The sequence below is a fragment of the Chelon labrosus genome, assembly GCF_963514085.1.
Source record: "Chelon labrosus genome assembly, chromosome: 1".
Lineage (NCBI taxonomy): Eukaryota > Metazoa > Chordata > Actinopteri > Mugiliformes > Mugilidae > Chelon > Chelon labrosus.
The window spans coordinates 5,023,187-5,167,365 of NC_140337.1; the positions used below are offsets into that span (position 1 = coordinate 5,023,187).

A 144,179-nucleotide genomic window follows, 5' to 3' on the forward strand; every position below is an offset into this window, starting at 1 on the left:
TATTCAGTCAAATAAATGTTACACTGTCCAAAGTAAATTGAAGCACATAGTACATGTCAGAGGAAAACACTTTTGCATTTTGTTATAGCTTATATGTTACATTAGCCAATTGATTAGTCCTTCACAATTAGTGGTCTAGTCGTTTGTATGAATATTTCAGTCTCTGTCCCTGGCCACCAGTGTTCACAGATCATGTCATATGCCAGACACTCCAAAAAGCAAAGGCTTTCTAAATAAACATTTTAAAGTACTGCATGACCCAAATATGGCCTTAAACTAGGAGTAAAATTATGTATTGGAAATAAATACAAATAATTATTGCACAAGGACAATGGGTGTGTGGTTTGAAGCTGGGCGCTTGATGTAGACTGATAATATACAACTTATTTGGACAGTACTGAAATGAAAACAACATTCTGAACTACGAATCAGTTTACATGCTGAAGGACTTGTTGCCAGTTGTCATACAAAGCGTTCAAGAAGTTATTTCTCTCACCTTCAGTTTGGTGTCATCCGCATACGAACCAGGCTTTGTGTTTTTTGAGTTTGGGTCCAGTTTGGCACCTAATGAGAGGAGACAAACATCCATAAATGTCATAAAACTGAGTTAACTGTTTCTGCCATGCATATATTTAATGACAATTTAGTTACATTTAATGACATTCAGTTTTGGTCTGGATGCCAAAGGCCACAGGACCTCTGATGGTAAATCCAAGGTAAAAGAACACTTGCCGTGGTTTCCAGAGGCTGTTTTGCAGATTGGCATTCACCTCGATCTCTGTGTCCCCGACAGTTGCATACACTCTGTAGTTTCGTACCACCCCTTGGACTGTGAGAAGACGCTCCTGGACCCTGGGATTTTTGAAAATATTCTCACTCCTCCAGTTATTGCTCCAGTCTGCTTTTTCTTGACTTTGTTGAAAAAACAGTTCCTCAAGGACTTTTCTGTGAACAGTTCTGCTCAGACCTTGACCTTTTCCAATGAAAAACAGAGGGCGAAGATACCTTGAACGAAAGACTGTCTTAAATGTATGTTCATAAGAGCGGTGCATTTGCTGAATCAACTGATTGAGGTCAAAGACACATTTGTCTTCTTTGTCAGGCCAGTACAGGAGGAGGGCTAACATGTGCTCCTCAGGTTGATCCTTTTGACTCAGGGGCATTTTCTCTGTAAATGCTGTTAATAGACTGGGTTCCAGAGGAAAGTTCACTCCTTTATTCATTAACATGATATGAGCAAAGATGTAGTTGACCAATGGTTCTCCTGAATCTTTGATTGAACAGATTTCTCCATACCATGTGGTGATTTCCTTTAGCTTTGGTTCAGTGTATTCTCTGTCAAGACATGACAATACTCCTACAGAAGTGTAAGCCAGGGATTGTTTAAGTTTCTGGATGATTTCAGCACCTTTTTGTTTCATATGCTTTGTTGGTGACTCTCCAACGTACTTCCTGTAGCAGTCAGAGGTGTCTTTAGAAATATATTCAGGATCCTCTTTCTCTATGCTAAGCTTTGAGTAAGACAGATATTTATCAAAAAACTCGCATTTTCTCTCTACCTCATCTCTGAGGCTGTTTATTAGAGTATTAAATCTGTAGAGCTCCTTGTCTCCAAGTGATTCCAATACATTGATCATAGACACATTCTTTGTGAGAATCTCTCTCCATGTTTTGTTTAGATGGACAAGTTTGTCATACAGAATATTGCAAACCTGCAGGTAACCAAACTGTCCTCTGGAGTTATAAAAACTTGAGACTTTAGTTTGGTGATGATCTTTCATTTCTTCTCCAAGTTCATCCTCAGCCAGTTGTTCTTCCTGTTTGAAAGCTTCAGTTGCCTTTTCGGCCAGTTGCAAGATTTTTCTAGGTTCTGTAACCTCTTTGTTCTTCAGGTGGTTTTTATGGACTTGGCCCAGTGTATCAGCAACAAATTAACTTTGGGGATCTCTTTCCTTTGCTCTCTTTGCCCACATTTCTGCCTGATTGTAGTCTTTTAGTTCGATGTAATAAAAACGAGCAAGTGCTTGTGGGAAAAAGGGATTTTGATCGAATTTCTTTGATGCCACCTCTAAAACTGATGCACTCTGGGCTTTTCCCTCCTTCTCTTTAATGTCTAGAATCAGCATAGAAAACCTTTCTTGGTCCTCTTTAATGTCTGTACCACTGACTGGCTTCTCTTCTTTTTTCATTAGTCTTTTGGTCAGCATGTCTTTGGCAAAACCAAGCAAGCATGGAGGAACCTCATCTTTGCAAAAACAGATCAAAAACTGTATTGCTGTGTCACTTCTTGTCACTCCTGCGCCTGCCAACAGTACAATACAATGATGTGCTATCAAAGGGTGAACCATGCGGACCTTTTTTTCAGATCTTACATCTTGCTGGAAGGCTACGATGAGGTGACTAAAAGGCTTCATTAGGTCTTCCAATGAAAGGTCTCCATGGACGTAGTCATCGTGTTTGAGGAAGTCTAGGCACTGAGACTCCAGGAGATATGAACCTGGAACATAGGCGTTCAGCAGGGATAGGAAGGCAGCAAGCTGAGTCTTCAGAGGTTCATTTCTTTTCTTGATTGTTTTAAATATCTTACATGCCTCCTTGATGTAATCATGAGAGAAATTTGTTTGCAATATGTTAAAACCATGAAACTCTTTGCATCTGTCACTGTATCTTCTGCTAAGCTCTTCCCTTTTTTCACTGAACTGTTGCTTCTCTGTGTCTGAGAGTACTTTCTGTAGTACGACATGGTCGCCCTCTAAAACTACATCTTTTCTCACACAGCTGAGTAAAACCACCACAGGCATGTAGGTGACTAACTTCTGTTGAGCAATTATCTTCATAATGCTGTCTTGGAGATTATCCAAGATCTGCTCATCATCCAGTAACAGTAGCACAGTGTTCTGGTGGCCTTGATTGCCTGCTGTAAAAAGGTAGACCACCTCCTTTGCAATGTTCGTAATGTCTGAGGTTGATCCTCTTAAAACAGCACACCTGAAGGTTTTCCGCAAGTCCCACAACACCTGCATGGCTGTTGTAGTCCCTCCACATCCTGGTTGGTGAAACAGTTTAACAGTTGATATTTCAGAGAGTTTTCTTTTTTTCTGAATTTGTTCCTTGAGTATGTGATATCCATCTTGTTTAATAAAAAGAGTTCCAGTGCCATTTGGCGGTGCTTGTTCACTAAAGTGAAAGTTTAACCAGTTGGGGGGAGCTCCTCTGTAAAAATTATGCTCTGTTTCCTCAGCAAGTTCTGAATCAAATGACTGTCCTTCGAACTCGTTTGCATGGAGAACATCCAACAGTGAGAGGGAATCTCTGAAAGTCCTGCCCACATATTTTTCTCCACCTTTAGCAGTGGACAGGGCTGGTCCATTTGCCATCTCAGATTGTTAGTGTCCTTAATAAACATTAAAAAACAGAAAAAGAAAAGTCTGTCATTTTGTATTGTGCTAATATAAAGTATAAGTCCCAGCACTTCCGGTGGACACCACAGAACCTTTGCTGTCTACAATATGGATTCATGAAGACAAAATGTTTGGTGTTCAGGTAGTAACATCAGTTGTGCGACATGAGAACACCGCTGCTCGACAGCTGTTGCCATCTTTACAGATTTATATGAGTTTACATTCACTTTATTAAAGGTGATACTCAAATGAAAATGTCCATTCACATCACTGGATGGTATGAGTTTAACTGCACTGTGTATGGCTTGTATTTATACTGTATGTCATTTACAGACACACAAAGAATTTCCCAACGTTTTTCTATATGATGCAGATGTCTCTGAATAATGTCTTCTGTATCGTTAACTTGTAACTATATGCTTTAGTCTGAAAGGCAGGTGGAATTTATAAAGCCACATGTTATACGCAAGGTAGAAAGGTGTGATTACTTATATGTCAAGCCAAAGCAATATATTTTGATTAAACTGTTTATAGGAGTCACTTAAGGCCATAAATTCCGATCAGATATAAATTGCATAATGAATGCTACATCATCAGAATGAAACTGGTAATGAAAAGATTAAGATTAGGATGATGTGTCGATTTGGTTATGAGAATAAGAAAATAAGACATGTAAGACTTTTCCTTAGCAGTGTTGTTTTTTGTAAATGCTTACAAGGATATCCATTAAATAGTGACATGAGTTTATTTGATCTGTGAAACTTCAGCGATAACAGGGTATTCAAATGTAGCCCGGGAAATGAGTTGTCATTGTCACACAATGACTGGGGGTTTCGCAAGAGACACCAGGATCCTTTTAGTGGCATTGGTAGGTAGTGTTACCTATTTGGCAACTCCCGACATTGTGTGACAGAAAGTGACGCCCCTATAACAACCTATAGCAACCTCTGGCACATTGTGATTATTGGTTTGGACAGTCACTCTCTCTCGGAAGTCTGTCAGCTGCCAAACTGCCTAGTAGGACAGGGACACATTTTCTGGTTTGTTTTCATGTCATATCGTTTGTAGCCATATGTCTGGTATATTTTGCCCACTGACCAACAGTGTTTGACCAACATACTGATGTGTTTGATTACTTCTGCCAAAGGGATTATGATTTAGCCCGTCTTTTCCGCTGTTTAATGTCTTACAACGATCAGCCACATAATCTTTTATCAACATAAACCTATAACTATGTACACATAATCCCAGGTAAAAATTAAGTGTATTTTAATGTTATTGATGGAAAAATATTGTGTTTAGTTACTCGGTAAAAAATGCCTAGGTAAATGCCTTGTTTTGTAGAAAACCTATGAGTTCAAGGAGAGTGCAGGAGGCCTGAGACCTGAGTGCCATCTCAAGGGAGATACTCATTCCTTACGGAAAATAGATAACACGTTTGTTGCTAGGCAGTATGACTTGTACTGAAGATAATCTAGCATTGTGTATAAATACTGTTTCATTTTTCTGTTCTGGGAGCTCCTCTCTTATAACCTTATGTCGTGTGAGATTCAGTGCACTGCTTGAATAAAAAAAACGCTGACTTCGAGATCCTCATTCAAGAGTGGGGATTCCTTTATTCACCTCACAGTTATTAAAATGTACTTCAATGTCAATAAGTACATTTGTAGTACATTGTCATTTTGTGTGCTAAATATAAGTGAAATAAATGTATTACAAACATACTGCATTGCTGACAGCTGATGCAGCTGAAAGAGAAGGTAAAGCAGAAGCAGCTGATCAACACAAACGGTTGAGTTATTTCCTAGTATATACAGTCAATGGTTAAAAAAGCAGAACAGATTCTGGCGGAAAAAATATCGCGAGGTGGGGATGGATGAGCAGGTCAGTCAGAGATTCTATTGAACATGAATAGCTCGAAGCTGCTCATTAAAAACAAACAAAAAAAAAAACAACGGAAAAACTGGACGTGAACTGTTCATTTTAGTCTATGAACTTAATTCAAAATTAAAAAATGTGAATTGTGAACTTGAACTGGTTCACTTTTATCTATGCGAACTGAACTTTGAACTATTTCTTGTTTGGTGTGAACATTTATTTTGTTTGGTGGAAGTTACCATACTATATTTGGTTTAAATTTGGAGATCTTCAAATAGATATCTTGATTTAAAGATGGATACATTTTAAGTTGAATAAAATTCTGTAATGAAGAGAACGTGCTGTTTTATTTATTGTTCAGTCCTTATATACCATGCATGAACTACAAAGCACTTCACTGACTTGACTGTTCCACTTTGTAGAATAGTGTATATTGTAACATTTTATGGTCATTGCCAAAATGCTGTCAGTATGCACTGACTTATATGGTAACACAAGACTTAATAAAAACATATATTGTATGTGAGTATATGTATTTAAATACACTTGAAACTCTTTATGAGTTCACCTAAATTATATTTAGTGTGTTAACTACATATTTCCATTAAATTCCAAGTATGTTTCATTATACTATATAAAAGCTACTAAACCAAAGCACTATATATATATATATATAGAGAGAGAGTATTATAGTTTATAGTTGTATAAAAGTTACTTTCTATTTTTTATATAGTTTTTGTATTGTATGTTCAATGTATGTTACTGCTACTGGATGCTTGAATTTCCCTCGGGATCAATAAAATATCTATCTATCTATCTATCTATCTATCTATCTATCTATAAGCATTATAACTATACTGACATGTATCTAAAAAGTGGAGTAAAATATACTTGAAGTTGAAACCAAGCACACTTATAAAAAGTACACTAGTACATTTATCAGCAGTGGATATATACTAAGTATAGTTAAATTAAGTATATTTCAGCGTATATATTTTTTATCTGACCATAGAAGTATATTAAGTATACTTAGATTAAGTATATTTCAGTGTACTTTTTATTTTTTATTTTTTTTAACCTGGGTGGTTTCCAAGCCCAAAAGCTGTTCAAAAATGGGCAAAATTGATATGTTGTTTAGTACTTGCACCCAGATTGCTTATGTAAGTGCAGCCTATCATAAACACACACACAAATCAACATTGTTTCAAATCGGTATAACAAATTATAACAAACCAGTCAAAATTTGCCAGTAAGGAGTCACAAGGAGTGCCGGAATTTACCACATAGGTGACAATACCTGCCATCGACATAAGGAGAATCATGCCCTTTCTGTTTTTTGCTGCGTTTGTTCAAATCAAAACTTTACACAGAGAGCGTAACATGAAGACAAATAATACAGATCCTATAGCTCTGGCTTTGCTTACTTAACTTTCACAGCGGTTTCTCTAAATCATGGTCTCCAATACGTGCTGCTGTCTCACATCCTTTACTCAGTCCAGAACTAAAGGGAAACGAAACCAAGACGCGCTTTCGTGCTTATATACTACACAACACCTCCACCTTCTGACCACAGTTGGTAACATCAGTTACAACTGTGACTTTCAACTTTCACTGTGCATCACATTAAAACCAATAACCTCCACAAAAAAACATTAATATTTAATCGAAAATAATAATAAATAATGTTCTTTACTACCATTTTAAACCACTTTAACACTCAAGGTGAGAAGTTCTATTGCAAATTAGTTGTCATCATGTAAAGATTTCTGTCATCCTCACGAAAAACGGAACACGGAACAAGGAACAAGGAACATGGAACAGTTCACTCCATTGGATAAGTACACTGACAGGTTTCATCTGAGTTGGATTAAATTGTTTTTGACTATGCAGAATAGTGACACCCTCACAAGTCTTGTTTTGCCCATGTAATTATTATAAAAAAAACATATTAAAAACAAAAAATGAAGAAAAGTCTTTAGAGGATTGTTCGGTAGTACTGACCACACCTTTATCTGCTGGTTTATTGGTCCAGATTTAGGATGACATCTGCTATTGTTAATGTGAATGCATGTGTAAATCTTCCTAGAGCAGGACATCACCATAACCCAGTAGCCACCAAGACATCTGTGACTACTCTGATGGAGTTTAAAGCTTCAGGTGTTGAGATGAAAGAGACTTTTGAACAGGTTCTTCAGCCAAAGCTCATATTAAATTTCGACTAGAGGTCCTCCAAAGGCACGTGGAAGACTCCAAGATTGGTTTGATGAGACCAAAATGGAGCTTTTTGGTCATCAGATATGACAATAACGTGTCACACCATGCCCACCATGAAAAGTTTGGGTTGGAGCATCATGTTGCGGAAATGCTTTTCTGTAGCAGGCCCTGGACAACTAGTACAGGTAGAGGTTAAAATGAATGAAGCAACATATTAGAAAATCCCAGAGGACAATCTAAGTCCATTGGCATCCAGACCAAATTTGAATCTTAAATTCAATCTTTATCGTAATTAAACATATACATGTCAGAAATCAAGATTGAAACTGTCCCAGGTTTAATTCCAATTTGCTTTGTTCATTACAATTGCTCTTTGTACTTGCATGTCAAGATGGACATTGCACAGTAGTGTGTGCATTTTAATTAGCACAAAACATTCATTTTACCGACCATATACTGTACTTTAATGTTGTATAATTGGTCTCTCTCTAGCTACATGTTGTCACCCTGTGGTTTTTTCAGCACCAAGATTCAGCGCAGATTTATTTGCATGACTCTGTGTCTTTAGTAAAACATATTTGTTTCTTCAGCTGCAGAACATCACAATGGCACTCTACACAGTTACAAAGAATTACACAGGATTAAGATGAAAAGGTAGCTGCTGTCAGATTCAAATTCTTATTCAGGCTGATAAATAAAGTAAAAATGAACTCAGTTTTATGACTTGATGATTTATGGCTGTTTGTCTTCTCTCATTAGGTGCCAAACTGGACCCAAACTCAAAAAACACAAAGCCTGGTTGATATATGGATGACACCAAACTGAAGGTCAGAGAAATAACTTCTTGTATGACAGAACTGACAACAAGTCCTTCAGCATATAAACTGATTCATAATTCAGAATGTGGTTTCACTTCAGCACTGTCTAGATAAGTTGTATATTATCAGTCTACACCAAGCTTCCAGCTTGAAACAACAGACCTATTGTACGTCCTTGTGCAATAATTATTTGTATTTATTTCCATTACATCATTTTACTACCAGTTTTAGGCCATGTTGGGGTCATACAGTACTTTAAGATGTTTATTTAGAAAGCCTTTGCTTTGATTTTTGGAGTATCTTAGATATGCCATGATCTGTGAACACTGGTGGCCTCTTAACAGGGACTGAAACAATAATTTGGACTGAAATTCTGACCCCAGGACAGTTAAAACCATGAAAAAGTTTGGATCTATCACAATGTCTTCTGCTAGCTCTTCCCTTTTCTCACTAATTGTTGTTTCTCTGTGTCTGAGAGTACTTTCTATACGACATGGTCACTCTCTTGAACTGCATCCTTTATCACTCAGCTACCACCACATGCATGTGGGTGATGAGCATTTATCATCATAATGCTGTCTTGGAGATTATCCAAGATCTGTTCATCATTCAGTAACAGTAGCACAGTATTCTGGTGGCCTTGATTGCCTGCTGTGAAAAGGTCGATCACCTCCTTCGTAACTTTTGTAATGTCCAAGGTTGATGCTTTTAAAACAGCACACCTGAAGGTTTTCTGCAAGTCCCATAACACCTGCATGGCTGTTGTAGTCTATGTAGTTCCTTCGTGGAAATTTCGCCAAAGACGAGTCATATAAGTGTTTATATCTCCAAACCTCCTTAGTTACCCTTTGCTCTATGTGTTCCATCTTTATTGATCCAAAACTATCAATTCAAAAATTGCAGAAATATTGAGGCCGAAACACACTACTACCAAGGGGACCAATAATAGCTTTTGCGGTCTGCATTGCCGCGGCACATAGTTACATTTCTGGGGAGGTGCACATCAGCTACAGCGCAGGTGCGTGAAGGGTCTGCATATGTTGACTGTCGCCGTAGCCGTACTTGACGCAGAAGCCTAAACTGCCTATAACTCTGCTGTTACGTTAGTTTTACTAAATGTGTTTAGCATTGGGGAAAGACTTTTGCTGGAACCTGATTTGCAACTCAGATGGAATCTGCCGTACACCTTGCTAAACAATGGCAGCAAGTAGCAGTACTCCAGTGCAAGCTATACAGTCACGTCCACACTGTTCTAAAATGAAATATAAACAGAACACTCGATCAAGCAAGCCAGTAAACACTCCCTCCCACACCTGTTACAGGTGTGGCTTATGGAGAATGTGACTGAAAGCCTGTAACTCTGCAGTCAAGTTAGTGTTACTAAATATGTTGAGCTGTGTTTGCAACTACTACACGGTTTTAATTACCAGTTACATTACACAAACAAAATGCTATTTTAATCACTACTGTATTTTCATGGTTGCTGTGCACCACAGATCCTAAATGATTTACATTGCCTATAAAAGTATTGACCCCCTTGGAGGTTTCCCCCTTTGTTTCATTTATATGGATCTTATATGGAATCATGATGGAATCCCGACTTTAAAGTGACTGACCTAATTCCATGGAGCTCCAGTCATTTGGTGGGTGCTAGCAGCCTCACAGTTGGTGAAATGGAGATCACCTGAGTGCAGTGAATGTGTCATGTGGCTGTAATATAAAGTCCAGTCACTGGTTGATCAGTATTCCTACAGTTACACCATGAAGACAAAAGAACAGCCCAAGCAACCTTGAGAAAAGGTTATAGATAAGTATAAATAAAGTATAAAGATTTTGAATTAAGCGACATTACTTTGTATGAGTCTACCTTCACTTTAACATTAGAGTTATTTTTTTGTAAATGCTTTGTCAAAAAAGCTAAACAACTTGGACCACCTTTGAAAGAAAACATCAGGGACCACAGTGTAGGTTAGCAAATATATTTTAATATATAATATTTATATTCATTTTAGCACAATGACAAAATGGCATAATTTCAGTACAGTCCCATTTAAATCATGACAAAAAGCCACATCTTTATATTAGCTTGAATACCTCAGACCATGTTTTGTTGCAGTCACTGCAATATAAATCCTGAAGTACTTCTAGCCCCACCTTAGCAAAGGTTTCTAACAGCACTGAGCCCATGGCATCCAGCCGGGTTATGGTGTGAGCTGAATGTAAAAATAGAATGGATGTAATGACACTCATTGCATTGCTGAGCAACATCACAACCTCAATACCCATTTTGTTTTATTGTCATTGGGACAAAGCTCAATTAGTTTATTATCTCAAACCATTCTGACTGTGTTCGACTGTGTGCACAATATCTAACAGATGTAAATCCACATGACCACATTTAGCCATAAGTAACACGATGGACTTGTTTGACTCTGTGAAACAACCACACCTGTCACTTGCTACACCATTTGAGTACTACAGTATGCACTTTACAAAATAACAGACAAGCAGAAGATGAGAGAAAACATCCCACTGACTGACTCTCAAGGCAGTGACACACAAGGCAGATCTCAAAATTAAACACAGCAAGGTTACATAAATGGAAATGTTTTAATTTATAGCTGTTCTTCCAGCTAAGTCTGAAAGCTTCCCATCTGTACCCAATGAACACAACTGCCAATAATCAAGTTAGCAGCAGAAAATGAAGAATTTCAAATCAAAAATGCATTTTGGCAAAGCCTCTGTCACTACGTTAGTATTTCAAAGTCCATCCACCAACTAATTCATAGAGTAATGAAACATAATTAGACTTTTAAATTGCTGTCTGTCGCCTCTGAAAAAACTACCTCACACCTACACACCCGTTCACGCTAATTCAAATTGTCAGATGCCTATAATATCTAAACCACACCACAAAGGAATGTTTTTAGTTAACCCCTCACCCACTGTGACAGATCACACCACTCTGGTTAAAATGATCACATGTAACACATCACTTCAACACAGCCTCTATAGTCTGCTACCGCAAAACACAAACACCTAAGAAGAAGTTCTGATCTAGCCACAAACACCAATGTGACCGCCTGAAGTAAAGATTGTTCACCATTAACAACTTGAGAAGTTGCTAAATATTGAGCACGTCATGATTTTCAAGCCCACACACCCCAGCAGTTTGCAACTGAATCCGCTTGGCACTTTCATCTATGATGTGAAAGCTTGCTTTTTAACGCAAGAAATGCAAACTTTATTTGTCACTGCTGTGCAGCTCAACAGAAATGTGGCATGTGGTTAAAAAGCTTCCATAATATTGAGGAACGTATAAACAATACATAACAATCTTCCTGTGATAGTTAAAACCAAAAATAACTTATTGCTGCACAACTTCGTCTGAAGTGATTAACATTAACATTAACAACAAGAGACATTCAGCATTCCTACGAGAGATCGAGGTGAATGCCAATCTGCAAAACAGCCTCTGGAAACCATGGCAAGTGTTCTTTTACCTTGGATTTGCCATCACAGGTCCTGTGGCCTTTGACATCCAGACCAAATTTGAATCTTAAATTCAATCTTAATCGCAATTAAACATAATTGAAACTGTCCTAGGTTTAATACTAGTTTGCTTTGTTCATTACAACTGCTCTTTGTGCTTGCATGTCAAGATGGAAAATGCACAGTGGTGTGTGTATTTTAATTAATGAGCACAAAACATTAATTTTACCGACAATATCCTGTATTTTAATGTTGTATAATTGGTCTCTCTGTAGCTACACTGTTAGAAATTGCTGTTAATTTACAGCAGAATTCCAACAGTATTAACGTGTTATTTTTGAATACTATTAATACAAACAAAAAACCGTGAAATTTTGGTGATTTATTGTTCTTTTAACAAAACTATACTGTTTTCCTAAAATACAGCATTTCACCGCTAATAATTCATCCAAACCTTCTAAATCACGGTACATCACTACATCACGGTATCATGATGTAGTTTTTGCATTCTGGGAAATTTAACCCGAACTACACATGGGATCTGTTCGGCACAGTGGCGAGGTGGTTAGCACTGACGCCTCACAGCGAGAAGGTCCTGGGTTCGAATCCATGGTCCGACTGTGTGGAGTTTGCATGTTCTGCCTGTGTCTGCATGACACCACATCTCATGACTCTCCCCAGGTACTCCGGCTTCCACTGTCATTAGGTTCATTGGTGATTCTAAATTGGCCGTAGGGTGTGTGAATGGTTGTCTGTCTCTCTGTGTTAGCCCTGTGATAGACTGGAGACCTGTCCAGGGTGTACCCCGCATCTCACCCAATGACAGCTGGGATAGGCTCCAGCAGACCCCGTGACCTTCACAGGAACAAGCGGTTACAGAAGATGAATGAATGAATTACATGCTGATCTGTTCTTTCACAAAGCACATAGTTTGTAGCTCACCTGATAGTGTATTTTTAAACAAACCAGTTGACTGTAAAGTATTGTTAAAGTAATCTTAACAAACAGTAAACACTGTATTTTTCAATAACAGCACAAAACTGTAATTTTAGTGACTGTAAAAATATGTTAATTTTACAGTAACATAATGGCAACCCTGCTGCCAGTTCTTTACTGTTTTTATACAGGAAAGTAATAAAAAAAATAGTTGCATACTGTATTTTTCAATAACAGCGCAAAACTGTACATTTTAGTGACGGTAAAAAAATGTTTTTACAGTACTGAATTTTACAGTAACATAATGGCAACCCTGCTGCCAGTTCTTTACTGTTATCTTACAGGAAAATTCTTAACAGTGTACATGTTGTCACCCTGCGATTTTTTCAGCACAAAGATTCAGCACAGGTGTATTTGCATGACTCCATGTCTTTAGTAAAACATATTTGTTTCTTCAGCTGCAGAACATCACAATGGCACTCAGCACAGTTACAAAGAATTACACGGGATTAAGATGAAATGGTAGCTGCTGTCAGATTCAAATTCTTATTCAGGTCTGATAAATAAAGTAAAAATGAACTCAGTTTTATGACATTTATGGCTGTTTGTCTTCTCTCATTAGGTGCCAAACTGGACCCAAACTCAAAAAACATAAAGCCTGGTTCATATATGGATGACACCAAACTGAAGGTCAGAGAAATAACTTCTTGTATGACAGAACTGACAACAAGTCCTTCAGCATATAAACTGATTCATAATTCAGAATGTGGTTCCACTTCAGCACTGTCCAGATAAGTTTTATATTATCAGTCTACATCAAGCTTCCAGCTTGAAACCCCAGAGCCATTGTACCTCCCTGTCGCCGTAGCTACAGTCAAGTTGACACAGAAGCCTAAACTGCCTATAACTCTGCTGTTACGTTAGTTTTACTAAATGTGTTTAGCATTGGGGAAAGACTTTTGCTGGAACCTGATTTGCAACTCAGATGGAATCTGCCGTACACCTTGCTAAACAATGGCAGCAAGTAGCAGTACTCCAGTGCAACCTATACAGTCACGTCCACACTGTTCTAAAACCAAATATAAACAGAACACTCGATCAGGCAAGCCAGTAAACACTCCCTCCCATACCTGTTACAGGTGTGGCTAATGGAGAATGTGACTGAAAGCCTGTAACTCTGCTGTCAAGTTAGTGTTACTAAATATGTTGAGCCGTGTTTGCAACTACTACTCGGTTTTAATTACCAGTTACATTACACAAACAAACTGCTATTTTAATCATAATGCATGTAAAGTTTTCATTGTGTGGAAATCTAACAATGCATTCCTTAACAGTTCACTCATACAATAAAAGGCTAACCTGTTTGTCAGGTTCCATCAGACGTGGATTAAACTGCTAGTACCTGTTATAGAAACTGTTATTTAATAAAAAGTGAGAGTTCACTAAAGGTTTTCTGTGTAGTTTTATTCTGCAAGAAGAGAGAAGTTCAACAGATGTGTAACAGTGTACAGTCTGTATAGGTTCTCCACTGAGCACAGAGAAGGAGATAGCTTTAAAGTCTCAATTATACAAGGTCATTGAGTGGATAGGTAGAATTCATCGAATCATGAGACTGGCTGTTAGAACAAAATTAACTGGAGCAAACATTGTACAAAATGTGGATTCAGCAGTTAAAGTATGTCAGAGTTCAGTAAATATAAAATGACCACCTTGATAAATAATAATAATAAATAAACACTGGGATGTGGTTCAAATACTACTGTATTTTCATGGTTGCTGTGCACCACAGGTCCTAAATGATTTACATTGCCTATAAAAGTATTGACCCCTAGAAGGTTTCCCCCTTTGTTTCATTTATATGGATCTTATATGGAATCATGATGGAATCTCGACTTTAAAGTGACTGACCTAATTCCATGGAGCTCCAGTCATTTGGTGGGTGCTAGCAGCCTCACAGTTGGTGAAATGGAGATCACCTGAGTGCAGTGAATGTGTCATGTGGCTGTAATATAAAGTCCAGTCACTGGTTGATCAGTATTCCTACAGTTACACCATGAAGACAAAAGAACAGCCCAAGCAACCTTGAGAAAAGGTTATAGATAAGTATAAATAAAGTATAAAGATTTTGAATTAAGCGATATTACTTTGTATGAGTCTACCTTCACTTTAACATTAGAGTTATTTTTTTGTAAATGCTTTGTCAAAAAAGCTAAACAAGTTGGACCACCTTTGAAAGAAAACATCAGGGACCACAGTGTAGGTTAGCAAATATATTTTAATATATAATATTTATATTCATTTTAGCACAATGACAAAATGGCATAATTTCAGTACAGTCCCATTTAAATCATGACAAAAAGCCACATCTTTATATTAGCTTGAATACCTCAGACCATGTTTTGTTGCAGTCACTGCAATATAAATCCTGAAGTACTTCTAGCCCCACCTTAGCAAAGGTTTCTAACAGCATTGAGCCCATGGCATCCAGCCGGGTTATGGTGTGAGCTGAATGTAAAAATAGAATGGATGTAATGACACTCATTGCATTGCTGAGCAACATCACAACCTCAATACCCATTTTGTTTTATTGTCATTGGGACAAAGCTCAATTAGTTTATTATCTCAAACCATTCTGACTGTGTTCGACTGTGTGCACAATATCTAACAGATGTAAATCCACATGACCACATTTAGCCATAAGTAACACGATGGACTTGTTTGACTCTGTGAAACAACCACACCTGTCACTTGCTACACCATTTGAGTACTACAGTATGCACTTTACAAAATAACAGACAAGCAGAAGATGAGAGAAAACATCCCACTGACTGACTCTCAAGGCAGTGACACACAAGGCAGATCTCAAAATTAAATACAGCAAGGTTACATAAATGGAAATGTTTTAATTTATAGCTGTTCTTCCAGCTAAGTCTGAAAGCTTCCCATCTGTACCCAATGAACACAACTGCCAATAATCAAGTTAGCAGCAGAAAATGAAGAATTTCAAATCAAAAATGCATTTTGGCAAAGCCTCTGTCACTACGTTAGTATTTCAAAGTCCATCCACCAACTAATTCATAGAGTAATGAAACATAATTAGACTTTTCAATTACTGTCTGACGCCTCTGCAAAAACTTCCTCACACCTACACACCCATTCACGCTAACTCAAATTGTCCGATGCCTATAATATCTAAACCACACGACAAAGGAATGTTTTTAGTTAACCCCTCACCCACTGTGACAGATCACACCACTCTGGTTAAAATGATCACATGAAACACATCACTTCAACACAGCTTCTATAGTCTGCTACCGCAAAACACAAACACCTCAGAAGAAGTTCTGATCTAGCCACAAACACCGATGTGACCGCCTGAAGTAAAGATTGTTCACCACAAACATCGTGAGAAGCTGCTAAATGTCGAGCATGTCATGATTTTCAAGCCCACACACCCCAACAGTTTGCAACTGAATCCACTTGGCACTTTTATCTATGATGTGAAAGCTTGCTTTTTAACGCAAGAAATGTAAACTTTATTTGTCACAATGAAAAAAAAAAACACAGTTGTTGTTGTTTGCTGTGCAGCTCAACAGAAATGTGGTTAAGTGCATGTGGTTAAAAAGCTTGCACAATATTGAGGAACGTAACAATCCTCCTGTGATGGTTAAAACCAAAAATAACTTACTGTTGCACAACTGCGTCTGAAGTGATTAACAAGACATTCAGCATTCTTAACGTTAACAGTAACCCTATTATCAACTGCATCTCACCATTGTACAGCATTCCTGTGCCACATTCAAAATAGTGCACTGCAACTAAACTTAGATGTGAACACACTTCCCAGAGTATGAGCCTATATATTTTGGTCTGCTCACACTCTTACATTTCGTCTTTCACAGCTACAAACACCCAAAATTATTCCTCACTACTTTAACGCTACTCTACCCAGCACTCATGACATTGCCGCCTCAATCTATCACTTCATCCTTTATTCTTTAAACGAACAGCAAATAAAAGTATGGAGCCTTTAATATGTGTTTAATATTAACAGTAGATTAAAAAATATATATATACTGTATATATATCACAATTCAACCACATTAAGTTATTTTGTTTAAAAAAATAACTGTATTAGCTAGAACAGTGACAAATGTATTCTAACTGAACTACCTAAGCTCTATATAAACATGCACAGTAACTAACCTTTCAATTAGTGTAACCAGGCTGCATATACTACCTACCTTGCTTGCTAAGAAGCTTGGTTGTCTAGCAGTGTTATTTAGAACCTGGTGGCTAGGCCCACCGCTAGTAATAGCTGTAAATCTGGATAGCTATGTAGCATGTGTAGCTTTATTGAGATAAATTAAAAGTTACCGAGTGTGATTTCTCCATCTGTTCTGAGCATTTACAACCAGATGGCTGAATAAGAATTTTTTTTTTTTGGTCAATTTATTCTTGTTACTATTTATTTTACAATTATGTATTTATTATTAATACTGAACACTTTGGGCTTCCGTAGACCGACTGCTTATTGATCTGATGATGGTTATCAGTTGCCTGTTTTTCCACACTGCGTAATTTTTTCAGTGAGCATAATCAGAAAATACCACTCTGGTAACACAAACTATATATTCCAGTGGCTGGAATAGTGTACAGGAACATCTGTACCCAGTATGGAATAGAAGTACCCAAATCCCAATGGGCCGCACCACAGAACGTGGCTGAGAACAACAGGGCCAAGGTGCTGTGGGACTTCAGCTTCCAGACTGACAAACAGGTCCTGGCTAACCAACCGGACATAGTGGTGGTAGACAAAGAGCAGAAGAAGGCGGTGGTGATAGATGTGGCGATACCAGCAGACGCCAACATCAGAAAGAAAGAACACGAAAAGGTTGAAAAGTACCAAGGGTTGAAAGAACAGCAGAAACTGATGTGGAAGGTCAAGGCGAGCATGGTCCCTGTGGTAGTAGGAGCACTCGGGGCAGTAGCTCCAACAGATAACAGGAACAACATCAGAAGCCTCAGTCCAGAAGAGAGCAGTCCTAGGAACAGCTAAGATACTGCGCAGAACCCTCAAACTCCCAGGCCTGTGGCAGAGGACCCGAGCTTGAGGATGACACAGATATCACCCCAAGAGAGGGACGTTTTATATATATATATATATATATATATATATATATACACACATTTATTAATTTATTTTTTTCCAAATTAGTTTCATAAGACTGCAATCCACAAATTTTTGGGTCAACATGTCATGAATTTGTACATGCACCCATCTAGCCTTCCATTGTAAGGCTCTGTCCTCTTTAAATTTCTTGTTCTTTGTGCAACATGCAAGTGCAACATGTCTCACACAAACAAAATTAAGGTTTTTTTGTGACTGCTTTCCTCTTTTGTCATGATTTGGAAACTCTCTGAATATAATCAATCCTCCCTCCCCCTAATCCTCCTTTGGTGATTTTTTTATTTTTTTTTTTGCAAATTAAACTTTTGGTGTGTAAAGTACCAAAGCTCCTCACAGGAATTGGTAAGTGGCAATCCAACATCTGTGCTAAAGAGAGACAGAACCACAGAGAAACACTCATGACAACTGAGTTTCCAACAAGACGAGTTTGTGGGTACAGATCTTTTCGTCTGGAGTCAAAACCAGTACTTGGTTGTGGTTGATTATGTTTCTAGATACATACAAATAGCCAAACTCACTTCTGTCACACCAACTGCAGTGATAGAACAGTTAAAGTCAATATTCGCCCGCCATGGCATACCAGCATAGGTTCGGTCAGATAATGGACCTCAATTCTCCCCAAACGGAAAGGATCTATATGAGGATATATGCGCATATATGAAACAGTTTATCTGTGCATATATGCTGCATATGTATGTTATATATGCACATATATGATAATATATATGCTGCATATATATAGCATATATGTGTATATATGCCATATATATGCCGCATTTAGGCTGCATATAGGCCAAATACAGGTGCATATATGTGCATATACAGGGCATAGGTCTCCTATATTGCTTCTTTATATCCACATATAAGCCTCATATGTACATACAAGATATGTCTACTATATAGCTCATATACCCAGTGGCAGGTGTCATACCTATTGTTTAGCTCATATCTCACTTTTGCAACTGTTATACATGATGCCTAGCTCATATTTTTTATTCTCAAGGTAAAGGTAAAAAAAAAGTATATATGTAACGTATTGGATTCATAGCTATTGCTTTTTTTTATAGCTTCTTTTTTTGTTATTTATACTGGCAAGCATTTCACTACTCTGCTGCTCCCAAGGAAGTTTCTGAACTGTTCCCCCGGAAGCAGAAGTTACCGCCCCCTCTACAGTAGCGGCTTAGCAGAAGCGGCAAAGATAAACAGCGGCAAGCGGCTGGGAGCAAACATGTCAATATCACCCTCGGACATCCGTTATGTCCTGCTTCAATGGACAGAGGGTGGGGATAGAGGGGCCCATAGTATTTTGGTCTTCGACTGTGTCCGCAGTTTTTCGGTTAAAGATTTTTTGGAAGGAACTGAAAAGGAAGCCAAGGAGCACTTAGTGGAATGGCGGAAAGGCCGCAAACCTTGGCCGGTACCCGAAAGTCATGATCGGAATAAGTGTTTACATGGATGCTGCAGGCCGAGGGCAGATTGGCACGTCCATTAATGCTAAGCTCACCGAGCTTAGAAGAGCAAAGAAAGAATCATTTTTTGTTTTTTCTATACAGTTTTTGATTTTTAATTTATTATTTTTGTTCGTGTTCTTGTTTTATTTGATAATGTGAATAAATTATGTAAAGTTCTACATTTTGGGTTTTTATTTGTTTTTGTAGGCCATGTAGCTATGGATTTTTATAATTTTACGAATAGGTGAATATATATGTAGGTGCATATATAGGTGAACATACAGGTGCATATATAGGTGAATATATAGGTCCATATATATGTGAACATATAGGTGCATATATAGGTGAATATATACGTAGGTGCATATATAGGTGAACATATAGGTGCATGCTCCTCACTAGCGTCATGATGTTGTTCTGAGGCAATGTGTTCCACTCTTCCACAAGTGCTACACGCAGTTCTGCCAGGTCACTGTTGTGTGGTCTGTGCGGGTTCTTATTCTAAATAATGACACCGTATAGTTATTTCCTGTACGTTTACTGCACATACTTAAACGGCATGTTACAGGCGGCAATGTCTCTTTTTCCGTTAACCTCGAACTACCCAGCATTCCCCTGTATATGACGCCATCACATGTAAACAAAATACAATTACACCACAGTCACGTAACTTCCGCTTCCGGGGGAACAGTTCAGAAACTTCCTTGGGAGCAGCAGAGTAGTGAAATGCTTGCCAGTATAAATAACAAAAAAAAGAAGCTATAAAAAAAAGCAATATCTATGAATCCAATACGTTACATATATACTTTTTTTTTCTTCTTGGAAGGGACTTTGGACAAATATGCAGTTATTACCTTCAGAATAAAAAATATGAGCTAGGCATCATGTATAACAGTTGCATAAGTGAAATATGAGCTATACAATAGGTATGACACCTGCCACTGGGTATATGAGCTATATAGGACACATATCTTGTATGTACATATGAGGCAATATAGGAGACCTTTGCCCTGTATATGCACATATATGCACCTGAATTTGGCCTATATGCAGCCTAAATGCGGCATATATACGGCATATATACGCATGCGGCATATATATTATCATATATGTGCATATATATTATATGTATGCAGCAGCATATATGTACAGATAAACTGCATATAGGTTTCATATATGCGCATATATCCTCATACAGGTTCTTTCCGTGTGGGCTGCTCTGTGACATCAGCAGCATTTAGAGTCAGGTCGCCTCTTTAATAAAACGAGAGAAACTGAAACTTAAGTATCGATCTCTTGGTATCGATCAATCTCGATACCAACGTTGGTATCGATATTATCGATATTTGGATCGATCTGCCCACCACTACTGGACATGCTGGATGGTCCCAACAACAGTTCTCCCTGCTAACACTATGTCATGATCTGTTGGGTTCTGCACACTTTTTGGTGCGTTTGGTTACCTCTACAAGCTTGTCACATTTCAAGTCCTTTCGTCCGGCTTGAAGATTTGTAGTGCATCCTCCTGTGGGGAGTCCATGTGGACGTGACACTCATCTTGGACTGATAGGTGTTTGGGTATGTTGATTCTCTCCCTTTTGGTCTTTTTTGCATCACTTGACTGTGCTGAGTGAACAGAAATGGGTTTCTGTTCCCCTGCCATTTTCTTTTTCATCTGTCGCTCTGTCTCATAGGCACATGCTGTGTTCATTCTCTTAAGCAACAGTTCTTCAGAGATGTCAGTTTGCTCCAGATAAGCTGCTCCGCTTAATGTTGCCGTTCTGCAGTCCAGTTAACGCAGTGTGGAGAAACATTCTTTGCACTAGCCGAGAGTGCTGATGAAGAAGTTCTGTGGGGTTTCTTCTCTGCACATCGGAAGCCAACTGTGTATAGAGATCGGTTGCACTTTTCTCCTGATAATGTGAACGGAGGATTCGTCTCAATGTTGGTAAGGTCAAGTTCACTTTACCCTCCAAATAGCTGTGAAGCTGCATATAAGGCGCTGTGGCTCTAATCACTACATCCTCAATCTCCAGTTCTGAAAAGCCCTTGCTTAGACCATTTGCCGTGCTAAGCTTTGTCTTTTTGACCAGGCTCACCAATTTGTCCAGCAATTTTAAAGTCTTTATGCCAGTGATGAGGTGGAGAGTTGTGGGCAATGTTCTGTGTTAACTGTCTGTCGTAACCGTTGCTTGTGGTGTCTCTTTTCTCCTTGTTGTCCCTCTCGTTCTGTGTGCTTGCTAGCCGTAGCTACAATGGTTCGATTTCCTTTAATCGTTTTTCCTCATCTTCATCTTGTTTTATCTACTGTTCCTCTGTTTGTTTTGCTGCACTAGCATTACACACAGCCTGTAGCTCGTAGAGTTTGTCTTGAATTGATGTTTTTATCCCCAGAGAATGAGAGCAGCTTTCTGAAGAAAAGTAAAGATCATCACGTAAAGTAGATGTTGACTTGCACAGCAAGTATCCACATTCCATACAGTGCAGAGAGGAATCTTTTCTTATATATAAAGGGGCCATATGTAGTTAAGTATTTGAATTTAAAAGTTTAAAACGTTAATGAACATAACCACAGCAATATCTAGAGGTGTTAGCACGTTAGCATGCTAACCAGATCATATCATATGGCCACCTAAATTACCAGACTTTTCTTCTGCAGTTCATGTTTCCAGTATCTATGAATATTTAAAATTGCTATGATATTTTACTACCCTTACTTTGCTTCTACACTAGTTTTTCATGTTGTGGCTGACCTTAGGTGCAAGTAGAATTGTGTTTTGCTTTGCATTTACAGACCAACCAGATTGCTATTCAGATTTCTTAAAACCTGGTAGTTCTGCTAGATTGTAATAATGTCATTCTAGGACACAAAATAAATATTTGTTTGGGATAAAAAATACATTCTTACCCTTAGTAGTAGTTCTTCTCTGGATGCTAAAAGCTACAGGTCCTTTGATGGTAAATCCAAGGTAAAAGGACACTGGACCTGATTTCCAGAGTCTGCCTGTTCGGTTGGCCTCGACCTCAATCTCTGTGCCTCTGAACATTGCATACAGACGGTAATTTCGCACTACTCCTTCAACTTTGAGAAGGTTTTCCTGGACTGTGGGATCTTTGAAAACACTCTCATTCCTCCAATTAGTGTTCGAGCCCTGTGGAACGATTTCAAGTTTCCATCTATGAACAAACCTGTTCAGGCCTTTCCCTGTTCCAATAAAAAACAGAGGCCGAACGTACCTTGACTGAAAGAGAGTCTTGTATTCATGTTTGTAGGATTGCTGAACATTTTTAATTAATCCACGGAGGTCAGAGACACATTTGTCTTCATCATCTGGATACTAATACCAAAGCAGGACTAATATGGGAAGCTCAGGTTACGTCTCGGAGGCCAGATGGGATTCCTCTTTAAAAGCACTTTGATCGTTAGAACAGGATGGTTTTTCTTTCACATTTACCAGCATGATCTTAGCAAGGATGTAGTTTGGCCAAATCCTGTTTAGAGGAATCTTTACTTTGACAAATTTCTTTCCACCATGCGGCAATGTTTTTAAAATCTGATTCAGTGCATTTTCTGTTAAGACATGACAGCACTCCAGCTGAGGTGGCAGCCGGTTTTTGTTTAAGTTTGTGGAGGGTTTGTGAGAGTTCGTCTTTTTGTTTGGGTGCTGAGTCTCCAACGTACTTTTTGTAGCATTTTGCTGACAAAATGTAAGATTCATCATCTTTTTTCATGATCAAACTTGATCAGTTTGTTGTTGCCTAGTGATTCCAGGACAGAGCCCATGGCCACATTCTTTGTGAGAATTTGCTTCCAAACTTCGTGTTGACGGACAAGGCGACTGTACAGAAGGTTGCAAACCTGCAAATAACCAAAGTGCCCGCTGATGTTAAAAGCTCGCAATTCTTTTGTCTTTCCATCTTCGTTCATGCCTTTCCCATGCTCTTTTTCAGCAAGTTGTTCCTCATCTTCAAATGCTTCAATAGCCTTTTGGGCCCGCTGCAAAATTTCTCTCGGTTTGGCAGAACGAACTTTGTTCTTCAGATGGTGCTTATGGACTTGGCCCAGCATGTCAGCAATGAATAATTTTTTGGGGTCTCTTTGCTTTGCCGTAACTTTTCAGCCTTGTTGTAGTCTTTTAGCTTTCTATAATAAAAACGAGCGAGTTCCTGAGGAAACACAGAGTCCTCGACAAATCTATTTGAAGCAACTTTGAGGAGGGTTGCTCTGTGTTTTTTGTCAATATCTAAAATCAGTCTGGAAAACATTTCTCTTCTCGGTTTTCCTTGACACTTTACTTCTTTCATTTCTCTTTTGGTTAACATGTCTTTGATGAAGCCAAATATACATGGAGGGACTTCATCATTGCAAAATCAGGTCAAGAACTGTATTGCTGTGTCACTTCTTGTCAGTCCTGCATCTGCCAACAGTTCATTACAATGCTGTGCTATCAAAGGGTGAACCATGCGGACCTTTTTTTCAGATCTTACATCTTGTTGGAAGGTGACGATGAGATGACTGAAGGGCTTCATTAGGTCCTCCAGTGAAAGGTATCCATGGATGTCGTCATCATGTCTGAGGAAGTCTAGGCACTGAGACTCCAGGAAATATGAACGTGGAACATAGGCGTTCAGCAGGGATAGGAAGGAAGCAAGCTGAGACTTCAGAGATTTATTTATTTTCTTGATTGTTTTAAATATCTCACACGCCTCCAGTATGTAATCATGAGAATTACTGTGCAATATGTTGAAACCATGAAACTCTTTGCATCTGTCACCATATCTTCTGCTAAGCTCTTCTTTTTTCTCATTGAACTGTTGCTTCTCTGTGTCCGAGAGGGTTGATTTGAGAATGACACATTTTCTTTCATTCCTCTTGAATTTTTGTTTCATTTCAGAAGATTGGTCTTTTTTGGGCATGCAACATTTAAGTGTTCGCACGCAGCTGAGAAAAACAACCACATGCATGTTAATCTCTATCTCCTGTTTAACAATCTCATCCCTAATGCCATCCTGAAGTCTGTCCACAATTAAATCATCATTCAGTAACAGCAGCACAGTCTTCTGGTGGCCTTGACTGCACTCTGTGAAAAGATGGACCACCTGCTTTGCAACTTTTTGGATATCTAAGGTTGAGCCCGTCAAGACAGCACACCTGAAGGTTTTCCTCAAGTCCCATAACACCTGCATAGCCAGCGTAATGCCCCCACATCCTTGTTGGTGGAGCAATTTCATTGTTGATGTTCCAGGGCCTTCTCTTCGTTTGTGAATTTGTTGTACAAGTGTTTGATATCCAACTCGTTTAATAAAAGGAGTTCTAGTGCCATCTGACTCTGCCTGATTGCTAATGTGGAAGTTCAACCAGTTGGGTGGAGCTCCTCTGTAAAAGATTTCCTCCGTCCGTTCAACAGTTTCTTGACTGATGAATTCTCCTTCGAACTGATATTCATAGACAATGTCAAGAAGAGAAAGGGAATCTTTGATTTGGTCCATGTAATATCTTCGGGCTATTTCAGACTTTTAGTTTTGTGAACTCCTAGATGTAAAAAAAATAAAAATAAAAAGGTTATGTTAGACTGTATAAATGGGTAGTTGACAGTGGGAATACCAATTCACAAACATCACAACAGCTATCATCTTTTCAGTTGTGGAAGCAATCTCAAGTCCCAAATATTGAAGATCTTTTATATTAATCTTATGTCACCGACGGGTGTGCTCATGGTTCGGGAGCTTTAAAATGGATCTGTTAACCCCCACATTACCAGATTTGGGATGAACTTCGGTACAGAGCGAGGTTAAGACGTATATGTATTTCGAGGCAAGTCCTGTAGTCTTGGCCTGGCTTTAGGTGTGTCCTAATACGTCTATCTATGACTTTTTCTCTGGTAGAAAGAAAATGGGGACCGCATCATCTTACTACCTCAATCAAAAATGTTATTCTAAGCTGCATATGGGCTTTATTCCCATGACAAAAATATCATGACATGCATAGCAACAAACACATCTACATTCAATATCCAGCTATTCCACTTTTACAAATGGGCTGTCTTTGTTGTGGTAACTGAGTGAGAAATGTGAGAAGGGGAGCACACAAGCAGAAAACTGAAACTTAAATTAGACCTTTGTTGGTGTTCATTGAAACTCCTTATGTATTGTTCCACTCGCTAATTCTACTTGAGCAATGAAGGCCAATAATGACAGTACAAGTAAGTGGAGAAGAACAGGTTCTTTGATAAAGGATCAAATGTGTGCTTGGCACAAATGCTACCCATGTGTGATAGAAGTCCTGCATATAAAGAAGCTGTGCTTTTTTTCTTCTTGTATTAAGTCAAGAAAAGTACTGATTGACACAAGCTATATGTTGTAAGCTAAAATTGAAATCATAATAATTTGCTGGTAATTACCACTAATGAAAATATAGACACTTAAAATATAAATGTCCAGATAATAGTTCTTTAACAGTAAGAAAACAGAAACAGGCTCAGCAGGGTTGCAAGTCAGGTCGTGATTCCAGGTGATGACTCGTCATGCCTGGCATGAGTTAATACCTGTTTTGTATTTATCACATTTGCAAAACAAATTCCATTTCATTCCTTTTTGTTTTTCATTCAACCTTTATTTAAAGGGTGGCCAATGAGAGCAGTCTGTCTTTTACAAGGACAACCAGGTTAAAGCACTTAAAAGTTAGCACACATAACAAACCATGGGCAGAATTGAGCACTGCGCAAAGACAATAAAAGGATTCTTCATATTGATCTAACATAAGAGGCAACATTAATTCAAAGGCACATAAACTGCTCTGCCCATTTATAGTATTTAAAAAAGACCCTCAGAATTAGCATGTAGACAATGTTTAGTTGATGTCTCATATAGAATATTTAGCAATACATATATAAAGTATAAAAACAAGTGCCAAACAATAAAAATAATAGAGAAAGAAATCAAGATAATAATACACAGCCATAACATTATGACAGGTGAAGTCAGCAAGTGAACATTTTGTCCTCAAAGTTGATGCGTTAGAAGCAAGAAAAAATGCACAAGTGGAAGTGTGTGATTCAAAACAGGATCACGGAGCAATAGGTCAAGTTGGCCGGGTCTGATCAATCATGTTTTCTTTTACATCACATTAACAGCCGCGTGCCATTAACAGGTGTCGCTTAACCGGGGAAACACATGGCACCAGATCTCACAATGGGAAGAAGACAGGCTGGCTGAGGCCGTGGGATGATTTTGGCAATGTTGGGTAATGTTCTTTGAGACAAACACCGTGACCTCACGAAGATCAGTGATCAGAGCCCAACAAGCTCTTGAACCTTTTCTTCGCACTGTGTCAATCATCTCTCTGGTTTCATCTACCCTAGACATGGTCGCAAGAAACTCAATTTCATTATGATTAATCAACCCATGTGACAGAAGCCTAAACCGCCTATAAGGGTTGAATTCCAGGGATATGGGCAGTGCCAGCTTGTGAGTTTGGAGCCAGCTTTGTTTATGCTAAGACACTGGAAGTCTCTGCTGAATCAGCACCTGGAAGACAAAACAAGCAAGCATTTTTTAAATAACCATGTTATTGTTTCAGAAAGAATTTAGCCACTTCCACCTTTTGCATTTCTAATTATAGAGAGACCCCAAAACAGCTGGATCTGAAAACTCCTATTGGTACTATTAAGAAATTATATAGAAACACAGAAGCTTACACAAACAACTGTAATTTGAATATGTCGCATATAAGAACATGTATTGATAGAACTGCACTTCCTGTGGAATTCATAATGTGATTATCAGTCTAATTTGAGAGAAAACTTTAGGAAGACAGACAGACTGAAATCAGTTCAAACTGTGATTTGATTACTTGTATGAGATTTGTGCAGTTTTCATTCCTACGCTTCAGGTGTGAAGCTCGATGGAGACTGAAAGTCAGAAAGAAATAACATTAACTGTTGACAGTATTCAGTGAATAAAATAAATCTCACCTTGTCCAAACTAAATTGAAGCACATTTTTTTTTTTATTCTGCATCTCTCTGTAAGCTGTTGTGAACTGCAATTTCCCCATTGCGGGACTAATAAAGGTTTTTCTTATTCTTCCTATTATTATTGTACATGTCAGAGGAAAAATGCTTTTGCATTTTGTTGTAGCTTATATGTTACATTAGCCAATTGGTTAATCCTTCACAATTAGACATCCCAAAAAGCATAGGCTTTCTAAATAAACATATTGAAGTACTCATACAAAGCTTTCAAGAAGTTATTTCTCTCACCTTCAGTTTGGTGTCATCTGCATACGAACCAGGCTTTGTGGTTTTTGAGTTTTGGTCCAGTTTGGCACCTAATGAGAGGAGACAAACAGCCATAAATGTCATAAAACTGAGTTAAGGTTAACTGCTTACTTTCTTACTTTCTTTATCAGACCTGAGTAAGAAATATTTGTGCTGTAACAAGTAGCTACAGAGCAACCAACTTTTTCAGTATATGGTGGGTAAAAGGAATGTTTTTTGCACATAAAATGCACATAGTAACTACTGTATATTTTCCATTTTGGCATGCAAGTACAAAGAGCAGTTGTAATGAAAAAAGCTCAGTGGAATTAAACCTAGGACAGGTTATTTGAATTTCTGCCATGCATATATTTAATGACTATCAAGATACAGTATCTTACCCTTGTATTCAGTTTTGGTCTGGATGCCAAAGGCCACAGGACCTCTGATGGTAAATCCAAGGTAAAAGAACACTTGACGTGGTTTCCAGAGGCTGTTTTGCAGATTGGCATTCACCTCGATCTCTGTGTCCCCGACAGTTGCATACACTCTGCAGTTTCGTACCACCCCTTGGACTGTGAGAAGACGCTCCTGGACCCTGGGATTTTTGAAAATATTCTCACTCCTCCAGTTATTGCTCCAGTCTGCTTTTTCTTGACTTTGTTCAAAAAACAATTCCTCAAGGACTTTTCTGTGAACAGTTCTGCTCAGACCTTGACCTTTTCCAATGAAAAACAGAGGACGAAGATACCTTGAGCGAAAGTATGCCTTATATGTATGTTCATAAGAGTGGTGCATTTGCTGAATCAACTGATTGAGGTCAAAGACACATTTGTCTTCTTTGTCAGGCCAGTACAGGAGGAGGGCTAACATGTGCTCCTCAGGTTGATCCTTTTTACTCAGGGGCATTTTCTCTCTAAATGCTGTTAATAGACTGGGTTCCAGAAGACAGTTCTCTCCTGTATTCATTAACATGATATGAGCAAAGATGTAGTTGACCAGAGCTGTTCCTGAATCTTTGATTGAACAGATTTCCCCATACCATGTAGTGATTTCCTTTAGCTCTGGTTCAGTGTATTCTCTGTCAAGACATGACAGTACTCCTGCAGAAGTGTAAGCTAGGGATTGTTTAAGCTTCTGGATGATTTCATCACCTTTTTTTTTCACATGCTTTGGTGGTGACTCTCCAATGTACTTCCTGTAGCAGTCAGACATGTCGTCACAAATGTATTCAGGATCCTCTTTGTCTATGCTAAGCTTTGAGTAAGACAGGTATTTATCAAAAAACTCACATTTTCTCTCTACCTCATCTCTGAGGCTGTTTATTAGAGTATTAAATCTGTAGAGTTCCTTGTCTCCAAGTGATTCCAATACACTGATCATAGACACTTTCTTTGTGAGAACCTCTCCCCATGTTATGTTTAGATGGACAAGTTTGTCATACAGAGTTTTGCAAACCTGCAGGTAACCAAACTGTCCTCTGGAGTTATAAAAACGCGAGACTTTAGTTTGGTGATGATCTTTCATTTCTTCTCCAAGTTCATCCTCAGCAAGTTGTTCTTCATGTTTGAATGCTTCAGTTGCCTTTTTGGCCAGTTGCAAGATTTCTCTAGGTTCTGTAACCTCTTTGTTCATCAGGTGGTTCTTATGGACTTGGCCCAGTGTATCAGCAACAAATGAACTTTGGGGATCTCTTTGCTTTGCTCTCTTTGCCCACATTTCTGCCAGATTGTAGTCTGTTAGTTCGATGTAATAAAAACGAGCAAGTGCTTGTGGAAAAAAGGCATTTTCACTGAATTTCTTTGACGCCACCTTTAAAACTGATGCACTCTGGACTTTTCCCTCCTTCGTTTGGGCTTTTCCCTCCTCCTGTTTAATGTCTAGAATCAGCCTAGAAAACCTTTCTTGGTCCTTTTTAATGTCTGTACCACTGTCTGACTTCTCTCCTTTTTTCGTTTCTCTTTTGGTTAGCATGTCTTTGACAAAACCAAGCAAGCATGGAGGAACCTCATCTTTGCAAAAACAGGTCAGGAAGTTTCTTGCTGTGTCACTTCTTGTCACTCCTGCGTCTGCCAACAGTTTAATACAATGCTGTGCTATCAAAGGGTGAACCATGCGGACCTTTTTTTCAGATCTTACATCTTGTTGGAAGGTGACGATGAGATGACTGAAAGGCTTCATTAGATCCTCCAGTGAAAAGTCTCCATGGATGTCGTCATCATGTCTGAGGAAGTCTAGGCACTGAGACTCCAGGAGATATGAACCTGGAACATAGGCATTCAGCAGGGATAGGAAGGCAGCAAGCTGAGTCTTCAGAGGTTTGTTTCTTTTCTTGATTGTTTTAAATATCTCACATGCCTCCTTGATGTAATCGTGAGAGAAATTTGTTTGCAATATGTTAAAACCATGAAACTGTTTGCATCTGTCACCGTATCTTCTGCTAAGCTCTTCCCTTTTCTCATTGAACTGTTGCTTCTCTGTGTCTGAGAGTACTTTCTGTAGTACGACATGGTCACCGTCTAGAACTGCATCTTTTCTCACGCAGCTGAGTAAAACCACCACAGGCATGTAGGTGACTAACTTCTGTTGAGCAATTATCTTCATAATGCTGTCTTGGAGATTATCCAAGATCTGCTCATCATCCAGTAACAGTAGCACAGTGTTCTGGTGGCCTTGATTGCCTGCTGTGAAAAGGCTGATCACCTCCTTTGCAACTTTTGTAATGTCGAAGGTTGATCCTCTTAAAACAGCACACCTGAAGGTTTTGCGCAAGTCCCACAACACCTGCATGGCTGTTGTAGTTCCTCCACATCCTGGTTGGTGAAACAGTTTAACAGTTGATATTCCAGGGAGTTTTCTTTTTTTCTGAATTTGTTCGTTGAGTATTTGATATCCATCTCGTTTAATAAAAAGAGTTCCAGTGCCATTTGACGTTGCTTGTTCACTAAAGTGAAAGTTTAACCAGTTGGGGGGAGCGCCTCTGTAAAAATTATGCTCTGTTTGCTCAGCAAGTTTTGGATCAAATGACTGTCCTTCGAACTCATTTGCATGGAGAACATCCAACAGTGAGAGGGAATCTCTTAAAGTGCTGCCCACATATTTTTCTCCACCTTTAGCAGTGGACAGGGCTGGTCCATTTGCCATCTCAGATTGTTAGTGTCCTTAATAAACATTAAAAAACAGAAAAAGAAAAGTCTGTAATTTTGTACTGTGCTAATACAGAGTATACCACAGAACCTTTGCTGTCTTCAATGTGGACTCATGAACACAAAATGTTTGGTGTTCAGGTAGTAACATCAGTTGTGAAACATTAGAACATCGTTGCTAGGCAACTGTTGCCATGTTTATAGATTATATGAGTTTACATTCACTTTATTAAAGGTGATACTCAAATGAAAATGTCCATTCACATCACTGGATAGTATGAGTTTAACTGCACAGTGTATGGCTTGTATTTATATGTCATTTACAGACACACAAAGAATTTCCCAACATTTTCTATATGATGCAGATGTCTCTTAAGTCTTGTTAAGATTTATTGTCTTCTGTATCGTTAACTTGTAACTAAATGCTTTTAGTCTGAAAGGCAGGTGGAATTTAAAGCCACATGCTATACGCAAGGTAGAAAGTAATCATACCTTTCAAAGCAATATGTTTTGATTAAAGTGTTTATAGGAGTCACTTAAGGCCATATTTGACAGTGGGGTGTGGAGCTGTGGTGGACCTTGCTGGTCCTTGGATGAAATGAAACTCATGGTCTGGAAAAATGTAAGTGCAATTGTTTATAGAGTAAAATGTAAATACCAATTAGATGTAAATTGCATAATAAATGCTACATCATCAGAATGAAACTGTAATGAAAAAATTAAGATTAAGATGATGTGTAGATTTGGTTATGAGAATAAGAAAATAAGGCATGTAAGACTTTTCCTTAGTGGTATTGTTTTATTGTAAATGCTTTAAATAGTGCCGTGAGTTTATTTGATCTGTGAAACTTCGGTGATAAGAGGGCATGCAAATGTAGCCCGGGAAATGAACTGTCACACAGTGACTGGGGGTTTCACAAGAAAGAAGGATCCTTTTACAGTAGTGGCATTGGCAGGTAGTGTTACCTATTTGGCAACTTCTGGCACTGTGTGATAGAAAGTGACGCCCCTATAACAACCTACAGCAGCCTCTGGCACACTGTGAGTACTTGCAACTCCTAACTAGCTCTCGGTGTGGCAGAAGGTGACACCCTATAGCAACCTCTGGCACTCTGTGACTACTGGTGGAGACAGTCACTCTCTCTCGCAAGTCTGTCAGCTGCCAAACTGCCAGTAGGGCAGGGACACATTTTCTGATTTGTTTTCATATCATATCTTTTGTAGCCATATGTCTGGTTTATGTTGGCCAACACTGTAGGTGTTGGTGAAATAAATATATATGACAAACATACTAGTTAAAAGTGCAATGCTGAGCTGGTGCAGCTGAAAGAGAAGCCGCCTCCGGTACCACAGAAGCAGCTGATCAACACAAACAGTAGAGTTATTTCCCAGTATATACAGTCAATGCAGGGATCGTGTTAACCGAATATTTTTTAAAAATGTGATGGAAAAATTTGATGGCCATGTCATTGTGACAGATTGCAGTTCACACCACTGGCCACTTGGTGGCGAGTGACGTTTTTAATTGGCTCTTGTCTCTAATCCCACTTTGCATACCAAACGTCTCCGAACTTTTGTCAGTACATGATTTCCTGGTACACCGATTACACTGATGCACACGTCAGAGCTTGCCTAACAGCTACCAAAATGGAGGAATCGGTTGAAAGCACGTTGCTGGGACTGATGGAAGGCAAATTTTATATGAAAAACTACCTGATGAAAGTAGGGTTTGTGCAAATTGTGCAAAAAAAAAAAAAAAAAAAAAAGAGTTTGCATACCACCGAAGCACTTCAACCCTAGGGTGCCATCTAACTTTATTATTTTTTTATTTTTTTAAAGTCAATGCTGTTCTGAAAAGGTACAGTACTTAAACTGGCACTTTAACTCTAGGTCTGTTCAGTTTTGGCCAGGAATATTTTCTTTCTTTTTCTACTGTTTTGAATTGAAATGCAATAATTAAATGCATTTTTCCAGACATTAAAAGAGCTTGAGTTTACAATATTCATGTCTGAATTCATTTTTTGATTCAGTCGTCCACTAAAATCCATTTAAATTAAAAAATGTTGCTTTTTGGGGCACATATTGTTATGCGATTAAAATGTAATTAATCGAGATTAATTAATTACAGAGCCTCTAATTAATTAGATTTAACAAAAAAAAATAAAAAAATCGAGTCCTACACCTAATTTCTAGTTAAATTGTTTTATTTCATTGTTGATATGCTACTGGGGCCACAGTCAGTTGTTTTTGTCACTGCGGAGAAAATGTTAGCCTGCATATATTCATCTGCTTGATGTTTGTATCCACGCTGTGGATTCTGTGTTCAGCTTGTTTGGACTGAATATTAATTAAAAATTAATGAAAATTATTTCAGCGTATATATATATATATATATATATATATATATTTTTTTTTTTTTACCTGGCCATAGAAGGAAGTTCATGTTGTTCAACTTCAGTGTACTTTTTTTTAATTTCCAAGCCCAAAAGCTGTTCAAAAATGGGCAAAATTGATATGTTGTTCAGTACTTTAACCATCCAGATTGCTTATGTAAGTGCAGCCTATCATAAACACACACACACAAATCAGCATTCTTTCAAATCGGCATAACAAATGATAACAAACCAGTACAAATTTGCGGAGTCACAAGTAGTCAGAGTGCCGGAATTTACCACAGAGGTGACACTACCTGGCATCGACACTAAGAGAATCACGCCCTTTCTGGTTCTTGCTGCATTTGTTATAATCAAAACTTTACACAAGAAGCGTAACATGAAGACAAATAATACAAAACCTATAGCTCTGGCATTGCTTACTTACCTTTCACAGCGTTTTCTCTAAATCATCATGGTCTCCGATGCGTGCTGCAACCACCTTGTTAAAACACTGTCTCACATCCAGCATTCACGTTTTTATTCAGTCCAAAACTAAAGGAAAACGAAACCAAATAATGGTAACGCCCAGTTGCTTCTGGGCGTTTATACTACACAACACCACCGCCTTCTGACCACAGTTGGTAACATAGGTTACAACAGTGGCTCTCAACTTACACTGTGCGTCACATTAAAACCAATAACCTCCACAAAAAGACATTAATATTTAATCGAAAATAATAATAAATAATGTTGTTTATTACCATTTAAAATCACTTAGAGGAATGCTTTAACACTCAAGGTATGAAGTTATATTGCAGATTTCAACATATTATGGTTGTCATTATGCATGTCAAGATGCCTTTCATTATCACGGAAAAACGGAACAAAGAACAAGGAACAGTTCACTCTATTGGATATGTAGACTGACAGGTTTCAACTGAGACGGATTAAATTGTTTTTGACTATGCTGAATAGTGACAACCTCACAAGTCTTGTTTTGCCCATGTAATTATTATAAAATATATATATATATATAATACAAACAAAAAATGAAGAAAAGTCTTTAGAGGACTGTTCAGTTGTACTGACCACACCTCCATCTATTAGTTTAAAATACACTCTAGATTTAGGATGACATCTACTCTTGTTAATGTGAATGCATGTGTGAATCTGCCTAGAGCAGGACATCCTCACAAACCCAGTGACCGTGCAAGAATAAAACTAGTGAGTGAGGCCACCAAGACATCTACGACTACTCTGATGGAGTTTAAAGCTCCAGGTGTTGAGATGAAAGAGACTTCTGAACGTCTTCTTCAGCCAAGGCTAATGTTAAATTTCGACTAGAGATCATCCAAAGGCATGTGGAAGACTCCAAGGTTGATTTGATAAGACCAAAATGGAGCTTTTTGGTCATCAGAAAAGACAATAATGTTTGTGTTTGTGACATCACCACAAACACACCATCCTCACTGTGAAAAGTTTGGGCTGGAGCAACATGTTGTGGAGATGATTTACTGCAGCAGGCCCTGGACAACTTGTAAAAGTAGAGGATAAAATGAATGAAGCAAAATGAGTGAAAGCTACGTAGTAATTGGTCTCTCTGTAGCTACATGTTGTCACCCTGTGTTTTTTTTCAGCACAAAGGTTCAACACAGATTTATTTGCATGACTCTATGTCTTTACTAAAACATATTTGTTTCTTCAGCTGCAGAATGTCACAATGGCACTCAGCACAGTTAAAAAGAATTACACAGGATTAAGATGAAATGGTAGCTGCTGTCAGATTCAATTTCTTTTTCAGGTCTGATAAATAAATTAAAAATGAACTCAGTTTTATGACTGGCTGTTTGTCTTCTCTCATTAGGTGCCAAACTGGACCCAAACTCAAAAAACACAAAGCCTGGTTCATATATGGATGACACCAAACTGAAGGTGAGAGAAATAACTTCTTGTATGACAGAACTGACAACAAGTCCTTCAGCATATAAACTGATTCATAATTCAGAATGTGGTTCCACTTCAGCACTGTCCAGATAAGTTGTATATCAGTCTACATCAAGCTTCCAGATTGAAACAACAGAGCCATTGTACCTCCCTGTGCAATAAATATTTATTTCCAATAGATAATTTCACTACCAGTTTTAGGCCATGTTGGGGTCATACAGTACTTTAAAATGTTTATTTAGAAAGCCTTTGCTTTGATTTTGGAGTATCTGAGATATGCCATGATCTATGAACACTGGTGGCCTCTTAATAGGGACTGAAATAATAATTTGGGCTGAAATTCTGACCCCAAGGCAGTTAAAACCATGAAACAGTTTGGATCTATCACTATATTTTCTGCTAGCTCTTCCCTTTTCTCACTAATTGTTGTTTCTCTGTGTCTGAGAGTACTTTCTGTAGTACGACATGGTCACTCTCTTGAACTGCATCCTTTCTCACGCAGCTACCACCACAAGCATGTGGGTGATGAGCAATTATCATCATAATACAGTAGCACAGTATTCTGGTGGCCTTGATTGCCTGCTGTGAAAAGGTCAATCACCTCCTTTGCAACTTTTGTAATGTCGAAGGTTGATCCTCTTACAACAGCACACCTGAAGGTTTTCCGCAAATCCCACAACACCGGCATGGCTGTTGTAGTCCATGTAGTTCCTTCGCCGAAATTTTGCCTAAGATGAGTCATATAAATGTATCTCCAAACCTCCTTAGTTAACCTTTGCTCAAACTGTTCCATCTTTACTGATCCAAAACTATCAATTCGAAAATTGCAGAGATGGAGACGGAGATGGAAATATTAAAGCGGAAACACACTACTACCAAGCGAACCAATCACAGCTCTTGCAGTCTGTGTCGCCGTGCCATATAGTTACATTTCTGGGGAGGTGCACAGCGGTAAGGTACGCAAAGGGTCTGCATATGTTCTGCGCTGACGCCGTAGTCAAGTTGACACAGGAGCCTAAACCGCCTATAACTCTGCTGTTACGTTAGTTTTACTAAATGTGTTTAGCATCGGGTTAAGACTTTTGCTGGAAACTGATTTGCAACTCAGATGGAATCTGCAGTACACCTTGCTAAACAATGGCAGCAAGTAGCAGTACTCCAGTGCAAGCTACAGTCACGTCCACACTGTTCTAAAACCAAATATAAACAGAACACTCGATCAGGCAAGCCAGTAAACACTCCCTCTCACACCTGTTACAGGTGTGGGTTATGGAGAATGTGACTGAACTGCAACTACTACTTGGTTTTAATTAGCAGTTACATTAACCCTAACCCTTTTCTTTGTGTGGAAATCTAACAATGCATTCCTTAACAGTTCACTCATAGAATAAAAGGCTAACCTGTTTGTCAGGTTCCATCAAACGTGGATTAAACTGCTAGTACCTGTTATGGAAATTGTTATTTAGTAAAAAGTGAGAATTCACTAAAAGTTTTCTGTGTAGTTTTATTCTTGCAAGAAGAGAGAAGTTCAACAGATGTGTAACAGTGTACAGTCTAGAGGTTCTCCACCAAGCACAGAGAAGGAGATAGCTTTAAAGTAAAGTCACAGTTATACAAGGTCACTGAGTGGATAGACAGAATTCACTGAATCATGAGACTTGCTGTTAGCACAAAATTAACTTGAGCAAACATTGTACAAAATGTGGATTCAGCAGTAAAAGTATGTCAGAGTTCAGTAAATATAAAATTACCATTACAGTACCACAGGGTTATTCACGGATACATTAAACTTGATAAAACAAAACACTGGGATGTGGTTCAAACCATACTGTATTTTCATGGTTGCTGTGCACCACAGGTCCTAAATGATTTACATTGTCTATAAAAGTATTGACCCTCTTGGAGGTTTCCCCCTTTATTGCATTTATATGGATCTTATATGGAATCATGATGGAATCCCGACTTTAAAGTGAGTGACCTAATTCTGCAGCTCCAGTCATTTGGTGGGTGCTAGCAGCCTCGCAGTTGGTGAAATGGAGATCACATGAGTGCAGTGAATGCGTCTCATGTGGCTGTAATATAAAGTCCAGTCACTGGTTGATCAGTATTCCTACAATTATACCATGAAGAAGCTCTTTTCAAACACAACCAAGACTTTGGTGTTCAATTATCCCAACTAACCCCTCAGATTTCTTCTCTTCTTACCATGCAGCCCTCTGCTCTCCCCACAGCTGCCACTGCTGCCGCTCCAGTGAGTCCTGAGCCCAAGGACTCCAAGAACCCTGACCCGGAACCATATTCTAGCCAGCCTAATCAGTGAATCAGTATAGAGGTTTCCTCTTCCAGTGCTACACCGTTTTCCAGTTAAGACCAGTGTCTTTTGCCTGTGATGTCTCCAAGGTTAAGTATGTTTGTAGTTTGTTAAGAGGAAAAGCACTAGCCTGGGCTGAGGCCCGTTTCTCCCACCGTTCATTCCGTAACCTGTGTTTTGAGGATTACTTGGACGAATTCAAGGGAGTGTTTGATCACCCAGATTTTCAAAGTGATGCTCGACAGAAGTCTGCTCTTGAAGATGGTATAGGTGTGTCGTCACCTGTCAGGGACATACTAAGTTGCAATTTTTCTATGCAGCCAATATCATCTGTTCTTGAAAAGGAGGCAGATTCCTCTCTTAACATCTGGCGAACTATCTCCTGTTCTGACTCGCTGAGGTGACTCAGATTTACAGGTGGGTCCCAAACATAAGCATTAGTTTGATCTCCTTCAGCGGTAATGTGATTTGTTGTGACTGATGGTGGTGGGTGGGATCTCTCTAGGATAGAGGCGGGGTGGACTGCCTGGATATGCTGGACAGTCCCAACAAAAGCTCTCCCTACTATGTCAAAATCTGTTGGGTTCTGCACACTTATAGGATTTTTTTGGTGCCTTTGGTTACCTCTACAAGCTTGTCACAGTTGAAGTCCCTCCGTCCGGCTTGAAGATTAGTAGTGGGGAGTCCATGTGGACGTGACACTCATCTTGGACTGATCTGTGTTTGGGTCTGTTTACAGCGTGATGGCTTCCCACACTTGAAAAAGGAAGGACTTGACCAGACTCAGGATTTCACTCAATCTTCAGTTTATTTGACCAGTAAACAAGGAAGGTGAAAAACCTTTAAACACAAGAATAAAACAAATATAAATAAAATTCTGCATTTTCCATCAACCAAGGTAAGTATATTTAGATGCATTCTCAGGTAAGTGCATTTAATTAGGTTAAAGATAAGTATATTTTAAACACACATCAACCATTATCTCACTAAATATCAACCTAGGTAAGTACTGTGTAAATTAGGAACTGAATTAACAGAAACCTAACCATTTACTTTTAAATTAACCTAAATTATTTTATACAGATTTCAGACGTGACATGTATTTCTATCACAATTTTAACTAAATACTATTTTTTTAACTTAAATGAAATCAAGCATTTTAAACCGATTTTACAATATTTCAATCTTAAATTAATATAACCCTGATTTTAACAACCCTTTTTGAACAGAAATACTCTTATTTTTCCATACATAAATTAAGTATTTTTTAATTTACTTACTTTTAATGAAGCAAAAGTTGGCTATATTTTAACTAATACTATTCAAACACTTTATCTACTATTTTCTATTCTTAAACACCATTTTAAGCAACCTAATTGGGCCACAATTTGATTTACAATTTAGGTTACCTAAATAAGGTAGGTAACCCAAAGAAACCAAATAACTGTACATCTTAACAGTTTAATATCTAAATAAATCTTAAGCCAATTGCAATGACAACTGCTACCTTTAAACTGAACTTTACCGTATAAACAAACAATGTTAATCTCTTCCATCAGCAGCAAACAGTACAATTCATTTATCCCAATACACAGACCACAACACAGCCAGAGATCACATTTCAGAGTCCAGTGAAGAGACGTGAGCTTACTGGTAGTCCTTTTGATTTGAGTCCTCATCCCATGCGCTGATTAATTTGTGAAGTGCTTCTTTAGCTTTGTTTCTGCTGTCCTCCACCTCCGTACTGGACAGTTCCATCTCGTGTGGGGCCTGCACTGAACCAGTAGCTCTGTGGCTCTGTGACCAGAGAATTACAGTCCTGATGTGCCATCAGCACCCCCTGCTGGTAGTTGTGGTCTGGGTGCATGCTGGGGCTGTAGCATGGACTCCCTGATCTGAGACACTTCAGCTGTCAGATCTTTCAGCAGAGCTATCTGCGACTTAATCTCCTCAAACTGGGAGAGAACGACAAACATTCTTTTCAGCAGGAACATCACTTGACTGTGCTGAGTGAACAGAAATGGGTTTCTGTTGCCCTGCCATTTTCTTTTTCATCTGTCGCTCTGTCTCATAGGCACATGCTGTGTTCATTCTCTTAAGCAACAGTTCGTCAAAGATGTCAGCTTGCTCCAGATAAGCTGCTCCGCTTAATGTTGTCGTTCTGCAGTCCAGTTAACACATGTGGAGACACATTCTTTGCACTGGCCGAGAGTGCTGATGAAGAAGTTCTGGGAGGTTTCTTTAAATCACTGCCCCTCAGAAGCCAACTGTGTATAGAGATCGGTTGCACTTTTCTCCTGATAATGTGAACGGAGGATTCGTCTCAATGTTGGTAAGGTCAAGTTCACTTTACCCTCCAAATAGCTGTGAAGCTGCATATAAGGCGCTGTGGCTCTAATTACTGCATCCTTAATCTCCAGTTCTGAAAAGCCCTTGCTTAGACCATTTGCCGCGCTAAGCTTTGTCTTTTTGACCAGGCTCACCAATTTGTCCAGCAATTTTAAAGTCTTTATGCCAGTGATGAGGTGGAGAGTTGTGGGCAATGTTCTGTGTTAACTGTCTGTCGTAACCGTTGCTTGTGGTGTCTCTTTTCTCCTTGTTGTCCCTCTCGTTCTGTGTGCTTGCTAGCCGTAGCTACAATGGGTCGATTTCCTTTAATCATTTTTCCTCATCTTCATCTTGTTTTATCTACTGTTCCTCTGCTTGTTTTGCTGCACTAGCATTACACACAGCCTGTGGCTCGTACAGTTTGTCTTGAATTGATGTTTTTATCCCCAGAGAATGAGAGCAGCTTTCTGAAGAAGCATAAAGTTCCCCCAAAATGAAGAACACGAAACAGCAGAACTCAGAGCTCTTATAGTTTTTAATATAAAAATATAAAAAATAAAAATAAAGAAATTACAACCTGGCAGTACTAGATGTTACAGATCTTACAGGTTCCCAAGGCCACAGACAAAAAGGAAGTGACAGAATGCCTCAACAAATGAGCTTAAATACCTTTGGACTAAACCATCTTTAAGATGAATAGGTTGAAATAAACACAATCAAACCAAGAAACTACAAATGTAAATAAAGAAGTTTTTAAATGAAACCCTTTTAAATACATGAACTTCACAATATTTCAGTCCTAAATTAATATCACTAGGCTTAACAAAAGAAAATACAAAAGAAAGCAACCCCCCATTCTCTCCCTCTGAATTCTAGATGCTGAGGTCTAGATTGGAGGCACCCAGTGATGTGTGGCATTCAAGTGCATGCTTCTTGAGCACCAGCTCCTGACAGGAAAACCTCCAAAAGAGAGAATGGTTAACTCCAAACCAAACAAACACCAATGAAACCAATATTAGATGGAAAACACAATATATTAACTTAAATAAATGTATTAAACAGGATTCATATTTAGTTAACACAAAGAAATATTCTAAATAAAAGTAAATATCCAAATAAGTAAACAAAGATCTGACCTGACAGGTGAGGGAGTGAGTGCAGCTCCCTCACAGAAAGTAAAAGGGTATAAACAAAATGTAATATAAAATAAAACTATTTTATCTATAACTGTGGTTACTGTTACCATTGTTGTTTCCAAGGGCATGATTGTATGCACTGTACAGATATAATAAAAGGAATCTTCATCTTGATCTAACGAGAAAGAAACAACATCCATTCAAATGCACATAAACTGCTCTGCATCAGTCTAAAAATATTCAAATACAATATCTAAAAAAGCAATGTCAGCATTAACATGTAGACAATGTTTAGTTGATGTCTCATACAGTATATTTAGAAACACATATATAAAATATAAAAGCGACTTACTAAAACCAAGTACCAATCAATAAAAACAATAGAGAAAAAAAATCTAAATGATTATACACAGCCATTACAGTATAATAGGTGAAGTGGATAAGACTGATTATTTTGGCAGCAAGTGAACATTTTGTCCTCAACATTAATGTGTTAAAAGCAGGAAAAATGATAAATTTTAATGACTGGGTCAGAGCATCTCCAAAACTACAGTTGTTGTGGGGTGTCCCTGGTCTGCATTGGTCAGTATCTATCCAAAGTGGTCCAAGAAAAGAAACGTGGTGAACCTGTGATGAGGTAATGGACGGCCAATGGACACTGACGCATGCAGGGAGGGAAAAGTGGCCCTTGTGGGCCGATCCAACAGACCAAAGAGACAACTGTCCCTATCCATTGCTTAAACCTCCTACAACAGACATGTGTGCTTCAATACTGGACCACGGAGGAATAGGTTGAGGTGGCCTGGTCTGATTAATCATGTTTCCTTTACATCACATTAATAGCTACGTGACATTAACAGGCATTGCTTTACTGGGAAACACATAGCACTAGGATTCACAATGGGAAGAAGACAGGCTGACAGAGGCTGTGCGATGATTTTGACAATGTTGGGTAGTGTTCTGTGAAACAAATACCCTGATACTGTTCTGTTTCTTCTTTTTACAGTAACTGCAGCTCTCTCGAAAGACATGGATCCACCTCACGAAGATCAGAGATCAGAGCCAAACAAGTTCTTGAACCTTTTCTTCGCACTGTGTCGATCACTTCTCTGGCTTTATCTGCCCTAGACATGGTTGCAGGAAACTCAATTTCATTATCATTAATCAACCCACGTGACAGGAGTTTATCCCGCAGTTGAGCTAGAACAGATTCAGACACTCTTTCAACAAACGTAGGACGAACAGACTTCAGCTTTGTTTCTACTGAATCAGCACCTGGAAGACAAAAAAAAGAAATTATAATAACCATGTTGTTGCTTAAAAACGAATTTAGCCCCTTCCACCTTATGCACGCCTAATTATATTTTTAATACTTTTTCTTTTTACTCTTTTCTTTCATTAGCCGTTAGAAGCCTTATACATTACTTATGGATGCCATGACAGCTCCGCAAGATTGAAGCCGAAGCATGTTGAGCTCCCCCTGGTTGCAGGCTGCAGTATAGGTCCCACCCTATCCATGATAGTGGATGGGACTTGGGCCAAACAAAAACTCTAAACAATACCTAATACATTTTTTCTGAAGATGGTTTCTGACAAAAGTCAGCAATCATTTGTTAGCATTTACAAAGTCTGAATCCACAAAGGCGCTTCCTTTAAAAAGAAAAGTGCAGTGTATAATCCTACATTTCTTTGTAAGTGGCAGAGGTAGAGCAGAGCTCAGTATTAACCGAATGCAAATGTGAGTAAGTCTGAGAGAAATATGGGCGGGTCATTGATAAGCTCCACTCTCGGACAGTACTGCGCAAACTCTGGCTCCAAACTCAGCAGGCACTGCCCATATTCTTGGAATTCTACGCTTAGTTTGACCAATGGGAGGTAGTCGAGACACATCGTCCATTTTCTTCTACAGTCTATGGCCTGTACCTTAATACTAACCATCAGAACTTACCTTGTGCATCATCGCTGCATGTATTTTGATAGTCTCCTGAAATAAAATACAGGCCACAGGCTTGATTAGTATATAAAGATATGGATGGATGTGGCGTTTTCTGGCAGTGAACACCTAAATTTAAAATAACACCGACCTTTCCGTATGGTACAGGTCCACACAGTGTCCTCAAGACTGTTTCTGTTTTCTTTTTCAAGTTTTAGGATGAAGTCGCTGTCTGCATTCCTGATGAACACCTCAAAGTAGTTTGTGCGTTCATATCTTAGCTTTATTTTCTGTGAAGGAAATATTGTGTTATTAGGCAAGCTTTAGATGTTTCTTTTTCTTCCTGCTAAACAACAACAAAAAATAATACGAAATTTTGTCCCACCACTGAAACACCCCAACCCTAACTCTAACCTTAATTGAAGCTAGAGTTGTGATGTTCGTAAACGAACCAAATCTGTTGAACGGCTCTTTAAAATGAACGATGGGAACCCAGTCGCAGCTGCGAGCAATACTTTCTTTATCATTTTATTGGTATGTTTCAGACAACGCAGCAGCATCTAGATGCACAGGTGTAATATATGCCAGAATACTATAGCGGTATAATGGAGAGCATACCTGCCTCCCAAGCAATTCACCAGGGGCCTCATGTACGAAGGGTGCATGCGCACAAAAACGTTCTGTACATACTTGTTCATGGAAAAGTTCAGATGTATCAAGAGTGAAATGACCGTGAACTTGTCCGTGCCTCACGCCAACCTCATGGCTGGCGTACGCTGACTTCTACAGATGTTGGTCATTTGGCGACACTTAGAGGTGATGCTGGGAAATTGTCAAAAATGTGAAAACCCTGAGCAGAGCCATGCAACAGATGCTCATCCTAGCCGTGTGGGACAGAATTATCCGCATGTCAGCCAGATATATGAACAGGTCAAAATTAAAGTGCAATTCGCCTTTGGCTAAGCCCCGCCCCCCTCAGTTACTGTTGCTACGTCCGACATTCTCTTCTGGGCTTTGGTTTTCTGGTTATCTATAAGGCTCTGGTATCAACATGGCTTATGCTGTGACAGCTCTTCCTGCTGAACTTTTGTCAAACTTTTATAAAGCAGCAAATAAAGTGTCCGATAGAAGTAGGCAAAAGGGGCTGCAATATGCGTTCGAAGGCTATATTCAGGACATACAAGTGAAACGCAACGAACAACAAGGCATCCAAACAGAGGGGAAAGCATACCGGTCACAGTCAAAAAATGAACCACCGCATATCCTATTAATCGAGACGGAGGCTGGGACTGACAATATCAAGGAGCAACACTGTTCATGCAAAGCTGGGTACGTCTCAATTCACTTCTATAATCGTTATTACGAAGCAAACGGACTAACGTTACGCACGTATAACGTTGTATTTCTTCAGCGTGTGCTAGCGTATCAACAACTATGCAACTTAAGCTGTAACGGTGATGTTTTGGTTAGCTCCACAGGGTTTTGCGCGCACATCATTAGGCTTATCCATACCCTGGATATATACCGACTGTATAGCCTGCCGAGACCGAAAATATGAGACGCCTGCGTTAAAGTCAATGGAGCGCTGTGGAAAAAGTGTCGGACCCCTGTGGGAGCTCTCTTGGCTGTGATTGGTCAATCTACATTCTAGGGTGTGGCTTAGCCAAAGGTGAATTTGCAGCAAAAGCCGGTTTTCCGAACAGATCAGATGTACAGATCAGATGTGATGTGCAAATGTAATTAAACAACATTGTGGCGCGTGGAGGACAGCGTGTCAAAGAGGACATTTTTTCCCGTCTTACTCATTCATTTTCATTTTCTGATCAAGAAGAGAGGGGAATCTCAGGTGCAGGGTAAATTTAAATAGAATTTGCATATTTAAAAGTGGGTGTGGATAGGGTTCAACATGTGCGCTTAATTCCACATTGATTGGGATGTACAAAGAAAATGTGCTTCTGAATCTGAGCGTGTGCCACGTTTTAGAAGGAAATACACGCAAGTCTTTGTACATGAGAAAAAGACTTGCGAAATTCCTACATATTTAACATATATTCTTCCGTCTCCATTTCTTGCACATTTGTTTACATGCTAGTCTAGTACTTAAACTATTTGTATTTTATTTTATTTTAACCTTTTAACACAACAAATATAAAAAATGAGCCAGTCTTTTGAACGGCTCTTTAAAAGGAACGGATCCACAAGATCTGGCTAACTCTTAAGAGCTATAAATCCGATCTCTAATTGACTCGTCTGCAGTTCGTTCATGTATGCATTCTCAGTCAGGCCAATTGGTGTGAGTAGTCTGACAGTTAATGAAATAGAGAACATATGAGTGCATCTTAAGAAATTATTTATAATTCACTGAACATGCCCAAGAGTTTAGTTAAACCCATCTTTAAGAAATGCATGGAACATGGCACATGGGTAAATCTGCCTAGAGCAGGACATCCTCACAAACTGAATTAGGGAGGCCACCAAGGCATCAATGATTACTCTGGAGGAAATAAAAGATTCAGCAGCTGAGATGGGAGAGCCTGCTGCATGAATTCTTCACCAGTCAAAGCGGAGAGTGGCCACTGTTGAATAAAACTCTTACTAAATCTTGTGGGATACTTGATGGTGAACAGGAAGAAAGTTCTTTGGTCTGATGAGACCAAATCTGGAGCTTTTTGGTCATCAGATCCACTCTGATGACCAAAAAGCTCCGCTACATTTGGCTGACACTAAACATTAAACATCACCACAACATCCCCTCTGTGAAGCATGGTGGTGACTGCATCATTCTGTTGGGATGCTTCTTAGCAGCAAGCCCTGGGTGTCTTGCAAATGTAGAGGGTAAAATGAATATAATATAATATTGGTAAATCCCTGGAGAACAATATGATTCTGTCTGTAATAGAACTACGACGTGGAAGGTTTATTTTCCAGCAGAGCAGTATAAAGAATAAAGCGAAAGCTATGTGGACTTGGTTGAATAACAACAAGGTGAATGTTTGAACGACTTCAGCTGAAAAGGGCACTAATACTGAGATAGATATTTCAAACTATTAAAATCTTACATCAGGCTGAACAGCAGCATCTGGATCTGTTGTCAGGATGAAATGATTCCACATTTGCAGAGATTTGTCTGGGTTTGGTTTTGGGATTATTATTGATCCATACGATTCCTCCTTTTTCTCCACTCTCTGTGTAATAAAATATACAATTAACAGACAGTACAATCAAACTGGCTTTGGGGTTCCTTAAAAAGAATAAAGATCTTGGTGCATATTTGTGGTGCAGCTTTCAACGATTAATGGGGAAAATAAACCTGTTGTAAATCACGATCAGGTGGAACCAGGTACACACGCAATGTGAGGAACTCCTGTGTTGTCTTGAATATCATCGCATCACAGTAAATCTTTACTGGTAAACCCAGCTTCATCCGGATTATGACCCCTGTTGGAGAGAAAGTTGGATGGCGCAACTTGACGTGGGATGCTGTCACTTCAGACACTTGCTGCACAGAATCTCCACAGGTATCCACATGTAGAACTGCAAACTTGTCTGTACTTGTAGAATCACAATCTGATTTAACAAAAAACAAAACCGACAGTATTTAGTGAGGATATAAGGATTGCATTTATTCATTTAATCATACACACAAACTTTTCATAATACCTACTGTGTGTCTACTCACCTATCCAGTGTGGCAGGTGCACCATCTCCAACTTTCCAGCTTTGACTGAAATGTTCAGTAGGGGTCCAGCTGGCATGTAATCCATGCATGCAGGCCTCTCTCTATGTTCATCCCAAGAGCAGAACTGGTACTTGATGCTGACCCTTTCCTTGCAAACCCAGCGCAGGGAAGACACACTGCATTCATAGCAACCTCCACGAGATGTAAGGCTATGGAAGGAATGGGGCACAGTGGACAGAAACGTTGACTCAATGAGGAACAACTGGGATGCTGAACTCCCTCAGTTTATTTAGATATTTGTTGAAATATATCAGACAGTAACATCTGCTCTTCTTCTGTGATAACATAAGCCATTGTAAAATCCCTCGATGGCCATTGTTCCTCTGTGCTCTGACATATAGTATTAACACGGCAGCTTCACCTGTAGGTTTGGACGTCATCCTTAGTTTCGACCTCTGGATCAATTTTAATCCAGTGACTGGATCCCTGTTTCAAAAATCAATGTTTTTTAAAGTTGTAATTGTTGGTTGTTTTGGAAAGAACTGAAACGAACAATGTAAATACAACCAATTAAACAAGCACTTACCACGACGTTGCCACAAGCTCCCGGCTTTCCTGAAGATGCATTGAAGGACATTAAAACATTTTTAATTTGGGAAAAAGTAGGTTTCTAATAGGTACAGTCAATAGTGAACTGCTCTGACAGGTTCAGTAGCAAAACATGTTTTGGCGACCAAAAAAAAAGTCAAAGAAACTAAACTACCCAAAGGGACAGTTCGTCCAAGTAATAGTGTATTGAAAAAAGGCTGAAAACAAGGGCAGGGAGTCAGGATGAGTTGCAAAACGTCTTACAGAAACTTTACAAGTGACACTTTTCAGTCTTTTTGTGGATATAATGGTTCGAAAAATGGTCACAGGTTGGCATCCCCAACATGTTCATGTCCAGGGATGAAGTGCCTTGAGCAAGTCCCTAACACACAAACTGCTACCCGGGCCCACAGGTGGCAGGACACTGCTCTGAATGTACACACTTCCCAAGAACTTCCCCATTCATTCATTCATTCATTCATCTTCTGTAACCACTTGTTCTTGTGAAAGGTCGCCGGGGGTGAGGCAGGATACACCCTGGACAGGTCTCCAGTCTATCACAGGGCTAACACAGAGAGACAGACAACCATTCACACTCACATGCACACCTATGGACAATTTTGAATCACCAATGAACCTAATGAGCATGTCTTTGGATGGTGGGAGGAAGCCGGAGTACCTGGAGAGAACCCATGCAGACACAGGGAGAACATGCAAACTCCACACAGAAAGGTGTAGTGCTAACCACTATTTATTTTATCTTTCTTTTTATTTGTTCGTTATTTTTAGCAGACACCAAAAACTAAAACCCACCTCCTGTTATAAAAGTAAAAAATAGAATAAAACATAAAACATGGGAGGGTCATACCATTCATTCATTTTGTTCATACAGAGGAAAAGAAAAGGAACAATTTCTTGTAAACTGAGGTAGTCAGGTAGCAACTGGGAACTCTGGTAACTTCATTATAAGAAACTAACTCAACTACCTTGTCGCACACACGTTTTTTTTCCTCACACCAGTGACAGATATATCAGGGTAATGCTGTCTTATGTGCGTTAGCATGTTTGATGTGTTTCCAGCGACGTACCGCACCACCGCGAAACATCACTGGCAAACATTCTTTGTCCGGTCCACCACTAACTGAAGCCGGCAGCTCTTCCAACTCCACACTTCTCTTAGTACATCCATGCTCCACCATCAGTGTTGGGCACGTTAGTAAGTAGTTATATTTATTAGTTACTTCTCCCAAAAAAGTAACGGAGTTAGGAACTGAATTACTATAAAAAGTAACCACTATATAAAAGTAACTAGTTACCAGGGAAAGTAACTATTGCATTACTATTGTATTATTGTGCTATTGCGCCAGTTTCATTGTACTTTCTGTTAAAAAATATGTTTCAATACTTCTAAGAATTCGATTTTTTTTTCTGAGCGTAATGTACACTTCATGTGTACGTTCTTGCCTTTTACCTCAATGAGGTTAAAGTAGTGCCTATACTTCCACCTTGAAAATGGCAACTTTACCTCTGAATGCTCCGAACTCTCCATTGCTGCAGTCTATCTCTGATCGTTGTGTGATACTGCTATGCATGCGTTTGTGTGTAAACAACACCCGCCCAACTGAACACTGCCCTGCCGCGGATTGGCTTACCATGAAATCTTACCCTACCTTAGCCAATCATCAGCACTTATGCAGCTACTGCCCCCCACCACCACCCCACCGCACCCAGTGGGGGAAAAAAAAAAACACCTTTGCAGCAAGTAACGCACCACATTTAACTGTCGGTAACAGTATCGGCGTTGTAACGGAGGAAATAGTAATTAGTTAGATTACTCGTTACTGAAAAAAATAATGTCGTTTATTTTAACACCGTTATTCCCATCACTGTACACCATTGACTGCTCCCATTGACTGTATATACTACTACTACTACTACTGTATATACGTGCTCCACGCGTTACTTTTCTTCTTCGTCCGTTTTTCTTCTTCAGTATTCTATTGACTTTATTGACATTACTGCCACCTGGATTAAAGTGAGGACTCGACTTTTTCTTTTTTTAATAGGCTACTCACTCAGACTATTCGCCTTATGACTGCGTGCACCGAACCGTAACGCCGGTACCGTGTCATCGCTTTACACCCCTAAGATATATACACCCCTATATATATATACACACAATAAATCTTTGTTTGGGATAAAAGAAAAATATATAATAATAAATTACTTTCTTACCCTTAGTAGTAGTTCTTCTCTGGATGCTAAAAGCTACAGGTCCTTTGATGGTAAATCCAAGGTAAAAGGACACTTGACCTGATTTCCAGAGTCTGCCAGTTCGGTTGGCCTCGACCTCAATCTCTGTGCCTCTGAACATTGCATACAGACGGTAATTTCGCACCACTCCTTCAACTTTGAGAAGGCTGTCCTGGACTGTGAGATCTTTGAAAATACTCTCATTCCTCCAGTTAGTGTTCGCATCCTGTAGAACGTCTTTAAGCCACAGGATTTCAAGTACCCGTCTATGGACAAATCTGTTCAGGCCTTTCCCTGTTCCAATAAAAAACAGAGGCCGAAGGTACCTTGACTGAAAGAGAGTCTTGTATTCATGTTCGTAGGATCGCTTAACATTTTTAATCAATCCACAAAGGTCAGAGACACATTTGTCTTCATCATCTGTAGGCCAACACACAAGCAGGGCTAACATGTGAAACTCAGGTTGCGTCTCGGAGGCCAGATGGGATTTCTCTTTAAAAGCACTTTGATAGTCAGAACTGGATGGACTTTCTTTCATATTTATCAGCATGATGTTAGCAAGGATGTAGTTGGCTAAATCCTGTTTAGAGGAATTTTTACTTTGACAGATTTCTTTCCACCATGCGGCAATGTTTTTAACATCTGATACAGTGCACCTTCTGTCAAGACATGATAGCACTCCAGCTGAGGTGGCAGCCAGTTTTTGTTTAAGTTTGTGGAGGGTTTGCGAGAGTTGGTCTTTTTGTTTGGGTGTTGAGTCTCCAACGTACTGTTTGTAGCATTCTGCTGTCTCTCCAGAAATATAAGATTCATCATATTTTTTCATGACAGACTCTGAATAAGTCAAAAACGTATCAAAGAATTCAACTTTTTTCTCAACCTTGTCTCTGAGGTTGTTTATTAGACCATTAAACTTGAACAGTTTGTTGTCACCAAGTGATTCCAGGACAGAGCCCATGACCACATTCTTTGTGAGAATTTGCTTCCAAACTTCATCATGACTGACAAGGCGACTGTACAGAAGGTTGCAAACCTGCAAATAACCAAAGTGCCCCCTGCTGTTAAAAGCTCGCATTTCTTTTGTCTTCCCATCTTCGTTCATGCCTTTCCCATGCTCATTTTCAGCAAGTTGTTCCTCATCTTCAAATGCTTCAAAAGCCTTTTTGGCCAGCTGCAAAATTTCTCTTGGTTTGGCAGAAGCATCTTTGTTCTTCAGATGGTGCTTATGGACTTGGCCCAGCGTGTCAGCAATGAATGATTTTTTGGGATCTCTTTGCTTTGCCGTAATTGCCCACTTTTCAGCCTTGTTGTAGTCTTTTAGCTCTCTATAATAAAAACGAGCAAGTGCCTGAGGAAACACAGAGTTCTGGACAAATTTATTTGAAGCAACTTTTAGGAGGGATGCACTCTGTTTTTTGTCTTCCCTCTCCTCAATATCTAGAATCAATCTGGAAAACCTTTCTTTAGTCTCTTCTGTTCTCGGTCTTCCTAGATGCTTTTCTTTTCCATTTTCCATTTTTTCCACTTCTTTCATTTCTCTTTTGGTTAACATGTCTTTGATGAAGCCAAATATACATGGAGGGACTTCATCTTTGCAAAAACAGGTCAAGAACTGTATTGCTGTGTCACTTCTTGTCACTCCTGCATCTGCCAACAGTTCTATACAATGCTGTGCTATCAAAGGGTGAGCCATGCGGACCTTTTTTTCAGATCTTACATCTTGTTGGAAGGTGACGATGAGATGACTGAAAGGCTTCATTAGGTCCTCCAGTGAAAGGTATCCATGGATGTCGTCATCGTGTTTGAGGAAGTCTAGGCACTCAGACTCCAGGAGATAGGAACCTGGAACATAGGCGTTCAGCAGGGATAGGAAGGCAGCAAGCTGAGACTTCAGAGGGTTATGTCTTCTCTTGATTATTTTAAATATCTCACATGCCTCCAGGATGTAATCACGAGAGAAATTACTGTGCAGTATGTTGAAACCATGAAACTCTTTGCATCTGTCACCGTATCTTCTGCTAAGCTCTTCCCTTTTCTCATTGAAGTGTTGCTTCTCTGTGTCTGAGAGGGTTGTTTTGAGGATGACATATTTTCTTTCATTCCTCTTGAATTTTTTCATTTCAGAAGATTGCTCTTTTTTGAGGATGACATATTCACTTGTTCGCACGCAGCTGAGAAAGACAACCACAGGCATATCAATTTCTATCTCCTGTTCAACAATCTCTTCCATAATGCCATCCTGAAGTCTGTCCACAATTAAATCATCATTCAGTAACAGCAGCACAGTCTTCTGGTGGCCCTGACTGCACTCTGTGAAAAGGTGGACCACCTGCTTTGCAACCTTTTGGATATCTAAGGTTGAGCCCGTCAAGACGGCACACCTGAAGGTTTTCCTCAAGTCCCACAACACCTGCATAGCCAGCGTAGTGCCCCCACATCCTTGTTGGTGGAGCAATTTAATTGTTGATGTTCCAGGGCCTTCTCTCCGTTTGTGAATTTGTTGTACAAGTGTTTTATATCCATCTCGTTTAATAAAAGGAGTTCCAGTGCCATCTGACTCTGCCTGATCGCTAATGTGGAAGTTCAACCAGTTGGGTGGAGCTCCTCTGTAAAAGTTTTCCTCCGTCCGTTCAACATTTTCTTGACTGATGAATTCTCCTTCGAACTGATCTTCATAGACAACATCCAGAAGTGAAAGGGAATGTTTGACTTCATCCATATAATATTTTCCAGCAGTGGCATAACACAGAGTCGGTCTTCTGGCCATTTCAGACTTTTAGAGTTGAGAACTCCTAGATGTAAAAAAATAAAAATAAAAGGTTATGTTAGACTGTATAAATGAGTTGCCAGTAGGAATAACACTTTACAAACATGGCTATAATCTGTTCAGTTCACTCTCTGCATGCAGCGTCTAATTTGGTTCTCAAGGGCAACTCAAAGTAATTTATGCAAATATGTAAAACACAAGCAAATTAACCATTCTAATCTCAAACTTGCACACATGGCAGGATACAATTTAGATTATCTTGCCAGATCAAGAATCATTGAACTCAAATGATTCAGATTCAGATTCAGAAAACTTTATTTGTCCACCGGGGGGCAATTTAAGGCACAAGTGAGCAGCATAACGTGCAAGTACAGGCATTTAAGGAGAAAAAAACAAAAACAAAAATAGAACAAATACAAAGTATATACAAGTTACCATGCCATGAATGTTTTAACTATCCAAAATGTCCATGGAGAATGTAAACAGACTGTATGAGTAAAGTGACTAAAGTGCAAATGTAAACGATGAACAGTAAACAGTAGTTACAGGAATTAAATATTTAGTTATAGCTGAGATAGAATGGGTAATGTAATAAAAAATAAAGAATGGAGGAATGTTCCTGGGCACAAACAAGAGTGTCTGGTATGTCAGTATAGAGGCAAGGGGTGTGTGAATGTGCTATGGTTGTGTGTGTGCTGGAGAAGAGTCAGAGAGAGAGAGAGTAAGTGTGTGTATGTGGAGAGGAGTTGAGGAGAAGTATAGCTTTGGAGAAGGTGGCCTAAAGGTGGCCTTTCTCCTCTGAGTTCTGCAGGCAGGGCAGCGGAGCCGTCGTCCAGAGGGGGGCCACTGAAATGCTGAGTGGAGGACGTATGAGGGGTGTTTGGTGATTTTTTCTGCTAGGATGAGCATCTGTTGGTTGTGAATGTGTGCGAGAGTTCTCACAGGCAGGCCAATGATCTTAGAGCAGACCGAAACTGTGCTCTGCAATCGGTTTCTGTTGTGGAGGCTGATGGAGCGGAGCCAGCAGGTTATTGAGAAGGTGATGATGCTCTCAATAAAACTGTAATAAAAAGTCTGTAGAATGTCTTTGCTGACTCCAAAGGAGCTGAGTTTCCTCAGGAGGTATAGTTGTTGCTGGCAAATTCTGAGTCTCTTCTGTGTTGGAGGAAAATTTCAGCAGATTATCAAAAGTGGTGCCCAGATATCTGAAGTTCTTGACCAGCTCCACTGGCTTCCCATGGATCACGGTAGTGGCTGCTATAGTCAGGTCCCTCTGCTTCTTGGAGAAGGTCACCACAATCTCCTTGGTTGTACTGACGTTCAATTCCAGGTGTGAGCTGTCGCACCACTCTATGAACTCCTGAATACGTGGGGCCTCGTGTATGAAGACTTGCGTGGATTTCCTTCTAAAACGTGGCGCACGCTCAGATTTAGAAGCATTTTTCCTTTGTACATTCCAATCGAGCGTACATGACCCCTCCCTGTCCACGCCCCTTCTGAATATGCAAATTATATTTAAATTGACCCTGCACCTGAGATTCCCCTCTCTGCGTGATCAGGAAATGAAAACATAAGAATGAATAAGACGGGGAAAAAAGAACTTCACACTGGAGTGGAGATGCCCAAAAATGTCATCTTTGGCATGCTGCCACAATGTTGGTTACTTGCATTTGCGCATCACGTATGATCTGTGCATTGATCGAAAGAAAATGTTTCCTGTTGACATTTACAAATTCATGCGATGGCACTTTTATAGCAATATGTGTGCAGTCGATGGTTCCGATTACATTCAGAAAACCGTCTCTCGCTGCAAATTGCGCTTTAATGTTGACCTGTTCAGATGCATTGTATGGGAATCTGATATACCTGGCTGACATGCGGATAATTCTGTCCCACACTGCTCAGGGTCGACCAGCACAGTCCCGATCGGTCGGAGTAATAGTTTTTACATTTATGACGGCATCACCTCTAAGTGTCGCCAAAGGATCGACATTTGTAGAACCCAGCGTACGCCAGCTATGTCGTTGGCGTAGGGACGTACAAAGTTCCCGGACATTTCACTCTTGATACATCTGAACTTTTCCGTGACCGAGTACGTACGTAACGTTTTTGTACGCACACAGCCTTTGTACATGAGGTCCCTGGTCAGATCTCAAGCTGAAAACTATGTGAATGAAACTGAGCTGGTTCGCCCACTCCCAAACAAAAACCAAAAATAGAGGCCGCAGCGGACGAAGAACTCATTTCCCAATTCTCCAAAGTTAGAAAAACAAAACACAGTGTGGATGAGAATTTTAAATCGTAATTTTAACATCTGTCAACAGTAGTATGCCAGGTAACACGCCATAGATGTCAGAGAACATCGTCAGTAGTGATGTAGTCATGGAAATCTTGAGTCCTAAGTATTGAATATCTTTTATGTTAGGTGTGTCCTAATGCATCTATCTCTGACTTTTTCTCTGGTAGAAAGAAACAAGAGAGCGCATCATCTAACTTCATTCAGAAATGTTATTGATAAAGGATCAAACGTGTGCTTGGCACAAACGCTACTCATGTGTGAAATACTAAGTCTTGTATTAAGTCAAGAAAAATACTGAATTTACACAAGCTATATGTTGTAAACTAAAATTTAAATCGTAATAATTTACTGCATTTCGGTAGAATTACTACACATCATGTACTTATCTCAGTGCTGTTCAGAATAAAATTTACCTTTAGCAGTGCGATTTGTTAGAAACTGTATTCCTACCTTTCTGGAGACATCTCCTGAATTATGTGCCTTAAGTTATTGGATGGGTCTCGATTTAGTGAAACACCAAACCTAAGTTAGTTTCGACAGGTACACAGGTATAGGGAGTGTCCAGTGTTGTGCAAATTCACTTTAATCATTAAACTAGTTCAAAGTTCAGTTCGCACAGTGAACACAAAATGAAGAATTTGCGTCTACGCTCACAGTTGGAAAAATAATGCGTCATGTGATCGTCATTGCAATCACAGAGGGAGTGATTTAATGAAGTAAACAGAAACAGGCTCAACAAAGTCATGAGTCAGGTTGCGATATGCCAGGTGATGACACATCATGCCCAGGATGAGTTAATACCTGTTTTGTATTTATCACATTTGCAAAACAAATTCCATTCCATTCCTTTTCGTTTTTTATTCAAAGGGAGGCCAATGAGACCAATCTGTCTTTTATAAGGACAACCAGGCTGAAGCATTTAAATGTTAGCACACATAACAGGGCATGGGCATGATTGTATGCACTACGCAGAGACAATAAAAAGGAATCTTCATCTTAATCTAACATAACAGACATCTATTCAAAGGCACATAAACTGCTCTGCCCAAGTACAGTATTTTAAAAAAGCAATCTCAGCATTAACATGTAGACAATGTTTAGTTGATGTCTCATACAGCATATTTAGCTAAATATATATATAAAACCAAAACCAAAATACACATAAACCATGCACCGAACAATAAGTATAAAAAAAACAAAAAACTTTATTTGTCCCGCAATGGGGAAACTGCAGAAATAAAAATAATAGAGAAAAAAAATCAAGATAATAATACGCAAACATAACATTATGACACGGGAAGTGGATAAGACTGATTATTTTGGCAGCAAATGAACATTTTGTCCTCAAAGTTGATGTGTTAGGAGCAGGAAAAAATGGACAAGTGGAAGAATTTGAGCATCTTTGACAAGGGACAAATTTTGATGACTAGGTCAGAGCATCTCCAAAACTGCAGCTCTTGATAGGTGTCCCTAGTCTGCAGTGGTCAGTATCTATCCAAAGTGGTTCAAGGAAGGAAACGTGGTGAACCTGTGATGAGGTAACGGACGGCCAATGGACACTGATGCATTCAGGGAGGGAAAAGTGGCCCTTGTGGGCCGATCCAACAGACAACACGGACAACTGTCCCTATCCATTGCCTAAACCTCCTACAACAGACATATGTGCTTCAATACTGGTCCATGGAGGAATAGGTTGAGGTGGCCTCGTCTGATTAATCATGTTTTCTTTTATATCACATTACAGTTTTTCTCGATTGCTAAAACACAAAACCTGGTTCCTGAAACACAAAAACCCCAAACCTTTTCGTCATTCCCGGAAGCACACACACATATCCCATAATCAAAAACACAATTCACATGTTTTCACACGTCTCAATATTCAAAACTCTTTCTGCAAAACCTTACACAAAAGTGGCCAACTAAATCATTCATTGCACTATGTGTTCATTCAGCAAACACATGCTCTCAATATAATTAACTCAAGTTATCATAACCATAACCACACAGGTACCTGTATGGACATAGATGGAGCTGCCCAGCCTCATGAATGCATTTACATTGACAAGGCTGGATTCAACCCTAACAAAAACAGACGATGGGAACGTAATATAATTGGCCAAAGGACAATTGTGCACGTCCCGGGACAGCGCGAGGGAAATATCACATTGTGTGCTGCCATAAGTCTTCGAGGGCTACTGCACCATCATGCCAAACAGGGTCCCTATAATGCCCAACACATAATCACATTTCTAAATGCACTTCATGATGCAGTTGTACAGGATAGACCAGAGCAGCCCAGGTTTGTTGTTGTGTGGGATACAGTTTTAGCCCATTGCTTGAACACTATAGACACATGCTTAAACCAAAGTAACATAACTTGAAGTTGTTGTTACTATACCTTACAGTTTTTCTCAGTTGCTAAAACACTAAACCCTATTGTCTGAACCAAATGCTCAGTTGCCTGAACCCACTGATTGAATCAGTCACTCCTTTGGCAAAACCATAAGCACTTTTCACCTGTTTAGACACAACTTGCCAACACATTTTCATTGTGATGCACCTGTATTGCATAATGGTGAGCACAGGTGGCAAAAGTCAAACACAATTAAAACACTGGTGTCACCGGTTGAACACAACAACTCAAAATTGATCACACCTGTGGCTAATGATGTGAGGGAACATATATGAGCCAGTTCAGAGAGCACTGGTTCGTGAGGCACTACAATGGATAGAAATCTCATTTGTATATTTTTGTACTATATTTTTATGTAGGCTTACTGTATAAAAGTGCTAAATGCATAAGATTTCTGTTTGTTTTTGTACTGTACAAGTGCTACGTGTAAATGAAATGAACTAGTTGAAATTCTGTAACACACTTGCCCCGTTCTGCAAGACACTTGCTCGTGCACACTAGACACTATTTCGTACACTTAGTTCAAAAAGACACTTAGTTCAAAAATGAGATCTCAGGGTACCATTGGGAAAACACATCTATTCAAAATACAACACACATTGGTTAATTGAAAGCACTTAGACACACACTTGAAAATACTTACTTAGAAAACTGAACACCAATCAGCCAGCTACAAACAGACCTCAGTTACAGTTTTTTCAATTGCTTAAACACAATTTTGCAAACTAGGCTGGTTTTATCAAAATATTAACACAATTCACCAAACCACACAACCAAACTGCAAAATACCTCATATATCCCACAAAATGAAGCACTGCAACCAAAATCAAACTTTTGCACCAAATGGCACACACTTCATTCGCATTACAGATTTTTGTCAAACCAACTACACACTGTTGGGCATAATGAAAAGCACTCTCATCTTTAGTATGCTTTGCCATAATACTAACATAGTTCAAACTGAAGAGAATTCTTCAGATTGTTCACATGCACAGAAATATTTGCAGATACACACACGTGCTATTGAAATAAAAAGTCAGTGCAACATATGCACAGCAGGTATATTTACATTGGAGTGAACTAAAATATGCTCACAAAACAGTAAGCTGAAAAATACAATTGCAGAAAAAATGTGCAGACAAAAAAAATAAATAAATAAAGAGGAAAGCAAAATAATTAGACAGCATCCTGCCGGACAGCTGGGTCTGGCCACAACGCCTCCTCCACATCACATTCTCACCCTCCCTCTTCCTCTTCCTCTCTCAGCAATGTCTTCCATTGTTGTAGTAAAAGAAAAAAAGATGCTCACCTGTAGTCTTTTATTGCTTACTTCCTGATTGAAGTGTTACAGTTTTTGCCAGTTGCTTGAACACTATAGACACTTGCTTAAACCAAAGTAACATAACTTGAAGTTGTTGTTACTATACCTTAAACAAAGTGTAACCATACCTTAAACAAAAGCGCTGCTTTGCACTTTAGTTGAAATTCTGTAACACACTTGCTGCTGCACACTACACACTATTTCCCACATAAGACAATGAGTTCAAAAATGAAATCTCAGGGTACCATTAGGAAAACACATCTATTCAAAATACAACACACATTGATTTATTGAAAGCACTTAGACACACACCAGAAAATACTTACTTAGAAAACTGAACACCAATCAGCCAGCTACAAAAAGACCTCAGGTAAGCCATTTTGAGAACTTTGCAAGCATGGAGGCAGGGAGAGGTAGAGGAAGAGGAAGAGGAAGACAGAGACAGAGAGGAGGACGTGGTCGAAGAGGCCGTGCAAGGACCATTGTTTCGGATGACATAAGAGCAACTTTGGTGGACCATGTCATAAACCATGGCCTGACTATGAGGGAAGCTGGGCAGAGTGTCCACCCTAATCTAAGCCGTTTCACAGTTTCATCCATAATAAGGACATTCCGACTGGAAAACAGGTATGTCTTCAACTCTCTACTCTACCCAGACTGTATCTAGAGTATTTACAGTACTTTACCATATCACGTTACCATATCACATACTGTATTGCAGGGTGGCTAATGCTCCTTTTCGAACAAAAGTGGTAGTTTTGTGAAACATACCGTGATAATGTGTTGAGATTTTTCTGTACTTTGTATGGTAAATACAGTAAAGTACAGTATATTCAGTACTGTAAAAAAAGAAGCAAACAATAACAATTTGTGGTTGCATTTTTCTACAGAATGGCTAGAAGAACTAATGGAGGTGGACGCCAAGAGACGGCAGGATCCATAAGCCCACTTGTGCAGAATTGTGTTTTTCTGTGGTTACACTAGTGTATTGTTTGTTTTATTTTTGTTTATTTTGCTTTAACTGAATTTACTGTACTGTAAAATACACTACTGTAATGTAATGATTTTGAGTATTTCACTTTTTGGTTGTTGTGAAAACTTTCCTTCTGTGGAACTGAATAAAAACAGTGAAAACAAAAGACTGCAGTGTTTTATATAAAGCAGACTAGTGTGTTGCTGCTGATCTGACAGTGTATTCATATGATGCAAGTGGGTATCATTTTGTCATCAGAGTGACATTTTGACAAAGGATTGTTAGGTTTTGATAGCAGAGTTTCAATTTGACATAGATGTGAATGGTTTATTTCCCAGTGTTGTGTCTTATTTGCTTGTGTGAAGAGTTTTGACACAATGAGCCAGGTTTTGCAAAACGTGTTCAAGCAACGGGCAAAAACTGTAATGTTAGTTTCCATCGGGCTGCTCTGGTCCAGAACTGGTTCACCAACCATGATCAATTTGAAGTTGTGTACTTGCCCGCTTACTCGCCATTTCTAAATCCAATAGGGGATGTTTTTTCCACTTGGAGACGGCACGTGTATGACCGCCAACCACATGCCCGTATGCCTCTTCTGTAGGCAATGGAACAGGCCTGCGGAGACATGGAGGTAAGGTCAATCCAGGGATGGATTTGGAACACAAGGGGATATTTTCCCCGATGCTTAGCTAGAGAAGACATTGCTTGTGATGCTGATGAGTTCCTGTGGCCAGACCCCAAGAGACGGCAGGATCCATAAGCCCACTTGTGCAGAATTGTGTTTTTCTGTGGTTACAGTAGTCTATTGTTTGTTTTATGTTTGTTTATTTTGCTTTAACTGAATTTACTGTACTGTAAAATACACTACTGTAATGTAATGATTTTGAGTATTTCACTTTTTGGTTGTTGTGAAAACTTTCCTTCTGTGGAACTGAATAAAAACAGTGAAAACAAAAGACTGCAGTGTTTTATATAAAGCAGACTAGTGTGTTGCTGCTGATCTGACAGTGTATTCGTATGATGCAAGTGGGTATCATTTTGTCATCAGAGTGACATTTTGACAAAAGATTGTTAGGTTTTGATAGCAGAGTTTCAATTTGACATAGATGTGAATGGTTTATTTCCCAGTGTTGTGTCTTATTTGCTTGTGTGAAGAGTTTTGACACAATGAGCCAAGTTTTGCAAAACGTGTTCAAGCAACGGGCAAAAACTGCAATACTCTGCCAGTCACTGTTGCAGACACAGATGCTCAACAATGCCAAATTATTTTTAGGAGTTAAATAATATTTAGACAATAGATAATATAAGATAATATAAGACTGGGGTGGGAGGACCCCAGCAGGAAAAAACATTGTAGTTGAGATGTTCCATCAAAACAATGCAATTACACTACATGAAGTGTAAATAGGACAAATGTAGCATGTAATGTTGATGACCAGATGAAGCTCAATGACTCCGTGATCAATTGTGTTCAGTCTTTTGATTTTAGACTTTCTGTATTGATCAATTTCAGGATGATGATGAAAATTGTTTTTTGTTTGTTTGTTTTTTTCACGGTACCTATTACTATATATTTGATGTATGCATAGTAAATGCTAAATCCACAGAGTTGTGAAGTCTTTTTTTTCTTCTTCAGTTTAGACATAAAATGTACATTATATGCTATACTGTAATGTGATGATGCCCTGAGCATTGTGTTTTCCATTTTTTGGTGTAGTGTGTAATGACTGATCAGCAGTGTTTCTATTTTGACCATTTAGTGTAACATCTGACAACATGTGAAAAATTGTAAAGATGGTAAAAGTGAGTGGGTCCAATATTATTGGTCCCAAAAAGTGGGTGCGACATGTCCTACCCGCATATAATGGGTCTGACGGCCATGAGTGCACAGCATAAGTAAGTCAGTCCTCTCGTGTAACGTGTAACGTTTTGCTGCGAAATATGGCTGAAGGCACGAGTGGATGTCTGCACATGTTGACAAGCCCCTATGAGTCAATTGACATAGCTAAATAAATAAACTGGTCAAAGTTCTTGCATCCCTACTGTGTATATATATATATATAAATTGATTAGATTATAAACTAAACAGATTAGTTTATATACTGTGTGAGTCTTAATGTGAGTCTTAATTTAAATGTGCATGCGGCTGAGCGCTCTGGTGGTGGCGGCTATAAAGCCAAACGATGGCTGACTTTTGTTTGTTGTTTTTTTTTTTGCATACTGTTCATGCGTGGGAAGTGTTTTGTTAATAAATGTTTGAATTGTGTTGGGTGTGGTGTCTAATTTTGAGCTTGAAGATTCAACCTAATTCCAACCATGAAATCATAATTATGAATAAATTATCATGAATTTATGATTTAAATCAGATTTACTTTTCTACCAAATTTAGACCGTCTGTGTCTTTTCAAAGACCTGAAAATGACGACTTTTATTCTTTCACTTTTCAACCAAATTAAGACCGTACAGGGACATCTCTATAGACGTCTTTTAGAAGACTTGAAAGTGACGACTTTTTACCTTTCACATTTCAACCAAATCTAGACCGTAGAGGGACGTCTTTATGGAGACGTCTCTTCAAAGACATGAAAATGACGACTTTTCAACTGAATCCATACGTTGTTAAGACGTGACTTGGTGACGTCTTTTTTTTTTTTAACGTTTTTTTCAACGTGTTTTGCTGTGCGATTAGGAGAATCACGCCCTTTCTGGTTCGTGCTGCATTTGTTATAATTAAAACTTTACACAAGAAGCGTAACATGAAGACAAAAAATACAAAACCTATAGCTCTGGATTTGCTTACCTTTCACAGCGGTTTCAATAAATCATCATGGTCTCCAATGCGTGCCGCAAATACTTTGTTAAAATACTGTCTCACATCCACCATTCGGATCTTTTACTCAGTCCAAAACTAAAGGAAAACGAAACCAAGACGCACCTTCGTGTTGGAACGCCCAGTTGCGTCTGGGCGTCACCATTATACTACACAACACCGCCACCTTCTGACCACAGTTGGTAACATCAGTTATAGTGGCTGTCGACTTACACTGTGCATCACAGTGAAACCAATAACTTCCCCAAAAAACATTAATATTTAATCAAAATAATAATAAATAATGTTGTTTACTACCGTTTTAAACCACTTAGGGAATACTTTAACACTCAAGGTGTGAAGTTATATTGCAAATTTCAGCATTGTCATTTTTAATGGTTCAGGTGTTGAGATGAAAGAGACTTTTGAACAGGCTCTTCAGTCAAGGCTCATATTGAATTTCGGCAAGAGATCATCCAAAGGCACGTGGAGGACTCCAATGTTGGTTTGATGAGACCAAAAAGGAGCTTTTTGTTCATCAGAAAGGACAATAATGTGTGTGTTTGTGATGGACACCACAACAAACCGACCATCACCACGATGAAAAGATTGTTGAATCATGTTGTGGAGATGCTTTACTGGAGCAGGCCCTGAACAACTTGTAAAAGTAGAGGTTAAAAGCAATCCAGCAACTTATTGGGAAATCCTGGAGGACAATCTAAGTCCATTTGTAAAAGAACCAACCTGACATTACCCAGAGTATTCAGTGAAAGCCACGCAGACATGGTATTAAGACCACAAGGTGAATGTTCCTGACTGACCAAGTCAAAGCCCAGAGCTCAGTCGAATAGAACATTTGTGGTTGAATCTATAAAGAACTGTTCAGATTTGATCCCTGTCAAACTGGAGTTTTCCAAAGATTGTGTTGTCCAGGTGTCTGATTGAGACATCTCCACACAGACTCAATTCTGTGATTGTGGCCAAAGGTGCATAAATGCTTATGTAGTCACTTATTTTATATTATAGATTTTTAATTAAGCGACATTACTTTGTATAAGTCTACCTTCACGTTAACATTAGAGTTATTTATTGTAAATGCTTTGTCAAAAAAGCCAAACAACTTGGACCACCTTTGAAAGAAAACACCAGGGACCACAGTGTAGGTTAGCAAATATATTTTAATATATAATATTTATATTCATTTTAGCACAATGACAAAATGGCATAATTTCAGTACAGTCTCATTTAAATCATGACAAAAAGCCACATCTTTATATTAGCTTGAATACCTCAGACCATGTTTTGTTGCAGTCACTGCAATATAAATCCTGAAGTACTTCTAGCCCCACCTTAGCAAAGGTTTCTAACAGCATTGAGCCCATGGCATCCAGCCGGGTTATGGTGTGAGCTGAATGTAAAAATAGAATGGATGTAATGACACTCATTGCATTGCTGAGCAACGTCACACCCTTAATACCCATTTTGTTTTATTGTCACTGGGACAAAGCTGGATTAGTTTATTATCTCAAACCATTCTGACTGTGTTCGACTGTGTGCACAATATCTAACAGGTGTAAATCCACATGACCACATTTAGCCATAAGTAACACGATGGACTTGTTTGACTCTGTGAAACAACCACACCTGTCACTTGCTACACCATTTGAGTACTACAGTATGCACTTTACAAAATAACAGACTAGCAGAAGATGAGAGAAAACATCCCACTGACTGACTCTCAAGGCAGTGACACACAAGGCAGATCTCAAAATTAATCACAGCAAGGTTACATAAATGGAAATGTTTTAATTTATAGCTGTTCTTCCAGCTAAGTCTGAAAGCTTCCCATCTGTACCCAATGAACACAACTGCCAATAATCAAGTTAGCAGCAGAAAATGAAGAATTTCAAATCAAAAATGCATTTTGGCAAAGCCTCTGTCACTACGTTAGTATTTCAAAGTCCATCCACCAACTAATTCATAGAGTAATGAAACATAATTAGACTTTTCAATTACTGTCTGACGCCGCTGCAAAAACTTCCTCACACCTACACACCCGTTCACGCTAACTCAAATTGTCCGATGCCTATAATATCTAAACCACACCACAAAGGAATGTTTTTAGTTAACCCTTCACCCACTGTGACAGATCACACCACTCTGGTTAAAATGATCACATGAAACACATCACTTCAACACAACCTCTATAGTCTGCTACCGCAAAACACAAACACCTCAGAAGAAGTTCTGATCTAGCCACAAACACCAATGTGACCGCCTGAAGTAAAGATTGTTCACCACAAACATCGTGAGAAGCTGCTAAATGTCGAGCATGTCATGATTTTCAAGCCCACACACCCCAGCAGTTTGCAACTGAATCCACTTGGCACTTTTATCTACGATGTGAAAGCTTGCTTTTTAACGCAAGAAATGTAAACTTTATTTGTCACAATGAAAAAAAAAAAACACACAGTTGTTGTTGCTGTGCAGCTCAACAGAAATGTGGTTATGTGCATGTGGTTAAAAAGCTTCCACAATATTGAGGAACATAAAAATCTTCCTGTGATGGTTGAAACCAAAAATAACTTACTGTTGCACAACTGCGTCTGAAGTGATTAACAAGACATTCAGCATTCTTAACGTTAACAGTAACCCTATTATCAACTGCATCTCACCATTGAACAGCATTCCTGTGCCACATTCAAAATAGTGCACTGCAACTAAACTTAGATGTGAACACACTTCCCAGAGTATGAGCCTATATATTTTGGTCTGCTCACACTCTTACATTTCATCTTTCACAGCTACAAACCCCAAAATTATTCCTCACTACTTTAACGCTACTCTACCCAGCACTCATGACATTGCCGCCTCAATCTATCACTTCACCCTTTATTCTTTAAACGAACAGCAAATAAAAGTATGGAGCCTCAAGTGTTTAATATTAACAGTAGATTAAAAAAATAAAATAAATAAAAATATCACAATTCAACCACATTAAGTTATTTTGTTTAAAAAAAATATTGAAATTCTGCTGTTCATAAGCTAACAAAATCAAAATCTGCTACACGATTTAGCAATTAGCTTGTATTAGCTAGAGCAAAACAGTGACAAATGTATTCTAACAGAACTACTTAAGCTCTATATAAACATGCACAGTAACTAACCTTTCAATTAGCTTCACCAGGCTGCACGTACTACCTACCTAGCTTGCTAAGAAGCTTGGTTGTCTAGCAGTGTTAGTTAGAACCTGGTGGCTAGGCCCACCACTACTAATAGCTGTAAATCTGGATAGCTATGTCGCATGTGTAGCTTTATTGAGATAAATTAAAAGTTACCGAGTGTGATTTCTCCATCTTTTTTGGAGCATCTACCACCAGATGGCTGAATAAGAATTACTTTGACATTACTCCGGCTAAAATGAGCTAAGTGGCTTTTGTGTTACACGTTTGTGCAAAAGATTATTTTGGTCAATTTATTCTTGTTACTATTTATTTTACAATTATGTATTTATTATTAATATTGAACACTTTGGGCTTCCGTAGACCGACTGCTCATTGATCTGATGATGGTTATAAGTTGCCTGTTTTTCCACATTGCGTATTTCTTTCAGTGAGCATAATCAGAAAATACCACTCTGGTAAAATATATATATATATTTTCCCAAATTAGTTTCATAAGACTGCAGTCCACAAATTACGAGTCAACATGTCATGAATTTGTACATGCACCTACCTAGCCATTTTAAGGCTCTCTCCTCTTTAAATTTCTTGTACTTTGTGCAACGTGCAAGTGACAACATGTCTCACACAAACAAAATGAAAGTTTTTTTGTGACCGCTTTCCTCTTTTGTCATGATTTGGAAACTCTCTGAATAAAATCATGTTACAAGCAGTGACCACAACACATCTGATCAAATACGACACAGTAAAACGTAATATGTCACATATCAGTAAATACAATTAAATGAGTATCACTTCTTTTTTTTTTTTTCTGTAAAAACTATCCCCCAAAGCTGAAACAACAAAACATAAAAGAAGAGAATAACATAAATTAGAAAGTATCGATGCATGGTATAAGCTAATAACAATGGTTTCATCCCCTTGATTTGTTTGAAATTAGTAAAACAAAATCGGGACATGTAAAAACAAGAATATATAGGCATTAAATAAATTAATCAATTTGAAAACAAACAAGTGATATATATTCAAAATACATATTTACAGCATAATAAAATGGGAAAAAAAAAACACACACAAAAAAACAAAACCAGTCTTCTCCATAAGCAAAAATGTTACTTGTTTGAATGTGAATTGACTGTTAACATTACATGCTGAATACCTTCACAAAATGCCTGCCTCTTCATCGGCACTCATGAATTGGTTATAATTATGTATTTACCACAAATACATGTGTATGTTAGTTGGCTTATACTTTTGCAGCATTTAATAAGTTGATATGTACTGGGTACATGAAAGAATCCAAATTTGACATCATTCGTGATGATATGTTAATATATTATGTGCCGATGGCTACTGAGGAAACAGCTAAGCAATGCCAGACATATAATCTGCCAGGTGATGAAGTCAGGTGGACTGTGCCACGTGTGAACAATCATGGGACTTGACTTCAGACGAGTAGGAAGGAAGAAGTGGGGGAAACAATACAAAACAAAAAGAAGGTGCAGCACAGCCACATTTTGATGATGACAGTGATTAACGTTACAAAGTGATTTAACGTAAGCTTTAACCAGGAGCATCTAGAACAACAGGCAGTTAGATTTTTGTCAAACTACTACTTGCAAACTACTCTAAAACTACCACACATTTGCTAACATGAGTCCATTGCCTACTGAAATTCTGAGAGAGAGAAAAAAAAATAATAATAAAAGTCACTTGGTCACATACATCAAAATTCACAAGCCGCTTTTCAAGAAGCACTTCAAATAAAAAGAAACAAACATAAATTTCCATGGCCCTAATCCTCCTTTGCTGATTTTTTATTATTATTATTATTATTTTTTTTTACAATAATGGACATGCATGCTGAGATCTGCAAAGAAAACTTTTGGTGTGTAAAATTACCAAAGCTCCTCACAGGAATTGGTAAGTGGCAATCCAACATTCATGGCCAGTAATTGCATCCATTTTAACACTGGGAAAGACCATCACCCACAGATCATAGCAGTTAGTACATCTGCCTCCCCTTGCCTGATAGAATGCTCTTGGTTTGGCTTTGTGATAGATGCAGTGGTCCCACGCTGTGGTTAATAGGCTAAAGTTGTGGGAGGGCAGCCACCGCTTCACTTGGGGTCTGGCCTAGCGCAGGCTGGTCTGGACACTCAGGAAAAACCTCAACACTGTTATATATAAACCATCTGAAAAGATCAGTGCATACACCAGGATACATTTTATGATCAAGTGCCTCTTACACTATGCACATCTTGCAGTTGAATTTGAATTAACCAATTCCTTACTGGCTGATGCTGTGGCGAACTATAGTTTGGCACATTAGCACGCTAGCATTTTCAAATCTTTGCTAAACACCAATTGAAATCTCGGGATCGTGGGAATGGTTTTAAGGAATATAATCCAACACAAAGGATGAACAAAACTTTAATCCTCATGAGATCCTAGATAATCCTAAATAAAAGAGAAAAGTAAGGCTACCTTGTTAAAATCCATCCAGAGTGAGTGTATCAAAATTTCATGGTAGTCTGTTTAATAGTTGCTTTATTTAAACAACGATGAATCAAAAGAAGAAAATCCACTAATATCTTCATGATTCATCCTCTGGGGACCACGAATGTGTGCACCAGTTTCCAGTCAATCAACTTGGTATTTGTTGATACATTTCAGTCAGGAAACGACTGGTGGACCGCCCTGTGGAACGCTCAAACTTTAACAATAAAACAGATTCAGTTCAGTTAACTTTTATATAATAGTGTTAAAGTATTTAAGGGTGAGCTGTTTCTTTAAACGTATTATGAAAAGCTCGATCAAGCCTTTATTAACTGGATGTATAATGCAAACATGTCCAGTGTAGGTAGACCTCGCCATAAAATCGCACTGATTAAAGGACTATCGAATGTTAAGACTTTGCTTCCAAAAGAGCAGAATGTGAGTTGAACAGTATAGTTGGTCTAGTTGTTTATTTCCCCCAGTTTCAAACAATGAATATTGGGTAACAAGCACTTATTTATTTCCTGAAACTGCACACTTTTTTTTTAAGTGCCACTCCATCCAGCATCATGCAAACTGAATACAAGAGTATCAGGAACTTGGCAAACACCCTGACACAATTAAAGAGCTCAGTTCTTTAGATTAAGTGATTTTTGGGAGGATATGTTACAGTGCAGAGTTTTCCTACAGACATAAATGCATAGGATACAAATCGGTCCAACACTACAATACACGTCGAGCAATACGAAAAGAAAAAAACTGATCCCAAAAACTGCGATCTAAATAAAAGTCTTGGTCATTGGCACTGGGGTCGGAGGGGAGAGTGGCGGCAAGGGGAAACGTAGCAGGGAGGTAGCGGAGCTGGGCTGAATAACTAGTCATACGCTGACAAATTTTTATGCTGTTGCCTCGTTTCTTTTGATCCTACAGCTTCGAGGGCAACAAAGACGGGTGCAGAAACAGACCACAGACATTGTGTACACACCAACACTGAAGTCCTTAGCAAATTTCAGAATAAAAGCGCCGCTGCTCTCTTTAAAAAGCGAGAGCTGTTTTGATTGACTTGGCGTGTGCCCGCTTCACATGAAACCTCTCACAGTTCTAAAAACTTTTCGGGGTGAACGCAAAGTCTGCTAAGGCTTCATCGCGGGGAAAAAAGATACACAGTGTTCAAAAGAGCAGTTATTATAAGTTTAGTTTCAACAGTCTTGCTAGCTATTGTGTTGGTGCATGGCAGGAATGGCATAGTCAGAGGGTTAGGAGCTGCTGTGTGCATTAGAGATCAGTGTCACTTTATGTACTATTTGTTAAGCACATGTTTTAGTATCACATGCCATATGTTCTCTTTCTCATGTTTTCAACCATCCTGCACCATTTGATCAGAGGCTTTTTTTCATTCAAAGAGTAATCACATACTGGTCAGTTATTTTCTGCGCAACAATTGAAATGGCAAAAAAAATAAATTAAAAAAATCAAAAAAGTGTAACTTTCATATTGTTATATATCATGCAACATTTTCGCACAGTAAATATCATAGCCAATATAATCTCAAAATATATTTTTTGATTTTCTAATATAGCCCAAACTTTGCATTTGTAATCAGTTTGTTTACAGCGAGATGCAGAATTGTTTCGGATTAGACAAAATTAGGGTGAAAGTCTTTAGTTGCATAACCAGACACTACAAAACTGCATGTGCAGTGGAGATTTGCTGCCCGAGCCAACGTCCTCGCAACGGAACATAAAAATGCAGGTCAATATATTATTTCTACTACATTTTTCTTGTAATATATTATTTGTATATTTACATCTCGGCAGCTCGTACTCATACTAAAGACTTTCACGCTAACTGGCACCCCTGATGAAAAGAAAGTCTAAGGACAGGGAACTTCCGTAAGTAAATAACTGCTATAGCTAAATATTTTCTCTAAATATCTCTTGCTGTGACTATGAGCTAAAGGCAAATATTGGCTTTTCCTGCGAAAATCTATTTTAAATATCTTCCTCTAAAATATATGACTTTTTTTTTTTATCCTCTAGAAACATGATATAATTATCTATGTCAGAGTAAAGAGAATGTATGTGGAATCTCTAGCTGAAGAATAGAGACTGTCTTGTTTGACTTAAAATTTTAAATAGAAAGACTTCATGGTAAAGGGTCACTTTTAATGAACTATGAAAATGAACAGCTAGACATCTGAGCAAACTTTTTTTTGCTTTTCTTTTCTTTTTTTTTTTTTTTGCTTTATATCTGAGAGTCTGATGAGAAGATTAATACCGCACTCATGTCTGCAGTTGGTTAAGTTAGCTTAGCTTATCATTAGAGAAAAACTGGTGGACTGTCAGTCCAGACTCTGTCAACAATATCCACCTTCCAGCATCCCATTTAATCAATTTGTAAGAAAAAACAGAGCACAACATTTTGTTTAATGTCTGTACAACAAATATGAACTACCGTCTGCGCTGGGTTAGTTTAACTTAGCTCACTATGAGGGTAAAACAGCTAGCAACAAAATCCACCTATACCAGCATATCATTTATTTAATGAAGCTATTGTCAGGCTAGCTGTTTCCCCGTCCATGCTAAAGCTAACTATTCTGCTCACATTACAAACATGCCAAGTATTGTCTTTTCCAGTGCAATTTTAAATATTGACAACTGAAATATATATATATATATATATTTTAGATTTTATCTTTACACAAAGTAAAATAATTATCATGTCAGAGTCCTGTCCTTTAAGTTTGAAATGGAAACGGAATGTGTTTACAGTATTTAGCTTTCTTTCTAGAAAGTTTGATCAGAAGATTGTTAGATGCATTTGGTTATGTTTGCTTAGCCAATGACAAAGGGAAAACTGCTAGCATAAATCTGCAAAAAAAAAATAAAAATCCACCTACCACCTCATTATATATGCTAAAGCTAAACGTCTGCTGAGGAACAGACATGACTTTGCTCTAGAAACAGGTTATAACAGCTAGCTTGATTGGATAGACACAAAATCCTCCTAGCATCTTATTTATTTCATCTGCACGAAATATCAGGAGCAACAAATGAGGCTATAGCCAGGCTAGCTGTTACCCCTGTCTAAGCTAAAGCTAACCCTCTGAGGGCAGACATCAGTGCGGCTTCAAAACTAATTCTTTCACATAACTAACATACCTGAACAATTACGCAGCAACACACGAAAGCGCTATCAGCTATGAAGCAAAATTTTTAATTAGTTTAAATTTTCTACTGTGTTAGCTGTGTTTTGTTTTTAAATGTGTTGTTGATCATGTAAACTATGTATTTTAGATTCATAGTTTTAGTTTAATAGTTTTTATATTTTGGCTATATTGCACATTCAAAATAGGTGAATGAAACAGAAGGACATTTAAGCACTGCTGAATTATGTTAGTCGTAGTAATGTATCACTATACAGGACATACAATGCATCAGAATTACTATTAGGGTTACTTGTCAGAATTTCTTAAAAAATAAGTTTGCCATTTCATTTTATTATTTAACTTGGAGGTGGGGTTTGTAATGTCTGCCTCCCTCCTCGTTGGTGGATGTAGTTTTCAATGAACCAACCTTGACTGACATGCACACACACACAAACAGACGGTTGCATAAACACAGTATCACAGTAACAATCATTATCAACTGACCCACTCAGAATCGAGGTGGCGCTCTCTCTCCTCACCGCACTCTACAGATTTCTTCTTGCAATGTCTATTTGTCTTCCCATCTCCTCTGACTTTGGGAACAGGCTGCGTCGCTACGGTCTGATTGGTTGCTTTGAGGGTGTTGGCCTTCGTGGTACTGCATCACGGGCATGTGGGGCTGCGGGGAGGAAGGTTGTGGGTGCACGTTTGTGAGAGGGGTGCGGTGGAGGAGGGATGGGATGATAGGAGTGCCAGGAGTGAAGAAATCAAGGTGCAAAGATCAGGGCTGGGGATCGTCTCACACTTTTTTAGGCGGAGGGGCCAGCTTGATGATCTCATCTTCAGACGGCTGGCGGATGATGTCTTTTTTTTTTCCCCAGTGTTGGAAAAAGAGAGTGAACAAAGAAAAACACAGAGAGATATATCATAAAAAACTGTACTTTCAAAGTCACCAATGACTGTTTCTGAAAATACATGAAACCTCCATGGCGTCACCCACAGGCTTCCTGAAGAGCAGTTTTGAAGCTCAGTGTGGTGTTTCCAGTCATTGCCATCTTGGCAGTACCTGACTCCTCCTAACTTTGGCAACAGAAAGGCAGCAGGCAGAGAAGGTAACCAGGCAGTTTTTTCTTTTGCCACTAGAGGGCAGAACTTGACCAGCTTTGGTGTGTAACTTATTTTAGTGAACTGATACATAAATCTAACCTTACCCGAACACTAGTGAAAACATCCTAATACGACAATCCTGCACTAAATCTTAGCTGCATGAAGCAAGTTTAAGCGCTATTCCTTAAATTGTGTTTTCATATTGGAGTACTTTGTATGTAGTATGACTTGCTTTGTGTTGCTAGTCAGTGAGCTAGGCTAAGTAACAAAAACACTTTTTAATTCAATGAAGTTTAACAGCACCAAAACTGCATCCTCCAAAATGATCATATAGTTGGACTGCCACCTTTCTGACACTGCTTCACTAGTGTACCTAAGGTTTTGCCAGGTGAGTGTATGTCTACGTTTATATGTTAAGCCTATAGGGTGTATATTACCTTTGTATTTCTTGGCTGAGGGGATGCGTGTGAGCTTGGTGTCGATCTCGTCATCCTCAGAAATCTTCAGCACGGTTGTGCGGTACTCGATCACCCTCGTCAGCAGGTCCGGTCGCCGCGAAATCTCAAAGATGTGCTCGATGTACGAAAGGTTATCTGCGAGTCAGAGGGTTTGTTCATTAAAAAGGCCTTAAGCTATCACTTCATGCCACATCAGAGGTGGTAATGCTAAAGATTAAGCTGTATGATTTAATTTGTGTCCCTCACCCTGGGCCAGCTTGTCGTTCTTCTCCAGGTAGCTGAACCACTCCTTGGAGGAGGTGATGTTGTTGCTCTGGTCTTCAGGGATGTCCTCCTTGCAGGCAGACTTAAGCTGCTCCAAGTCCTCGTTGGTGATGTTTTCAGACAGGTCGCTGAGCAGAGAGCTGTACTCCGCCATGGTCTGGTCAGAGGCAAAGAGAGGAGAAATGGAAGACGGTTAGACGGAAGGCATAAAAAAAAAAAAAGGATCACTTACACTTACAAAGATGTCAAAGCCAGGTAGCAGAAAATGCATGTAGGAAAAAGAAGAGGAACAGTGTCTGCGATTATCCTGATGTTTTTAAACTGCACAGTTTGCCGCAGCCCACCTACTTCCCAGACTCCACAATGGAAAACAGTTAGGAAATCTTAGCTAATGACAATAGCATACCACCAGAGTGGGATGGGAGAGCACAAAAACACTGAGGCCGATCCCTTTGAAAGCTCATTTGTTAGCAGGTTTTGTATTTTTAAGCATACGGCTTAAAGAGGTGATTGATTGAAGAGACGAAAACCCTGCGACATCAAACACTGGCTTGAACCTTAATTCTTAAAGTCCCAAAGAGCAGATCCATTCACTCTGGGAAGAATCTTGAATTTCTGCTTCCACTTAAAAAAAAAAGACTGGCTATATATACTCTATTGTATTTATGTGTATTATTTTTTTCCGCAATTTCAATTACAACACCAACAATACTATACAACCACTGTAAAAATTAGCATGTATCAATCCCAAAAATGGATACTGTACTATGGAAATCAATGGGCATAGGTCTGAGGGGCTCACAGACACAGTAGGGAAGTTGAACCCTTCATTTGATAAAATTTGTAAATGTTCAGGAAAAAAACAGAATAACGTCGCTGTGATTTTTTTAACCCTGAACTATCCAGATAGGTCAGCAAGTACCTTCAAGCTGGACTTTGACTGCCAGAATAATGTACCAAGAAGTGAAAACATCTTTAGCTGACAGTTATGAGTTGCTTTTCATTGAATGAACTCCAGCTCTGTTGTGGTTCTCTGTCTCCACCTAGTGAAATGACTGAAGAAGGCCATTTCTGAGCTAAAATCACACAAGCAGGTCTTATTTATTCTGTGCTTGTCACATCATTCCACACAATCATTTCACAATCAATTAAATTCATTAAGACCACAGAGCCTTAACAAGGCCATATAACTCAAACAGAGAGAGAGACTCAGATTTTAAATCTGGGAAAAAGAGACCACAAATTCCGAATACAGGGAGTTCTGTTTAATATCCAGGGATACTCCTGTATATCTAGTGCATATTAGTTAGCATAGATTTTATTGATCCTGTAGACACTATCTCCAACTATCAAACACTTCGTAGTTAGATACACCAGTTTGAATAATGGATTTTAAAAGGAATTGCTGAATTATTTCAGCTTCAACTTTTTGTAAGAAAACGTTCAGGCCCCATTTTCAGATGGTTGCAGTGGTCAAAAGGCCACAGGAATTAAGGAATGGGTGTTGTTAGGATTGTGGGGTTGAGGTTATCCTCACAAAGATATTTATCTGTGTGTGAGTGAGAGAAAGAGTGTTTGTGCTTTGGCATGAGAGTCGCTGTTCAAGAAGCAGACAGCCAGTGAGGGAACAAAAACACAGAGAAAAACAGGCAGAGTGATTCAGACATGTTGGGAAGCCGTCTGCGTTCAGCTGTGCCAGTTCAGAAGAAGCAAAAGAAAAAACATCTTGAGACACAAATGCATATTGTAGCTCAAAGCTTGGTTATTAACATATTTGAGTCAAGCTATTTACATGAACTTCCATATATGGATGATTACATTGCTGTAGATACACTGATCAGGATGTTTCTTAGACATGTGGCACCCACCTAGACCAGACCAGCCACCCCCTCCCCATAGCAATGACACTCCTTGATGGCAGCACACAAAAATGCTTTAGGAACAACTCAAAAAAACATGAAGAAACAGCACAAGGTGTTGGCCTGGCCTCCAAATTCACTAGATCCCAAACTGATCAAGTATTTGTGGGATGATCCACAGAGGCCCCTCCCCTCAACCCATAGGACCCAAAGGCCCCCACTAACAACATTCTGTTGCCAGACACCATAGGACACCCTCAGAAGGCCCATGTCCATTCTCTGATGAGTCACAAGGGAGATATGTGATCCCTTTGTTGATGATTACTGTTCAAATATATTGTGAAACTAAAATTGATGTCTGTAGCTGTTGCTTTGGAATATTGTAAATGTATGTATATATTTTATTTTATTTTTCTCAGCTATACATTTATATTGTTTACCTTGTGTGGTATGTGTAATTATTACTGTTTTTACTGTATTACCTTTTAACTACTGGCTGCAGGTACAAAAATACATTTCATTGGGCATTGTACTATGTATGGGCATGTGACCTTATCTCATCAGACAGAACAAATCTTTGGGTTGTGTTGCCATCTAGTGGTTACTAGTGATATTGCTACTTGAGTTTAACAGCAAAAACGCATTGCTGATTTCAGTGTCAACAAAATCCAGCTAAACTGATGTTAATTTACCTTTTGTTCGCAGAGATTTGATAAGAGCCCTACTCCTTTACATCTGTATACTAATTTGCAAGTTGGCAGAGTTACAAGTCTAAAGTCTGAGTCTAAAACTCAAAGCTGTTCAGTTCACACTGATATTTGATAAAAAAACGAACACAATTTATTCTGTGAAAACAGCAATTTTAGTACATTGTGGCTTCAAAAACTGGATTAAATTTAAAAGGATTAAATGAGTGGTAGGAGACTCTTTTTCTCAAACGGTTTCAGCTCTATGGCAAAACATAAAAATGTAATGTATATATAAATAGTCTTACTTCTTGTAATCACATATGCAAATAAAATCTGATAACAGCCCCAAATTAATCAGTAATTGAAGCGCACAGCTAATATAACCCGTGTCAATGTATAAGATTTCTTTAGTTATAATAAGTATTTAATGACATGGTGTATACATTCCTTCCTGCTCTGCTAAGTCTGGAGGCGGAAGTCTTATGAAACCCAGACATAAAAGGGACGACACATAGTAGTGCAGCCAGTGTTTTTAACATTATGAACCAATCAAATGGTCCCCTCAGGATTTCCACAGTTTCCTGGTGAGACTTCCCCAGCCTTTACCGAGTCTAATGAGGCAGCAGATGAGCTTAGAGATGATTAAGGTCACTTAAAAACAGCTGCATTTCAGCTGGGATTGGATCCAGTGTCTTGCTCAGTGACAGTTACAGCAGGACTGCATCCCTTCCATCGAGCCCTGTTTAAGCTTCCTATGCCGTTCCTGTTATATCTGTCACACACAGCAGCCTCAGCCCTCCCAGTCCCTGGCATCCATGCAGCTGGCAAGAGGCTGCCTTGCCTCTCTGTGCAGTGCATCATGGGCACTGGCACGAAGCTCTGTCTGCCTCTGATCCTTTCAGTCTCATCACAGATAAACACGCTGTACAGAGGGCCCAGAGGAGCTCTGTGACTGGCGGTGTGACCTATATAACTAAGCTGCGGTTACCCGCTGCAACCGCCAGGGGGCCCCAATTCGCTGTCGAGCATGTAGAGGCAGCCAGAGCAGCTCACTGTGCAGCAGTATTCTCTTCACTTAATCGCTTAAGCCTTTTTCACAAGGGCATATGGATAGGAGTTGATGCTTTACAGACGAGCAGCAGAAACTGAGACGTGCATTCATTCAAAAAAAATTTGACAGAAAAAAAAAATCCCTTCCAGCTAATAAGTGGCGACTAAGTGAAACAATGTACTGACAAAGAGTGAGTACAAATCAGCATATGATGTGCGGGACGATGCGGAACACCAGAGCAGATAGGACGCCTAACGTGATTGTCCCAGACGCTGATTTAAGGTCATATTTGTTTCTGTGTTCTCTAATGGCTAATGGTGGCATTTGGTTTGGTTTGTCTGCACCACGATCTCAGCCTCGGGGCGAGAGCACAGTGATGACAGGGCGCTTTTACTTTGGATGTGTGTGTGTTTGAGAGAGAGAGAGAGAAAGGGAGAGCAAGGGTGTGTGTGTGTTATTTCAGTCTTAAATGTCACATTCATCTCTTCTCCTACCAGAGCAACTTTCTCAATCAACATAAAGCTCTGAGTGGGACAGAGCAGGGACATGCACCTTAACCCCAATGAATGCAACAAGGGTCTGAATGCTGTGTGTGTGTGTGTATGTGTGTGTCTCTTGTCTCTGCAAGTGTCTGTGACCGCAAACTGCGTGTGCACATTTGCATGTATGTCCATGTGCTCAAGCGAATATGTGCTTGTACGCTTCGACTCATGAGCGTGTGAATTGCGTCTATCACGGAGGGAGGCTGGCTGAAAGAATGAATGCGTATGAATGTGTGTGTGTGTGTGTGTGTGTGTGTCTGGATGTGTGTGTGTGTTCATTCCCGAGCCTCCTCTCTCGACCCAGGTCTCCCTGCCTGCTCTCTGTTTTGCACCACAATGGACTGGCGCTGCTTTTGTGTACTTTTAAAGAAGAAAGAGGGAGAAGAAAAAAAACGACAATGGATGGAGTGGCTACATTTAGTGTTTCTGTCCCACCACCTCCTTCATGTTGCTCCCTCTCCAAACCCTTAACTCTTTGTCAACTGTCAGCTAAAGATGTTTTTATTGAAAATATGCAATTTTGGCCACGCTTTAAAGTAAAATAATCTATTTATCTTACTGTTGTCGTTGTTTATAACTTTTACTTCCCTAAATTGCTCGTTTCTTTTGCTTCAGCTCTGACTCACTCTAAATTTAGTTACTGTTTCTTTCAAATATGGAAGTTCATTTGTGCCACTTGTGAAAGAACATCTTTTTGCAAAATGTGTCTGATTTGATGCCCGTCTATACATTTTTTTTAAAAAAATACTCACTAAAAGTAGAGTGAAATCTAATTTTACTCTACTGTTTTTGCATTATAGATTTGTTCCTTTAATTACAATGAAAACAAATTCACAGAACTGATTGAAGAGTTGTAAAAACTCAATTTGTTGATATTTAACAAGCAAGAAAAAAAGAAACAAAAAGAAACAAACACTGACTTGTTAGGAATTATGTTTGCAGGAGATAATTCTATTTTTTTTTTTTGACACAAACAAGCTTCCATACACAACACAGCTTCTTCCCATTACACAATTGTAAAAGGGATAAAGGGATATTGTTCACTTATTGTATGGTCACTGTACTTTGGGACTATGAGGACGCTGCAGAAATCTGCACAAGGCTTTATGAAACACTGAAATGCATTTTAAGTATTTGTCAGGAGATCCCATCCAGTAGCCCATCCATGTGTTCTCACACATCTTATTGTAGGATGAGTTAAACATATCTAAGTTAAGTACTTGTTTGATTGCAGTTCATAAGTGTTTGCATGATTGAGACTCACTAATGTCTGACAATAATCAGAAATAAATATCATAATTGACAAAAGCAACTTAATTGCATGATCTGTTATGACAAAATAAGTGATTATAGAGAGGGGCTGAACACCAAATATAAGTTCATCTGCTGCAACTGACAAGTACCTGACAATTTCTTTAAAATGTCTGCATCAAGATGTGAAAGTCTGTAAAAACCAATGCAATCACAGGCTTAGAAGACAGAAATGAAGATGCATTTTAAAATGATTTGCAACATTGCAGTCGTGCTCTAAGGAAAAGAGCCCGTGAAATCGCCCCTACTTCCCTCCTCCCTCTCTCCCTCCCTCCCGGGTCTCTCTGGGACGAGCCTGACACTGCTTCCATACATAGAGACCCACTGTGCTTCACATTCTCATGAACACAAACATGCTTTTGTCCGCTCGATCCTCTGTCTCTGCTGCCTTGGTGTGTGCGTCTGTGTGAGTGTGTGAGCGAGCGGGAGAAAGAGTTGTCACTGAAGTTGTACTGACAGTCAAATAGCTCATTCACTGCATACCATTTCGTTATAGATAACCGTTCAAGAGGCGTGAACTATGCTTACAATAACTTTAAACAGGTACCTGGCACTAAAGCAGATGTTGTTTTGAGTTGTCTTAATGTCCCATTAATGTTGCATGTGTTGATGGTGAGTTTGAAACTTCTACTTCTGACTGATCTTAAGGATTCCAGTAAGCTTAGCAAAGTGTGGGCATACAGGTAAATACAGGGTTATGCTCCCCCTGGTGTCTGGCTGCAGTATAGGTCATAAGCTCCACCCCTTCCATGTTGGTGGATGGGACTTGGGCCAAACTAACTTCAAAAAATAAAGTCTGGCTCCAAACTTGCAAGATGTTGCGGCCTGTATAACCAGGAAAATAGCGCCAGTTTGGCCAATGCTAGAACGAGGGGACACATTGTCCATATTTATATACAGTCAATGATTTGTATATCTAAAGATTTTGGGAATTAGTAGCTGAAATTTGGATAAAAGCCTCGAAACACCAGTCCAGACATTAAAGAACTACTGGCAACAAACACTGACTAAGACATTGCCTCAGTTCTAAAAAGTTGCACTTGGACACACCATAAAGAACAGCTAACAGAAACCTAGTACATATGTTCTGCAACTGTGTGAGAGGTAATAACTCCTTACACCAGCAGGTGGCAATAGTCTGAATTTATAATTTTAAAACAGGAAGGGAATCTTGGAATTTAGGAAGAGCTGCAAACTGTCATACAGAGCTGGCCTCTCCTAAATCATGCTGATCAGTTGGTCTAGACTCTATTCATTCTGGATGATCGAGTCTTTGACAGGGGTCCGACTAGTGGCCACAGTGCAGGACACACCACCAAAAACGGAGTCACAGACGTTTGTCCACTTCCTGACACTGGCAAACGGCCAGTGAGCCCTTAGAGACTGACATCAGCTGAGCTTAGCTTAGCTTAGTTTAGCAAGGCCTGTAAACAATGGGAAACGGCTAGACTGGCACTTTGCACAGCTGCAGGAATCTGCCCATGAGCACCTTGCCAAGTCGCTGCACTAACTTCCCCTGTCTGCAGTCTTTATGTTAAGCCATGCTAACCACTTCCTGGTTCTATTTTGTTTTGGGGTTTTTTAGCATAGAAACACAAATATATATATATATATATTTTTGCATCTAAGTCTGTACAAGAAAGCAAACTCTATCTATCTCTAAAAACTATTATAGTCTGGTACTATTCAGCAGACAGGACTTCAGAGGATCCAGTAGAGATGATTAGGTTTAGCATGTGTGCAGTCATCCAATATATTATGCAAAGGAAACACTACAGCTCAGTCCTATCCAAAGAGACATACACTTGCAGAGGCAAAACTAAATCATTCAGCTGAATTCTGCTTGACTTTCAAAAACTACTTATGGGTGTCGATTTGCAAGTCCTATTGCTGCTGCTCAACCCTGAAGAAAGAGAAGACACACTCCTATTTTAAGCTACAAAGAAAGTCTAAGCAGTTGGGCTTTGTGAGGCACTTCATTTTAATAAAGATAAAACAAGTTTATGGTGTATTTTGGCACAGAAACAACACCACCACTCCTTTCCCAGTGTTTACAGCTTGGATTATTTATTTGCACTGATTCACTATTTTTGCCGTTAACACGCCTCCATAGATCTCAGTGTAAATGGAGGCCAAATAGTCTTCTTCCACTCCATGACTAAACTGTCGACCCCCAACCCCCACCTCCTATAGTCTGCTGCTTTACATTGTTCAGTCAGACCATTATCCACGCAGACACGACCCAATGCTTCTCCTTCTACTGCTACGTTTCTCTCCTTTCTGCCTCATTATCTTTCTCTGTATCTTTTTTTTCTCCTACATCCATCTGATTGCAAGTGGTTTAATAAATGTGCAACGTGGAGCTGACACGGCAGCAGTCCATATCCACATCTTCTATTAAATACACGAATGCAGTCCCGGGGCAGTGTGTGCACAGATGAGGATAATGTCAGGAACAAATGGAGAAGACCTTGGTCTGAAAGCCGTGAGTGCCGAGTCACTCAACAGATCTTTATTTTCCAGTAGACGCCTCATATTTCACTCCTGTCAGCTGAGAACTCCTCTTTGTTGAGGACGCGCACACACACACACACACGCGCGCGCAGGCAGAAACATATGTACACACACATATACTATGTGTACCACAACCACCAAAACTCCATTCACCCTCCACACCAATGATGTTGCCATGGAGACCAGGCCTGGCTTTGCCTTTAGGCCTGGAGACTGTTACCTAGCGACAGGGCAGAGACAACCCTCACCCCCCCACCTTTACCTCATCTCGCGCCCTCCCTGCTTCTTTCAAAATAAAAGCCCCCACAGTAGGATGACTGACCCACACAAAAACAGCAATTGTTTACAATTTATTTGGAGTCACGAACAATACAGAAACACTTCATTTAATCATTTAGAGCACCTCCATACACACGCACACACACACACAAAAGAGGGAGCACAAAGAGGCAACAGGAGGATGCTGATCTCCTCACTGTGACATCGTGATCATATCATATGATCAATAGACATGCTCCCACCGACCGACTGTCTCTTCTTTTCTCCTTTTATCAAAGACACATTCACAAACACACTTTCTCCCTCAAACACACACACACACACACACACACACAGTGCCAGCCAACTGTGCTGGACTTCAGCTGGAGACAAGCCTTCAGATTTTACCATGGCAACCAAACCGGCAGGAAAGCAGTTAAAAAATCTCTCTGACAGAGATCTGGAATGAGAAGCTACTGTTTTCCCTACTGTATATCCAAACTGCAGCTCAGCTCGTGTCTCCCTCGAACGGTTCCGTATTTATTGCTGTTAGCGTTCATCCAGTGTTAGCCGTATGAATTCACAGTTTATTGCCACGTGGTCTCTATTGAAACAACTGATGGAAAATAGTGGAAACACATCTATCCAGAACAAAAATACGCCGCACCCTTACTCAAATTATGCTTTAGCCATCAAACGTTCTTCTTGGTGACGTGCCTTTGCCAGGAAGGTGGATGAGGCTGGCGAGAAGCGAGGCGGCGGCTCACACGTGTAAATGATTTGGGTAGTTACATTTAAAGCTGCTTTACAACTACATCACGCACTTTGTAATGTTGATTTGAAAAGTGCTATACAAATAAAGATTATTACTATTATAGTAATTAATTACTTACTATAATAGTAAGTAATAGTAAGTAATTATTTTTCTTATTTCCGACATCAATATCTTCCAAATCCCAAAGAAAAAATTCTGAATAGCTTATTTTGTTCAATTAACAGGTCGAAAAGTGGACAAGACGGGTTGATTTTACAAATTAAACACGATACATGTAGGCTACCTTTGTTAGAACCGAACTGGGTTAGCTGTTTTCAGTATTTAAGCTAATGTAAGCTAAGCTAAGCTAACTGGCTTTAGCTTCATAAAAGTGGTGTCAATCTTTTCAACAAACCCTTAGCAAGCAAAGATGTTTATTATAATTATTATTATTTTTATTTAGCTCAAAATCGATTTCAACACATAAGGCCACCTCTGGTAAGTAATGTTAGCAATTCTCAACATTTAGGACCACATCTCCCATAAATCCTTTCCCCCCATCAATCTTGCTGCCTTCAGTTCATGTCAAGTTTACCATGTCCATATGAAGTGGGGTCTGCACGCTGAAGCTGGACAGTTCTGTTGAGTTTTAGAGTTCATGAGATGTGACGTTTTCAGAACTGGATGGCACGATTATATATTTTAATTTAGATTTATAGAGTTTCTCTTTCATGATATATCTGAGGAAAATGTTTTCATTGACAATTTTCCCTTTACATTCTCTGCATTAAGCTACCTTATCGTTAGCTTGCTGTTAGCCTCGTTGGCTTCTAGATGGCATGTTGTAACCACAGGCCCCATTCAAAGGTACCAAACGTTGATAGTCATTCCCTCTTTTAGCGCCTTCTTCCCGGTTTGTACTCAACAGCAACACACCAAACAGTAATCATAGCACGGAGGCCAACCTTGTCTGTAATATACTCCAAAATAAACATGATATTAAACACAACGCCGCGTCTCACCCTATTAATTCTCCCTCTCTCTGTCTGCACCTATCCTGTTCCTTCATGTTTTACTCAGGGAGAAAGAGCAGCTAGTCTCTATCTTGTTCAATAAATCGCTCATTAAATATAACCTGACCTTTCAGAACCTCCCCTCATCTCTTTCACTCTCTCAGTATATATTTATATATATTTTTGTTTTCACTCAGATGGACCGAGAGGCAGAGAGTGGGAGTCCCGCCCACTCTCCATCTTTAAAATGAACGGCTTCACAAAAATCTGCTTGACTCTCCATGCAAGGCAGTGCCTATTCTAAAACAACAACGCTTTTATTCCAAAAACAATTACATAATTTCCTGAAGTGATCTTTCTCTAATTTGGGCAATGCTTCCTGAAAGCTCACCACAGTTTCTATTTCTTTTCTTTTATCTTTCACTCTCAATCTGTCATTCTCAGAGCAGTAAATCATCTCCCTCTCTTGCAGGAGCAGCAGGACATGAGGGAGCAGAGAGTAGGAGGCAGAGGAGCTCACAGTTGCAGGTCGAAACAAATGTCCGCCTCCAAAACCCTTACCTCTCAGGTCACAAGTCTCTCCCACCCAGCAGCGGATATGAATTTGCATCTCCAAGTGTGGCCCTAATTGCCTTTTCTTTCAAGCATCTCACTTCAACCCACGTGCTTTGCTGTTTTTCTTTTTAACATATTTATGCTCAGTTATTGCAAAACCCTGAAAAATATTTCTCAGCAAATGAATGAGCCTAAAATGGCTGTCAAGAGACTTTATAGCAGTTTCTAGTGTTAATTTTAGTTTAGACTTATGCACACATTTGTCCCTCATCCCTATGGTGCTATTGGCCTGCTGCCTAATGCAGCACAACCTTATGTATAGGAGTCTTGACATGCATTACCGACAATAAGTCCACACAGTTCACAAGTACATTTAGTGCATTTGTCACATTTATCTACACTGTAATGTGGTAGCGTTGGGCTGCATGACTTTTTAGCATACTTTAACTGAATTAAACTGAATTATGTTCTACTGATTCATGTTAAATCAATAAGTATCAACTTTTATAACTTAAGAGCGCATCTAGATGTGAAAGTATATGAGAAAGGTGCAGCAAAACAGTGAGGACAACACTGAGTTGAAAGCAGTCGCTAGCCCTCACTTTTCAGACTTTAAGGCAGACAACGCTCCCGACAATATTTGTAATGCAAAATGCTGACCAAGGCAACACATCTGAGGAATCAATAGGTCATACACATAAACCTGAATAAAGGCCAAATAAAAGCTTAGAAGTGTTAGATCCTCTGCGCCAGCTATAGCTAATGCTAGCAGCCCAGCTAATGCCAGCACCAAAGAAGTTGAACATTCCTTAGATGCAACTTTCTAGCGAGGAATCAACGTCATCAACGCTTTCAAGTAAGTAATTAACTATCTGAATATGGTTTTGTTGAAGATGACTAAAGCCATTTATACCCAATGTTAGCTAAGCAACCACTCCGTGCCTGGAAGCTAACTGCCTTCCCCCGCACACACATTTTTTTGAGTCGGAAAGTTGGCCTGGAATAAATCCGTTGGGAACGTATGCTCCGGCGAAGATCTGTTGAGCCAATCAAATTGTTTGGGCGGGCTTTATGCAGTGATGGACAGAAGAGTAACAAAAGCAAATAGGCTATCATTTTATCTACTATACACTTAATATTATCTTCCATTGCTGAATTTCATTTGAAGAGAGTAGTTCTGGATTATGTAAGGAAACATGGTAGCTTTTCTGTTTCTAACAGCACTGTTTTAGTCAATGTCATCGCTGGCTAGCTATAATTAAAAAATTTTAAAAATTAAAAAGTGTCATGTCATTGTAATTCAAACAGATGCGTAAATACCTGCAGTAAAACTCCACCAAAGTAAGAACCTTTGTTGGCGTTTATGCTACTTGAGACGGATGTTCTCTATTTAAACATACACAAACCCAAAAGTCAAGGTGTTGTTCATATGACAGATAGTCTTGCTAGAACCTGAAGTCACTCAGAATGTGAGATCAAACAATGAAAACTAAACACACTACATGTAAACCACTGCAGTATCTGCCTGCCTCTCAACTAACAATTGGCCGTTTATCAGTGCTCAATGCCACAGGCGCTAAAGTGAGCTAGCCTGCCTCCCCGCAGGTTTCTTGTCCAATATCAAACAACAAACAGATGCCCCCTGCAGACTGCAATCGAGGAGGAGGAAATGCTGGTCAGCCACTGCAGGGATTGACTGGCCCACACACACCACATCATCGTGTTGCAGCTTTATCCACCGCTGCTACAGCGCAGCATCCGACTGGGCTACAGAATGACGGCAAGCTGTTAGCATGCAGCTGTGCCTCCTTTTTCATTCTTATTGGGCTAGTTATGATCCTCTGTGTGCACTTATTTTGGAAGCGTAACAGTGTGTTGAAAAGCTGTGGATTATGCCAGCAGTAGTGAAGAATGCCACCAACAAAGCAAACTGGTTGACTATGTTGAGATGATGGACAACCTTTATTAGAGTTCAGATGGGTTAGGTTGTGTATTTTTTAAGTTTTGTTTGGATTCCTGATAACAATTCTTCTCAAACTTACAGTTCCACATATAATTACTGAGCAGTTACAATAGCAGAAAAGGATTTACTTTGCTAGAGCTTGTAAAGCTTTAAACACTCAACGTTTAAGGAGGTTTTTTGAATCTTAGGTATACCTGAAATGAAGGTGTATATGGGTGTTAGGGTTAGGGTTAGGTATCTCAAATTTGCATTTAAGCTAACACTCGTTTTTATACTCATGGTTAATCTAGTAATGTACTATGAATGCCAGTAAATATCATTGTTTTGCTGACACGGTTTCTAATAATGCCTCAAAATATGATACGGGTTCAGTAATGGCCATACTATGATTTATTCATAGCAGCTTTCAGCTAAGTTTAGTCCATTAATGCTCTTAGTAAGTTTATTTTCTACTGACAGCAAATGTGTCATTTTTAAGTGAGGTGGATTTTAAGATGACATTTACGCTGCTCGTACAGCATGTCGTTTCTCACGGCCTAGCGTAGCACTGCCATCTGGTACATGCATTCACGCACACATAGACACCCAGTCAAATTAAAATACGATCCTGGCGTTGAAAGGTCAAACACAGTGTTCCTGAGGTTGTGCCATCCGCCCCCTCTGTGCATCCACATCGTTCTCAACCACTGCTGCTTCTTTCTCCTTTTCCTCGGCTCAGTCACAGAATCGCCACTCTGCCAATGCTTTTCACTTTAATTCTTGTTTCTTCAGCCTCCTTGTGCTTTTCATGGCACACACACGATGGGCTTTTAAGGCTCCATCATTGCAGTAACATCTTGCTGCTGGGAAACATTGGAATTGATTTCTGACCATTAATCTTACTTTGATGTCTCTCTTGCTGGGAACATTGCCTATGTGCTCCCACCAAATAAAGCACCTTGTGTAACACCCTCACTTTTGTGTTTTCCCTTGTTCAAATGCTTCGCTTGCCTGTTTTCTACGTCGTCCTCTTTCTTCCTTTCGTCCGACTGTATCTCTCATGTCCTGTTTGCATGCTTTGGAGCAGATTCCCTGCACTTTGCCACAGGATTAACCCGTGTCAGGTCAGTCACGTTCCCTCATCCACACCAAAGGCTTGGACAGTTAAGAGAGGGATATGGCGCACAGAATTATGGGATGAGAAAGGGAAAAACTGCGATACGGAGGCACAGTCATTTTCCTTACAGACGGTCTCGTGTCCAATGAGGCAGCGAGCACTGCCAGCACTTATCAGTTCAAAAGCCCTGAGCGAGAGAGTGGGAGAAAGGGAGGGAGAGAGACGGAGGAAAGGAGGAAGCGCTAATCTGGGGAGAAGCAGCGAAGCGCCAGAGAATATAGGCCACTGGCCCATTTTTCATTGAGGAGAAAAGAAGATTTGCAGTGTGCAAAAATAGTGCAGTTGATTCAGATATCCTCAGCTTCAGTCATATTTTCTAACGGTTCTTTTCTTTCTAATTTGATTTGTCCTCTGTTAATTCTCTCGAAGTGTTTCATCCGCCATCAGTAGCATGTCATTTTTAAGGCTGATCTCCCATTTCAAGAAAGGAAACTCACATGCTAGATGTCTGTAGAATAGTTGGAGAATTTGATAGATTAGCATGGTGGGAAATAGCTGTGGAATGCAAGAAAACAACAAGCCAAGTGTTTGTTGGTCATCGCTTGTTGGTGTTGGGCCATAGGTTAGCGTCTATGCGCCTAGGTTTTCTGGTGTGCCCTGCACCGTTGGCACTAGCTAGACCCCCGTCACCTCCTTCAATTCAGCACGTTTGTAGCTCTTTCTAGCTTCCTAGCCCCCAGCTAATACTAGCTCTTCTGGCTCTAGTATTTGCGGTGTGTTCAGGTGCAACATTTTGGACCAGACACAAGGTAACATGAGGTGATGCTACAATCGTCCTTCAATGCCGCTAGTTCTTTGATGTCTCTTTGTTGTCCCAGTACCTTAAGAATCTAAAGTTGTGCTAGCAGCTGTGAGGCTAAACTTGAGGACAGCCATGCTTTGAGGTAGCCAATGCTAGCTTGACAGCACTAGGCACAAATGTGGATCTTGTGCTGGCAGTATAGAGGAAAAGCCAAGGTTCACAAAGTTACCATGGGAATTATGAATGTCTGTACGAAGTAACACCTCAGTCCTGACCAATGCGGGGAACCAACCAATGCATAAATGAGGTATTGTGCTAGCGTGGCTGTTGATATTCTGTATTTTCACTGAAAAGCTGGAAAATGGAATTTATCTTTATCTTTAAGCTCCATTGTTGCAAGAATGGAAACATACGTATTATTCCGCACATAAAATTACTACCCAATAAATACACTATTTACTCCTGTTGGAGACAAGTTTGCTGAAACCTACAGTGCCCAGGAAATCTCACCTTTACTTTAAAGCAAATACTGACTGTGTGTGACCTTAAATATGTTAATTTTCAGCTGCTATTATAGGACAGCAGAGTGAGTGAGAAACTTTCAACTTTTAGTTGAACATTGACAAAATATCCTTAAAGGGAGTTGAAAGTAATGGAAGTCTTGAACACCTCTGTGCTAATCGGCCAGCTACATCTGAGTATAAGTTAGTTTTTGCCAAGACAAATATAGCATAATGTCAGCCTTGTGCTTTTGATCCTCGTCGGTTTCTGTTACTACGCAACTGGTCTCTACTCTCAGTCAATAATAATGATTTTTTTTTTAGGCGCTGTGAAAAAGCCAGCATAGAATTTATACAAAACGAAGGAAATTACATTTAATCTAAGGAAGTCTTCAAACAATACAGTCTTTGATTAAACTGGGTTGGTCTATCAAACCTTCAAATAATCCCTCGGTCTGAATGAAACATGATCGGAAGCTAAATGTGAAGTTGATTTAAGCTTTGTGTTTCCTGAAGAGGGCTGATGGTTAAACCCGCTGGATTGCAGTCGGACCTGTTCGTTTTACAATAGTAGCAGGATTTGGATTTACTATAGATAGTCCGGGTTGGAGTTTGTTGAAGTATAAAGGGTTAGTTCACCCAAATTAGAAAGGAAGAATTATCTGGTGATGTCAAGATGTTTGGTTTTTATTCATCTAGACAGTGAGATATTTATAGCATGGCTTTATCTGGCATCCAAATATAACTGAGTTGAATGAAAAGGAAATTTTAGGTTTAAAATTTGAACCATAATGAGAATTTTTTCACAAATTATTCCCCGCTTACGTTGGATAATCACTTCAAACTGTTGTCAGTGGAACATGTTTCTACTGGAAACACAGCAAAACGTGGGTGAAGTAATCCTTTAAGCTCCCAGCTGCCATCACAGAAATAATCTGATTTTATTCTAATTGTTTCACTAAATAATGAGGCTGATTTACTGTTGCACTTGTGGCACCCATAAGGGCACACTTATGAATTAACAGCATCCGACCAAGAATCTTTACTTACTTCATTTATTTCTACACTTAAACAACCTTTGTCTATAAACCGTGTGCACATACGCATTTGCAACTGTGCATATTTATGTGTTTGCATGTATTATTACACCTCCTTCTTATTTTCTCTGCGCTACACAAGAACAGCAGCGGGAAGGAGTTTGTGTGGGCAGAGCCAACAATCAGTCGTCCCAAAAGGCACACAAACACAAAAACACACAACCCAAACGCACACGTACTGTGGGCACCGTGTGGATGTGTCCTGCATACAGATACTTCTCAGTTTTTAGCAAAAGCTTGCGTGAAGCCAGAGGGCAAAGGTCACCGAAAAGGAAAGAAAGGAAGACTTTCAGCAAATAAACCGAAGCGTTTTGCCACGTGAACAGTGGAATTCATTCAAAAACAGAGTACGTTCAAGAATGGAAAGGGTTATGAAATAGGCTGAGCACATGTTCATTCATTAGTAACACCTTTCTTAAACAGCCACATACGACATGTATCACATAGGAAATGCATGGCCTGCACAGCATCGCCGCACTCTTTTGAGCAAACTTAATACATACTAATGAGCCTCTTAGCATCTTCACTTGTCTTTCCTCCAAGCAAAATAAGAATAACATGGGACTGGATCTAAAATTAACATGAAAACACAACAGAGGTGTCCAGAGATGCACCAGTTAATACGTCTGAAGGGCTACGTCGAATGAGAAAACAAGATATTTCAAAGAGCTCCAGACAACCTGCGCACCGTGGAGACTTGGCTGCAGCTGACCGGCAAGAGGCTTTGCTTCCTGCCGTCGCCATGGACACACTTCCTGGCCCCTGGGTTTAGGGCAGCGGAAAAAACAGCAGCCGCCAAGGGAGAGAGACAGACCGAAAAGAAGAGAGAGAGAGAGAGAGAAGGGATGTCAGGAGGAAAGGGGGGGCAGCAGCTGGACTCTCCATCGGAATTAAAACCGGAGCTAATCCCTTCAGCTTTGTTCAACGCGACTCCTCGTCTCAGTGCTTTATGCGTAGGGACAATTTTAAGGCAGTGGTTCTTGTTTGTCAAAGAATGCTTGCGGGAACAAGTTTAGGAAGCACTTTAGAATTTGGCTTTGTTAACACCCTCTCACTTGATTTATCATTTAGAATTTCATCAGGCTTTATGGGATGAGTAGGCTGCAGATACGCCTTAATTTCAAACACACAGAGCCTTTACAGTCCTTTTTATTGCAGTAAAGGCTGTAAATACATCAACAGCCTCCATAAAGGCAGCATAGTCTATATGACACTCAATAAACTGTATGTATGAATAGCTGTATGAATATGAACAGCTGTATGTGGAAGCATGAGTGCGAGAGACATAGAAAGAAACCGAGGCAAGAGTGAGACAGAGTGTCACTGGAGCTGCCCTTTCCTTAATCTACATTCTAAATGGCAAGCGCTTCATTGTGGCTGCAGGAAAAGACCAGATGGTCATAAAAACAGAGAGAGAGAGAGAGCGAGAGAGAGAGAGAGAGAGAGAGAGATATCCAGATGCGGCGTGTAGAGATGCATGCAGATGATGTGGAGGAGATGAAGCCAAAGAGCATTTCCAGAGCGTGACTTACTGAGCATCCATAAACACCCACACGTCCTCGGGATTTCCTCCAATCAAGACAAACCTCACGACTGACGAGTGACCTCGCAGTCACTGCTGCCAGACCGAGCAAGGCGACGGCGGTGCTCAGTCACGACGGCGAGCAAAGGCGTCAGGTCGGATTCTCTAATCCATTAAAATCCTTAAAATCCTACGTTCATGCGGCTAAGCCACCAAGTCAGTGACCTTCGGCACCTGATAAGTCGGCACGGTCAACAATGATTGGGAGATGGGTGTAGTTTTAAGCTGCCGTTGGTGATGTTATTTGCTGCCGTTTTGGTGATGCTTTTAATGGCATAGTATGGAACAGTCACCAAGGACTTTAGCATAAAATGGTGCATTTATTGGCCTGTATCAGTCGGTGACAAAATTACAGCATCATTCAGAAATCAGAAAGCTCATGATTGCTTGCATGAAAGCGTCAGATTTGGGTTTTGAAAGCAATGATTTGGAACCCTATGACAGAGCAATAAATTAGATTTTCTCATGTAAACCTTCATGCGTGCAGCTCATGTTGTTTACAACTTATTGAGGTTGAGTCGCAACCCACCAGACTTCAATCCGTTAGGAGAATTTGTGGCTGGACTCAAAGAGTGCTGTTCACACCCGATCCCTCAGTTAACCTTTCCTCGATGTGTTCCATCTTTATTGATCCAAAGCAATCAATTCGAAAATTGTGGCGATGGAGAAGCAGCCGGAAATAGTAAATCGGAAACACGCTACTACCAAGCGGACCGATCAATGCTCTTGCGGTCTGCGTCGGCGGGACACGTAGTTACATTTCTGGGGAGGTGCACCTATACGGCGTTAGGGTCTGGGCTGATGCCCACGGTGTCAATCTGACACCGAAGTATAAACCGCGCATTAGGCGTGGTTCTCTAGGCTCGGCTTTTCCTTGCCACTGTCGCCTTACTGCTTGCTCTGGGGGTTTCATGCTCTGGATTGTTATTAACTCTATATAAATAAAACATGGAACTCAGTGAACTCAGCTGAATTCAGCCTATTCCAAAGATGTCTCGATCAAAGTGTCATATTATGTTGGAAGAGCTATGGGTCTTGTTTTATGACACTGTCAACTGCTCGAAACATAAATGGACTGGAAATAACCGGAGCTGTCTGACTCCGCCGCCTCTCAACCTAATGAGGTTTTAATACAGAACACAAGATTGAATGGCTATTTCAAGATGTACAATTATCACCGAACTACGGCTGACACGACTCCTGGTAATCTTGACTCTCACACACTGTGACAGTTTATGTTCACAACAGCAGACGCTGATGCTGCAGTGTGTCACAGCAGCGGCGGTGGGAGCCAGATATGAGGAATAATGGAAATGTATTTGTGTCGTCGATGCTTCATTAGCGTTTGGGTTTTATGAGAGATAAAAATATCTCTGTGCCTCTGGGAGGAGAGAGGATGAGGAGGGGAGGGGCTGCGTGTGCACGGATGTCTGTGGAGATGAAAGGAGGATGCAATTTGGCTTTTTTTTTTCCTGGTTTGTTGAGATTGTGAGATTGCCACAGTCGTGTCGTCTTTGAAACTTCCAGGCAAAATGTGACAAAAGGTGCGAATCAAGAGCTGACGTCAGCCTCTTCAGACACTCGACTGTGAAGTCAAAAATATCTCTTCTCCTCATCTGTGCCACCTTTCCTCCGACTCTCTTCCTCGCTTCTTCGTCCTTCATCAAAACCCCACTGCAGGCTTTAGAAGCATGTATGCGGCAAAACGTGTTTTGGCGAACAGGATACCGCAGAGGAAACTGTAAAGCTAAAAGCTGAAGAAGAAAGGACGATGTCGATCTCATACATAATATAAATCTAAGCTAATTTATATGAAACCAGTTTAAAAAGCGTATTCACTCAGACTCATCAAGAGCATTTACCACAAATAGTAAACCACTGTGTGACAAACACCTTTCTGACCCGGTCTGAACAAATGAAAGAGTAAATTGCGCATCATTATACTAAATTGCACTAATTTCACATCCATTTGTTTTGTCGTGACCTGCAGGAAAATTACGGTTTTTAACAACCAGCTTCTGTGTTGAAACAGAAAAGGCTCAAAATGCTGGCTCAAAATGCAGCCTGAAAAAAAAAACAAAAAAAAACAAGTGCACTGTAAAAAGTTCACCCGCATAACATCAAATTAAGCAAAGACATCCAGGATGTCAACAAAGCTCAACCACAGAATATAAAGTGGATGAACCCTCCCTGTTTTATCTCAATTTAATATTAATTATATAGTGTCAAAAACAAGAAAAACTGACTCTTCAAAGAATCCCAAGTCCAAAACCCCCAGAGCAAGCACCAATGTGGAGAGGTAAGAAAAAACGTCAAAAAAGCCACCCATACTGTAGGTTTGTTGAAGAGTGGTTTTGAAGCTCAGTGTGGTATCTCCGTCTGACTCCACCTAACTTCCGGCTAATTCAAAAATGGCAAAAGAGGTGGAGCACGAGTGGCCCTACAGTGAGTGGCTGAGGCTTAAACAGGCAGCTAGCAACCTATGGTGGCACTCACCTGTCACTCAAATCAGCCATGCCCTAAACAACACATAACATTAAGGCTTGACATAATTTAAACAAGCAGATTATAGAAAAAATGAATGCCTACAGTTGTCATGAATGGGAAAATGAAAAAGTACCAAATATTTTTGTACCAGGCCTGAATGAAAAAGTCTGGAGAAGGAAGGAATTTAGCGGAGACAACCCGAAGCTGCAGCTGCATTCCAATAAGAAATGGAGGGCGGTGACAAGCCAGTGTTTTTTTTTTTTTTGTGTGTGCTGGCCATAAATATGTTTAATTCAGGTGTAAAGTTGTAAATTTTACCATGGAGATCTATGGGGACTGAATAACTGATAGCTTCATTTTTCAGCCCGCAGAGGTTGGTGCTCAAAGGAAAAAAATCAACAGTAGATATTGTCTACTGTATTTTTGAGCATAATTATTAATCTATTAATAATTTGAGCCTCAAACTAACAAATTTAAGAATTCACGAGGCCACAGAAGAATCATTAAGTTAAAGCACAAAAAAAGCGAAGAAAGTATACGTGAAAAACGTATTTGTATTAAGCGCAATTCTTGTATTTTATTGAACTGAATGGAAAAAAAATCTCAAGTAAGTTAAGTGCAGGATGTTCCAAATAGAAGATAATATTGGTCTTTTTTATTGGTCATTATTTTGCTCATTTGATTCATAATCACACCAAAAGTGCTCCTTCATGTCCAACATTTTATTCCTCTTTAAATTCAGACAAATCGTGAGTCCCATAATATTAAACAGGACTATGAATTCTGCCCCAAAATGTGCGGTTTTTGCTCCGAGACAGCCCGCGAAACAGGTGGCAAAGGTAGTCAAGCAGGAAATCTAATTAAAAGCCTAAAACGTTCACACACAAACAGCCTGCAGCGAAACACTGTCAGCCGTTTTGATTGGTTGTCCAATAATCAAGAAAATCAGACAGGAGTCTGGCTGCTTTGTTGCCATCAGCTGATCACGCGCGGGGCCTTGCACGATTGCCTCTGTGCAGACTTAAAAAGACGAGCGGGGGGAAAGGAGGAAGAGGAGGAAGAGGGGCGAGGTGCTTTCAATGAGCTGCGACTCGTGTCAAAGACACGTTTACAACACCGTCCTGATGAGACGATGAGAGCCAGATGGCAGAACAGTCGCTCTAATGGCATCTCGTTTCCTCGAGGGGTTAAAGTTCACAGCATGAACTCAGCACTGGAAGAGGAAAGAAGAAAGAGGTGAAGGAGAGCTAAGACAGCAAGGACAGGAACCAGAAAACGATTCCTTTTCCCCTCAATCACAAAGATTACACGTAGAACAGACTGAATGATTGAAGAATTATTGACTTCAGACACATGGAAGAAGATCGTACAACATTTATTTGTAACGTCGTGCTGGAAATATGGTGGTAACTTGTAAAATACACGGTACTGACCTGGTTACACATCATGAATCACTTCTTTCTTTGAGGAGAATAAAACCAGCCCAGACTAAAAACCACACAGACACGTTTCTTATTCTCTTTTTTCACATCGTTGCCTCCTCCAACACCTTTCCTCCACCACCTTCGCCTCATCTTGTTGCTTTACTTCCTCCATTCAACCCTCCTCCTCCTCCTCCTTCTCCTCCTCCCATTCACTCCATCGACACATTTTTCTCCCCCACCGCGGCGCTCACGTCATATCACGCGTTCTATTTTTTCCTCGTTCAGAGACTCGACATCTTCCAGTCTCTTGTAAGGGAAGCATTCTGCCCTCTAGATGCTGTTATCTTGCGTCTTTTATCTACCTTTAACAGTCATTACATGCTGAGAATAGATATGTGGTTGAAATCCGGATAAAAACTTCAGATTCAAAATATATGGTCAGGTAATAGCAGAAGGTGCTTAGACATCAATTTTAGCTACAAAATGTCTGAATAATTTTTTTTGTCCTGAAACTTATCTGATGTGATTCTACAGAAAGGACTTCCTGATATCTGGAATTGTCCCTGAGGTTGTCTCAGGCAGCATTTCCTCCATGGGGTTGGTAGAGCACTTCAATCCGAACTGTGGCTTCTTGTGCTTCCATTTCCTTCCATTTCAAGCCTCTGTGTTCATCTAAACATTTCCTGACTGTAGCTTCATTTTTACTACAGAGACATGAGATGGGTGTTATATAATATTTGCATCTAAATCTGAACGAGAATGATTTGACTGGTGCAGTGGGTACGACGCAAAGCAAGCTCCATCCAGGTAACGGAACACATAAACCTGACAGTTTGATGCCAAACAAACCGCTGAGATCCTACATATGCAGCTTCAGTGGCGGTCAAAGAAGTAATTAAAACATCTGGACATGTGCTATTTTCCCCAAACCATTCTGTAAGTAATTCAATGTTATATGGCCTTAATTCAACACATTGTTGATTGGTCTGAAGTGTTAAACTTCGTATTTAGGGTAGGGTAAGCACGGTGGAACGATCTTCATTCAATTAAGTGCCTTTAGTGCCATCTGCAATCTACATATAACCACTTCCTCCTGTGGACGGCCGAGGGGAGCTGGAGCCTATCCCAGTTGGCATTAGGTGATAGGGAAGGTAGACTCGTCAGTCCTAACACAAAGACAACCACGCGCCCCACGAATACCTACAACTGACTTAAAATCGCTATTTCATCAAATGCACATGTCTAAAACTTATATATATATATATATATATATACGCCACAAGAAGCGAGAAATTTGTTCTTGGTCTTGAGGTGAGTTTGTTCTGGCCAGGTCATTGGTACTTCATGAGAAACTCAAGTGCCAAACTCCAGAGAAGTCCTCATAGGGTCCTCCCACGGAAGCGTACATCACATGTACTAAGCATTGTTGGAGATGTGGGAGATGAACGACGAGACGCACTTTTCTTATTACTTTCACAGCCGTGTCCGTCGGATTGCACCGTTCATTCAGCACGCATTCACACACAGTACGCTGACCTGTACCCAACAGAGATTAGCAGTCATACCGCCAATATTAGCATCTGGGAGCTCACAGAGTGGCCGCTAGCATTTCTGCTTTTCTGCATTGACCACACCCACTGCAATTTCTGACCATCACCAAATAGCTGCCGGACACCCCACGAGAAAAAAGTTCTCGACGGTTGATTTGTCGAGCTGTGAGAACTCCCATGCAAGGGCTGCGAGGACAGATTTCTCGCTTCTCGTAGAGTATGTAACACCCTTAAAGAGGAAGCCCGAGTTCCCATGCGAGTATAGGAAGAACATGGCCCACATGGCCGGCAAATTCAAACCACAAACCACATTCTTGCTGCGAGGTGTTCATGCTAACACTGTGGCACTGATTTAACTGTGAAAAATGTCTGGCTGTCTGTGGCTTTAAAAGTAGAGGAGGTTGTCCACGAGCCAGAGGGCGAGCGCTTCGATCCACAGTACATGGAGCGCAAGCCGAAGTGTCCTTGAGCAAGACATCAAACCTGGAGTTGCTCCCAGTGCATGGCACCGCTGTGTAAAAGTGTTTGTGTGAACAAGCGCCCTACTTTACTCACTGGCTTTGAGAACCAATAGGTAGAATAGTGCTTTGTAAATACAAACACAGGTAGTCAGTGGTTTAGCTTAGCATAAAAAGTGAAAAACAAAGAGAAAGAGACAGCCTGGGTGTAGAAAGTAACATTTTCACCTTTAACAACTAGTAAAATTACTTGTTTCTGTTTTATGGGAGGCTGTGGACTCTTTTTTTGGCCAACAGTGATGTGGAATTAAAAAGCCAACCTTGTAACCACGTTGGCTTTGAACTCCTGAAACCTTGAGCAACAAAAACATTCATGTCTATCTGCTGAGAGAATCACTTTAAAGGCTGTATCCCACATGATCTAGAACAAAGCTGAAAGGGATTCCTGCTCTGATACTCCCATGGTGGAGGCCTCTTAAGCAGCAGAAGACATTCTGACCGTCGCAGACAGAGGAGAGTCCAGAGCTGGCCGCTGCATGGCTTTCCTACCCTGAAAACCAGCACCAGCACCACGCATCCGTGACACTTCCTCCCTCTCTCTCTCTCTCTCTCTCTCTCAGCAATATGCAAACAAAGGCAGCGAAGTAAGCACAAGGCCAAGCGACACACGCACACACACACCGGGTCAAAATCACTTACGCGGACATGCAAAGCACTGCTGATAAAAGGCCACCTTTGACTTTGATGGTGCAGGCTGCGTTCCCTTTGCATAAATAACTTCAAGCTGCAGACTGAAAAAGAAAATGAGTTCCTGTTTGGCTACTGCCTGATGCCAGATGGAGAAGCGGCTAAAGAGAAACACAGACAAGAGAAAGAGAAACTTCTCGCACACAGTTTTGCATGCTTAGCTGTGTTTAACTTGCTGAAAGAGTTTTATTCTGTTTGTGACGCACCAAACCACATACAGGCTGCCTCCAGCTGCCACCCCTCCACTTTATATTGTAATGCCGCGTGGGTGTATTTGTGTGAGTCTGTATTTGACGGGCACCTGGAAAAAAAAACAACAACAACAACACATTCTCACCTTTTCCGAGCCTGTATCAACGTGTGAACATTGTGTGCTCGTCAGAATGTTTGCTTTATTTCCTGTTGGTGGCCTGTGGTTTTTAGCATATGCGGTGTGAGCGCGAGCGTTGGCCTGCGACTCCACGTTCATTCAGTCTGCCTCGCCGCTGCCTCTGCAGCAGCTGCTGTTTCACCTGTCAGGGTGGAGATGGAAAATAGCTGCCCAGAGGCAACGAAATTCACATTTGTGCTTTTTGCTACAAGACATTTTCGCCGGCCCAGTACCTTGAGCTCAAAATCCAATATCACACAGTATGCAATTAGAGTCGATTTACGAATTCACAAAAAGCTTCTAAATTCTTAAATAAAGTCCTAAATAAATCTACACGACATATTCCAGTTTGTGCATCTGCATAAAAGTAAATTGTGTTACCAAATTATGAGCCAAACTTAAGGCGGAGTCAAACTATCCAACCAGCAGAAGGATCCTGAAAGGTGGTGGAGATGTTTGTAGGCCCAGACACACCAACCGTTATCTAAAACCAACTGCGACATCTCTAACCTGTGTTTTGACCAAAGAGTTGTACTTGAACACACCACAATGACTGCAGCCATTGGGCGGCTGATCCAAGGAAGGAAGGAAGTACCTCTTTACACCAGCAGGTGGCAGTAAACCGTATCCGTCATTCAAAAGAGGAAAAAGGAAGAGCTACAAACCACTGTAAAGATTTTAAATTAAGACATTTAGACCTCATAACACACAAGCACCATATTGGCATACACATAAATCACAGTTTTGGATATTTTAGCAAAACTGCATTTGTTTAAATAGGATATTGTCCCTTTAATTCCGTTAGAGATCCTTTTCTCTGAGCTCCAAACATGCACAAACACGAAGGCGCACACTCACACACACAAACACACAGTTACACAGCAGGCCTCGGTCCGGATGCCGGCATTCTCCACAGTGATAATGGGGCTGTATCCCACTGTAATGCACAGTTCACTGAGGCTGGCTCTGCTCCAGATGGAAAGGCAGCGAGGAAAAGGAACAGGATGCCATAACCTCGCCTCACACAGTGGACAAGAGCCACAGCTGCAGACGCACACACACTAACACAAGGATAAACAGGCCACGGCCAACCCACACGAATGCTTGCATGTGCAGAACAACAGCCAACATACGAACCGTACGGTATGTTAAACAACGAAACGGACATGTGCTCCGAGACCCAGCGTGAAGCCTGGTCTCGGTACAGGCCGACATCACACCCTCACATAAGGAGCACTTCACAAAGAGCGTCGGCTGTAATCACGCAGCTCCAAGTCTGCCTGACAAGAGGAGAAAGCAAAGGTGGTGGAGGAGTTGGAAGCGGCAGAGAAGTAGGAGGAGGAGAAGCTGCCTTTTGTTGTAGTTCTCCGCGCGACAAGAAAGGCAGAGGAGAGGATTTGTCGTCGGAAAGTAAGGATGTTATTTCGCCCTGTTCTGACCTGTTTAGAAGCCAAAAAGCCTCCGTCCTGAGCCACAGCTGGTTTGCTCCTTCAAAAGCACAGCAGGGAAGATACAGAGGTCTTAATAAAACATTTTCAGTGCGCAATTATTTACTTTAACTTGCAGCGTTAGTATTTGCATTCTACGTTCCGCTTTTCTTTCTGGACACAACATCCATACAGTAGTACAGCTCAAACGTTTTGCATGACTTTGGCGCCACTCAAGCTCCACCTTCCATTTTCCGAAAGGCTGGGAGTTAGGAGGAGTCAGGCGCTGCCGAGATGACGATGGACAGAGACACCACACTGAAGGCTCATTTAAGGCAGGACTGCAGGACATAGACGGTGTAACCTACGTACGTAGCCTACGCCTGTGCGAGCCATTTATACTTGTGCGCTTGTCAGTCTGGCTCGCTCTGTAACAACACCACCCAAACGGGTTCATTGTTGTTTGTACTTTCTGCTTCACTTTCAACAAAGGCGACTGAAACTTGTGCCAAAATTTCGCATACACACGTTACAAACGTTACAAACGTCATACAAACGTTTGTATCTCCGAACCTCCTCAGCCAACCTTTCCTCGATGTGTTCCATCTTTATTGATCCAAAGTCAATTTGAAAACTGTGGAGATGTAGAAGCAGCCGGAAATACTAAAGCGGAAATACGCTACTACCGAGTGGACCAATCACAGCTCGTGTGGTCTGCGGTTACATTTCTGGGGAGATGCACGTCAGGCTACAGCGTTAGGGTCCGAGCAGGGTCTGGGCTGTCGCCATAGCTGCGCCGTCAGATTGACGCTGAAGCCTAAACCGCCTATGAGCATCAAAACCATCATTTACGAATCCTTTGTCACCAATCACATCGCCATTTCTGAAACTTCGAAATTGAGACATTAAGGACAAGTAGTGACTATTCTTCCATGTCCGCTGGTATCGGCCATGTTTCATGCTTCCCGGACACAAACACGACGACAGGCACCCTGCACATGGGTGAGACTTATTAGGTACATTAATGGAATAGAATGCATCCTGATATAATATATATAGTGCTGTACTAAATCCTCTTTCGTGACTGTTCTAATGCTCAGTTTATGTTGAAACAGTGTCAGAAAGTTGGTAATTCAACTGGATGATCATTTTAGAGGATGTATCTTGTGGTGCTGTTAATCTTGAAATAAACACTAAAGTCTGCTATTTAGCCTCCAACAATAAAAACACTGCTAATTCAGCCCAGGCTTTGTAAAGCGTCTTGAGACGATTTGTACTGTCATTGACGCTATATAAATAAGACTGAATTGAATTGAATTGAAATCCACAGTTATTTTAAAGTAAAGTGAGTGCAAGTTCTTCTTTTTTTCCTCTATAAACTTCTTGTTGGAAGCGTTTCTCGGTGTCAATCATCGACAAAGAAGCTCGCGCATTTGTCCGTAAAAAGCGGTTCAATCGCGGAGTTTAGGATTACTCCTGATGCTAAACGGTCGGCGTTTTAGAAATCATGAAAAGATGTGGGCGGTAAAGCACATCTACACCCTATAATTCTTAATCTACTATAACTTCCGCGAGAAACGAAAGAGCTGCCGCTGCTGAGCCTCTGCTGAGAAAAGAGAGGATGGAGAGAACGAAGGAAAAGGAGGGAGAGCAGGAGGATGAAGGAAAGGTGGAGGGAGGGGAGAGGAGGGGAGGGGGACGGAGGGCGGAGGGTGCTGTGAGTCATCGTCAGTTACAACCATCATCTGAGCCAAAGGGGGAGAGGACACACACACACACACACACACACACACAAAACTTGTGTTTCTATCTCTGTGAAGACCTTCCATTGCCATAATGCATTCCCTGGCCCCTTACCCTAAACTGTACCATAACCTAATTGTAAAATTTGCCCTAAAACCAAGTCTTAACAGGTTTAAACCGTCAAAAAGTAATGGGCCCCTTTAATGCTGACCCACAACATTAGTATTTCATGACACACTGTGGCCCACAACATCATAAAAACACAACCACACGCACACACAGTGGAGAGGCAATCTTTAATGGCAGCTCCCCTTTCTCTGTCTCTAACGGGGACGTGGAGTCAAACGGTCGGGGACTGTAGGGAATGGCTGTCTATAATGGAGCCGCTGACCCCTCAGACACACACAGAAACGCACACATACACACAACGCGCACACACAGACACACACAAGTGGGCTAGAGTCCCCAAACAGTCCATTAGAGATTAAACAAGTGGTTCAGTCTACGTTTCAGACACCGGGCGTGACTCAAAATTTCAGATTACTCTCACTATTCGTCTGCCTCCTCTGCTCTTCCTCGCGCCTTTCCTTCTTTCTTTCTTTCTTTCTTTTTCCCCCCAGTGCTCTTCTATTACCGTTTCTCTTTCTGACGCTTGGTCCTCTCCATCGTTCCATTAGTGGATTAAGCACGCCTGTACCGGGGAGGAGGATGGGTACAATTCAGAGAAAATTAAACTCAGTCCATCACCTTGCATCGGGGTTGTTGCGTCTACCTGCCTGCCTTTCATCGCCTCTACACATCAGGGCTCTGTTACAGACACACAGCAGCAGAATAATTCGCCGCGGGATTTCGTGTACACTCCTGCGATTTCCTCCTCCACATTATTGAAGTAATAAATCAGGGTTAAATGACTGCTCCCCTTGGCAAAGCATGACTACGATGACATTTATAGACATGTTGCGCATGCAACCTGTTGAGGAAAGTCATATTGTCGAACAAGACAAGCCCTGGGAGGAGTTTTACAAGGATGGATGAAAAGTCTGGAGATCACCCACATCATTTGATTCCATCCTCAGGGTACCATAGTCATTTCTGCAATATTCCCACCATTATTTGCCGAGGACATTAGAACGAAGCGACGAGTCACTTTAGAAGAGCTGCTCTTTTAGCCGTTTAGTGACATTATATAAAGGGCAGCCAGCAAAGTGTCCACAGTAACAAAGAAGAACCTTGTAGATACTGCTGCCTTTTCACCACACCATCACCAGCACACGTTAACTACAATAAGTGTTCATCGTAGCATTATGAAGCGTTGCGTATTAGTTCCTTGCTTACCAACCCATCTGTCTTAGCAACCAGCAAAGCTCTCACCTCAGTGAAACGTTATTTTCATCTAAAGATTGGTTGGATTTAATCACTGCTAATGTAACACAACTATTAAGGTACCATTTGTTCTACTACACATCAGTGTAGACCTAATGTGAGGTCTTTGAAATCAAGGAACGTACCAGGTTATTTATTGTCACTGTGGCGGTGCTTTCACTGACATTGATCCCACAGTCACGTTCTGTCTGTGCTTTGCCTTTCAAGTCAAATTGACTTCCATAGTTACCCATTTGTCCAAACTCTAAGAGACCGTACACAATGTGAGCAACAGTGCACGGCCGGCGATGACTAAAAGGGTTTTTGTAATAATGGAGTGCACGTACAATAGAGTGTGAGTCAGGTACTGTCCTGAAACATGTTGGAGGCCAGCTGTAAAATCACTCCAGCTGTGAACAATGAACAGCCAGTGTTGATTCACGCAACACTGTCATCATGGCTTTTGGTGAAAGGTAAAGAAAAAAATAATAATTTTGGTGACGTACAGGCTTTAGTTATTTTTTCTTTAAATGAGGATGTGACGGATGTAAAAAATCTAGATATCACCACCGTCTTTCAATCAAAGATTGTTCTACAAACAATGACATATAAACAAGAGTTAGGGATAGCTTCTTTAAACCGAACTGACCCTAACTGAAGTATTGCTTCTGACCCTAGTCACCCAAAACAATGCCCACCTAATAAATAAGTTCAAGTTCAAATATATTTAGAATATTATCAACACTTTTATCTTTTCTGATGAGGAAATGAAGCCACTATATTGATCTTACGCTCTTCACAGCCACCAGACTTCACTGGCAAAAACAGTTATTACGATTTTACACAGCAGAACACAGGGGTTGTCTGTGAAGGTTCTCAGACATCCAGGTCATGGTATATATATAAAAACAAAACTAAAGCACAGGCAGCTGGACTTCTTTGAGTTTTCTTGAAGGCGTTTCGGCACTCATCCAAGAGTCTTCTTTGAGACAACTCCAATCCGGCCTTGTTTAAGCTTTGGTTTTAGACAACCCCCGGGTTGCTAGTCTACTGCTGCATGGAGCATAAGTTCAGGTCCAATCAAAGTACCAAATTCACACAGTGGTAAAAACAAGAAGTACCATGATGATTACGTGAAAATTTCTGTTTCTGCGAATGGAATTTGGTGGTTTTGAAGAGAGCACTAGACACCACAGAAAACAGCTCTCTGACAGCAAGGTAAAGCGGTGATGATAGAATATATATAGCCTTGTTTTAGGTAACTGACAAACAGTATATGTTGCTGTTGACCCCTTCCACGGCAGTTCACTTGGTGGCTTCCGTGCAGGTACTCCTCTGTGCTTTAAACTTGGGGTGTGATGACTATCATCTACCATAGGTACCAAGACTGGCATCTCTCCATCTTCTCGTCCATGTAAACATATTATGACAAATGCCTGTATTTACTGGAAATCTGAAATGGCAAGTGTAAATTTACATCCATAAATGTTTTTAATGCTGATTCCCTTTTGTGCATCCATCCTGGGTCACTAAGCTGTAGCCCATTTATTCCTACCAAGTTTTACCAGGAGATATAAAATGTGAAGGACATAAGAAAAAGGTTTGATTGCATGTGAAATCAATAGTTGAAGGCCAAAGAGGTTAAATTGAGATCACTGGAAATGGAAATGTGCAGAAAGAGAGACCCTTGATGAATAGCGGTCTTTGATGAGTGCACAAATTGCCACTGAGAAGACGTAGGCGTAAATAAAGTAATAAAAGAATCAGATGCGGGACAAGACCGAAACCAAACAACAACTAGGGCAGATGTGGCATGTGGGCTGTTCGTTGCCCACCTCGTGTTGAGTTTCTCCAAAAAAACTCAGTAAAAAAGGTATTACATAAAAGCTCCTAGCCGGCTCTTTGTGTAACGGTACAATGCATTAGTGCGAGCCGCAATACCTCCGGCACACAGGTTCCCAAGAGGGTTACATAAACAACATGCACAGAACAAGCTTGACGTCTGCATCGCATTTTGCAGTTTGAGTTTAAGTGGAATGTGTGAGTGTGTGTGTGTGTGAGTGCGTGTGTATACATGTGAATTTTTCATCTCTTTGGCATGGAGGTTAACCTGATACCCAAGGCTTTTTCTAGCACACGTACAGCACAGGAACATGTGCACACATTACTGAACGCACACATAAGGCTCAACAAAGGGACTGAGGTACGAACATTCAAAGACACGTCCATCGTTTTAACTGATGAATTCAGGAACCAGACATCCTGTTAGAGACATGTGTGGATGCTCGCAGTTAAGACGGCAGCTGTGTACAGGAGAACACTGCATGCACTTCAAACTGTTCCCTTGATGGAACTGTCTTGTTGTGCTTACGTCCAACTCAGGGCGGCATAAAAAGTGGCCGCGGCTCTGAATCACCTCGGCAGCACAAAGTGTCTCATCAAGGCGCTCGCGGCTCATCAGCGCAACTGTTACACACCCGTGCTTTCCGCCCACGCCGCAAGCTTCTTTGTCTTGCGCAAACACACAAAGCTCCAATCATCGTCCAACGAGCAGATGAAGGAGTCCAAACACACACCAGACCCCCCGGCGGGCCCTGTCAGCTTCTTCCGTGGCGCTACAGGCTGACTCGTCGTCTGTCGCAAGACAAAAACTGGCCAAAAAGTTTGCAACTTGCCCCATACACAAACACACAAATGATACACAGGGGTTAGTATAGGTTAGGAACATAAATTTAGCACCTGCGTAAATAAATGACTCTTCATACCAGCAGGTGGCAGTAATCTGTATTTGTCTTTCAAAAGGGGAAAACAGAAAAGCTACTGCTAGCTGGGAGGCTAGGAAGATAAGAGCTACAAAGCGTCATACAGAGCTGGTTTCTCTTGAATTATGCTTATCAGTTGGTCTACAGCTTATTCATGCTAGGTGATCAAGTTGTTGTGGAAATATTTGTGTATTTGAATTATCAGATGAGTATGTGAGATGACTCTGACCAACTCATTCTGTTACCGGCTCAACATGCTGAACTGGCTGAAGAGCTGCTCACAAGGGTTTACAGTGCAGGACACGCTGCAAAGACTAAAGCCATAGATGCTAACTGACAGCTCAATACGAGTTAAGTAACACTGTATTTTTTTGAGTGTTCAAATGACAAGCTGTGGTTTTACAGTGGGTTGTATGCAAGTTTGTCAAAGCAAAGCTAACTCTAAACATCTCAAGTACTCTGCTCAGCACCTCTCATTAGCTAGCTAGTCATTCAATTCTGGTACCATTCTTTATGCTAAGCTAACCGTTGCCAAATTTGAGACACAATCTCAAATTTGGGTTTAGGTTTAGTGCCTCCTTAATGTGTCAAGCTTTGAATGTGACGAGAAGCCATAGATTTTAAATGCAAAGTTGCTTTCATTACACATTCTATTAATTAAATGGAAGTCAATGGAATAAAGATAGATTGGGGGTAAAATGAACTTCAGATATTGGACATTCCAACAAGCACCTGAAGGCACCACATACTGTTGGTTCATATTCTTATTCTTAATGAAATTAGCGGAGACAAATGACAGAGTGGGAGGCACTGTATGAAGTTGAGCTCTGCTGCGTGTAAACATCTGCGTTTATGTAGACGAGTGCGCCATGTGAAATGCATTAGCTCGACGGCACCAAGAGGTACTCCAGGGCCTTTGCTGAGCAGCTGACTCCAGCACATTCGGTCTCATGATCTTTTCTACTCGACTCCAACTCCGATCAAACGGAGGCGGCGGAGAGTCTGGCGCAATCAGACGCGCATTTGATGCACGCGCTGACAGGCAAGGGTGGCATAGGGAGGCAGGGACGTTTTCACTGTCAATTTGATGATTAAAACTGATGTCTGAGAAAGAGAGAGAGAGAGACAGAGAGCAAGACAGGCTGACAGAAACAAAGCCAACACTTTGAGGTGACCTTTAACAGAATACCCCGTATCACCTGAAACGCACACACAGTACACAACTGTATTCACTTCCCTCCCCTTCTGCTTCAAGTCTTATCACATTCAATCAGACCCACTGAGGCGTTTCATTCGGCAGCACAGTAGATTTATGCACACGAACGAATACATATACATAGATAGATGTGTGTGTGTGTTCATGTAAAACGCAGCGAAATAGAGTGTTTGTGCTTGCCCACGTGTCCGTGCACGTGTGCTCTTCAGTCAGTCTGCACTGTTGCTGTTGTGCAGCTCCGTCCATCTGTGCAGGCTTAGGTTTTACTGCGTGTGTGTGTGTTCGCTGAGTTCATCCACTACCCTGGCCTATGTGAAACACGGCCATTCAGACAGATTGGGCTTATGAAACACTTCCACAGCCGTGTTGATGCAGGTAACACCCCTCCCTTCTCCTTCCATCAACAAAAAAAATAAAAAATCAACAGAACCTCTCTACTGTAGGTCACAGCTGTGCCAAAATCACACCTTCCTACATCCTTGCTACCTAGCTGCCATGTTTCTGAATCACCTGTAACAAAGGAGGAAATCTGAAAACTGTGCAGCGTGTTGTATTTGCATGGCTTCATTTACAATTTACAGTGCAGCGTAGTGTAGGGGATACAGATAAACTGTGTCAAAAGTGCAGCGTTAAAGAGTAGCTTTTTTTTTTTCTGGTGTAGGCGTCACTTGTAGCGCAGCAACCAACCGACCACGCAACCAAGCAGTTGTTGGAGGGATTAAACCTGTGTGTGTGTGTGTGTGTGCATGTGTGTGCATCCAGAGAGGGGGAGGCTTAACCTATGTGGCACTGAGAATTTTTAAATAAATCATACACAGGCTTCAGATACACAACCCAAGCTAAGCAAAGGTAAATTTCTCCTTCACGTTGAATGAATGATAAATTGGGACTGCCTGCACCTATAGGGGTTTTATGCTAATATTGTAGATCAACATTAACACAACCATCTGCCAGCCACATTAACCTACAAATGAAACTCACCCACTGGAGGCAAGTGGGTGGATTCAGATAACTAAACCCACTTAAAACTGTCGTCTGTGATGGTTTCCAGAATATACAGGAGGCATGGGAATAAGCAGTCTCATACGATGATGTAAGTACAAAAGCGGACTTCCTCTTTTAGGCATCACTTCCTTTTAGGCCAAGAGCAGAGGGTCCAGTGCTCTTGGCAAGTGTAGCACAATAAACAGTGTTTGTTAGAGATATTATTAAATCAGTGGGCGAGGTAAGCAGGGCTCTGTGTGATGGTTTCACTCTTACCCACACCTACTCAGTCCTGCTGGCAGTATCACTTCCTGTGAACCCCACTGACCAAAACTGAGACACTAGACTAAGGTTTCCACACTGTTCAGCAACCTAATGTTAAACAGTCGTACAGCAGGTACTGTATACAGTGGGCTCACTTGAGGTGGCGGTTCCCCCTGGTCAAAGGGTAAAAATGCAGTCTAAACACAGTACAATCAGCGTCAGGCCATGTTCCGTAGAGTACTCCTGATCTGCCCCTGTGATTTCAATACGGCTTCAAATTGACCAGATCGTTGTCATGGTAATGTTGTTGCTTTTCAAACTGCAGACACTGCAGTACAATCCAAAATGACTTCCAGGAGCCATAACTCTTACATAACCCGCTGCTTTTCTTTTTCCAGCGCTGCTGCCGCCAGTTAGCTGAGAACACCAGTCATAACTTCCATAGAGAGGGAACTAGTCAGGAGCACGTCTGATAGCAAACAGAGGGTAACTGCAAGGCAGACGACAAAAAATTCCAAATAAGGGAGTTGCATTTCTTAAACGGAGCGATGGCATAAGGCACGGTGGCAAAGGGACCTCCATCTCTTAGGTTCCTGACGTGCACCTTCCCAGGAACTACATATGGCATTAACATAGCGCAGCGATTCAATAAAGGTTTGGTTTGGGGGCTTCAACTGATGCGTCAAACTGTTTTATTGTTTGTGTTTAGGTGGCAGTGCTTTTTAAATCCAATTAGGGTCAATCCTTTGAGACGAATTATGTATTCAACTTTTATTTGTAATTTTGCTAATTTATTGCCTGTTAACATCTTAAATAAAATCACAGGAACTGACAGTCATTAGTAGAAAATAATTACAGGATTTACTAGATTATTTTTGGAGAGTTGTTTTAAAGCATGTCATGACATAATGTTGCAATTCCCTGCATCACTTCAGGTGTCCAGTTCCGATTCATTTGCTCCCTCCGTGAACAACCTGTCTTGCTTGTTTACTTAAAGAAACGTGGTCTTGTGGAGTTTGAAAGTTGCATCTGCTCCAGCAGTTTAATCTGTAAATGGATACCCAGGACACTGCTGAGAAAAGTAGACAGCAGGGCGATTGCAGCCGTAGTGCAGATTGCAGGTGGTGATGTAACGTGACATACTGACACTGGCCCTCTGTAACTCATAGCTTCCTGCGAGACCAGCGCACGCATGGTGAAAATAAACAGATGCACAGCAGGGGAGGGCGGCGGAGGCACGGGAAACAAAAGCAGGGGTGGCTTGACAGTGACATATCTGTTCCCTCTGTGTACATGGATGCATGTCAGAGGATCCGCTGCTGCGGGAAGCGATCCTGTCAGACGGGTTGTTTATCGCGTCATCCGAGTCCGCACTTTAAGACCACACACTTTTGTTTTCAGCGTGACGTGATCTTAATTACCCAGCATGCAACCCAGCAATTGTCAAATCAGACTGAGACAGAGTTTTAGTAAAGTTGGATGTCAGCGTCGTCAACTAAGGCAAAGGATGTTAGGCTTTGTTGTAATGACTTAAAAGCTTTTGTCATAGACTTTTCTACTGATAACACTTCAGGGACGTTGGTGACTAGATACTAATGCTTAAAATACAAAAACGACAATAGAGGAGCATTGAAACTGTTTGGTTCACAAGCCAAACCCAAAGTTCTATTAATGCTGCCAATGCTAGATTTGTTCTTCTATCAGAGATATGGCATAAGGTACGGTGGCGTAGGGTAGCTCCATATCGTAGGATAGCTCCATATCCTAAGTTCCTGACTGCAACAACGGTGACTGCTCAAAAATGCAGTTCCTCATCTGCGTTCCTCAGTGGTCAGACAAGCAAAGAAAATCTCAATTCTGTGGCCCTACGAACCGCCTACTCTGGCGTCCTTTCTCTTTTCTGAGTTGTGGTAACTTCCATAAAAGTAGAAACTCATTACTCCTGACTAGCCACCCACTAGTTAGACACCAATGCACTAGTATAAAATGCTTACCGGGATGTAGGCTCTGTGTAGATCCGTTGCAAATACATTGACCTGTTTCAACCTTGGCATATTGATCATGGTTGACTCCCAAGTGAAACATCCTGACTGCCGAATGGATTCCCAAAAGATTTGGCGCGAGCGTCCGTGGTGATGCTAGCCTCCAAGTTGTGTAGGTGTTTTAGTATTGAAGCTTGAATGTTTGCACGTGCAGGATGTTAGGAATGTCAGGATGTTAAAGAGTTAGGAAAATGAAACTGTATTAGCCAGCTTTGATAAATATAGAGATAAAGATAAAGTCAGGACACTATTCATTGCACTGTGTAGTGTTTCATATCAAGTGAAGCGAGGCAGGCGAGAGGAAACAGCTCAGATGTCAATTGAGTCCAGTTTTGTCTGAGCAAAGTTTCGATTCCTCATTTCCTGTGGTTGCTGAAGTAACCATAGTCAACAATGTGCTTTCATTTTTTCGCAGAATGGAAAGACTATATTGGTTTCAGCTTGTGGTGAAGCAATCTCCTTTCTGTGCACACTAAAAATAACACATCCTTTTCAACGTGTTGCTTGTCGGGCCGAAAACAGTAGCTGCAACTTGTCTCTCGCGATGCAGCGATCAACAGTATTTCAGTCGATGCTAATATCTGTTGTTGGACGCCTGGAATGTGCGACAACGCACAGCTTCCCGCGAAAGGACTCGGAAAGGACAAAGGCGTGTTTCCTCTTTTGTTTTGATTGTTTCGAGTTGCACCAGTTTAACACTGATCTTCCCGAAAACTGTGTTTGACTCGGCGCCTGCAAACAGTCAACCACAAACATTCCCCCGGCGGCGGAAAGGCCGACAACCGACACCGCAGGCACGCAAACACACACACACACACACAGAGGAAGTGAACCTGAGAGGGGAAGCACATTTCTGCTGCGCTACCCAGATTTATTATTTTTTTTTTTTCCTCTATCCGAGATCAATATGTATCACAGAGGAGAGGAGGCCGGCTCCCAAAAAGCTGAGTCAAGGCTCACACACACAAGTTTTACTTCTATACTTGTGAGGACCCTACAGCAGCTCTATCCATTAAAGCTGCAGCCTAGCTTTAGCCTAAAGCAAGCCTTCCGGAAAAAAGATAAAATAAAAATCTAAGAGCGCGCTGTTATTCGACTCATGGGAACGCCTTGCTGCTTGTAAAGAATGATGACATGAATGGAATGCGGCCTCACAGGAAGTGGACTGACAGCTGCCATGCTGTACAAGAGGCGCACACTCCGAGTTGTATTGCGCTGCACATGTGTGTCACACAAGGTCAGGATGCAAGAAAGGGGTGGTGACTTAACAGAAAACTTAAATAACTGCAATGATTTCAGCTTCTTAACTGCCGGGATTTGGTGCTTTTTTTTTGGCATAATAGGAAATCCACACTCAATGTGGCTCAGAGTAAAATCAAAATATATGTAACTAGTCTTTTTTAGCAAATACCATACAGACCGATCTTGTTCCTCGTATTTCTGTTCTTACTGACTTTTTCTGCCTCCTGTCCGGTTGGCGCTTTGAGCTGCCCCGTTGCTACAGAGACACTGCAGTCCTATAAAACCGCCAGAACGTCCACCGAGAGACAGAAAACAGACGGCACAGGCATATTTTAAGGCGAGGTGAGCCAGTTATTGGTGAGGGAGAAGCAGAAAGAATCCTCTCCGGGCTGCTCCCGGCACACATAAGTGCTGGCCGTCCAGGCGCATTCATTCACAAAAGACCCACCCCTTCCCCATCCGCTCATGAACACACACACACACACACACACACACACACACACACACAAAAAAAAAAGCATCCGGGACAGTCACAGGTGGCTACCAGTTGTTTGTCATCACTTAGAGGCAGATAATATGCAGTGCAGCCCTTAAAGAGGTCCCGGAAAACGCAGGCATCACACCTGTAAAAGGCTTTTATACAGAACTTTTATGAAAGCTGAGTGATTAAGAAGAAGGACGTACAGTAATGTGACATTCAAGAGTCTCAACAGGAGGACTGTGGACATTTGGTAGGGGAGTAATGAAAAGGACACTGGATGTCCACACTTTAGCCACACTAAACCCAATCCAATTAGTTTAATCAATGGTGTGTTAAATGCCCTCTCGAGGATGGGAAAATCCACGGACTGGCCACTCCAAAGTCAAGTTTATGAATGAGTGGAGCCAAATGAACAAGGCACTACACATCTCACGTGGCTCCAAGCTTCTTTTTTTTTTTTTTAAATAGTTTTTAAAGATGCAAAGAAAAGTGTTCACAAATGAATATACATTGTATATTGGCTATTATTTTTGCTGTTTTAGAAATGTTCTACTTTTTAATTCCCTTGTAGACGAGTTATGTATTCATAGGTGCCTTGAACGCAGCGTTTTTGTGTTTTTTCCCACTAAAATCTGTGCATTTGTCGCCAAAAAAACAACAACCAAAAAAAACCCCCAAAAAAACAAAGAAACTACATTTTACAGGCGGGCTGTGAAGTAGGCGCGTCCCTCACACAGTCACCGCGTAACGGTATGCGAGCAAGCACCGAAATCAGCCGACTCTCTCCGTGAATGGAGGCGGGCTGACCGACTCCCAGCTCGGTCAAACGGGTGAGCCACACTCCGCGGGGGATTCGTAACGGTTTCCAAAAGGAAGAGGGTACGGCACGTTTGAAATGCAGCAGAGAAAAAAGAGGAGGAGGAGAGTTTAAAGAAGAGACGTACTCACCCCGGGTGCAGCGAAATGAGTCAGCTACAGACGAGAGAGGGGGGAGAGAGAGAGAGAGAGAGAGGGAGAGATGCGGGAGTCTGCGGGGAGGATGATAAGTCCCTCTGGATCTCACAGAGAATCAGCTCCGTGGGAATCTGTGGTGCCGGGCCAAGACGGGAGGGGCGCAGGAAGAAATAACCAGAGGAGGAGAGGAAAAAAAAAAAAAAAAAAAAAGCAACAACAACAAAAAAAAAGTCCGGTGTCGGTTCACTTTTTACGGTGTCAAGTCGTTCAGTGAGGGGTCTGAGTCTGTGTCACCGGCGTTGGAGACGCGGCCGTGGAGGGGACACGGGTTCGGATGAACTGTCAGTCGGAGTTATGTGGAGAATAAAAGAGGAATGCTGGGTTTAGGACGGTCGTGACTCCTCTCTCCTCTCGGTTCCGACTGCTTCTGTGCCCGCTGCTCTGTAACCGGCTGCTGAAACGTGGAAACGCCTTTTCTCTCTCTCTCTCTCTCTCTCTCTCTCTCTCTCTCTCTCTCTCCCTCGGTCACGGTTAAGCACGTTGTCTGATTCGTGCACAGATCGTCTATTGAGAACGAAAGCTCACTCTGTCCGGAGAAAGATGAAGCTCATTGGATCTGCACATATATAGCCACAAAAAAATAAAAAATAAAATACAATAAATGAAAATAAGTCATCTGGGTTTGCTGAGTTTCCTGAAGACATTTCATCCAAGTAGCTTTTTATACTCCATAGTCCAGTTGTTTCCTCACAGGGAGGCACTGTAGAGTCCTAGAGTAAATGTAGATAGTTTATACTGGATAAGGTCACACACTCTTATATTTCCCTGGACCGTCTTTAGCTTTGATTACAGCACTCATTCACTGTGGCATTGTTTCTGCACACGCTTCTGCAATGTCACCAGATTTATTTCCATCCAGTGTTGCATTCATTTTTCACCAAGATCTTGTATTGATGATGGGAGAGTCTGACCACTGCTCAAAGCCTTCTCCAGCAAATCCCAAAGATTCTCAATGGGGTTAAGGTCTGGACTCTGTGGTGGCCAATCCATGTGTGAAGACCACTCTTTCACAATCTGAGCCTCATGAATCCTGGCATTGTCATCTTGGAATATGCCCGTGAACATCAGGGGGAAAAAAAATCCATTGATGGAATAACCTGGTCATTCAGTATATTCATGTAGTCAGTTGACCTCATTCTTTGGGCAACATAATGTTGCTGAACCTAGACCTGAGCAACTGCAGCAACCCCAGATCATAGCACTGCCCCCACAGGCTTGTACAGTAGGACAAAATATGGCATCCTCCAGTATCACAGAGCTATCTGAAGCTACTGAGAAAGGTTTCCCGTGTCGGGCAATGTGTTAATGACCTGAAAACTGGTCTGTTTTTATCTGTTGCACATGTGGGAGACAAACAAAATCCACATATCTGGGCTGAAGGAGAAAAAAAGGATACGCAAAGTACAATTTGATAAGGCTGCACTTTAACAAATTATATCTTAAGGTTGCTCACAAATAACAGGATTTTATACTCAAGCACATTTTTTGGGCCCTGCGATAGTCTGGCGGTTTGTCCAGGGTGTACCCGCCTCTCTCCCGATGATAGCTGGGATAGGCTCCAGCCCTATGAGCATTTTTTCGGGTTTTCTCTGGTTTTCAGTAAAAGGAGCAGAGTGAGCGCTCTTTCTGTCCTGGCATTTGAGTCCACACTGGCACACATAACACTCACTTGCACACACACATTTTTCAAAGCTGATGTCACCAAGCTATCCGGTCTGCAAATCCCTCCTCCTGTTTCATTCTCTCCATCACAACACCATCCAAAACACCAACCCCTTTCCCTTCAGCTCCAGCCCCGGCTCCATTCTTTTAAAAGTGACAGCGAGCCAACGGGAGTTGTGCTGCTGGGTGTTGATCCCTCAAGTGAAGTTAAATCATTCATTAGTTTCTCTCCACTGGCCTCGTGAAAGAAAGGTTGCCACGAAGCACAATTAAAGTGGATACAAGTGGGAAATCAGGGCTATGTTATTTCGAAATAGAGGCCTCTATTTCAGATTTCTAAGAGGTGAAATAGAAGACATGCAGTCCAGCAGAAAATATCTTTTAAGAAATTACTAATAGTTTATTCTTTGGAAGGAAATTAGACATCCTTGAATCAGTTATACAATCAAAACCATGCTAAAGTGCGTGGACTAATACAAGGGTGAAATGAACTATCTCATTTTAGTCAAAACCCCCACAAGTCCTTGAACTTTTTTTAAGATGACATTTTTAGATGCTGCAACTGGCTGATTCAACTTCTGTTTGAAATGCAAAATTGTAAAATAAGAATAAAGCATTATCATGTTATCAGTAAATCCCATCAAATCCCCATCCTTACATACAGTATGCTTGTGTTCAAGTGAAACGCCCTCTAGTGGCTCCAGCAATTATTTCTTTATCATAAAGTCTGCAGTTAGTGAGAGGAGGTCGGGCCGGATGGATGGGTAGACAAAGCTCTGAGTGTGGTTTATCCATATCCATATCCATATCCATATTTAGCCTTAATCACATGTTTTTTAGTATAATTATGACAGCTAACCTAATTCCAACCAAAACCTTGCTCTAAACCTTTTACATTTTACTCAAACGAGTCTAAACAAAATGTGAAACAAAAACTGGAAGACAAGCCCATTTTTATGAGCCAGTTATGAAGTCATAGAATATAATGTTCTACAGCCAGACAGCGTGATAGAGTTTGATGGAAACACCTTAATGTGCGATGCCACATTTTCTGTTCTTCAGACGAAAACCACAACATTATCCCAGGTTTTCTTCCTCTAGACGCCAAGTTCTCTTCAGAAATGTGTGCATGTGGGTGTACAGAGCACAGCTGCTTTAGCTCTTGTGAAGTGTAACTTAAACCCGGATGCTCACAGGTGTTGAGGACCAAAGAGGCCACAACCACACATGAAGCCATTGAAAAAGGTGGCTCTGCTGGCAGCAAAGACGAATGGCTCCTAATGGTTTCACATACCTCAGGTGTGTGTGAATGTGTGTGTTTTGACTTAAAAATACAATATGGCTATGGCTATGGTCGGAAGATCCCTAAAATAAGAAAAGCACAATTCTTAAAAAAAGAATAAGTTCTTTTGGCCTTTTTCAGTAACATTTACCTTCCATTCTCATCTGCATGGTTGTTTGTGAGTCACTATGTGCTCCAAAGATTTCCTAAACTTTGCCGAGCATCTCATGACCTTCAGTTTGTCAAACTGTGCTTTTACTCATCCTTGGAAAAAGAGTTGTGACATTGCTTTTGTTGTGTAACTCATGATGAGGCGAATCATCCAATCTCCTGATGAATGAAACTTTTGTTGTGAGGTCTCTGACCCGCAGGCAACGATGAAGTCCCCTTCCACAAGGGCACGCATGCACTGGAATATACACACTGCTCTAGAGCACCTTTTATGACATGATATACTTAGCTTTGATACGGCCTCAGTTCAGACGGAGATAGGGCCAGAGTATATGAGAGATTAGCTGAAGCTGGGTTTATGTTTCATTTAACAAGATGACAAGAGCATAACAACATCTGCCACTGTTTCAACGCCAGACACTGATACCATTCATAACAGGTCTGTATTGTGCTTTAAATATATTATGAACAGTTATTGTGTGCACTGTTTCTTTGTAATAAAAGCCAATAGAGTGTTGTGCAGTTCCATTTCTCTTCATACAAGAGAACGCCAGGATGTTCCCGTTCTTTCATTCACTCTTTCCAGTGCCTTTCCATCCATTTGTCTAAATGCACATTTTTAATTTCTGCACAAAGATTAGTTCAGCGGAAACAACGAATCTCAAAAAATGCCAAAATGACATAGAAGAAAAAAAAAAACTTGGCAGAGGAAAAGCAACATTTTCTGACCATAAAACCAAACTGCAACTACGGGTAACGCAAAAAGACTTGGTGAATGAACTATTATCTTGAGTTTTTTTATTTGTTTTTTTGTTAGAGAATTATATATCCCATTTATTTCATATATTTTATACACTATTTATATGTCATGTTTCCATCAAAGTAGTCTTAAACAAATTTTCATATATTTACCTCTATATATTTGTATTAACTCTTCATATCAGACGTATTTACCCACATATACACACTACTGATCTTATATCCATTCCATATTTTAGACAGATTGTATTTTAATTTTTCACTTCTCCACCCTATTTAACCTGTACTTTTATATATTTCTTTATTGTACACAATGTAAATGCATTTGATGTTACATATTATATATAACATACGTGTGTATTACATATACAGTATAGTATAAATGCTAATATACTGTATACACATATATACATATATCCTTGTATATTGTATATGAGGCGGCATAGTGGAGTGGTGGTTAACACTGATGCCTCACAGCAAGAAGGTTCCGGGTTCGTATCCATGCCGACTGGGGCCTTGCCTATTGACGTGTGATCCCTCTTGTCTGCGTAATGATGGATACCAGCTACCTGTCACTGGGGAGATATTAGACTGACGAGGAGGATACCATACTTTGTCCAGTTTTGAACATGTGCTGAACGTTTTCAGATTTAAATGTCATTTTCAGTTATTTCTTCATCTTGTGCTCTCATCCAATAAGCCCACATCACATGTGTTGCATGTGAACACTGATTTTTATTGCCATTATTACATTTCCCCGGAAAGAAACAATAAGCTTCATTTCGATGGAAATATGATTAAGACACAATAATCATCTTAGTTTTTTCTTTTTTTCTTTTTGTTTTTAAGTTGCTGACTTTTGACGTGAAAATGCCCAGTGGCATTACAACAAAAGAAGGAACCAGGACAACCAGTTACAGGTCTTGAACAGGTTCTGCTGTGTCCCATTCACAAAACAGAAATAAAAGTGTGTACACACATGTGTACGACTAAAAAGAGAGGTAAAGGGTCTCTAAACGGTGATAATTTCATGATATTAAAGACAAATAAAAGCTCAAACTAGAATTTTACCAAACAAAACAACAACAATAGGGGTTATAAGATTAGGAAATATGTCTGAGAAACAATGTTTTGTACATAGAACATCAGGTTCTTAGATTTAAAAGTTTAGATATCTGTTGAGATATTCGGGCTGCAGCTGAACAGAGTGAATACAATGATTGTTGTACGTAGCCTTCACACAATCCTCTACCTGTTACCACCTAAATAAAATGTCCTTTCTCCGGCTGGTTTCACTGACACAAAAGGGATACTGTTGTTAATTTATGCAAATCAGCTCACGGTCGTTTACAACGAAGCAACACAAAATGCTCTTTGGACTCAGAGTGATTCAGATACACATGGTTCTATCCTTTTTCTTTCCATGGCTGCATTTTTCCACAGGAGACTGTTCGGCGTTAACCTTTATGTGATCTAATAAGAGACAACATTTTGCACAAACAAAATTGAACCCATCAATACTAACCCAAAGAAAGACAAGCGGCAAACAAGAGGCTCTCATACTTCACATGTCAGAAATTCAAATAGCTCTCAGTGGGTGATGGATGAGTCAGATGATGATCTTTGGTTGTGTCGGAGGCCATATGTTGATTAGCACGGTGGGATTTATGGAAATGTTCTCAACATGACAGACGACAGCTCCCCAACTTTGTCTTGTCACAGAGGAACAAAGAATTAATGCCTCAGTCATTTCCACGTCAAGAGTTCTCATCTCCTACATTCTCTGAATTATGAAAATGTGTGAAATATGTGGGAGAGCTAGTTTGTCCAAAACTTTTCAACAGGTATGAAAAGATATATATCTGTGCCAATCTATTTGTCCAGGCTTTCCATGGTAACAAAGCACTTTCACATGGAGTTTGAACTACAGAAAAAAGTATAAAAAGGGCATCACCTGCTGTGATAAAAACACTGCCACAGTATGGAACATTAAACCATTAGCCCAACGTTGACCTTCTCTGATTGTGGGCTAGTCAGTACAAAGTGATGCTTAGCAGTCCATCATTTATTCAAACTCAATAGAATTATATAAAAGTCACAAATACAACAGATTTGTCACCTTAAAGTTTGTGATAATGTGTATAAAATTAACCAAAAGACAGACAGAAAGGCAATTATACAGAGTACAAACATATGGAGTCCTAAATTTGAAGAAATGTATACAGGATATCAATAAATACAAAACTGGTGTAAAATATCCAAATATAACAGATTTGTCATTTTAAAGTTTATGACAATGTTAGTTGTCTAGTTACTGTGACCAACGATATATAGTTTAGAGGTATGGAATTACAAATGTGACAGAAATACAGCAAATATATCAATAAATAAAATGTAAAGTTAGTTTTAAAAAATAATTCCAAATATAACAGTTTTGGCATTCTAAGGTTTCCTATATTTGCCAAAATGCACACTGATATAAAATTTACAAATTTAACACATTTGTCAGGCTAAGTTTTGTGGGTGACAATAGTAAAAATAAAAATATACTACTATATATATAGTACAGAGTACAGATCTACGGAGGTCAAAATGTACCAAAATGTGGAAAATACATCAGCAAATAAAATGTAAAACTGAACTGAATGTCCAAATATAATTTTTTGTCAGCCTAAGGTTTGGGTCCGTGTGTGCAAAATGAGGGAAAGACATAGTTAATATTATCAATGACATATAGTATAGGTATAGAGTTACAAATGGGACAAAATACGGAAAATATATCAGTAAATAAAATGTAATAAACAGTAGAAAAAATTTATAACCATCCAGTCCACAGAATGTAGATATACCTTTTTATTTTGTTTGTTAAAAATGTTTTTTTGTTGTTTTTTTTTATTTAAATTTTAGCACCTACACATTTAATTTGACATGCGACATTTATCTATTCTCTAACTACATTTCCAACTTTCCCAATGCTATAAAATAATGGGATGATTGTATGCATGCAGCTCCTGACCTTGTTTAATCTCTAATGGATTGTTTGGAGCCTCTGGTCTGTTTGTTTACATGTAAAGTCATGTTCAGTTGTGTATAGTTCTGTGATTTCGACTTTTCTCATACATTTTACCACTTTTTTCAGTGTTGTCCCACGTTCAAACAGCTCATATCTAGGGTTGTAAAAACTTTTTACATGGAATAGTTTAATATTCCACCATATTTAGACCATTTGCAGTGACTGATTGCATTCCTACGTGGGTGTGCATCCTGGGGATATGGAAGTGGCTGTCCCAACAGACATACAGGATCCAGATCAAACACAACGCCATTCTCTCTTTTTTCTATCTCTCTTTCTCTCACACACACCTAAATCTGAGGTTGGGTGAAAACTCATTTTGATTGAAGACATGTACTTCTTTGTGTCTAACAGAATGGTGTGTGTTCCTGACAACGCCAGTGTATGTGCGTGATCAGTCCAGAGAATTTAAAATAGGGAAGTTCTTGTTTCCCATCACAAGACCAGCTCATTTATTAGAGGGGGGAAGAAAGAGCCACAGAGAGGAAGTTCTTCCAAACAAAACAACTCTGAGGATTTAGCCTTTGAAAAGGGAAGGGCGTAAGGAGAGAAGGAAGGGAAAGAGAAAGAATAAACCACAAAAGAGAAGGATGGAGGAAGGACAGAAAGAAAATCAACGGAGAGAGAGTGAGGGAAAGAGAAGGACAGTTGTGTGGCTGTGTGTGAATGTGCTCATTGAGAGGGATGAGTCAGTGGACAGAGAAACAATGAAAATGCAGAGTCACTGCACCCCTTTTATTCAGATGCTGCTTTTACCTTCTCTAATTCTGCTTTTCCCATCTTTTTAAAGTTCCCATGAAAATGTGTTTATATACAGAAAGTGCCTCTATACTGCACGTCACCTAAAGACCAGTGTCCTATGCAGCGTGGACAAAATGTTTTGTTGATTCACTTTTTTTAATTTTAAAGGTTGTAATTTCCTGAAACACGATTCAAAAATGTACATGACTCATTGGCGTACAATGAAGTGCTTTCTTAAATTTCCATGTCCCTCCCTTCCTCTGTGCCTCTTCTTCACCAGCAGCACTGCTGGCTTCTGCTATCAGCTCGAACGTGTATGGGTGGGCCTGTTCAGGAAACTGGAACTGACCAATCAGGGCAGACTTTTTTTTTGAAGGCGGGGCCTGTCCTCTTTAGCTTCTTGTTTTTACGAAACACACGTAAATAGGTGAAATCGAGCGGAGCTTTTCATTTCTTTGGGATTTAAAATTTTCTGCTGACACTTGAGTTGTGAGGTTCCTCATTTGGAAGTCACCTGTTTCACACAGTCATAAAAATGCAGTGCTGAGTATTTAGCTATTGATTAAAGTTGTTGTAGTTATGCTAGTGGTGGCTAATGCAGCCTCACTCCACCAGTTTCAAGCAGAGATGTGAAGCAGGTTACAAATATCTGGTACACAAACCACCCATTTTTTTCCCATTTTCAAACAGACCTAACAATGCTAACTCAAATAGCATCAAATAGCAAATAAAGCCCTTTAATGGGCTAAAACATGCAACCTCACTCTTGCTTTGATGCACTGTACATAGCCGCATCCTTCTCTAAGACTGCTTCGCCTCATTTGTCTCCCAGCTGGTGTCTTTTGTCATTTATCTTTCTGCCATCTCACCTGCCTGCACTCATCACTCACTGTCCGTCTGCGCTTTTTAAATCCTCCCGTGTAGACATTTTTCCCTTCACACACCCAAACTTGGAAGTCGCTCGACCGTATCTCCATTTTCATCTTCGTTCAGCATCCTTCCTTGTTTTTCACCTCATGTCTCCTCGCCCCTCCACATGACTCCGCAGCAGAAATTAAAAGCCGGGCTCCAGCAACACTAAGTGCATTCAAGCAGCCCAGGGCATCAGATTCCATTATAAACACAGAGAGAGCCAGCTCAGAGCGGTAATGACAAAGCAGCCGGTTGATAACAAACAGACAAGCCTGCGCTCCCCGGTTAAACCGTGACTGTTTAATGCTTTCCGCTGTGCTCTCTTCTGTGATTAAATAATAACACTAAGAGCACTATTATTATTTCCATGAACAATTCTAAAATAATAGTTATTATTATGCCCCTTTAAGCTGTTGAAGTTACTCTTTGCAATTACCAGACAACAAGTGTGAACTTGGTGCTTTCTGCCCATGGTTTTAAGTGTAACTACAGTTACACCTCTCAGGTAAAGGATACATTGAGCAGATTTTTTCTGTAAATCTGTAAATTCTGTAAATGTTCAGTAGTTTTCTTGAAGCTTTTTATTGTTGTTTTACTGCCAGACACAATGAGTGACTAGCTTAGTTACTACATATTTGCGTCTGAAGATGGTGGAGACCAAAACAGAGGTAAAAACAGAGTAAATATTGGCTAATACATTAATAGGCCTCTGGGGGATTGATTTGTTCTGTAAAGATACACGGCCTGGCCAAAAAAAAAGTCGCCACCAAAAAAAGTCATTGGACCACATGACCCTCTTTAGAGTCATGTCATCCAGAGTCTTTATGCTGCCTGGCAAACTGAAGCCTTTTTTTCAGTTAGCCTCAATGATTAGTGGTTTTCTTAAGGCTATGCAGCTGTTCAGTCCCAATCCCTTGAAGTCCTTTCACATTGTACGTGTGGAAATGCTCTTACTGTCACTATTAAACATAGCCCTGAGTTCTACTGTTGTTTTTCTTCCATTTCATTTCACCAAACGTTTAAATGATCACCGATCACGATCAATCGGGATTTTTTTTCGACTACATTTCTACCTCGAATGCGTTGGACAGTTCTTAACCTAATTTTAGTAGTTTCTTCAATCTCCTTAGATGTTTTCTCTGCTTGATGCATGCCAATGATTTGACCCTTCTCAAACAGACTAACATCTTTTCCACGACCACAGGATGTGAAATGAGAAGCTACTCATTGCATCAGTTGGGGTTATATAACTTGTTGCCAGCTGAAAGATAATCACCCATGCAGTAATTAACCAATAGGAGGCTCGTATCTATTTGGTTAGTTAAATGCAGGTGGCGACTTTTTTTTTGGCCAGACAGTGTTTAATGTGACAGATAATAAGATGGTTGAAGATGATGCCCCTTGTGGTGACAGTTGATGTAACAATAACATGACTCAGAACGTTCTGTCCCAAATAAAGCGACAATGCTAAATATTAACAGGCAAGAAGCTCCAACCGTGTAACAGCTGACTGCGAGCTAGTGAACACAGTGGAGCATTTATTTAGTCACTAAGAGTATCCTGTGTTCCTCTGAAGATGGTGGAAAACAAAACAGACGTAAAAGTGAGATAAGGAGACCCCCCTTTTATCTGCCCTCTAACAAATTTCGCTAGTTGGGCTCGAACTGGGGAGAAAGCACACTTTGCCTTTGCCTGGGGCAACCCTGGAAACAAAGCAGGATTTCTAAAACGAAACAGGCAAGAAGCATGAGCAGTCAAAAAATGATACAATATTTAAACACACCCAAAGGCCCAGAGGTCAGTAAAATATTTTTGGCAGAGGAGAATGTTTAATAGTTTTCTAAACAGATAAAAAGAAGATGGACGTTTGTCTTACTGTTTGTTCTGTAGGTACAGATTTTTTTCAATGGCATTCGATCTACCTGCACTGCCTTCGTAATGTACTGGTCACTCACGATCGACGTATTGGGCACACCTGATCTAGGTAGATCTAGTATAGATTCTTCATGTCTCCAGCTCAGATAAACCCAATTCCACAAAGTCTGTGACAAGTTGGTGAAAACACTGGTTCATCTAGTCGCTTAAGAGCCGCCTATTTCCCTTTGAAGTTGGTGGTGACCAAAACAGTGGTAAAAATGAAATTAAATAGTGAACTTAACGTAACAGGCTCAGGTTGTGATACCCCCTTGTACTGACAACTGGAATAGCAAATAGCAAAACTTTCAATGTTTCCAAGTTCCATGGCAACTTTGTAATTAAAACAGCTTTAAGGCAGGATCCATACTAGATAGTAGCTTTAAGAAAATGTCATTGTTATGTCATGTTGCCTACAATGTTGTAGTATACATCAAAATGAAGAATGTCCAGCACTTAGCTATTTTTGAAGAGTGTACAATGTGGATGTAGTAGTTTAAGAAGTCATGACATCAGGAAAAAGTTTTCTTTTTAATTTATTAAGCATGAGTGAATTGTTAGATTTTAACATGACATCCATGAGTCAAGATCCAAATCCTCCTCAGGGTGACTTGAATCATTCAGGGCCTTTTTCGCTCATCTCCTGAAATACTCCAGCCTCATCTAAAAGCGTCTGGATGATCCAGATGGTCGTGACTCCTAAGTACAATCTGTTAATTGCGCTTCACATCGACCACTGCTGTGATGAGCAATGTGGCTTGTGTAAACCAAAGGATTTTTATTTTTTGCCGCACAATGGGCTCGTCACACATGACATTTTACTACTGCATGACACATAACATTAACATGAAAATGAGGATCACGCCAGGGTCTCTCTTTCGTCACATGCAACGCACGGCTTCTAGGAACTTTCGCTCTTTTATTTTCATCAAGTGCATTCTATTGTGTCAGATTTGTCACAAAAAAATCTGCAAACAGTGTCAGGCTGAAAGGCAGACAAAAAAATTGTTTACTTCTCCGTGAGTCATTTTAGTATTTATGCCTTTTGTGTGTTCGCTGGCACCGTTCATCCGCTCCTAGACACAGGTACATTAGGCCAGGTCTGGGTTAGAAAACCATGCCACAGTAACTGGACTCCATTACCAGCAGTCCTCTTAATTATACCGTCCCCACAAGGCCTGTTAGCCGAGGCACAATTACAATTTCCAATTATGGGTTAAAAGGGTTGTCACTTCAGAAACCTTGCAGACATATTGATTATAGCTCATTACTCACAGCACAAAGTGGCTGCGTTGTAGCCGTGTTAGAGGAAAAAAAAGGGTTGCAGTGAGATGAAATGATTCACATTTATTTACCTCGCACCTAAAAAAGCACAAACACAAATGGATGTCTTCATCCAACGTGAAGCACATGACTGTGTCGGTGGAATTGGCTTGGCAGGCTGCGTAAGGGCTTGAGGGGATTTTAGGGAAAAGAGTCTTAGTATGAACTCTAAATGAAGGCGTGCTTTGTTAGTGAACTAACAATCAAAAACAAATAAATAAATAAAAGTTCCCCGCAAACAAATGAAACCGTCTGTGTAAATTCAGTAAAATTGTGGTCATGTGCTTTTCAAAAAAACATGCTCAGACAAGTCCAAACACTAATTTAATTCCTGACTGGGGTCCTGAGGACAGTGAAGCCAGAAAGAAGAAAATGGAATTATACACAATATAGACACACTCCATCTACATGAAAAGCTGCTTTGTAGCTAAAAGTTTGTCGCTAGTTAGTCCCAACCCAAATCTGTCAGAGTGAAACAAGCAGAATATAAAAATATGTCCGGGCAGAGCTAGCTTTTTCTTGCCATCACTGCTCCCTATATGAACAAAATATACACCACCACTCCATCTGGATTCACCCGATGCACCAAGCCTGCTATCAGCGTGGAGAAACTGGTGTTAGAAACCAAAGTCGTGGATGGTGTTATCTTATGGTAAATGTTTGTGGAAGTCTTTGTTTGTCATATGCCAACATCATCTGATGCTCCCAATAGCTGTCACATAAAAGTGTGACTTTTTAAGCCATTTTGTTATTAACAAATTCCGCTCCACAGCGCTCAGATAACATTACAGTCTTGAGTATAGTCAGTCCCCCCTCCCAAAAAAATATTCTCTTCCAATGTGTACGGCCCTTTAGAGGTACAAAGGCCGCTTGGTGCTTTTCCTCCAGTTAGAACTCACCCAGGCATGCGATAATTAAGGGTAGGAATGTCTTGGGCAGGTCACTAATTTGTGAGGTACTGGGTGTCATGCCATGAAAATGAAGAAAACCAAAGGGCCTGCGATGGCAGCTAGACCAACACAGCTACCACCTTAGATACAGGGAGACATAATTTGGCCACTCCCATAGTAGCATTTTTGGCTGGAGCAGTGAGCAGTTTTTGGTGAAAAGGAAACACTGGATGGTTCTGCTCAGTGAAAAACAGCAGGAATTACATAGTCCATCCAGTGAGCAGCTTAAGAGCTAGGTATTTATACTTGATCAGTTTGGGATCTAGTGAATTTGGAGGCCACGTCAACACCTTGTGCTGTTCTTCATGTTTTTTGAGTTGTTCCTAAACCGTTTTTGTGTGTGTGGGATGGCTGCTGCCATCAAGGAGTGTCATTGCTATGGGGTGGGGGTGCCTGGTCTGGTCTAGGTGGGTGCTACATGTCTAAGTAACATCCACATGAATGCCAGGTCCAAACGTTTCCTAGCAGAACATTGTATTGCCACAAGATGGTCAATGTTATTTAGTCCTCCTGTCAGTGGTCATAATGTTGTGGCTGATCCGTGTGATTTATGATTATGTGTTGGAGAAGGACAAGTTGATTACCAGCAACAATTTTTATAGCCAAAGACCTTCAACAGGCAAAATGCCTTTCGCAGTGCGCAGGAGTGTATTTGCAACAGTTGGTAGACTAAAAACAGAGCTTAGAAAGAGTGAATATTGGATTTACATTCGCCAGGTGGCTACAAACATGACTCAGAATGAATCATAATGTTGCTCTGGAACTACTTGATGCGCAAACTGAAGCAACAGACAGATAATTGTCACATTATCCCTGATGTCACTGGTAACTCAAACACTCCTTGCAGTTAAAGGGGGTAAAAGATTGGACGTCCATCTGCTTCAGTCTCTTGATCGCAGGGTGTTTACACTATAAACAAGTTAAACCCAGTGACTCCGCTTCAAACATTTGCACGCTCTGACTGTCACACACACACACAACGTTACACGTTCACTACAGCACGCCGACATTTGAGTCTGAAGCTCGATCACTCAGTCTGTCAGGTTTTCAGTTACTTAGCAACATCTCATCCTTAAGTCGTCCGCCAACTGTCAAAGACCGTCTGCATACTGACATTTCTTGACAGAGACTAAATGGTCTCACAGTTCAGGGATGAACAAACACACTGGAGCCAGGAATTAACTTCTGCTCCAAGCACAGATGCCCTCAGATATTAATAAAATGAGCAGTAAAAGCCCCAAAGCGTTCCTAATGAGACTTTCTCCACATTTTACTACGTCCACATTTTACTGACTGACCAAATATTCATGGTGAACGCAAATGCTGTGGGCCAGCATGGGTTGATGTGTAATTAGGGAATTCTGTGCTTTTTGGGTGACAAAAAGTGATAGAAACCCAAGTGTACCAACAAACAAAGCGAGCAGTGCCAAACTAAAACCAACACATCAACAGAAATATACGAGGCAACAGAAAGCCTGAGGTCAGTCAAGAAACTGACTAAAGCACATAAGCCTTCTTTAAAATGTAAAATAAAATGGTTCAAAGTAAACATTTAATCTTTGTTATTACATTATAGTTTTGCAGATTTGCAACAGCAGCATTTTTGTGCCATTTTTCCTTCATAAAGCTGGAAGGGTGATCAAATTTGACTGGCCAAGGCCAAGGACTACAAACAGAAACCAGAAAGCACAGTACCTAAGATGAGTTAGAACCATAGATAGTATCAGCTCCTCAGAAGTGAAGCCAAAGCAAGTAGAGCTCCCCCTGGTGACTGGATGCAGCATATGCGCCACGTCCTCCATGTTAGTGGATGGGACTAGGGCTAAATTAAAACAAGAAAATACATATCAAAAATTCTTTTTTCAAGGATGGTTTCAGTCGTTTTAGGTAGTTAATAAAGGTGTCCATTTTTCTCAGAAGTTTTATTTTAGTTAGTTATTTGACGCTATAGAAACAGGACGTGACATCATGATCACTACAAGTTGCCATGACAAGCGGTCCTATAGGGCCGTGAGATTTGAAATAAATAATAAATAAATAAGTTCAGTGTATAATCCAACATTTCCTTGTAACTGGTGGAGGCAGAAGTATTAATTGAACGAACACGCAAGTGAGTCTGGTGGAAGTGTGGGCGGGGCATCAATATCGCGGCTCCATGTGGCTCCACTCTTGGACCGTGCTGCACAGACTCTGGCTCCAAAATTGCAAGATGCCGCCGTCTGTATCCTGGGGAAAATTGCACCAGTTTGGCCAATGCAAGGATTTGGTGATGCATTGTCCATATTTATATACAGTCTATGGTTAGAACCAAAACAGAGAAGTTGGGGTTGCACAACTAGACAACGAGGTATCACAAATCTTTAATACTGATGAAAGCTGCATATTGGGCTGATAGTTGTCTGCACACTCGCTGTTTTCAAGATTTGAAAATAAAAATAGTAAAGTTAGGTGTCACCTTGCAGCACAACATCAATCTTTTCTCCTGCTATCCCTGTTTATGAGCTTGTGGAGTTAGTGAAGTTGCTCGTAGTATTGAGTCTCAAAAGTCAAACTGCGCTCCAATTTATTCACAGGCACCCAGGCAGACAGGTGACGTCTGACAGCCATTCACAGTGTCTCACCTGAAAGACGGGGATTTTGTTGAAGTGTGAAAAATTTGGCTCACTCACAGCGGTTGCACCCGGCCTCTCCCTTTTCTTCTGGAAATGTCAAGGCCTTAGCTGCTAATAATATAAAATTGCACATCAAAGAAGCTCTCCTCATATGTGTCATTGCTGTAGTGTTTCTAGGCTCTCTGGTTGCTTGGACACCAAAAACCTGGCCAGTGTTTCACACAGAGCGCCAACCCACCACTTTACCAAAAGAGACATGTGTGTGTGGCTGAGTGATTTCTTCTGCATGCTCGTGTATTTGTTTGTTCATTTGAACACGCGCGTAAGTTCAGTTGTGAAATTTGCTTCTTTGTTCATCTCGTTCGGCAAATTTCGCGCATGGTAGCGTGCGTGTGGAGAGCGTGGTGAGATGCCTAGCAACATTTACGCCAGCATACGGATCGTGGGTGTGGGACACAGGACCAGACCGGTCCTGGTGGGTGGTGGCAGTGTGTGTGTGGAGGGTTGTGACATCGGTCAGATTTGGAAGATTATTCATGTCTAAAAAAAAAAAAAAAAAAAAAGAATTAGCAAATTAACAAATCTTTTATTACACGTGAGAAATCTCAGTTGTGTTACGCTGCTGCAGCAGGTTGAATCAGAAGTGAAAACAAACATGATTGCAATCATGCAACAGGTTGATGTTGTGAGTGGATGTTCAAGGAGACCAAGAGGCCTTTTCCCAGGAGACATTTTGACCTGTCACAGCGGGGAAAGCACATGTATATTAATGTTGGCTGCATTCAATTTAGGGGAAGTCTTGGCTTTGTGCATTCTGCTCCATTGACGGTATATGAAGATGGATGAACCCTATACATCTTGAACCTCAGTGTGTGTGGCACTGGCTGTCACCATCTTAGTGGTTCCCCTGTCCAACTCCCAGCTCATTTAAAAATGTGGAAAAAGGTTAAGCATAAGTGGAGCCAAGATGGGCAGGTGATGCCTAGAGAGACAACCATCATTTAAATAGGTGAGTTACGTAACAAAAATAAAAAATCAGGAAGAAGAAACTACTTAGTGGAGACAACTCGAGGCTGCAGCTGCAATGCAAAAGCTGAGCTACATAAAAACAGATGATTGGTGTTTGATGTGGGGGGGTGGTTAGCACTGATGCGGGGTGGTTAGCACTGATGCCTCACAGCGAGAAGGTCCCGTTTTCGAATCCATGGGCCGACTGGGCCTTCCTGTGTGGAGTTTGCATGTTCTCCCTGTGTCTGCGTGGGTTCTCTCCGGGTACTCCAGCTTCCTCCCACCATCCAAAGACATGCTGGTTAGGTTCATTGGTGATTCTAAATTGAGTGTGAATGGTTGTCTGTCTGTCTGTGTTAGCCCTGTGATAGACTGGAGACCTGTCCAGGGTGTACCTCGCCTCTTGCCCGATGACAGCTGGGATAGGCTCCAGCAGACCCCGCGACCCTTCACAGGAACAAGTGGTTACAGAAGATGAATGAATGTTTGATGAAATTATGTTTACATCTGCTGTACAGCTGGGCCTTTTTAAACATGGAGGTCTATGGCGACTGACTTGATTTTGAGACGTTATTAGATGAGCTTTTGGATTGATTTTTCAGTCTTGGAGGTTGCCGCTTGGGTCTGAGATGCTAAATCAAGTCTCTGAGAGCTTCTTAAATATTAGGTGCCACAGCTTCACACTTCGATGTCCCATGTCATAGAAAGAACAGACGTCATTTTTCTGGACTTTTAGATGTCTTGAGGATGAGACCACTCAGTGGTTGTTGATTTGCAAAGGAAACGCAGTGTTTTTAGTAATACACGTTTTGCAGTTTTTAGGTGATGTCCTTGCTTCTTCTTATACACATTAATTAGTGCCTTGTTAGAGGTCTCACAAGCACATTTTCCAACTCCCTTATTTAATTTCTCTCTCCATCTTCTTTGGCTTTGTCCCTTGCTCTCTCACCTCATTTTCTCTTCTCCCATTACACCTTTTACCTCCCTCCCTCCCTCCCTCCTGTCTCCCTGTGATAGAGCCTTTAGATCTCATTAGCGCCCCAACTCAGACGTGTCACATTCTCACCCTCTGCCACTGTGGAGGAGGTGGCGTACAACATGGAGGACGGACAGACGGACATGCGTTGCAGGTCTCCAACCAGAACAAATTCGGTTCATTACTGCGGGAGGACAAAGCAGCGCGGACCGCGTTCATCACGGTGAACGTCTCGACCGGTGAACGGATGTCTTTTAAGCCTGAAAGGGCAATAAATGGACGCACGCCTTTCACATTTCACTCTCAAAATTTTGTTTTTAATGACATTCATCTCCACAAAAAAACAAAACAAAAAAAAACATCAGCCTGGATTAATTGGGACTGATGGATCTGCCTCATCAAATCCTCCACCCATAGCTGAGACACGTTTGTGGCGCATTGTGCTTTTTTATCCGACAAACCCAAGCTGTTTGTGTCAGCCTTCCTGTCGCCGTAGCAACAGCACACACACACACACACGGTTTAATGACCTCGGCACAAACCATACAGACGTTTTTTCTCTTTTTTTCTTATTACTCATCTTGCTCGAGATTTGAAAAGAGTGTGAAGGAGGAACGAGTGAGAGAGAAGATGGACTTGTAATTAGGCAGGAGCAGTGAGGTCTGCGGGGGCAGCTGCCAGAGGAGGGAGCTGTTTACCTCAGAGGGGCAACAGTTAAGAGGACCCGGCTCCTGTAAATAAAGGAGGCAGCTCTTACACACCTGTTAATATTTAAGGGGAAATGTCAGCTCTCAGCGGCGGTGAGAGTCTCATTAAACCTTCCTGTTGGCAATTCTCCCCGATGATAGATTAGGAGGCAGAATATAAAAGGGATGTGTGTGCTCTGTGTCACCTCTGTCAGCATGCTCCCTCGTGAGCCTTTGAAAAATGTCAAGTCCTCTCGCTGTCTTCTCCCGTCGCCTGCGACTGCTGTCTCTCCGGCGGTTTCAAAATATTTAGCACGGAGCTGAAAGCGTTTCAGTCAGCCTGTCAGTAGACCATTGTTGCATTTCTCGATGAATGGAAAAACGGAAGAAATTGTAATTCGGTGCATTCGATTTGCCTCCAAAATACAAGCTAGATTTGCTGTATTTATAACAAAGGTCTTTGGAATTACGCATGTTATTTTTTTGTGTCTATTTTGACTTTTTTCTTCTTTATAAGAATAAGAACAGTCTTTATTGTGATGGAACAATACAAGTTATACAATGCAGCGAGATCTAGTTTGGGCTAGATGCCCAGTATAAATAGTAAAAACAGGAAAAAATATAAATATAAATATAAATCTGAGAGGAATGGAATATCAATATGAATTGTAGTATGGATGTAAATATAAATATAAATCTGAAACTGATTCCTGATTCCTGATTATCCTTTGTGCGCTAGACACAACGTGTCATTTGACTAATCAGTGCCTTACTGTCCACTGCAGAGCAGCAAAGATACCTTGTTGCGATGCAGTATGCTAAAATGCTCTCTGTGAATCAACAGTTTATTTGATTATTGGCATGATTTTGGTTTCAGGCTTTTCCTGGATTGGCATCTTGGATCTAGTCTTGGATTGGCACCTCAAGACGACTAGTCTATATGGTGGCCAACATGTGATGCAAATATAGAGTAAAGTAAAGTAAAGTGCTTTATTTGTACAACAAAATTACATGGTCGGATGGAGGGTTAGTCCTGAGCCACTGCGACCGTGTGCCAACCTGACCCAGCGCCTAGCACCTAGCATGTTTTTGATGATGGGAGGAAACCGGAGCGCCCAGAGAAAACCCACGTAAACACGGGGAGAACATGCAAACTCCACACAGAAAGACCCTGAGAATTGAAACCTCTCCACCCTGGGGATTTGAACCAAGGACCTTCTTGCTGTGAGGCACCAGTGCTACCCACTGTTCCACCGTGCTCTTCAAATGTTTACTGCAAGTACACATGGTCGACAAGAAGCAACAAAACCTAGGTCTAGCTAGCAACACTTTTATGTTTTATGTTCTGCTTGTTTCACTTGAAAATTTGGGGTGGGAAATATACAAGAGTTTAACGTTTAACCAAAACCTGAAAGATACACTAGCGACCAACTTTCAGCAGTGTTGGGAACGTTACTTTAAAAAAGTAATTAGTTATAGTTACTCACTACTTGTTCCAAAAAGTAACTGAGTTAGTAACTGAATTACTCTACAATAAAAGTAACTCGTTACCAGGGAAAGTAACTATTTGCGTAACTGTTAAAAAAAAAAAAAGTTGCTATATGTCAAAGAATTTGGATTTTTTTGAGCAGTTTTCACAAGTCAGTTGAAATGACTAGAACGGACAGGTGTTTGTACATAACTTTCGATATTTATATATATATTTTATGATTATATTTATATTAAATTTATTTTTATAATATTTATATTTCGGTAGGGTTTAGACGGCGAGCTGTCATCTGTGGTGGAGGTATCGGTGTTTTTGGCCACTAGCTTTGTAGATACGTGTGTCGTTGTGAGATGCTTCATTAAATTAGAGTTGCTTACAACGGATGTCGAGAAAGTCTTCGCTCCTGGACATAATGTACACATTACATGCACGTTCCTCCCTTTGACCACAATGAATTTTTTTATTTATTGAAGTAGTGCTTATATCTCCACCTTAAAAATGCCAACTTTTCATCGGATTGCTCCTGACTCGCCATCTCTGCTGCTTCGTCGAATCTCTGTTTAGCTGTTGTGTGTGTGTGTGTGTGTGTGTGGCGCGTGTGCTGTCATGTGTGTAAAACCACTGGCTCTGATTGGCTACCATGAAACATGACTCTGCCTTAGCCAATCATAGTCGCTTACCTCGTTATTAACCCACCTCCTCACTAGCGGTGAGCCAGGGGTGCGTTCGGATTACACAGTTTATTCAATCAATGCATAGTAACGCACCGCATTTAATGTCCAGTAACGTTAACGGCGTTGTAACGACGGGAAAAGTAATTAGTTAGATTACCCCGTTACTGAAAAAATTACGTCGTTACCTAACGCCGTTCTTTTAAACGGCGTTATTCCAAACACTGACTGTCAGCTATAGTCAATAAGCAAATGGCTTTGAACTGTATGTGGTTGAAATACCACTGTGGTTTGAATTGTAAATTATTGCACTTCATTTAGGAGCATATCTTACACCGATGAACCACAACTTTGATCGAGACGTTCAACCACTGACAGGAGAAGTAAATAACATTGACCATCTTGTGACAATTCAATGTTCTGCTGGGAAACTTTTGGACCTGTCATTCATGTGGATGTTACTTAGACATGCAGCACCCACCTACACCAGACCAGGCACCCCCACCCCATAGCAATGACACTCCTTGATGGCAGCAGCCATCCCCAGCAGGATGCAGCCTGACACAGGCATAAAAACAGTTTAGGAACAACTCAAAAAAACATGAAGAACAGGACAAGTTGTTGACCTGGCCTCCAAATTCACTAGATCCAAAACTGATCAAGTATCTGTGGGATGATCTACAGAGGCCCCTCCCCTCAACCCATAGGACCCAAAGGCCCCCACTAACAACAGTCTGTTTCCAGATACCACAGGACACCCTTAGAAGGCCCATGTCCATTCTCTGATGGGTCACAACTGGTTTAGTGGCGCAAGGGAGACCTACACAATATTAGGAAGGTGGCTAATCTGCGTATGCTATTAATTCAATCAAACTATTACAGCAATAGTGTAACATCCAAGCACATAGAATTATTATTATTATTATTATTTTTTACACATATGTAGTCAAACATTGTCATGATGCCCCGTCTCTACATTAGTACCCAGCTCCCCCACGCCCGCCACTGGCATCTAAATAGGCACACACATACTGCCTGTCCCACCATGCTGGCAGGGAGGAGAAGGCTGATCATATTACACACTGTTATTAATAGCCACCTCTCCCCTTTCTCATTGTAAACTAATAGCCGACATAATCTCACACTGTCTCTGAGCCTCTCTGTTACGTCTCTCTTTTTTCCTCCATCTCTTTTCTCTCACGCATTAAAATATACTCCACATGCTGTACATTTCTGACCAGTGTGGGGAAACGGGGCTTAAAATGACGCTGGCAGACACAGGAAACTATCGCCAGGCTTTATTGGCATCAGAATGGAATTTACCGTATCCTAAAGATACTAATCTTATGACGGCACTGAGTATGAACACGTTTTTGGGATAAGTCAGCGGTTCCCTGTGTTAACACAACTTCCTCTAAGGTTGAAACAGTGCGTATTGAAACTAAATAGTCGTGTGAAGCTTTAGCTGTCGTTTCGCAGATAGCTTTAGACTTTACTTCAAATCTGTGCCGGGGTTAACTTATTTTAAAAGCATTAAAAGAAGTGCAAAACCACACTACTTTCTTAATTAACTATATATTTTTTTCCATACTTGGGTCACATGATGACAAATAAATAACCTGCATGACAGCTGAGCGCACAAGTCACAAGTAGTGGCTGAAACCACAATATTTGAAGAGGATTTTGATTTGGGAATTGGTATTTTCAGCCTTTGCATTCTGCTTCTTGGTTCATCAAATGCTGTTCCAATTACATAATGATTGTACTGTACCCCCCTCCCCCCACTTTAACAATAAACAATATAATTTTATGTTGGTTGATCTTCGACTCACACTTCATGAAAACATACTCAAAAGTAATTTCCACCACAGATTTAAGAAGTCAGACACCATGCCGCCATTTGCTTTGAAGGAGAAGATAAGCAAGTGTGTGCATGACTGTGTCTCCGTTTCTCTCCATCAATCAGAGCACATCTACCCTCTGACCCCGTGCGTGGACTCCGCGGACGCCATCTTGTCCAGTGTTGTTAATATTTTTAGCGAGAGCACCCACTCCCCTGCAAAACTTAATATGGCAATGGCATCTTGGAGGTCCTCTTTCTACCCGCTCTCCTCATACATCCGTCCATACCTTCGGTCCTTCAAGACACTGAGCTGGTATCTGTAGCTCTGTAAACACCCGGCACAACCGCCGTCCCTTTTCATAGCCGTGGCTTCAAACAGGTGGCTGGGTGGCCCAAGCATGACTCCTCCCATGTTACCACCCGTTTGGTATTTTTCTGACCAATGCTAGGGAGTCCACCTCCACCCCCACCACTCTCATTCTGACTTTTTTGGCAGCCCCGTGGCTTGTGGAGGATCTGAATCAGTGTTGTGCGTCCTAGATTTGTGCCCCTGAGAGGGTCCCACCCCCTTTCCCCTGGCCAGTGGCGTCAGCAAAACCACGTGTATCTCTTTTTTAAAGGGAGGGTGCCAATGTTAGACCGGCTCTTCTCTAGCCAGTGGGGACAAGAAGCTGACTTTGTTCCTAACTCTCCCTGCTTGACACCAACTTGCGTTAGGGACTACGTTAAACCTTTTGAGAGTATTGTACCCCACCATCAACAGGCTCTGAGAAGAGGTGTTCTTGCATCCACCAGGTGACAATAGCCATGAAGTGGGGCTGGGTGTTTTTAGGGGTCTTCCTCTCTTTGGGGACCTTGTCCTGGGGGGAGAAGGGCTTGGAGGTCCCTGAGTACGATGGCAAAGACCGCGTCCATGCTCTCAGCGCCAAGAACTACAAGTCCATCATGAAGAAATATGATGTGATGGTGATCTACTACCACAAAAATGTGGATGGGAATCGCAGTGCCATGAAGCAGTTTCAGATAGAGGAGCTGGCTTTGGAGGTGGGTCTCCGCCAAAGCATGTTACTGGATGATTATGTGGAGCATGGATGGGAAGGGTCAGGACACGTGGAGAATGTGGCTCCAGATGGAAATTCCTTGAAGCATTTGTGGTTTTTGCACTTGGGATTTCAAATGAGTGGGATTAGTCAGTTGACAGGTGAGCAGGAAGGTGCCGATTATTCAGTGACGTCGGGCTGAGGGAATCGAGATCATTTCAGGTGTGGCAAGCTGCCAAGCATGACTGGCTAGATGCTGACAGGAACGAGGCAGACTGGTGAATGTGGGGACTGGAGAAACAGAGTGGAGAGAAGTACTGATATGGAACTATACACCAGGAAGCATGTGCGATGGTTTAAAACATTCAATCACATGATGACTACTTCTTTCTAAACCAGATTATCTGTCAATAAGATCCACTTCAGTAACTTTAAACTTTGTCACAATAAATTTCTTAAATCTTCGTTCATAAAGGTGACTGTGAATATCTTCAGTGCACTTTACTCCCCTTACACAATTCATTTAATCTCACCCTTCCAAAAGCATTGATGACATGATCAGCTGACTGTTTGTGATACCTAGTTCAATTCAACAATTGTCCATTAGCCCCACAATGCTAGTCATGTTAGCCCATTGCCTGTAGCTACCTTATACTCTGTATGGTGAACACCAGCAATGCACCAGACAACAAGAAGGGTCTTATATCATTCTGATCCTATATTCATGGAATTCTTAGTTTTCCACTAAATTCATGGATCAGAAAAAGCTTATTGTGCCCACATCAAGCATGTCAACTGTGAACTTTCACCATAGGTTCATAGGTAGGTATTAGCCACACACACCACATGGACTCAACTACACACTTATCACCAGTTACATTTCTCGCCAAATCAAAAGCCTATACTAGCTGTAGAAATAATCTAGTCAAAACTGCATAAATAGATCAGACACCTTATATCTTATAAACAGAGCTCTTTTAAACAGTCTTGTAATAACGCTGCTCTGTATTTCTGCAGGAATGATGTCAGGAAATTAGCAAGTAAATTAGTCTTTGCATCTTCAGCAGCTGTTACCTTTGAGCCAGGCTCTTACTCTAGAAAGAGAGCATGTGTGTTCTGGAGACTCTTATTGGATAAATGAATCTAAAGCACTCTTTACCAGCCCACTGCGGATGCACCTGGGCCCTGCCGTCAGGCAGTGTATTCACCACAGCAACCCTCAGCCTGTCAGAGCAGCAGTGTCTTCTTACATACGCACAGTGTACCTTACACTAGCCTGCATAAGTCACCTCTGTAAATAGCCTGAGACAGCACTGCATGCTTAGCAAGAGGCTAAAGGCCCTCGTGGGACAAACATAGAGTTTAGGGCCATATTTCACACAGCTCTCTCACTGTTCTGTTTTGTATTACTACATGGCGCTGTGGGTGTAGGCTGTAGTCCTAAGCCATCATTTACACACCCAAGTCACTGGATCTGATCAATTTCCTATCTGTGCTGCCAAGTGGTTCGTCTTGGCTTGAGATGGTTACAGGAGCAGGTCCCTGCTGGACTGTTACTCAATTACTAACTTCCTGCCAGTTGTGACCATTAAGCCAATCAGGAAAGGGCACTTGAGGTGCTCAGAGGGGATGCTTAAAATAGCTGGTCATTAGCACCTATGAATCTGAAAGTATCCATTATTAAGGCCTAGAATTCAGGGACTCATATCTTAATTACCTTTGGCCATAGTAATTTACTATAGGGACGTGTATTCTGTGTATGCTTTTTTTTTTTTTTCTATTTCTTTGAGACAAAGTACCAAACCTATGGTTTTATGAAAACATGATGTCAATATATGATAGAAAATGCCACAAAAGATCACTGAGTTACTAAGGATTCTTTTCTTTTTTGCATTTTACTGCCTGACTGTGGTATTTCGTGACTTTGGTGCAACAAGCATCCCAGATTTCAGTATATGTCCAGTGCACAACACTGAGTAAAACTTAACTGTGTCAAACCTTTAACACAACCTATGTTCTGTATGTATGGCATATGTAACCTCCGCCATGTGGACCTCCTAAGAAATGTTACTACAAATTATGGTTTGATATGCATTTTGTCAACCGGGCCTCTCTGTGGCTGAACAAGTCACCTTTGTGTGTCTCTGTTTGTTAAGTTGTTTTACGCACCGAGTCCTCCAACACCTTACTTTGCATATCAGAGATTTTACTAAAAGTACTGTTGGTCAGCATTTAATAGCGCCAATGATTTGTTCTGTACCCATCGCCTGAAATATCGGACTTAACCAAAATAAACTCAGCAGACAGTGGAATAGAAATCACATAGACTAGTGTTTTGGTGGAACAATCACAGAGCAATGCAGACACTACATTTCCAATATGAGTGGACACTGCTGGGCCCAAGAAACAGGATTCATTTCAAATGGGTTAGGGTACTGTTGCGTGAAACCTGACAATGTCTTTGTGTGCTGCAAAAAAGATACAAATTCATATGTTGGGCAATAACCTGGCAATAATGACAGGAAAGCATATTGAATTTCAAAGTCTTGAAAGACAGGCACCAAACCTTTGGTCAAACATGCCAAAGTTAGCCACACTGTTACACAAACAAACTCAGCATTTTCCACAAAAAAATGCTGTGTACTGGAAAGAGTTATCCTATCACTCTGGAAGTATGTCCAACATGTCACCTTTGACCACAGTTGGACTCATTTTAGTCTATGAAAAATAATCCCCACAGCTGTGACTGGCTGTGGTACGTGACACCTCAGACTCCTCTGTAGTGGCCAAAATGGTGTAATAGCTTTGCAATACTCAATCAAAGGAGTCTACACAGTACCATCACTGTTGGTTGTTTGGGAAACAAGCTGTGTAATGAATAATGAAACTGCTTGTGGGCAGAGATGATGTTTCATCTGTTTTTGCCTGGCCCACCTTCTGTTAATCTGATCGCAACTTGGTTTGCTGGCCGCTTAAATGGCTGCTTGAGGTTGGCTCCAAACTGCAAGAAGAGTCCAGAGCCGTGTATTTTGTGTTAAATGGCCGAGGACAAAAATGGCTTTGGTCTCGTGACAGCTGCGTGGCGCAGAATGGTTATGCAACTCACTCGTTTTTGCACAGCCTGTTGACATATTGCAAAGTGACATAGATAGATAGATAGATAGATAGATAGATGGATACTTTTTTATTAATCCCAAACTGGGAAATTTCTCTGTTGCAGCAGCAGTGTACAGGCATTCAACCATATGTAAATATAACAAAACGAAAGAAAACACAAAAACACGCACGCACTCAGGAGCTGCAGCAACAGGCGTCCGCCTACAACGGCGCCAAGTTTAAGTAACTTGGCACAACAAACTTGGCAGATGTTGTGATGTTGTATGGTCCAAGTCGCATGTCCATCTCTTCCAAGCAAATTTTATGATTAACATGAATGAGCTTTCTCAAAACAGCTATTAATGTGTTATTTAAGAGTCTAGAGTGACAAAAAAAAAAAAAACAACAAAAAAAACACACTTTTTTTTGTTGCGTCCATGATAATTTCTCTGGAGTCACTCCAATGGGAACCGCTTATGCCCTGGCAAAGATCTGCCTTAAAGGGGAACTACTGTTTTTAGAACCTGGACCTGGACGAAATGGCAAAATGAGCGAGCTTCACAGCAGATAATGCGTTATTTAGAGGCTGTGTCTCGGTGCCCCAGTCACACCCGCAATGTGGATATACGCTGATCAAATTATCTCCTGAATGAGTGCAAATGACACAAAAGTTATATGGGTGAGTAAACTATCAAATTTTATGCTAGAAATAAGGTCCAGGTTGTAAAAAAACGTAGTTCCCAATCAAATGGTTTGAGTAGGTTTATACAGTGATGGAATATAATAAAATATAAAAATATAAAAATAGCAGCTGCAATGTAGTCATACATATCATCTGAGTGCTGTAAAGCTGAATTTGTTCACAACAAAATGGCTCTGATTGGTTAAAGAAGTATATAATTGCAGCCCACACTGAAATACCATAGGCATTTTTCAGGACTCACATTCTGATAAGAGTTGAGTGCCGGAAAAACGACTTCCCAACTCAGGCAGACCAATCCAAGGAGCACATGAATGCACTGAAATATGGATGACCAGTCATCTGACAGCCACACAGCTGATGAATGAGATGGGATGAATGCCCATTCAGGCTGAAAAACAATGTTGATGCTATTTTCTGTTTTGATTGCGTTTAAAGCAATTTTGTTATGGTTGCAATTAATGAATACACCACATATCTGTTTTTGGTCAATGAAACTTTAGAATAAAATGAGAAATGTCCATCATAATGAACTGGAGTTGCCCAAGTTGCTCTTCAACTTGGTCCGTTAGATTTACCCTAAAATGAAGAAACGGATCACTGAATCATCTGTGTTTACTTAAGCAGCTATGTAAATAAAGATTAGATTCTCTCATTTTCCATCATTCGCCATATATACAGTGCATACATAACCATTCTAATTGATTTTATCACCTCTTAAAGCTTGTGGCCTTTCACCTACTTTATCTCAATGCAATGAGATTCATTCTTATTAGAATATTATACTATTTGGGTTTGTAGTTTTACACATAAAGGCAGTATATTTGCTTGACCTTGGAGACAAGTAGCACATGTTTAAAGGCGAATTACCGTTTTTTACAACCTGAACCTATTTCTGGCATAAAATACGATCGTTTATTCACCCATATAACTTTGGTGTCATCTGGAGTCTTTCGGAAGTTTTTTATATCCAGCAGAGCGCCGCGTATATCCATAACGTATACTCTGGCTCAAAACGGTAAGGACGTCCATCATAAACAAAGTCGTCATCCACAACGTCAGAATCGGAAAAATATTGTTGCAATGTTGCAAAAAACTAGCAGTAGCAAATTACAGGTAAACAAGCCGACCTTCGCGGGTGCGCGCAGCGCTCAGAGATGACGTCATCCAGGTCTGAGGTTAGTAGGTCAATCTACAGACCCAGGATGATGATAACAGGTAACTCCATCATAACAAAATATTGGTGAAATAAACGAGTCGCGGCAGATAATGCGTTATTTAGAGGCTGCATTTCGGTGCCCCAGTCTCCGCTGGAGCTAAATATCTTCCAAACGACTCCAAATGACACCAAAGTTATATAGGTGAGTAAACTATTGTATTGTATGCCAGAAATAAGGTCCTGGTTGTAAAAAAACGGTAATTCCCCTTTTAAGCATTTGCTGTATATACGGCAATGTGAGTGGAAACAGGAATCTGTCTATGTCCTCCTCCATCGTGCTGATATGGTGGTGATTAAAACTGATGATAAGAGTACAAGTTTAGCTTGGCAACGGGTTTCAATACAGCCCTCTGTGTGCAATCACTCACTTCCATGTGTCGTTTCAGAGGGTAATTGCACATGTGTAACATCTGTGCAAAAGCAGTTTGTATAGTGAAGTGGAGGCGAAATCGGCAGACAGGATAGATTTGACCGTCATGATCAGCCCCCTCAGCTGCAGCACTTTAGCTACGAACATTTGTTTATTGTGATGGAGACCAAAACACAGAGGCCATCGAAAGCCTTACGTGAATGTGCCGAAAGCAGTGACTAAATGAATGAGGGTTACTCTGGTTAAAACACATTCGAATTTAAAATCCTGAAATACTCTATGTATCCTGGTACTGATTCAACTCTATCTGCCATGTCTGTGTATTCATCCTCTCTCTTGGTTTGAACTCTGACATTTGGCACGCTACAAACTGTAAATAGTCGTACTCATCCAACACGGTACTCCTTCTTTACCAACACACCACGGCTCTCCCCTCACACACACTGACGCTACTGCACCCAGTAAACTATAGAAAAGAACCCCATAATCACTACTGCTAATTACCCTACTCTAACTGCTACTCCCTCTGACAGGTGTGGACTATTTTGGATAGACTGAGATAGATTTTATTGATCCACAATGGACATTGCTTGGTCACAGGTTTGCATAAGAAACAGAAAAAGAAGTAAATATACATTATATACTGTGCATGAGAATTTTTTCCCTCAGAAATCTGCATCTGATAGAGAAGCAGCCACAGTATAAGAACCTGAAACATCTGTGATTTTAACAAATTAACCACATACATTTGAATTAACTGTGTCTCAGTGTCAAGGCTGTGTTGTTATTTATTTGATGACTACAGATGTCAATAGGGATTTCAGAATGGGGCTTTATAACATCCAAAGTGAAATCTCAGTATGTAGTTATTATCATGCAAACATACGTAAATGTTGCCACTTTTACTGAACTACCCTTTTGCAGAACATTTTATGAACCTGAAAATCTTTAAGAAAACTAAGTGCAATTTCTTCTTTGTAGTTTTTGCAAATTCATCTTGCGGACCAGACTGGACCCTCTGGTGGGCTGCTTTTGGCTCTCCCATATATTTGACACCCCTGATCTAGAAAGTACTTATTGGGAAACTTAAGCCCTTAAGTACTGAGCTACGAATACCTGATTATACCTTCTAGGCTACAAATACAATACACACTAAATATTCTTCTTTGTAACACTTGATGAGTTTAAGTTCATGATCACACATCATTCAGTTTTTTTTTTATGTCATTTTAACCAATAAACATCTCTGTAAATATGAGCTTGCCCTAAATGATGTCTTGAGGAAGAAACATAAGGAAATAAATGGTAGAGAAAAACATATAGTTTGGTGGAGATGTAAACTGAAAAGGGCATAATCACCCCATACTGTAAATGTCATGTGTTCATTTTCATGCATCAAATAATAATAATCAAAAATATATTAGAACATTAGCACTGCAGGAGTTTAGCTTTACGTTAACAACTTTGTAGAAGCTGGATTCTGCACTTTGGAACAAAGCTCTGGGGACGTTTCAACATCCTTGTACGAGTGGTCATGATCCCCAGAGAAGGACTCACTCTCTGACTTTGGTTATCATTTGACATTTTCTAAAGTGTTACCATTAAACAACAAGGGGTAAGACTGCTGAGAATGAGCAGTCACCGCTGCCTCCCCAATTGCGTTAATCTAGATTTTTATGGTAAATACCCACAACAGCAATAAACAAATTACAGAGCAGTACAGTGACGGGAACAGTGATCGTTGCATTGCTACAACACCCTTGGCACAAAGAGGAACAGTAAGAGTTACAGCATTCCTGGAAGAGAAGCGATAAAGTAAAAGTGTGTTTTTCCCTAGGCTCATTTAAAAAGCTGACGTACTGTAGGAGGAAAAAAGTCAAAACGTAGTGTTACAAGATCCAGGATATGGGTTGAAAGTGACTATTGCTTCAGTCTGTTCTTCCATCTACTTCTCAGAGATCTGGCAAAAGGTCAGACAGTCGCTGTGGTAACTACAATGACTGCTGGAGGCCTCCGCCTTTAGCGGGCAAATTCTTAACGGTAAAGGATAGCATTGATGGAGAGAGCCGTACGGAAACAAGGCAAGTGTGAGAGTAACAGGCTGGACTCATTTCAACTTTAAGCGGCCGTGATGGAAGCAATGATGGGAGTGACTGATATAATCTCGAGTTTGCCAAATGTCTCATGAAGGCAAACGCCATCCACGACTTTAGTTCCTAACACCAAATTCACCGTCCACATCTGGTATCTTCTTTTCAAATAGAGGTCTGTTCATGCAGCAGCAATCTTTTTAATGTTCTGTTTCACCCGGAAACATTTCAGGTGGAAAATATAAAAGATGGTTACCGAGGCAACCAGAGCCAAAACACCCACCTGTAACTAGCTGTCAGTTACAAAACGAATGCGTAAAGAGGTACTCTATTGATTGACGCACGCCCTATAAAGAAATCCAAATGGCGCGTTACCAGACTCATATTCTAATAAGAACTGAGTCTGGCTAGGCTAGACTACTTATTCTGCATATAAAGTGACGAGCTACAATACCTTAATTCTTGTTTTAAATTTCTTATTGTTCATTCTTAACTGACTTTGAAATTGACCTTTTGCTATAACCTCACATCATGTATACATTTATCAAAAGCACGTTTGTTTTTTACATCCCTCATTGAGCTAACTTTGGCTTAATTAACTCCGTAACACCGATCAAATTTGCCACAATTCCAGCAGGGTCGTGAAATAAAAGGCTTATTTTGCCGCCTACTCTGTGTGCAATCAAGGGTAAGTTTTTTGAGAAAGAGTTTTAAGTGGCCAAAAATCCTTTCCATCTTGCTCCTTCCGGTGTAAGCGGAGAACAAACTAAGCTAGCTTCCTAATTTTCAGTGGACACAGTGTAATTCCTCTAAGTCTGTTTCAGTATTAACCGATATGACCTCATTAGCATTCCCTTCCCACACAACAACCTATGAACCTGACAGACAGCCCGCCGGCTATTACTGACTCTGATTTTATGCAACGGACATCGACACCCCACATGCAGAGTGTATAAGTCGGATCTCGTTACCACAAGTCCCCACGGCACCCTTTACCTCACGAACCCCCGATGATTTAGATTTCATCCAGCCTGTCTGTCCAGTATTTTAAAGAGTTTCTCACGCAACCAGCGCTAAGTTGCTGATATCAAAACGCCTTTGGTTCATTTCGCAAACTCAGAGTCAGTTTCCTCCACTGTATCAGCGCTACATGGCTCCTTGATGGTTCTCCTCTTACTGCCTTTCCTCAACCCCCCCAATTAGCGCTGTGAAAGAGGCACTAAATTAAGAACTATTTTGTAAGATGTGATGTCATTAAATGTGGCAGGAGTTATGTTTAGATTAAGTGTCCTTCTCTGGTGACATCTCATCAGTGTTAAATATGTTCGCTGGCCAGACCGGCAATCCGGACGATCTTTTTTATTCCATGTCATAAGCCACCTGTCGTTTGTTATTTTTGTATTAATAATAGAGATGAGTTGATTTAGAGGTTTCCAGCTGTTGTTGAAACGTTATATTTTGCTGTCTGAAATAGCACCAAACTAACATTAACTCATCCAAATGTAATTTCTGCTTTTTCTACCTTTTAAAATAGAAGTATATTGCTCACAGGCATGACTGTGCATCTCTATGGTAAGTAATGCGTATGACCTGACGATATACAGTACAATATGATACTTGGCTACTGTGTTTTTTGTCTATTCAGGAGAGGCATTTTGTCCAGAGTGAATATGATGAAATGCTGTGCTCAACTTGATTGAACTGAAACCCTAGCAGGCATGAATTTATCCATCTTTTTCTGAGGCATTTCAAGTGACATGTTATTATTTCTGAGTTTAATCACGCCCCTATCTGCGGATGAAGGGTGCCGCGAATTTGCCGCGAACAGATAACGCAATTACATCCACAATCTTGGTGACAGAG

At 40.5% G+C, this 144,179-nt stretch overlaps 5 protein-coding genes across 10 annotated transcripts in view; 1 reads left to right on the forward strand and 4 right to left on the reverse strand.

Annotated features, from left to right (window-relative positions):
* The window catches only part of LOC311502483 (sterile alpha motif domain-containing protein 9-like), a 6,557-nt gene extending 1,323 nt beyond the window's left edge, over window positions 1-5,234 (reverse strand). The window contains exon 1 of the mRNA XM_084564726.1: window positions 497-5,234. Within this exon, the coding sequence (XP_084420852.1) occupies window positions 1,932-3,377 (1,446 nt within the window). The 5' untranslated portion in view covers window positions 3,378-5,234 and the 3' untranslated portion in view covers window positions 497-1,931. The remainder of the gene's footprint in view (window positions 1-496) is intronic.
* Window positions 5,235-25,861: 20,627 nt separating this feature from the next.
* On the reverse strand, window positions 25,862-33,818 carry LOC311490561 (sterile alpha motif domain-containing protein 9-like). 2 transcript variants are annotated; one of them, XM_084548115.1, is made up of 5 exons: window positions 33,604-33,818; window positions 28,039-30,798; window positions 27,641-27,708; window positions 27,234-27,291; window positions 25,862-26,908 (listed from the first exon to the last, which is right to left on the reverse strand). In XM_084548115.1, exons 2-4 carry the CDS (start codon window positions 30,779-30,781, stop codon window positions 27,262-27,264), a joined length of 2,841 nt encoding a protein of 946 aa, XP_084404241.1. In that variant the 5' UTR covers window positions 30,782-30,798; window positions 33,604-33,818; the 3' UTR covers window positions 25,862-26,908; window positions 27,234-27,261. The 2 variants fall into 2 exon arrangements, with proteins under 2 accessions (XP_084404241.1, XP_084404242.1); XM_084548116.1 differs by lacking the exon at window positions 33,604-33,818 and having other exon boundaries at window positions 28,039-32,308.
* Window positions 33,819-40,264: 6,446 nt separating this feature from the next.
* On the reverse strand, window positions 40,265-62,112 carry LOC311487528 (sterile alpha motif domain-containing protein 9-like). Of its 4 annotated transcripts, none has more exons than XM_084543830.1 (11): window positions 61,904-62,112; window positions 59,612-59,718; window positions 49,313-52,122; window positions 47,076-47,104; window positions 46,911-46,975; window positions 46,490-46,698; window positions 46,121-46,377; window positions 45,870-45,995; window positions 42,962-43,100; window positions 42,826-42,861; window positions 40,265-42,152 (listed from the first exon to the last, which is right to left on the reverse strand). In XM_084543830.1, the coding sequence occupies exons 3-11, from the start codon at window positions 52,095-52,097 to the stop codon at window positions 41,878-41,880; spliced, it is 3,921 nt and encodes a 1,306-aa protein (XP_084399956.1). In that variant the 5' UTR covers window positions 52,098-52,122; window positions 59,612-59,718; window positions 61,904-62,112; the 3' UTR covers window positions 40,265-41,877. The 4 variants fall into 4 exon arrangements, with proteins under 4 accessions (XP_084399956.1, XP_084399955.1, XP_084399958.1 ...); XM_084543829.1 differs by having other exon boundaries at window positions 59,604-59,718; XM_084543832.1 differs by lacking the exon at window positions 59,612-59,718.
* A 166-nt stretch (window positions 62,113-62,278) lies between these two features.
* Window positions 62,279-111,936, reverse strand: pea15 (proliferation and apoptosis adaptor protein 15; the record flags this gene model as incomplete). Of its 2 annotated transcripts, XM_084552740.1 has the most annotated exons (4): window positions 62,279-71,605; window positions 72,286-72,441; window positions 72,553-72,727; window positions 111,664-111,936. In XM_084552740.1, the coding sequence occupies 3 exons, from the start codon at window positions 72,722-72,724 to the stop codon at window positions 71,541-71,543; spliced, it is 393 nt and encodes a 130-aa protein (XP_084408866.1). In that variant the 3' UTR covers window positions 62,279-71,540. The 2 variants fall into 2 exon arrangements, with proteins under 2 accessions (XP_084408866.1, XP_084408867.1); XM_084552741.1 differs by lacking the exon at window positions 111,664-111,936 and having other exon boundaries at window positions 72,619-72,724.
* Window positions 111,937-134,608: 22,672 nt separating this feature from the next.
* casq1b (calsequestrin 1b) overlaps window positions 134,609-144,179 on the forward strand; it is a gene marked incomplete at both ends in the record, with an annotated part of 25,307 nt that continues 15,736 nt past the window's right edge. Inside the window, one exon of the mRNA XM_084542135.1 lies at window positions 134,609-134,845. Coding sequence (XP_084398261.1) covers window positions 134,609-134,845 — 237 coding nt within the window. The remainder of the gene's footprint in view (window positions 134,846-144,179) is intronic.

Bases quoted from the DNA above. Each gene is read 5' to 3' on its own strand.
- LOC311490561 (XM_084548115.1), bottom strand. From the start codon at position 30,781: ATGGCAAATGGACCAGCCCTGTCCACTGCTAAAGGTGGAGAAAAATAT. The intron at 27,709-28,038 runs GTAAGATACTGT...TCCTCTCATTAG, and splicing joins GACCAAAACTGAATACAAGG to GTGCCAAACTGGACCAAAAC. The intron at 27,292-27,640 runs GTGAGAGAAATA...TCTGACTTTCAG, and splicing joins CAGATGACACCAAACTGAAG to TCTCCATCGAGCTTCACACC.
- LOC311487528 (XM_084543832.1), bottom strand. From the start codon at position 52,097: ATGGCCAGAAGACCGACTCTGTGTTATGCCACTGCTGGAAAATATTAT. The intron at 46,378-46,489 runs GTGAGTAGACAC...TTGTTAAATCAG, and splicing joins GCACCTGCCACACTGGATAG to ATTGTGATTCTACAAGTACA. The intron at 43,101-45,869 runs GTAAGATTTTAA...TTTCCTTCACAG, and splicing joins ATGCTGCTGTTCAGCCTGAT to AAAATAAAGCTAAGATATGA.